At 36.2% G+C, this 144179-nt stretch overlaps 2 protein-coding genes and 1 long non-coding RNA gene across 10 annotated transcripts; 2 read left to right on the top strand and 1 right to left on the bottom strand.

Moving 5' to 3' along the window:
- The first annotated feature begins 29135 nt into the window (after window positions 1-29135).
- LOC143676044 (microsomal glutathione S-transferase 1-like) lies at window positions 29136-29435 on the top strand. The gene is made up of 2 exons (XM_077151872.1): window positions 29136-29209; window positions 29321-29435. The coding sequence occupies exons 1-2, from the start codon at window positions 29136-29138 to the stop codon at window positions 29433-29435; spliced, it is 189 nt and encodes a 62-aa protein (XP_077007987.1).
- An 18654-nt stretch (window positions 29436-48089) lies between these two features.
- Window positions 48090-63739, bottom strand: LOC143676043 (uncharacterized). The gene is made up of 3 exons (XR_013171779.1): window positions 63522-63739; window positions 63375-63426; window positions 48090-48231 (listed from the first exon to the last, which is right to left on the bottom strand). It is a non-coding gene; the product is annotated as an uncharacterized LOC143676043 (long non-coding RNA).
- A 79-nt stretch (window positions 63740-63818) lies between these two features.
- FBXO25 (F-box protein 25) lies at window positions 63819-143968 on the top strand. 8 transcript variants are annotated; one of them, XM_077153023.1, is made up of 11 exons: window positions 63820-63949; window positions 68912-69049; window positions 85902-86005; window positions 87021-87070; window positions 89482-89574; window positions 110240-110333; window positions 111020-111204; window positions 126539-126721; window positions 130522-130665; window positions 141694-141720; window positions 143008-143968. In XM_077153023.1, the coding sequence occupies exons 2-11, from the start codon at window positions 68916-68918 to the stop codon at window positions 143095-143097; spliced, it is 1104 nt and encodes a 367-aa protein (XP_077009138.1). In that variant the 5' UTR covers window positions 63820-63949; window positions 68912-68915; the 3' UTR covers window positions 143098-143968. The 8 variants fall into 8 exon arrangements, with proteins under 8 accessions (XP_077009139.1, XP_077009138.1, XP_077009140.1 ...); XM_077153024.1 differs by lacking the exons at window positions 141694-141720; window positions 143008-143968 and adding an exon at window positions 130812-133724 and having other exon boundaries at window positions 63819-63949; XM_077153025.1 differs by lacking the exon at window positions 141694-141720 and having other exon boundaries at window positions 63824-63949.
- The last annotated feature ends 211 nt before the right edge of the window (window positions 143969-144179 follow it).

The raw sequence follows: 144179 nt of genomic DNA, 5'->3' as shown, positions 1-144179 counted from the left end.
TTCATTAACCATGGTGAACATACCCTACTCCAATAATTCAATCACTGCTTTTCTCTGTGGTAAGAACTGACACTTAAGTTACCAAGAGATTAAAATACATGAATTCTCTAAATAATTCACATTCTTTATGCTTGACTTCGATATTGCTACCTCAAGGATTCCCTCTCCACCTTAAATTCCAAATCAATCCTCTTTGTACTTTCTCTGCTATCTGCCACATCCATATTTTACCCAAGGACAGGGACTCTCCCAAGAACGAAGTTACCTGTCCAGCCTAAGAACACCACCAAGCTACCAGCTTCCTAAGTCCCCTCAATGCTTCAACATAAAATATTATTCCAAAAAGTGCTAGGAGAAAGAGGAGATAGACAGACAGAAAGAGACAGAGATGGGTACAGAGCAAGAAGCCAGAAAATGCTTTCTTCTACCCTCCACTCCCCCTCTGGAGATAGAACATTGTTCTCATTTTCCCAAGTTTTTCTTTTTTGTGGAAATTCAATCCTCACAATCTCTACTATGAGTTCTTGGTCCATACTCTGGCCCTCCTCCCTGAAGCTCAGATATTGGGGAGAAAAAGAAAGAACAGCCATCACTTGCTGACAGGAACTTATGAAGATAGAGGAACCACAAGCAAGCCCTAGTGGACAACTTTATATGCCACTTAGAGAACAAACCTAATAGCAAGCCAAGTTAATTCTTCCAGTTCCAAACCTGTGGAATCTATATGTCTTTCGGAAGCTATTAATAAGTGGAAGGGTATGGTCTCACCAATAAGAACTAAGACTAATTAGTAAACTTTGAGAGTTGAAGTTAAGAACACGGGTTATCAGGAGATAGAAATAGGGTTGAGATTGGTCATTTGGTGCTGGAGGAATGCAGATTGTACAATTGGACTGACCATAAAAATTTAGAATTGGATAGCATAATAGTAATGGATGGTAGAACAACAATATAAGTACATGGAATGAAGCTGAATGTGAGTAGTGATTGAGGGCGAAGGGCTGGTGGTGTATATGAAACCAGAAGAAAAGACAGAGGATAAAGACTGAGATGGAACTTAGGAATGCCTAGAGTAGGCAATGATAGTGATTAAATGTACAAATATAAAAACATTTTTGCATGAGGGAGAACAAGTAAATGTCAACGTTGCAAAAGGTTGAAAATGGATGCTACTCTGGAAAAAAGTACAATCAATGCAATCTAGAGTCTTAGTCAATAGTAACATTTTAATATGCTTCCACTGAATATAACAATGCCATTTATGCTGAAACTAAATGTCAACAAGTGGGGGCTATGGGGGAAGAGTATAGATTCTTTGCAGAAGAAAAGAAAATGTTTTCATCCAGATTATGGGGGTGAACACATGTATACTTACCTAGGTTGGATTGTATGATGTGCCAATAAAACTGTTTAAAAATGAACAGAGAGAAACAAGTGCTAGAGAAAATGTGAAGAAACAGATGAACCTATTCACCATTGGTAGGGAAACTGAGAGGTACAGTCCCTCCAGAGGGCAGCATGGTGGTTCCATAGGAGGCAGGGTGGGAGTGGGGTGGGGGTAGGGTTGCCATATGATCCTGCAACCCCATTGCTAGGTGTATACTTGGAGGAACTGAGAGAGGGGACAGGAATGTATTTGCACACTGGTGATTTGCAATGGATGGAGGTCACCTAAGGACTGAGGGAAAGAAGGGGGAACTATGGTGTATACATACGATGACTACTGATGAGCAGCTGCAAGAAGGAATGACATTGTAAAGCATACAACTAGGTGAATGAACCTCAAGGACAGTATGCTGAATGAAATGTCAAAAACAAAAAGACAAATATTATCATGCCTCACACATATAGACTAGCTATAATGTACAAACTTGGAGAATTGAAGTCGAAAGCAAGGGTTATCAGGTTGGGGCCTATTGTAAAGGTTCCTAGATTGTAAGCTCTTACAGCAGTCACATATATTCAGGAATTGTAACTGTTATCTCTAAATTCTGAAATACTGAGTATAACCTAGACACTCCCAGAAACTTCAGGCATGTATGTAACACCTGAGACTGAGTTAGAGCTCTGAAACTATGAAAGTCAGCATTACCCCATACAGCAACTGTTTAAAAAGTTGAAAAAGTGATCAGACTTCATCTAGAGATATGAGTGAAGTTGATTTAGATAGGACTAAGGTAAATCAGAATGCAGAGTAAAGGATGATATGGTCCATATTTTAAAACTTCAACTTCTGTGTGAGACCAAAGGAAGAGATGTTTATTTGGTGCAAAATTGGTATTTTGGGTAGCAAATTATCTAATTTAACTTGTATGATCAGTTTATTTGAACACCATAACTGCATGGAATTTGAATAGGGCATGAGATCCTCTTTGTTTATACAGGTTAGTGTGATGCCACAATATGTACCAGAATAATTTGGGCAGAGAATAAAAATGTATTTGCAAAGCTTCCTTGGGGGAGAAAGAAGGAAAGACTCAACTTCCCTATCTGGAAATTCCTGATATTCTGACAAGCGGTAGAGACAACCAATTCAATATGTTGAGCCCTCAATCTTGGGGCTGACCCTATGAAACTTATTCCTGCAAAGGAGAACCTAAGCTTCCTTATAATTATGCCTAACAGTCACCCCCAGAAAACCTCTTTTGTTGCTCAAATGTGGCCTCTCTCTAAGCCAACTAGGCAGGTGAACTCACTGCCCTCCCTGCTACGTGCAGCATAACTTCCAGGGGAGTAAATCTCCCTGGCAATGTGGGACAGAATTCCCGGGATAAGTTGGAACCCAATATAATGGAATTGAGAAATCCTTCTTGACCAAAAGGAACGAGAGAAGTAAGACAAAATAAAGTTTCAGTGGCTGGTTGATTTCAGACAGAGTTGAGAGGTTATTCTGGAGGTTATTCTTATGTATTATGTAGATATCCCTTTTTAGTTTATGGTGTATTGGAGTGGCTAGAGAGAAGTACCTGAAACTGTTGAGCTGTGCTCCAGTAGCCTTGATTCTTGAAAACAATTGTATAACTATATAGTGTTTACAATGTGACCATGTGATTGTGAAAACCTTGTGTCTGGTGCTCCTTTTATCTAGGGTATAGACAGATGAGTAAAAAAAAAATGATTAAATAAATAAATAAATAATAGGGGGGATTAAAGGTAAAAAAAATGTGTAGGTTGAAATACTATGGGTCGATGAAAGGAAATAGTAAGGGGTATGGTATGTATAAGTCTCTTTTTAATTATTATTCTTTTTCTGGAGTGATGCAAATGTTCCTAAAATGAACAATAAATACCTTGCAAAGTATTGAGAGGAATCCTTAAATAAACAATATAAGGTATTTAGTATATCTGAATGTTCTCAGCAAATGCTGGTAATTATTATTATTCAATTCTCAGTTGAAACAGTTCATCCAAATCTAAGAGAGAGTGCACTCAGTAGCTGGACAAAGCAGATCATTTTGGGTTTCTTTACACAATGTTAGCCGTGAAAAGTCAATTTCCACTTTCCCTGTTATCATCTGTATAACTTTTGTGGTACTTACTGGCATTATCTTTCCTTTCTAGTGTTCTGACTTCATTTTTTTATGTTTCATATAACATTCAAAAGCGTGGCTGGCTTTCCTTTAAAAGACACCCTTAAATACATACACTATCTCCCCTCACAGTATATCCATGAGAGGTTTTGCTTTTCAGGATATTCCATTAATTGGCATGTTCTACTACCACAGGGAAAGATGCACCATTTAAAAGGATTAAATAGGGTTTGTTTTAAGTCTCTTTTATATATTGTTTAAATACTCCTTTGTATTTACTTTAGATTTCACAGCATCCTTCTTGCTTGTTTAAACAGATGATAGTCAAATAGGTAGTTTCAGATGCCAGCTGCTTCCTGATTTTAACTCCAAGCTTCACAGAGTTTATTTATGTAAAATGTTTTCTAAACCTATGAGGAAACAATTCTGCATTCACAAAAGAAAAGTGACATTCACTCTTCGTTTAAGCTATGTACAGCCAATTTATTCTACAGGAGTTGAGCTACAAGGAGAAATTTCCAACAATACCACCATTCTTATGATATATGGGGATTGATATTGTCAAATGAAAAAAATACTAGAGGTTTGAAAGAGAAAAGACTTAAAGTTATTTTAATTTTGTATGAAAGAGAAAAAAAGCCACAAATAAGAAAATAAAAATCCAGTTTTGCCACCAGTAGAGATATTCTATCTAGATGTAGTAGGCTGAGAAAGAGCCTCAGGAATATGTGGCAACATTGTGATTTGGGACATTTTATAGAAGGATGAAATAGATCAAAGAGTTCTTAGCAAAGAGTCCAGCAATGAGGGTTCAACAGAATAATTCTCCTGACAATTGTTTTCTGTCATTATTTCAATGAAATGTATATATATATATATATGTTTATATGGAGAAAAATAGAAATGTTAGAGTGTCGATCTTTTTCAACAAATAATACTGTATTAGAGGTCCAAAAGAAAATAAACCAGATTTGAGTTCTGCTCTTTCTTTAATCAGCTGTGAAATGCTAGAGAAATGAGTTAAACAACCTGCTCCAGTCTTGTAAGTAAAATGAAAGGTTGGGTCTGTCGATCTCTAAAGTTCCTTCCAGCTTTTGTATTTTGACTCATTCTTATCCAATGGAAAGTGTGGAAATGCATAATTAAGCTATTCAAGAAATAAATTCTGCCTGATTCACCATGTCAGCTACCTTTGTTTGATTCCTTCTAAATGAATCACTTCTATTTTCCTAACTGAGGCCCATAGTAAGCAACCTGCTCCCTCTTGGTATCAGATCACAAGCAGACTATAAGAGATTCTCTCTCTCCACCTGGTATCACCTCAAGCTATCATCCCTGGTTCTGGCTTCCTAAGAAACCATTCTTTCCATCTTGTCTACCTCTGCACAGACCCTCCACTTCACACCTGGGTCTTATATCTCTGCTCAGGGATTTAGACTTGATGCTTCAGAATGTCCCTTCAGTTCTTGTACCCAAAGTTCAGGAACTGGCTTGATTTTTCCTTTTTCCTGGGCTTGGTCACCAGCGCAAACCTCCTGACACAAGAGCAGAGCTTGGACACGTAGAGCACAGTTTATGTGGAGACCAAAAAGAGTGAATCAAAATATATTTTTCTCTTATAATGGTAAAAATATTTTTTAAAAAAAGAAGGAAGAATATGTTTAGCTATAATACCCAGGAAAATATATACTTGTTTTTACCATGCCACTGCTCAAATAAAGGTAAACTAAAAAATAAAATAAAATGGAAAAGTCAGAGTAAAATAGATGCACCCTTCAAAGAACTTTGTCATAAAAGATAAAGATAACCTATTTAGTGAGAGAGGGTTTAATACCCAGAACATATAAGAAATCCTACAACTCAATAAAAAGACAAACAAACCATCTAAAAAATGGGCAAAAGACTTGGATAGACATTTCTCCAAAGAAGACATGCAAATGGCCAAAAAGCACATGAAAAACTGCTCAATATCATTAACTATTAGGGAAATGCAAATCAAAACCAAAATGAGATACCATTTAATAGGATAGCTACCTCTATAAAAAGAAATTACGTGGATTGGAGAGGATGTGGAGCATTAGGAAAACACATGCATTGTTGGTGGTATTGTAAAATGGTAAAGCCAGAGTAGAAGATAGTTTGGTGGTTTCTCAGAAAGTTAAGTATAGAATTACCATATGGTCTGGCAATCCCATTTCTAAGTATATAGTCAAAAGAACTGGAATCAGGACTTGAACAGATATTTGCACACTGATGTTCATAGTGGCATAATTCACAATTGCCAAAAGATGAAGTTCCATCAACTGATGAATGGATAAATAAAATACACATACAATGAAATATTATTCAGCCATAAAAAAAGGAATGAGCTCCTGATACATGTGACAACATGGATGAATCTAGAAGACATCATGTTGAGTGAAATAAGCCAGACATGAAAGGACAAGTTCTGTATGATCTTACTGATATGGAATAATTAGAATAAGCAAACTCATAGAGTCAGAATCTGGAATATAGGTTACCAAGGGCTGCAGTGGGTGTGGGAATGGCGAGTTAGTGCTGAAAGTATACAGAGTTTCTATCAGGCTGATGGAAAACTTTTAGTAATGGATGATGGTGCTGGTAGCACAACATTGTGAACATAATTAACAGCACCCAATTATACATTTGAATGTGGTTAAAAAGAGAAATTTTAGGTTGCATATATGTTCCTAGAACAATAATTTTACAACTAGGACTGTACAACACAAACAGTGAACCTAACTGTAAATGATGGATTATAGTTAATAGTATAATTACAAAAATGTTCTTTTATGACTAATTAATGTACCTAAGGTGTTAATAAAAGGCTAAGAAAATTGTTTGTGAAGCTAAACCAACCTATTTAAGGACATACACAAGCAATATTCTATGCATTATATAGATATCACTTTCTAGTTTATGGCATATTTTAGGCACAGTTTTTCTGTAAACCTACAACTCTAGTAAAAAATAAAAAGTAGATGCATCCTAAGAACAAAATAATAACACAGGCCTTGAGAAAAAATAAACCATATTTGAAAAGCAGAGAAATTCATAAAACTTTCTACTATATTAGTTTTATCCTAAACCATCTCTAGTAGATAAATATACATGGTGAGATTACTTTGGGCTATTTAGTTTGGAAAAAATAGAATACCCAGAAATAAAAAGCATATCTAATCAGAAATATAAATTCTTAGACCTAAATAAAATACTGAAAATAAAATTTAGCAGAAAATCAATCAGTTACAAATATCCTTTGTGACATATTTTGGTCACACAAGAAGATGCTAAGAAGAAATAAAATTTTAAAAAAGAAAATCCAGTGATTCTGGTATTTTGTCTACTTTGTATCTATTTTCAGAGATTTTGTTAAAAAATAATTTTCTCTTAGACCCAATGATTTCATTTGTTCTCAGAAGCCAACTCACTCACTTTCAGGTGTGCTACTGCAAAACAGGCTGATTGGCACAAAGCTCTTACTGAGGCTGTCCAAAGCTAAAAACTTTCCTTAGAGTTTGGGGAATGAAAATACAGTAACAATAACAGTAAATATTTATTGAGCACTGTGCTATGAGCCAAGAACTGTTTTAGGAGTTCTTGCATGTATTATCATATTTAATTTTTCACAAGAACCCTATGAAATAGGTGTTACTGATAATTCCATTTTACAGGCAAGGAAAGGAGACACAGCAAAGTTAAGTAACTTGCCAATATCTCACATAGTAATAATAAGCAAAAGATGATTGTGGCATTTTATTTATATTACTAAAGAATTTCTCTTGTCAACTGAAATCACATTCACAAACTATAGTCAAAGCCATCCCCCAACTTATCTATCTAGTGCTCTTCAGAGAGGTATCTCTGTTCCAGCCCAGTATAATTATTTAGGAAAGAGAAAAGAATTACCCTAACTATGAGGAAAAGCAAGAAGAGGCATAAACCTAATTTGAGTGCCACCTAATTTGAAAGACTATTATAGGTGCAGTCTCAGACAATTCCTTAGAATTGAGACTTAGTGGAAAGGATAGTAACAGATCTCTGTCAAGATTACTGTTTGACTTCCCCATTTGGGGAATTTCTGATATTATCGCAAGCAGTGGGGACAACTAATTCAATATGCTGAGCCCTTGATCTTAGGATTCACCCCTATGAAACTATTCTTGCAAAGGAGAAGCTAAGCCTATTGACAATTATGCCTAGAAGTCATCCCCAGAAAGCCTCTTTTGTTGCTCAGATGTGGCCTCTCTCTCTAAACCGATTTGGCAGATGAATTCACTGCCCTACCCCTACATGGGACATGATTGCAAGGGATATAAATTTCTGTGGCAATATAGGATAGGACTCCCGGGATAAGCCAGGACTCAGCATCATGGGATTGAGAAATTCTTCTTGACCAAAAGAGGGGAGAGAAAAATGAGACAAAATAAAATTTCAGTGGCTGAGAGATTTAAAATGGAGTTGAGAGGTTATCCTGGAGGTTATTCTATGCATTATATAGATACTCTTTTTTAGTTTATGGTGTACTGGAGTGACTAAAGGGAAGTACCTGAAACTGCTGAGCTGTGTTTCAGTTCTTGAATCTTGAAGATGATTGTATAACTATATGGTTTTTACAATGTGACCATATGATTGTGAGAAAAAAAAAAAGAAGATTACTGTTGGAAAACTTCTTCCTGAATAAGGGTAATGAGTTAACCAATAAAATGATTTCCCAGAATAAAAGGCTTTTTCCCCTAATTACTTGTGTATGTCCATTAGTGGGTTGGTTTTAACTTCACAAGCAATTGTTTTAAGCCATCCTCTTTCTTCCTGCCAAAGTCCTCCCAGATTTGACACAGCCTATGTTTCTCAATCATTCTAACAAATTCTAACAGGCACCCACTATTCTCAGAGTCCCAGCAGCAGGCTTTGGAGAGTCCCACCTCATTGTCTTTGCTTGGCTGTTCTTTTATCCAGTAATTATTTTGTCTGAACCTTCACGCTCATGGGCAAGCCCAGAGGGCTGCATAAAAGTCACTCAAAGAATGCTTCAGCACTTCAGGAAATCTCCTTAAGCTCCACCCCCTAGATATTATTCCAAATCCTGGTGTACTGGCCCTTGAATCTGGTTTTCATCCCCTGCCACTTAATTCTACAGGGATGCAGAATTCTGGGCTTTTACCAGATGGCTTGGGTTAAATCCTGCCTTCATTACTTCCTACAGGTATAACACTGGGCAAGTTACCGTATCATCCTGGGCCTCAGTTTTCTCATTATAAAATGGGGAAAAGACTAATAATAAGCATCATACTACTCCATAAGATTGTTATGATGATTAAGTGAGTTAATATAGTTGGAGAACTTAGAACAGTGCATGGCACATAGTAAGCATTAAGTCAACATCAGCAATCATCAATTTGACTAAAAATTTCCCCTCCTTTCAGCTCTCTCAGTTAGCATGCCTCTTTTGGGCTATATTCTAGGCTTTCTGGATTGACTTCACCCTCTGACCATTTAATAGGAAATTCTTGGCTTTGCATGCTATCTGGCCAGGGGCCAGCTTCAATTCTCGATCAAGCCCACGTTCTGGGAATGTCCTTGCAATTTCAGTGCCCTGGCCCCACACTCACACCAAGGGAAATTCAAATCCCTCTTCTTTCCACCTTATTATCCAAGTTTTATCCAGCCCCTAAGTTCAACTTAAGTCCATCCTTCTCCATGCAGCCATTACTGGTCACTTTGGTTACTCTTCATGTCTTAAATTACATCACACGTGTAGGACATATTGTGAAATTTTGAACTTGATCATCTTCTGTCTTTCATTGGTTTATCTTATTTGTGTATTTCACTTTCTCTCCCCAGGGAGTGCTAACTTTGTAAGCATCAACTTTATTTCTTCTGCAATTCCTTCCAGTACCCAAAGTCTTATGAAATCAGCGTTGTTGCCTAATGCTGCTTGGAACATATAACAAATAAGGCAAGCCCTGTTAGTAGGCTGCCCTTCCTTACTGCTCATGGAGCCCCATTTTGTTCTGCGTAGCAATTATGTGGGGAGTGAGTGCATCCTACCAGTTCCTTTCTCCTTTTCAGGATAGTCCTTTATATACAGGGGTTCCTATAAAAACTGCTTCTGGCCAATGAGAGATAAGGAGATTCTACTTTTGAGTGTGCTTGGAAGCAATTTCTCCTAGATGAAAAGACTGCTGTTTGAGGACCCATACCTTTTCCTGCCTTGAAAATGGTTGTGTGATAACATGATGCTTGAAACTATGGCAGCCAAAAGCTCACATGCTGAGGATGACAACAGAAAAATAGAAAGACCCTGGATACTTGTTAACGTGATGACCCAAGCACCAGACTTGGAACACATACCTCCAGACATCTTGTTATGTCTTCATAGCTTAAGCCATGTCAGGTTAGCTGAGCAGGATACAATCTAACTCTAAAACAGCAGTCTTTAGTAAGGATTAAATGACAATAATATTCTTGAGGAACAGGCTGGTTAGTCCTCTTCATTTTGTATCCCTAGGGGACCAGCTCATGCCCAAGTGGCCATATATTAAGGGATTGTTTGATCAATTTGAATTTGCCTTTTTGTATTTCTTAGAATTGGCTTTAGTTTGAATGTGTGCACTAAATTTTCTTACTTTAAAATCTCCGTATACAATAAAAACAAGTTGTATTTTTATTAATTATAAATTATTAAAAAGATGTCAGATTTATTCTTTCCTTACTTGTGCTGCAGAGCAGCATCAATGCATAGCATGTTTTTCCAATCAAAAAACTGTAAGAGCCTTTCGTCATTTTAAATAAATAATTGCTTTTTTGCATAAATGAAGCATTTTTATTATTTTAAAAAGTCAACCATTGTAATAAAAGTACTGAAATGTTTTTTTTTTTTGAGTCATGCAAAATCTCACTCTAGGATTTAGGCTTTATTAACAATTACAGAACAAATAGCATTCAAGACATTTGCAGAAAAAGGAAAAGAATCTCTCCAAATCTATAATATATGCATAATCATATTAAATATAACTTACTTGTATATAGCAAAAGAAAAAAACACTTGAAAAATTCCTGAATTTTCATATATGTTTCTTTTTAAGAAAATATAATGTTTCCTCAACTATCCCTTTAAAGTTAAAAAAAAAACCTTTAAAAAGTTTGGGTCAAATGTTTAAATTTCATGTTTCAAATAGAGAAAAATCTATTGACTTCCTGCTATTAAAAATAATAAAATAGGGCGGGCCGCGGTGGCTCAGCGGGCAAAGTGCTTGCCTGCCATGCCGGAGGACCTCGGTTCGATTCCCGGCCCCAGCCCATGTAAAAAACAAGCAAACAAACAAAATACAATAAAAACAAGAAAATGTTTAAAGATGTTTCCCTTTCTTCCTTCCTTCTATCCTTCCTTCCTTCTCTCTGTCTTTCCTTCCCTTCCTCCCTCTCTCTTTAAAAAAAAAAAATAATAATAAAATACAGACAGTTATTCTCCTTCCACCTTCTCCTGTCACATGAGAATTTTTTGATTATTTTACATTAGGCTGCTTTCTGGTGCAGCTGAGACAGTTTACAACTTAAAATAGCAAAATCAGTTCATTCTGTTACTCAACCATGTCAGTTTCTCTGCAGTTGCCTTGGTTAACCCCTCATGGTCGCAGGATGGCTACTTGAGCTCCAACCATCACGTCCTCATACAATAATGGCAGAGGCAAGAAATGGAGAGTTTCATCATATGGCTGGCGGTGAAAAAAATCCTTCCCAGAAATCCCCAGAGATTCCACTTCTATTTCATTGGCTAGATGATGAAAGGTAGGAATGGAGCAATTAAGACTGGTTTAGACCAATCCTGATTTCACGTCCTGGAACTGGCCCATTCACATTGAATAGACACCTGAATAGAATCAGCATTCATGGGAAAGGAAGAGAGTAGAAATGGCTGTCTGCTAAAGAAGTAACAATACACTGACTCAGTTTCACTCCAATTTTTAATTTTCAAGTTTCATTTGCATTCTATTTTTCTATAAGAGATATTCATATTAGTTTAGTCTTAATTTTCTCTAAGTGAATTTTAATCTCACCACCAATTGTTCCACCTCGGCTTTTTCATCCCTGATTTCTTTATCTTGATGGATTTTTCTTTTACTTGGATGGATTTTCCCTGGGTTCTTTGATTGCTTAAGAAAGTTTATCCATTACTTTTATAATTAGAGTAAATCTTGTCTGGTTAAATGTCAATCATGCTTTGTTTCCTTAAAAACATTAGAGATATTGTTCCAGAGTCTTCTGGCTTTGAGTTTTGCTGCAAAGTCTGAGGCCAGCATAATTTTCTTCCCACCTTGTGCATGCTATGCCTTTTATTCCTAGACCCCAAAAGGTTTCTTTCCTTAACCTTGAAGTTGAGCTACTTAAAGTACTTTATGTTATCAATCTTTCTGTATCACTTTTTTTCTTGGAACATAAAATCTACAAATACAAATTTTCATTTTTAAGGACACTTCTATGCCAGCATATCTTTGATTTTTTACCCTTCTATTTCTTTAGAGTGCCAAACATACATGTATTATTTTTCATGTGTTCATAGCTATCGCTATCTCTAGTTACTTTAGTATGCCATTTTGCATGTTGTCCTGTGTGATTTCTTCAGTTCTATCTCACATGTCAAGGACTAAATTTCCCATCAAATTTATTCTACTTTTGAGAGCTTCTGTTTTAGCTTAGATCACTCTAATTTTCTCTTCCATTTATCTCTTTGTTTTCACAATCTCTTCTTTGAACCCTTACATCTTTTTGTTCAGCCTTTTTTCTTGAGAGCTTATGTAGACCCAAACTTTTTTAGTGATTTTGTTATTTCAATGATTTATTTACTTTTCCTTTTCAACTTTGAAAAATTTAAAAGATACAGAAAAAAGTACAAGGAATTTTATTTTTAAAAAGTGACTATGTTCCTACAATCCACCAAACCCAGAATTAGCAATTATTAATATTTTGTCATATTTGTTTCTACTCCTTTTTTTGAGAGTACATGACAGCTATAGCTAAAAAATCTTTTAAAAATAGCAAATACAGATGACTGAAAAGCTCACGAAGAGATGATCATTTTCATTAGCTATAAGGGAAATGCAGATCAAGACTACAATGAGTTACCACCTCACACCTGTAAAAATGGCTGCTATTAAACAAACAGGAAACTATAAATATTGGAGAAGATGTGGAGAAGCTGGGATGCTTATGAACTGCCCATGGGAATGTGTAGTGCTACAACCACTATGGAAGACAGTCTTGTAGTTCCTTAAAAACCAAATATCAAGTTGTCCTATGACCTGACAATACCACTACTCAGTACATACCCAGAAGAGCTGAAAGCAGTGACTCAGACATTTGCACACTGATGTTCATAGCAGCACTAATCACAATCGCTTAAAGATGGAAACAATCCAAGTGCCCATCAACAGATGAATGAATAAACAAATTGTAATATATACATACAATGGAATATTATGCAGCAGTAAGGTGAAATGACATCCTAAAGCACATGACAAGATGGATGAACCTGGAGGACCTAATGTTGAATGAAATAAGCCAGACACAAAAGGGTAGATACAGTATGATTTTGCTTTTATGACCATGGTAAAGGTAAACTCAGGGGATCATACTATAGAATATAAAAGACCAAGAGATACACAGAAGCTAGAGATGGATGAATTGTTAGCTAATGAGGTTGAACTTAAAGGTACAAGAATGGATAGAACTGAAGATAGTTCATTAGTGGCTCTGTAAGTAATATTATCATATTGAAGGTGAACATGACTGAAAGGGATTGTATAGAGACATGCATCCCACTAATTAATACTACAAATATAAATAAGTTCTTGCATGAACTACTTCAAAGGTGTGAATCTTGTACAAAGATTTGGGACATAAGAGGAGAACTGCTAGTGCATGCCATGGGCTATATTTAACAGGAAGATATCAACAGTAGCACAGCAATACCAAGGGTAAATAATGGGAGGGGAACAAGAGTTAAGGGAAGGTTTGGATTTATGTTTGGTGATGGTGTGTTTATCAGTTATTTTTCTCCTGGGAGCAATGAAATTTGTCTAAAACTGAGTGTTGATAAACTGTTGACTTTGGACAATTTACATGATGCCCAATGGATGGAGGGGGGCTGAAGGATACACTGACAGAATGGTGAACTATGGTGTATACCTATGATTAAGTATCATTCTCCTACAGAAAGAAAAAAAGTCATGAGGCATGCAGAATTGTGAATGAACCAATGGGACATTATGTGGTGCAAAATAAGTCAGAAACAAAAGAGCAAGTATTGTATGGTCTCATAAAAAAAAAAATGTATAAGAAAATTTGGGCCTAGATTGTAAGCTCTTATAGCAGTCACATGTAATCCAGAGCAGTAATTGCTATTTTTAGATATTAAGAGGCTGCGCTATATATCTATAACCTAGCATTTCCCTGGAACTTTGGGTACCTGTATGACACTTAAGACTCAGAGTTCTGCAGTTCTTGAAGGTCAGCATTGCTACATACAACAACTGTTAAAGAATCTGAAAAAGAGATCAGCTTCAATTAGAGATAAGAATGAAGCTGATGGGGTCAGGATTAAGGTACACCAGAATACAGGAGTAAGGAAGATATTGTCTGTATTTTAGAATATCACCTACTCTGTGAGACCAAAAGAAGAAAGTTTATTTTGTCTGGAACCTAAATTTTCAGTAGTGTGTACTACATGGGTAGATCATTTAAACAACCCAAACCCAGGAAGCCCAGAATGGGAATGAGGGCCTGTAATTCTGTGTAGCTTAATGTAATGCCTGGATACATCCAAAAGTGTGTTGAGCAGATAATTAACAAGTATTCACAAAGTCCCTTGAGGTACTGGAGAAAAAAATACAGAACTATTAAACTTTACCACCAGGGAAACCCTGATACTGTCTCAAATATTAGGGACTCCCAAGTTAAAACACAAAGCCCCGGATCTTGATCAAGGCTTATTCTTGTAAAGCTTATTTATTTAGTGGGGAAGCTTTAGCCTACTTATAGATATCCTAAGAGTTACTTCCAGAGGACCTCCTTCGTTGCTCAGATGTGGCCTCTCTCTTTCTAAGCCCAATTCTGCAAGTGAAATCATTACCCTCCCTCCTTCACGGACATGACACTCAGGGAGGAAAGCTTAGCCTTGGCATCATGGAATTAACAATGCCTTCTTGACCAAAAGGAGGAAAATAATTATAAAAAGTAAGGTATCAGAGACTTCCAGGAAGATGGCTGACTAGAGCGGCTTGAGATTGGCCCTGTTGTTCAGAAAAGTTAGAGAAGGGACAGGAGGGCAACTGAGGCAGCAATTCAGGAGTGCAGCTGACCTGGGAGAGCCTTCCACGACATGTGCTGCAGCCCTTGTTGCAGAGGCTGAGGAACTGAGAGGCAGAAAGCTGGAGTCTGGTGTGGAGGTGTGGAGTTCGCAGGAGTGCACAGATGGGTACACTGGACTAGGAAGTAAGCCAGGCCATGTTCCTAGGGCACACTACCCTCACCAGCGCAGCCCTGTGACTGGAGACTCACCCCACACCCCATGCACAAGAACTCCTCACCTTCTCCAGGCACTCACACCCCACCAGTCCCCAGCACACGTACCTGCCTCACACCCCGACCCCAAATGAAGCCCAACCCACCTCTCCTATACCCCTCCCAAGCACTTCCTCCCCCTCCTGTTGCCTGCAGGCTTTTACCAGCGCATAAAGGTTGTAGGCACTCACCTCAATACCTAGGCTACCTCTGCCCATAGTGTTGTACAGCCTCACCCTACCTCCCTGAGCTCAGCACACCCATTTATAGCACTCCCAGGCCCATGCATGCACATGCCCCCCAATCATGTCATTCAGCTCTGGGAACTGCATATTACAGCAGTCCTAGAACTGCACATGTACAAGGCCCTCAGCCTCACTTCCCAACTCTGAGAAAGCCCTGACCTGTGCAGCTGGGTCACATCTGTCCCCAATCCATGAAGGCATAACACTGACCTGCTGCCACAGGTCTACACATGCACACAAAGAGCCCCATGCCTTAGACCAGTGCATAAGAGGGTTATTTCCCCCAGACCAGTGCACCCACACAGCTACATTCTCCCTGGCTGCTGGGCACCCATGTTCACAAGCACCAGCATAACATTCTCAACCTGTGCACATACTTGCCCTGGGACAAATCATCATACTGAGAGTTCCATCCCATGCCCTGCTCCCTGCTGTACAACCATCCTGCAAACACAAGGCCTTAGACTACTGAAAGAAGTCAACTCCCAAAGTAAATCAATCAAGATGTCTATTGTGATGAAGACAGCAGAAGATCACTAAACATATCACAATGCTGACAGATATATCACTGCCTAATGACCAAATTAAAACACCCGAGGAGACACAGATGTTGGAACAACTAATCAAAGATGTTCATACAACTCTACTTAATAAAATAAGTGGGACAGCAAATGACATAAAGAGATCAAGAAGACAGTAGAAGAGCACAAAGAGGAATTTGAAAGAATAAATAGAAAAATAGCAGAAATCACACAGACTAAAGACTGTTGACCAAATAAAAAACATACTAGAGGCACACAACACCAGATTTGAAGAGACAGAGGAAAGAATAAGTGATGTAGAGGACAGGACAATTGACTCTGAAGACTCAAAACAGCAAATGGCAAAAAAGATGGAAAAAATTGAATGGGAATTCAGAGAAATGATAGACAAAACAAAGCACAGAAATATAAGAATCATTGGTGTCCTAGAAGGTAAAGAGAGGAGTAAAGGGTTAGGAAGAGTAATTGAGGGTATAATGGGGGGAACACTTCTCAACCCTCATAAAGAGCACAAATATACAAGTCAAAGAAACCCAAAGAATGCTGAACAGAATAAATCCAAATAGGCCTTCCCCAAGGCACATACTAATCAGTCTGTCAAATGTTGAAGAGAAGAAGAAAATCCTGGAAGCAGCAAGAGAAAAACAATCTACTACATACAAGGGAAATCAAATAAGACTGAGTTCAGACTACTCAACTAGCACCCTGGAAGCTAGAAGGCAGTGATATGATATATTCAAGATCCTGAAAGAGAAAGACTTCCAGCCAAGAATGCTGCACCCAGCCAAATTGTCCTTTAAAATTGAGGGAGAATTTGCACACTAATGTTTATAGCAGCATTATTTACAATTGCAAAGAGATGGAAACAGCCAAAATGTCCATCAACAGACGAGTGGCTAAACAAACTGTGGTATATACATACGATGGAATATTATGCAGCTTTAAGACAGAATAAACTTATGAAGCATGTAATAACATGGATGGACCTAGAGAACATTATACTGAGTGAGTCTAGCCAAAAACTAAAGGACAAATACTGTATGGTCCCACTGATGTGAACCGACATTCGAGAATAAACTTGGAATATGTCATTGGTAACAGAGACCAGCAGGAGTTAGAAACAGGGTAAGCTAATGGGTAATTGGAGCTGAAGGGATACAGACTGTGCAACAGGACTAGATACAAAAACTCAAAAATGGACAGCACAATAATACCTAATTGTAATGTAATTATGTTAAAACACTGAATGAAGCTGCATCTGAGCTATAGTTTTTTTGTTTGTTTGTTTGTGTCTTTTGTTTTTTTTCTTTTTCCTTTTCTTTTTTTATTATTACTATTATTTTTATGTTTTTCTGTATATTAACATTCTATATCTTTTTCTGTTGTTTTGCTAGTTCTTTTCCTAAATCGATGCAAATGTACTAAGAAATGATGATCATGCATCTATGTGATGATGTTAAGAATTACTGATTGCATATGTAGAATGGAATGATTTCTAAATGTTGTGTTAATTTCTTTTTTTTTCTTTAATTAATAAAAAAAAAGTTGAGGGAGAGGTGAAAGTTTTCACAGACAAAGGAGTTCTGAAAGAATATGTCAACAAGAGACCAGCCCTACAAGAAATACTAAAAAGCGTTCTGCCAGCTGAAAAAAAAGACAGAAGAGTGAGGTCTGCAGGAGGGCACACAATTGGAAAGTACCACTAAGGGTAATTTAAAGAATATAAAAAGAAAGAGGGAAAGGAATATATAGATTTAACAAATAAAATTTAAAAAATAAGATGATGGAATCAAGAAACACCTTTTCAGTAACAACTTTGAATGTTAATGGACTAAACTTGCCGATTAAAAGATACAGTTTTGCAGAATGGATTAAGGAACATAATCCAGCTATATGCTGCTTACAGGAGACTCATCTTAGACACAGGATACAAGCAGATTGAAAGTGAGAGGATGGAAAAAGATCTTCCATGCAAGTTGTAACCAAAAGAAAGCAGGACTTGCTGTACTAATATCAGAAAAAAATGGCTTTAAATGTAAAGACATCATAAGATAGAAAAAAGGACACTATATACTAATTAAAGGGTCAGTTCACCAAGAGGAGATAACAATCATAAATGTATATGCTCCCAATCAAGAAGCTCCAAAGTACATGAGACAGACATTGGCAAATGTGAAGGAAGTAATAGATGTTTCAACAATAATAGTAGGAGACTTCAATACACTACTCTCCTCTATAGATAGAACAACCAGACAGAAGATCAACAAGGAAATAGAGAAGTTAAATAACTTGATAAATGAATTAGACCTAGTGGACATATATAGGTCATTGCACCCCAAAGCACAATTTTATACATTCTTCTCTAGAGCTCATGGAACATTCTCCAGGATAGATCATATGCTGGGAGACAAAACACATCTTTATAAATTTAAAATATTGAAATTATTCAAAGCACTTTCTCTGATCACAATGGTTTGAGGCTGGATCTCAATAATCACCAAAGAATGAGAGCATTAGCAAATATATGGAGATTAAATAACACATTCTTAAACAACTAGTGGGTCAAAGAAGAAATTCATCTCCAGCTATCTAGAGATGAATGAAAATGAGAATGCAACTTATCACAACTTATGTGATGTGGCAAAGTCTGTGCTAAGAGGGAAATTTATTGCCTTAAATGCCTATATTAAAAAACAAGAAAGAGCAAAAATTGAGGACTTAACAGCAAACTTGGAGGAACTTGAGAAAGAACAGCAAACTAACCCCAAAGTATATAGGAGAAGAGAACTAACAAAGATTAACGTGGAGATAAATGAATGGGAGAACAAAAGAACAATAGACAGAATCAGTAAAAGCAAAAGCTGGTTCTTTGAGAGAATCAATAAAATTGATGGGACGCTAGCAAGACTGAGAAAGAAAAAAGAGAGAGGATGCAAATAAACAAAATCAACAATGAGAAGGGTGCATTACCACAGACCCTGAAGAAATAAATGAAATCATAAGAGGATATTATAAACAACTATATGCCAACAACTAGACAACTTAAATGAAATGGACAAATTCTTAGAGACACACAGACAAGTTACACTGACTCGGGAAGAAATAGAAGATCTCAACAAACCAACCACAAGTAAAGAAATTCAATCAGTTATCAAAAATCTGCCTACGAAGAAAAGCCCAGGGCCAGATGGCTTCACAGGGGAATTTTATCAAACATTCCAGAAAGAGCTAACACCAATCCTGCTCAAATTTTTCCAAAAAAACAATGAGGAAAAAGGAAGTCTACCTAACTCATTTTATGAAGCTAATATCACTTTAATATCAAAATCAGGTAAAGATGCTATAAGAAAGGAAAACTACAGGCCAATCTCCCTAATGAACATAGCTGCAGAAATTCTCAATAAAATATTAGCAGATCGAATCCAACAACACATTAAAAGAATTATGCACCATAACCAAGTGGGGTTTATACCAGGAATGCAAGGATGGTTCAACACAAGAAAATCAATCAATGTAATACAGCACATTAACAAATCAAAAGGGAAATAGCACATGATCACCTCAATTGATGCTGAAAAAGTGTTCAACAAAATTCAGCATCCTTTTCTGATAAAAATGATGCAAAAGATAGGAATCAAAGGTAACTACCTCAATATGATAAAGGGAATATATGAACAACTGATAGCCAGCCCCGTACTCAATGGAGAGAGAATGAAAGTCTTCCCCCTAAGATCAGGTACAAGACAAGGATGCCCACTGTCACCACTATTACTCAACATTGTGCTAGAAGTTCTAGCTAGAGCAATCAGGTAGCACAAAGAAATAAAAAGCATCCAAATTGGAAAGGAAGAAGTAAAACTCTCATTATTTGCAGAGGATATGATACTATACTTGGAAGATCCTGAGAAATCTACAGCAAAGTTACTTGAGCTAATAAAGAAATTCAGCAAGGTAGCAGGATATAAAATTAATGTGCAAAAATCAGTAACCTTTCTATACACAGGCAATGAGCTAGCTGAGGAATCAGTTAAGGAAAAAAATCCATTCAAAATAGCAACTAAAAGAATCAAATATTTAGGAATGAATTTAACTGCGGATATAAAGGACTTGTACACAGAAAACTACATAACATTGCTAAAAGAAATCAAAGGAGATCTAAACAGGTGGAAAGACATTCCCTGCTCATGGATCAGAAGGCTAACTATAGTTAAGATGTCAATTCTTCCCAAATTAATCTACTGATTCAACACAGTACAAATCAAAACTCCAACAACCTACTTTGAAGATTTGGGAAAGCTAACTACCAAATTCATCTGGAAAGGAAAAAGACCCTGAATAGCTAAAGGCATCCTTAAAAAGAAGAACAAAGTAGGATGATTAACACTCCCTGACTTTAAAGCCTATTATAAAGCCATAGTGGTCAAAACAGTGTGGTACTGGCACGAAGACAGAAGTATTGACCAATGAAATCAAACTGAGAGTGCAGGAATAGACCACCAAATCTATGATCAACTGATTTTTGACAAGGCCCCCAAATCTTCTGAACTGGGACAAAATAGTCTTTTCAATAATTGGGCATGGAAGAACTGGGTATGAATAGCCAAGGGAATGAAAGAGGACCCTATCTTACACCTTACACAAAAATTAACTCAAATCAAATCAAACACCTAAATATAAGAACTAGTACCATAAAACTTCTAGAAGAAAATGTAGGGGAACATCTTCAAGATCTAGTAATAGGAGGTAGCTTCCTAAACTTTACACCCAAAACACAGGTAACAAAAGAAAAAATAGATAAATAGTAACTCCTCAAAATCAAATGCTTCTACATCTCAAAAGACTTTGTTAAGAAAGGTGAAGAGGCAGCCAGCTTAATGGGAGAAAATATTTGGAAATCAGTTACCAGACTAAGGTTTGATTTCCTGTATATACAAAGAAATCATACAACTCAACAACAAAAGAACAAGCAATCCAATTATAAAATGAGCTAAATATATGCATAGGCACTTTTCTGAAGAGCAAATACAGTTGGCTCAAAAGCCCATGAAGAGATGATCAATTTCACTGACTATAAGGGAAATGCAGATCAAGACTACAATGAGATAACACCTCATACCTATAAGAATGGCTGCTATTAAACAATCAGGAAATTATAAATGTTGGAGAGGATATGGAGAAACTGGGACACTTATGCACTACTTGTGGGAATGTACATTGGTGCAGTCACTATGGAAGACTGTTTGGCTTTTCCGTACGAAACTAAATATCGAGCTGTCTTATGACCTAGCAAAAGCACCACTTGGTATATACCAGAAATGCTGAAAGCAATGACACAGACATTTGCATACTGATGTTCATAGCAGCATTATTCATAATCACCAAAAAGATGGAAACAAACCAAATGCCCACCAACAGATGAGTTGATCAACAAAATGTGGTATATACATATGATGGAATATTATGCAGCAGTAAGACAAAATTATGTCCTGAAGCACATGGCAAGCTGGATAAACCTTGAGGACATAATGCTGAGCAAAATTAGTCAGACACAAAAGGATAGATACTGTATGATTTCACTTTTATGGCCAGCATAAAGGTATAATCAGAGACTTATAATACAGAATACAGGGAACTCAGAGATACATAGAAGCTAGAGATGGGTAAACCATTAGCTAATGAGGTTGAACTCCAATGTAAGGGAATAGATAGGAGTGAAGGTGATTCTCTAGTGGGTATGTAAGTAATGTTGCCATATTGAAGATGAACAAGATTGAAAGGGGTTGTATAGATCTCAGTGTCTCACTGACTCACACTAGAAATATATATGAGCTCTTGTAGAATTACTTCAAAGATATGATTCTTGTATAAAAAGTGTTGAAGTACAGGGAACAGGGGGAAAACTGCTATTGTAAGCTATGAGCTGTGTTCAAAAGGAAACCATCAGCACTACCACAGCAACAGCAGAGGTAAATAATGTGAGGGACAAGAGTAAAGAAGAGGTTTAAATCTCCTATTTGGTGAGCATGTGTTTATTGGTTTTCTGTATCTTGGGAATAGTGACATTATCTAAAATTGAGAATGTTGGTGTACTGTGGACTTTGGGCCCTCTTCATGATGCCCGATGAATGCAGGTTGCTGAAGGATGCACTGACAGAGAAGTAGATTGCTGAACGATGGTGCATACTTATGAATGAAGGCTGTGCTGCTACAAAAAGGAACAATGTAGTGAGGCATGCAATGATGTAATGAATATATGGCACATTTGGTGAGACAAAATAAGCCAGAAACAAACAAACAAAAACAATGGCATGGTCATCTTTAGAAAATGCTTATAAGAAAACAGAGGCCTAGATTGTAAGCATATCTTGTGAAGCATATGTAGGTAACAGAACCTTAGCCTACCTATAGGTATACCTAAGAGTTAGTTCTGGAGGACCTCTGTTGTTGCTCCGATGCGGCCTCAGTCTAAGCCAAACTCTGCAAGTGAAATCATTGCCCCCTCCGCTCCATGGGACATGACATCCAGGTGTGAAAGTCTTCCTGGTGACATGGGAGATGACTCCCAAGGATGAATCCAGACCTGACACTGTGGGATCAACAATCCCATCCTGACCAAAAGGGAGAGAAGAAGTGTAATTAATAAAGTATCAGTAGCAGAGAGAGTTCAAATAGAGTCGAGAGGCTATGCTGGAGGTTGCTCTTCCACAAGCTTCGGATAGAACTTGCTACCTATCAAAACCTGCCAACCCCCAAACAGGACTATTTCAGCTAACCCTAAAGAATAGTTAGGGTGATATATAAGATTTCACAAGGGTTCCAATCAGTAGAGTAACTTTCCAGGAAACTTCAACCTCCAGATGGGTCCCTGGTCCAGATAAGTTCTGGAACCTAGAGGGCCCAGTTTCTTCAGAACATCAGATAGTTCCATCTCCCTACCCCATATTAGTGACAGACCCTTCCAATATCAAAAATTTAGAATTGCCATAGCCCGAACAACCCCAATGAGAGGTATGGAAAGATCAGAGGTGATGGCTAAATTATACATAGAAGATAGGACTTAACTAATGAATATGTATGCTGCATCGTTAAATTGATATCTCTTTTGTCTACAGTATTTCAGAGCAGCTAGAAGTAAAAACCTAAAATCGTGAAATTGTAACCCATGCCAAAGTCTGAAATATGTTCTACAACTAATTGTGACGCTGTGCTTTGAAATACATAGCTTTTTTCTATATATGTTATTGTTCACAAAAGGAAAAAAAAAGTCGATTGTGATGATAAAAAAGTACTTAAGTCCTCTAGTCTCCTATATTCTGGAGCAGCTGGAAGTAAAAATATGAGAGGATTGTATGGTAGCCCATGACAAACTCTGGTATCTATCCTGTAATCACTTTTTGAAGACTGCCTTGAAAACTATTGCTTTTTTATTTCTTTGCTTTGCACATATGTCATACTATACAATAAAAAAAGTTTTAAAAAAATATGGTATCATCAGCTGAGAGAGTTCAAGTAGAGTTGAGAGACTCTTCTGGAGAATACTCTTACACAAGTTCGGCTCAATATTGCTACTTATCACAGTTTGCCAATCCCCAACCAAAACCATTCCTGCCAACCCTAAAGAACACCTAGGGCTTTATATGAGATTCTACAAAGGTTCCATGCACTATGATTGCTTTCCAGAAACCTACAACCTCCAATTGGTTTCCGAGGCCAGATAAATCCTGAAACCCAGAGGGACTCGCCTCTCCAGAACATCAACTAGCTCCACCCACCATCCATATTATCAACAGCCCTTTCCAATATGCAAAAGTTAGAATAACCCAAATACCCATAAAGATTGGAAGAAAGATCAAAGGAGAAGGTGAAGGTATAACAGAGAAGAAAAGATTTAACAAATGAGTAGGATTGCTGAATATTATACTGATATTTCCTTTAGTCTCTAGGTCTTAGAGCAGCTAAAAATAAACATCTAAAATTGTGGAATTGTAACCCATACCAAACTCTGAAGTATGTTCTACAACTAATTGTGGTGTGCTTTGAAATTTACTGCACTTTTGTATCTAAGTCAGTTTTCACAATAAAAGCAAAAATCAGCACAGGTTCATCTCTCCCTCTGGTGGCAACCATTTTGGTGTGTTTGAGTTGTAATTCTCTACTCCTGTTTTGTTTTTATAATTTGACATATCCATCTATTTACACTTATCTATTATATATAATTGTTTATAAATGTAGTTTTTTTAAATGACACCATACTATATTTATCATTCTGTCCTTTCCTTTTTACATATGATGTTAACAATCACGAAATCAAAGCTAGAGCCTATATTTTGTACTACCAGTTTTTAGTTATTTACCTTTAGGCTTCGGTTCATGTAAAGTATCTGTTTGAGGACAGCATAAAGTAGTTATCGTGTTTAATGGACTTTCTTCCATCCACCATATATAGATCAAGTCTTCCTAAGTTACATGTTGAATGTCTATTATTTCCCCCACTACTTGTAATGCTACTTTTATCATATTATCAAATTCCCAAATACGCATGGGTCTGTTTCTGAGCTCTTTATTCTTTTCCAGCAGTCTATTTTTATACTCCTGTACTAATGTCACATTGTTTTAATTTCTGCACCTTTGGAATATATTGCTTTCTTGTAAATTCTCCCAATTTGGCTTTCCCCAATTCTACCCCTTGCCCCCCCCAAAAAAGATGTTTTAGCTATTTTCCCTTATAGAAAATTTAAAACATAAAAAAGTAAAGAAAATAGGGTAGTGAACTTCCATGTGCCCATCCTCCAGTTTCGATAATTATCAATGCAGCCCAATCTTTTTCATCTATCCATGCTTAAACCCTACCCAACTCCAGATTCTTTTGAAGCAAATTCCCAGTACTATGTCATGTTATCTGTGAACATTTCTTTAACTATTTTTTAACGTATATTCTTCCATATATGCTTTTGAATCAGTTTGCTAAGTTCCATATATATTTTGATGGGGTTTTTATCATATTTTCATTGACCTTAAAAATTTGGGATTCATTTTTTTACAACATTGAATCTTATCCATGGACAATGGTCTTTCTCTCCCTATATTCAATTCTTTTTTGCTTTTTGATAAATGTTTATGGTTTTCTCTATAAAGTTTTGTTCATTTTTGTCAGATTTTGCTTTGATGATGAACATTACAGATTTTTCTGTAACTATGAATGATGCACTTGTAAATTATATTCCCCATTAGGTTATTGCTGGGGTAACAAAAGTCTATTAATTTTGTAGATTTTTTCTCTCTACACTCTTGCCAAAATCTTGTATTAATCCTGATAGTTTATTCACAGATTTTCTTAGATAACATGTGTAGCCAAACATGTGATCTATAATAAAATGGTAGTTTTGCTCTACTTTTTCGTTCTTTATAACTCATTGATTATTTTACTTTACTGCACTTGGAACTCCAGTGCATGGTTGAATAAGAAGAGTAATATCTAACAGCATTGTCGTTCTTAATTGTCATGATTAACATGTGTTCTTCCTCTCCCTGATGTATTTTTTCTGTCTAATTTTTTCCTGGAATCTCTACATAACTCCATGGTGATTCCCATCTGATTATTATTCGTCTTTGAAGGAAAGTCATCCTGCAGAGCCAGCTGTGTCCTTAAGATTAGGAGAAGGGCCAGGAAGCAAGTAATGGAAAACCTCAGCACTGATTTGTTTGTTGCTTCGTACACCCTTCCAACACATTTGTTATCCCCTCCACACTAGTGAAATGTCCTTCTTTGGACTGTGGTATTCTGAGTTTCCCTAAGTCAGAATCCCTCGAATAGAAACTGGTGGGGGCCACCTCTTTTTCATTCTGCCTACCTCAACTCAGGCAGTCTCTCTTAACTAAAGCGCTAAATCACATACAACAAAAATTGCATGCAGTTTCACCTTCAGTTCTACCTGCTGCCATTGGAGATGGCCCATCCAGTTCTGGGTACTCATCTGCACCCCACCACTGGAATGGAAACTCTCTTCTGAGGCAAATGATCAGTACTCCACCAAATAGGTCAGTTAGGGCTGGGATTTCAAGCAGAGTTACAGATGGGTTCGCCCCAACCTTCCCTCTTCTCTGTTATGTCAAGTCTCCCCCAAAACTCCACAAAGGATGGGTCCCTCAGGGATCAGAGAAGAGAAGGCACTTACTCCGCCTGAACTTGTTTCATGGCACCTGCCTGCCCCCCTCTTCCCCTTTCTTTACGCTGCCCTGGCTTTTTGTCTTGAGTCTGTGTGGGAGGTGAAGATTTGTGAAGGATAGAAAATACAAAAGTGGAGGCCCAGGTACCTGGTTAAGAATGATGGTTAGAGGAGGGGAATGTTGGAAACCCTGCTCAGTACACACAGTATTAGCTTCTCCCCTATACCTGATACCAACCATATCTTGGTAAGAGAAAGTCATTGATTTCCACAAGAGCAAAGTTTAGGTTTTACCTTCTGATTGTCTGCACAATTTGTCAAGAAATCCCGAGTAGTCTACTTTTCTATGTTAACACCTCAGGACATTTAAGCAGTTAATAGTATACCAGCAGGGAACTAAACCACCAACCTAAGCAGTGAGTTTCTCAGTTAGAAAATAGGCAATCTGAGAAAAGATATTTTAAATAGGAATAGAAGAAATAGTGGGTGGACTGAGTTTGCTATCTTTCACCTGGCAAATTAATGATTGCATGTTATCACAGCAACAGGCTAATATTTTCAAATACAAAGACATATGATTAAATCTCCTGATGATTCCTGAAAATTATTTCTCCAAGTTCTGCTTTCATAAGGTAACTCTCTAATTATAGTCGGAGATTATTGTAGAAGTTAGCAATCAGTATCTACTAAATCAGCTTCTGCAGTTGATTTATTTTTTAAAGCATTACTTAGCCATAATATAGTATCTACAAGATACTTTATTATTGTATCTGTATTGTATCTGACCTTCAGCTTCTTGGTCTTTTCTAATTAGAATTATTTTTCCTCATGCCTTTCCAATAAAATGGAGGAATTTTCTAAGGTTCTTTGGCCCTTCCTTCAAAATCCCTCCATGATCTGCCACAAGCCATAGGAAGGACTACAGCTACTGCTGTGAGCAATTCAGAATTTCCTGGAAATAGATAATTTAATAATTTTTCTTCCACAAATTTACAAATACTTCTTTTAAAGTAAGAAGTAGTTCACTCTTGGCAATTTGTTGTTATTATTCAAATGGACCTTAAATTAGGGTAAAGAAGACCTCAATTTATATCTAAGGGTTATTAGTGACCAAAGCCAAAGTGGCAAGAAACAAAGAAGTTGTGCCGAATATATTTGTACTTAATAGGATCTGAATAACAGGAGTGGAAGGACTTGGGCTCCATCAGTTGATGAATTTATTAATTTATTTCTCCTCTCTCTCCTCATGTTATATTTGCATTTTCTTTTAAAAGGGATTAATTAAATGACATTTTATAAACCATATTGACATACTTTTTCAAAAAACAAAATTCCCTTCTCTCACTTTTCCTAGTGTGTTCCAGTTACTGGTTATAATGGACTGAACTGTGAACCCTAAAAAGATATATTGACGTTCTAATCTGTAGAACCTCAGAATGTGAGCTTATTTAAAAATAGGATCATTACAGATAGAATTAGACAAGTTAAAACGAGGTCATACTGGAGGAGAGCAGGCCCTTAATCCAATTTGACTGGTGTCCTTATAAAAAGAGGTAATTTGTACACACAAAAAGAGACAGAAAGACAGAGACAGAAAGACAGATAGAAGAAAAGGGCACTATAGATTCCAACAAGACATTTTCAGAAGACAAGAGAAAGGCATGGAACAGATACTCCTCTGTGAGTTTTGAAGGGAACATGGACCTGACCACACAATAATTTCAGACTTCTACCCTTCAAAGCTGTGAGACAATAGATTTCTGTTGCTGTAAGCCATTATACTTTGTTATTAGCAAGCTTAGACACAGGTCAAGAGCCTTTGGCCAACATTTGTGCCATGGCGTTGGCGTGGATAGTATCTGATGTCAATGGTGACAAGAAGGATAATATATAATTTTTGCCCAATGCTCTGTATGCACTAGGATCTGTTCTGAATCTGAAGAAAATGCCTACATCTTACTTAGTCATTACAACATTGCTATGAGATGAGGACTACTGTTATCCCCGTTTACAAGAGGGAGTTTACAACTGAGGCATAGAAGGGTTAAGGAACTTGCCTGTGGGAGAGCTGAGACTTGAACCTTGTTGATCTGACTCTAGGGCCTGTGTTCTTTACCCTACATTACAAGTAATCAACATTGATGAAAATATAGAAGCTATTTGATCCTGCCACTTGATAACCAATCAGATGTACATCCTTAAATTGATGACAGCATTGCCCCGTGAGTACAAATGCTCCCTCCTGATGTCTCCTATGGTACATCATGTATTTGTAAGCCCTCCATTTCTGTCCGGCCTTCATTCACTCACTTCTCCTTTTATTCCCTCATTCCACAAATATTTACTAAGTACATTCTAAGTGCTTGTACCTTATGGAAACTTCAATACAGATGAAAATAGGGTTGCTCTTCCCTCATAGAGACCAAAATCAAATTAAAAGAGATAAACTTTAATTGAATAACTCAGTTAATAAATAAAAGGTTATAACTAAGATGACTGCTAAAAAGGAAAACTACAGGGAGCTAGAAGAGCTATAGTAGGGGACCCTGGAAAGATGGATTCTCCCCCAGAGCCTCCACAAAGGAGCACAGCGCTTGATTTTAACCCAGAGACCCATTTCAGCCTCTGAACTTTCCCATACTAAATTAGTGTTGTTTTAAGCCATTATGTTTGTGATCATTTGCTACAGCAACAATAGAAAAGAAACGCACCATTAGTTTCCACTGATACAGCACTAGTGCACTGAGAACACCAAAGATTTTGTTTTTCTGAATTTATCATGTGTGACATATGAGAAATAAAGGGTTTGACCACTAAAATACAGCTGTTTTGCCTAGTCCTCCATACTCTAAGTGCATTTCTGAATAATGCCCAACTTGATGGTTGTACATCTTAAGTTTTTTAAAAGTTACTATTATACAAGTACTAAGAAGTATATTATTGGTGGAACCTGTGTCCCGCCCGCGTGGTGAAGCTTGCTCGATGCCCACATGATCCATCTGCCCAGGACAGGTCTGCTGCCTGACTTCCCTTCAGAGTCCACATTCCAGACCAAAATTGAAAAAAAAAATGGCTAACCTCACCCAGCTAATGGAGAATGAAGTACTCATGACCTTTGCCTTTTATACAATAATTGTTTTTTCAAAACTGATGTTTGTGAGGGTACAACGGGGGTTCAGTGGTAGAATGCTCACCTTGCATGCGGGAGACCTGGGTTTGATTCTGGGACCATACACCACCGCCACCACCACCCAAAAAATGATGTTTGTGAGTTCTGTAACTGCCATCTCTAGAATGACAAGAAAGGTTTTTGCCAACCCAGAAGACTGCTCTTCCTTTGGCAAAGGAGAAAATGCCAAGAAGATCTAAGGACAGATGCCAGAGTAGAACGTGTGCCAAGAGCCGACCTGAATGACCTTGAAAATATTGTGCCATTTCTTGGAATTGGCCTTCTGTATTCCTAGAGTGAACCAGATCTCTCTACAGCTCTCTTGTACTGTAGACTCTTTGTCGATGCATGATGGATCTACCATACAATTGCTTACTTGACACCCCTTTCCCAGCCAAATAGAGGTTTGACTTTTTGTTGTTGGATATGGAGTTACTGTTTTCTATGGCTTACAGGTTGCTGCAGAATAAATTATATGTATAAAGAAAATGATACCACTCATAATCTAATTGGTTGTTTGTTTGTTTGTTTGTTTGTTTTTGCATGAGCAGGCATCAGGAATCGAACCCGGGTCTCTGGCATGGCAGGCAAGAATTCTGCCACTGAGCCACCATCAATCCACCCTCTAATTGATTTCTGTTCAGAATTCTATGCTTCCAATTTATAATGAATATTTTCTTAGATTTTAGACAGGAGAGGAGTGGAGAAATTAAGAAACAGGGAAAGCCTATTTTGAATTTTAGCCTATCAACACTATCCTTCATTCTTGTTCTATATTTGCACAATAATTATTCTTGTCTTTTGTCTTACTCATAAAGTACTTTGTTATAAATTTTGATTATACTATAATTTGTAACTTTTGTTCATACTTCAAATCTACAAAGAGTGATTACATGTAGGATAAATCTACATTTCTCATTTGTTGAAATGAACATATGAAATAAAGAATTTAAACAATAAAAAAAGAAGTATGTTATTGTTTTTCCTTGTAATTTGGACTAAGATGTGTAGGATTTAGCACCTTGTTTTATGTTTCTCCTTTTTATGCAAGAGGAAATATTCTCAAAGCTGTCAAAGCCACAGAGACATTCGACACTTTGTTTTATTAATTCATGAAGTAAGCAGAAATCCTGGCATCTGTGTTAATATAGAAACAATAGAAAACAATGTCTAGCATTGTGGTAGTTAGATTCAGTTGTCAACTTGGCCAGGCGAAGGTGCCTAGTTATGTTGCTGTGGACATGAGTCAATGATACGTGAACTTCATCTGTTGCTCATTATATCTGCGGTCAGCTAGGAGGCATGCCTGCTGCAATGAATGATGTTTAATTTAATTGGCTTCTGCTTAAATGAGAGAGTTCAACGTAGCACAGCCCAAGCAGCTCAGCACACCTCATCTCAGCACTCACAGCTCAGCCCAGGCCTTTGGAGATGCAGAAAGAAAACACCCCAGAGAAAGTTGTTGGAACCCAGAGGCCCGAAGAGAAGGCCAGCAGAGATCACCCTGAGCCTTCCCATGTAAGAAAGAACCTCAGATGAAAGTTAACTGCCTTTCCTCTGAAGAACTAATGAAATAAATCCCCCTTTATTAAAAGCCAATCTGTCTCTGGCGTGTTGCATTTTGGCAGCTAGCAAACTTGAACAAGCATCATGGATCTAGTGTCATTATTTGGAGATCTTTACTATTCTGGTTATTGTGAGATAATCTATCACCTAGGAATGACAAATTATAACCATATCTTTACTATGGCTTTTTAAATAAAATTATGTTTATAAAAATATTTTTATAAAATATTGAATTTCTTTTACCTAGTCTCTAAAGAGTAATAAGATCAATGTCAGTGGGGGAATAAATTATGATTTCTTAAGTAAGACTGTTGGTCACACTTTAAATTCTAGCTCTCCAGTTATTCAGGTGACATAAATGATATTTCATTCACTCTAAGATGCTGTTGACTGTAAGACACATCACTATCTTATGTAAACCAAGAAAGAAAAAAGTACTTCCAGTTAAACTGGTGTAAACCATGTAATTAAAGATGTACTCTGATTCTAGAAATGCTAAAATGTAAAAACAGTGCATGCCCTAGAATCTTTGAAACATAATAGTCTTTAGTAAAAACATGTAGTGAAACCAACAAGAGTGGGCTAGTAGAATGGAATGAGAAAATATTTTGGACAGGCTGGTGAAGCTTTTAGAGTACAGACTTTCATGATGGATGTAACAGTCCCATGTCTGTCAATTAAACAAAATTTTTATCAGCCATAGTTTTTAAGGCACTACAAAAGAAGAAAGCTTAAAGAAATCCTCCCATGCCCCAGTACATGCCTAAATCTGCTTTCCTGGATTCAAGGTCTTCCTTCCTTAGCATTCACTTCTTGTAGACATCTAGCAACCCAAATCTGCTCAAAAAACAAAAATACAAAAACCACAAGTTGCATTTCATCATCCAGCTCAAAACCTTCTGTGGTATAACGTCTTACTGTTTTTGTAATGGTTCCCAAACTTTTCAGTATTAAAATCTATTTTACCAAAAAAATATGTATATATTTATTTACATCTAAAACTAAAGAAATAAAATCCATTTTACTTCTGATTATTTCATGAACACGTACTTGATATCATTGTATTTACAAAATATGTATTTTGAGAAAGGACATAATGACAAAAAGGTGATATTTATTCGGTAACATTGATAATAAATGTGTATTTTATTCATCTAAAACATTAGCAAAATAGAAGCCACCCATGAAAGATTTTCAGTTTTTAGTTTTCAGACCTCACTTAGTATAAGGATCCTTATATTAGCTCTACATGTTCTCAAGGATCCCAGGATCACAGGCCGTGGCCTCACACCTCCAAAATGAAGCTTCCAGCCCTCAGCTTAGTTTGCAAGATCTTAGCTTCTGTAGCAACCTCTGAATGGGAACCTTACTTAGAATGACCCTGTATCCTCCTTGAACATCCAACCCTGAGCTTCCCCTAATAATTTATTGTACCGTTGCATAAAATCACTTTGCTGTTTTTAAACTGGTATTTAAAACCTTCACAGTCATTTATTCTACTCATGTGTGTACACTTTTGTTCCCAATAATTTCTGAAATTGCACCTAAGTAAATCTAATTCTATTTTACTTGAAGATCTGTTAAGAATCGCTTCTGAGGTAAATCTTCTGGACAAATCTAGATTTTATTTATTGGCTTATTTTAAAGGGAGACAAACTTTGCATTGCTTCTTTTTTCTTGCTTTTTTTGTTTTGTTTTGTTTTCTCTCCCTATTGTAGAATGGAAATACAATTAGCAGGAAGGAGTTTGCAGGAAATACAATTAGCAGGAAGGAGATGAGGGAAAACAAATGTTTTCCCTCATCTCTATGATGGCTATATGGGCTGTTTAACTTATCTCATGGCCAATAGGAAATTCATCAAAACCCAAAAAGCTGCTCTGGAGTCAGGATAAACAAAGCTAAGAAGCTGCTGATAATGCCCTTCTGAGCAATCCTTTTTTCTTTTTTTAAAAAACTACTTTTGCTTTATTTGTTTCCCCTGGATTTGTTTTTCTTCCCTAGGAGACTTCATAGTGATGACAGGATAAGGGAAGTGTTATATAACCAAAATATGAATGCAAAGGCATCCTTTTTACTAGGTGCTTTTCACACTAGTGTTAGAGTGGCAAGTAGGTGGCACAGGACTGACTAGTGATGGTTCCCTTTTAAGAACTTGCTAATTGAGAGAGGGAGCCATCAGTGTAAGGTAAGAACTCAATCCAGAGTTCAGGAAATCATGAAATCAAGAGGTACTGGTGAATACCAGAAGTTTGTTGTTTGGGCTTTTACTTTCAACCGAATGTGACCTGGTGACAGCTCTTCTCTTCTGTGTCCTTTCCCTGCACACAACAAAAGGCATGTCTTCCACCGCACCATGGTCCTCCTATTACTCTCAACTTCCTTACCTCTGCCCTAACCTTTCTCCTTTACTCCATCTCCCAAATTTTCCACTGTGTCCCCATCATCAACAAACTACCCCATAATCAACAAACTCCTCTCTATCACCCTACTTTAGTTTCCTATTGCTGCTGGCACAAATTACCACAAGCTTTGCAACATAAAACAATGCAAATCTTACATAGAGATCAGCAATCCTAATATCAAGGTGTCAGCAGGGCTGGTTTCTTTTGGAGACTCTAAGGGAGAATACATTTCCTTATTTTTTCCAGCTTCTAGAAGTTGCTGGCAGTCCTTGGCTCATGGCCCTTTCCTCTATCTTCAAAGCCAGCAATGTAGCATCTTCCTCTTTCTCTCACTCTTTCTTCTGTCTCATCTGTGCCTCCATTGCTGCACTCCCTTCTCTGATTCTCAGCCTCTCAAGGATTCTCAAGTAAGAATCCTTGTGATAACACCCAGATAATCCAGGATAATCTCCCCACCTCTTCAAGATCCTTAACTTAATCAAATCTGCAAAATCTCTTTTGCCATACAAGGTAACATAGTCACAGAGTCCCAGGATTAGGACCTTGACATCTTTGGGGGTGGAGGGGGGATACCATTCTGCCTACCACACATAGTCTCTTTAAAGGAGCATCACTTAACTCTGCAACCCTTGAAGGGATGGATGTTATTACTGAGATCTCTATATATAAAAAAAGGTCTGGAGGTGGGTTGCCTTCCTCGTAAATTCCCATTGCTGCTTCCAAATCATCACTATCCATACACTTGTATGGAAGTCACAGTCTTTTCCTTTGGGGTTAGTTCTTGACAGTGTTCTGCTCTACCACGCCCTTCCATCCACACCCCATAGCTCGCATATTCAGATGTCCTCTATTCTCCCCACTAGCCAGAGACTTTGGCACCTGGCTTGAAGATGGGGGATTTCAGAATCCACATGAATGACCAGAGCTTGACACCTGCATCTTTAATGACATCTAACTTTAATGACAGCTAATGGCATCTAATAGCATCCTATGCCACTTCAGTTCCCACCCCGGGATCTCCACCCTGAACTTTGCCATCACGTGAAACTGTTCCACCTACAAGAAATTTTAAATATCACTAATCCAAGAACCTTTTTTTTTCTATTTGCAACCATCTTACCTTCTAGCATCTCACAGATCTCACCAGAGAAACACTTTGGTCTCAAAAGACCACCAATCCATCAGCCTTCTTTCTCCCTATCTGGCTTGGATTCTTAGTCTATCATGTCAGTCACACTCTTGCCAATAGCATGCATTCCCTTAACCTTTTCAGGTAAGGTAATATGCATGCTTACCTGAGAATATTGCCTTTAACTGTGTATCTCTCCTGCTTTTATTTAAAGCTCAGAGAAACTTTCTCTAGTTATATTTTTGCATAATGTTATCTGTATAACTGAGAAATGCTATAAAACCTATGCATACAAATCACTCTCACATTCTTGGAAGTGTTCCACAGAGAACATTGCACATAACCCTACTCAAAATTGTTCTATGTAAGAATACATGTAAAAGCATTTATTTAGTACCTAGGCCCCCAAAATGCCTTTGTTTTCTTAAGAAACAGTATGCATTTGAAAAACAAAAAAAAAGGAGAAGGAAAAAGAAATGGCACACCTTTTGCTAATGGACAATGGAAATCGTGAATTTATGGTTCAGTTTATCCTTTTTGTTTTGGCTATTAAATCTTAGTCAAATTTATTACTTAACTTCATTAACAGGGCAGAAACCTACAGGGAACATGTGTGTGTTTGCATATGTGTGTATTTCCAGGCTTTCCCTTGATTTGCTCTTCTCTCCCATTAATTCTCTTCAATTCTGACTTTTCTGTGTTCATATTTTTTCATTGTGCCATCTATATTCTTAATGTTGTCACGAATCCTTTGTGGGATATGATAAAATACTAATAGATACTCTAAAGTTGTTCATTCCTTTCTGCTTTCCCAGTGTCCCTCTCCCTCTCTTTTCCTCTGTCTCTTTCTCCTCTCTCCATGGGAGTATTCTCGCCGCGGCAGCCACTGTACTTTTCATTCACTGCCTCTTTTCTGCCCCTATGTTGTTCTGCACACTATGACAACAAAGAGGATGAAAGTAGAATTATATTTGTCTCCTCTGGGCATAAATACAGCATTTTAATTGGAATTTCAACAGTAAGTGGATCTCCATTGGGGCAAAAACATTGATTTCAAGACACTTCCTGAACATCCATTTTGTGAAATGTAGTTCAAAGTTCTTGCTATTAAACCAAGTCACTTCTAGTATCTCTATGGCCAAACCCAAACCTAGTGGTAGATTTTTAAATTATTGTTATTTGCATCTAAATCATACAGTGCTTTGCCAACCTACATCAAGCAGAATAATTTTATAGCAGAATGTGCTTAACGTATCAATAGAAACATTATTGTAAGTATCAAAATTCCGTGGAGAATATCAATGTTTTATGCATGAAATAGCACTACAAACTCTGGTTAGAAGTCTGGGAGAAATTTATTATGGCCATTTAAAGTTTTAGCTCTATGTGTTTTCAGTGATTCCATTGAAATGACATTCAGGAACAAACAAAATTAATTAATGGTGATAGAAATCAGGACAGCAATTGGCAAGAAGGCTGGGGATTAACCAGAGAGGAACACAAGGGAAATTTCTGGGGTGATGAGAATGTGCTATATCTTGACTGTTTGCTACTTGGAAGTATACATTTATCAAAACTCATTGACTTTTTCACTTAGGATCTGCTATTTTTCTGACAAGTGTTGAAGAGGATGTGGAGAAATAGGAATATTCATTCATTGTTAGTGGAAATGTAAAATGGTGCAGCTGCTGTGGAAAACAGTTTGGCAGTTCCTCAGAAAGTTGAGCATAGAATTTTCATATGGCCCAGCAATCCCACTTCTATGTATAAACCCAAAATAATTGAAAGCAAGGACTTGGACAGATATTTTCACACCATGTTCCTAGTGACATTATGCCCACTTGCCAAAAGATGGAAGCGACCCACGAGTCCCTCAACAGATGAATTGATAAACAAAATGTGATATATACATACAATGGAATATTGCTCAGCTGTATAAAGGAATGATATCATATTGAGTGACACCGAAACTGGAATACAGGGCACCAGGGCTGGGGATAGGGAATGGTAAGTTAATTCTTTATTGGTATACAGTTTCTGCTTGGGGTGATGGAAATGTTTTGGTATTGTATAGAGGTGATGTTAATATAACATTGTGAATGTAATTAACACCACTAAATTATATATATATGTGGTTAAAGGGGGAAATTTTAGATGGTATATATGATGCTGGAATAAAAATAAAAAACAACCATAGTACTGTACAACACAAACAGTGAACCCTCATGTAAACTATAGACTATTGTTAGTACTACAATTACAATAATATTCTATTCTCTCATCATTTGTGACAAAGCAGCACACTATGCAAAATGTTAAAAATGGGGGCGACCCAGTCTTGGGGTTTGTTCATATGAAACTTAACTCCACAAAGGATAGGTCAAGCCCACTTAAAATTAGGCCTAAGAGTCACCCCCAAGAGAACCTCTTTTGTTGCTCAGATGTGGCCACTCTCTCCAGCCAACACAACAAGTAAACGCACTGCCCTCCCCCTGTCAACATAGGACATGACTCTCAAGGGTGTGGACCTTCTTGGCAACGTGGGACAGAAATTCTAGGATGAGCTGAGAGTCAGCATAAGGGATTGAGAAAATCTTCTCAACCAAAAGGGGGAGGACCTTTTGAAAAGAGACAAAATAAAGTGTCAATGGCTGAGAGATTCCAAACAGTCGAGAGGTTATCCTGGAAGTTATTCTTATGCACTAAATAGATATCACCTTGTTAGTCAAGATGTAATGGAGAGGCTGGAGGGAACTGCCTGAAAATGTAGAGCTGTGTTCCAGTAACCATGTCTCTTGAAGATGATTGTATAATGATACAGCTTTCACAATGTGATGTGTGATTGTGAAAATCTTGTGTCTGATGCTCCTCTTATCTACCTTATCAACAGACGAGTAAAACATATGGAATAAAAATAAATAATAGGAGGAACAAACATTAAAATAAATTTAGACTGAAATGCTAGTGATCAATGAAGAGGGGTAAGGGTACGGTATGTATGAATTTTTTTCTGTTGTCTGTTTATTTCTTTTTCTGAATTGATGCAAATGTTCTAAGAAATTATCATGATGATGAATATGCAACTATGTAATGATATTGTAAATTACTGATTATATATGTAGAACAGAATGATCATAAGTTAAGATGTTTGTGTTTGTTGCTATATTTTTTTAAAAATTTAAAAATTAAAAAAAATAGGGACACATATGTTGGAATTCTGTATTTCCTGCATCATCTTTCTATAAACTGGCAACTTATCAAATTTAAAGAAAAAGATGTTATTTTTCAGTAGACGTAGATTTTACCTTAATTTAAAATAAATAAAGATAGCTACTAACTCTAGGAAAGTAGATTAGAAAGCAAACGGTAGTATTTAAAAAGTGTTGTAGTAATGTAATTTCTGAAGACTCTGGTAGATCTTCAACATTCTTCCTATTTAAAAAAAAAATCACATTGATGCTAATATTAGCACCCTTCCAGCATGTGATGGTTGACCCAGCTGTGACCTCTGTCACCCTAGTGAGTGCTTCCCCCTACTCCACCAACTCATTTACATCCATTCCAAAATTTCACACTCAAAGAGGGTAATCTTCCTGGAATGAGAATTAAGAAAATTGTTCTTCCAAGAGAATAAGAGAACTTCCCTTCTAAAATCCTCAGTCAAGATTTCAAGACTCAAAAGCAAACGGTCCAGTGTGGGCAATGGTGGCACAGTGGCAGAGGTCTCGCCTGCTGTGCCATAGACCCGGTTTGATTCCCAGTGCCTGCTTATGCAAAAAAAGAAGAAGCAAATGGTCCATGTGTGCATGTCGTTTATTTTCATTCATATTCCTTCCTTAAAAGTTAGAAAATTAGAACATCTAACTCTCTATATCCTTATGACATTTTTACTTCTTTTATTGTTCCTACATCAAAGGGCTTTGGCTCCAAACAATTTAAGTTCAAATTTCAACGCTGCAACTCTTTTTGGATGGCTGGAAAAATGGCTGCCCAAAAGTTATCCATGTTCTAAGTAAGTCCTTGAAATCTGTAAATATTATATTATATGCCCTGCCCATACATACAAAAAAAAGTCCTTTGCAGAAGTGATTAAGCTAAGGATCTTGAGATGAAAAGTTGATTCTTGATTATCTGGATAGGCAAACACAAGTTTCCTTACAAGAGAGAGGCAGGCGAAGATCACACACAAACAGAAAAGAAGGAGGCAGTGTGAAGAGAACGGCAGAGATTGAAGTGATGCAACCACAAACCATGGAATGCCAAGAGCCCTCAGAAGTTAGGAGGGGCCAGGAACAGATTCTCCCCAAAGCCTCCAGGGGAAGTGCACCTTCGCCATCACCTTGATTTTGGCCCAGTGATACTGATTTTGGACTTCTGGCCTCCAAAACTATAAGAGAATAAATTCCTGTTGCTTTAAACACCGTGGTTGTGATGATTTGTTACAACAGCCTCAGGACACTAATGCAACAACTTTCTAGCTATGTGAACTTGGTCAAATTATTAAGCTTCTCTAAGCCTTATTTGCACATCTGTGAAATAAGAGAATAATAATAATAGTATGATTCATTTAGAATTAAATCAGATGGTATATAAAGAGTACCTTGCACAATTAACTTGTATATAATAATTGCATAATAAATGTTGGCTATTATCTTAATTTTCTAGAGCTGCTTTCAGAAACATCACCCAATGGGTTGGCTTAAATGATGGGAATTTAGCAGAAACCCAAAGTCAAAATATCAGCTAAGCTTACTCTGTCTCTGGAGATACTTTCTGGTACTAGCTTCGAGCAATCCTTGGGGTTCCTTAGCTTCTATTTCTGTCTCCCGTCAGATGGTAATGCCCTTTCCTGGTCTCTGTAATTTCCTCCAGTAATCCAGATTAAGGGCCACTTTTCTTCAGTCAAGCCACACCTTAACTAAAAATAAAATCTTCAGGAGGTTCTATTTACAGTGGGTTCATACCTACAGGAATGCAGATAAAGATTAAGAGCCTGTCTACATGTGATTGTGAAAACTTTGTAACTGACACTCCCTTTATCCAGTGTATGGGCAGATCAGTAACAAAATAAAAACAAATAACTAAATAAATAATAGGGGTATTTAAAAAACATAAGAGGTATGGGGTGTTTTGGGTGTTCCTTTTTATTTTTATTTTTATTTTTGGGGAGTAATGAAAATGTTCTGAAATTGATTCTGGTGATAAATGCACAACTATATGATGATGAAACTGTGAGCCATTAATTGTACACTTTAGATGACTACATGGTATATAGCTATAGCTCAGTAAAAAAGCAAGAGGAAGGAACAAATGTGCAACACCATTACAAGAAATTAATAATAGAGTGCTATGTGGGGAAAAATGTACCTATTGCAAACCAAGACTGCAGTTAACAGTAATATATTAATATTCTTTCAACAGCAGTAACAAATGTACCACATCAATATTAGGGGTCGATAATATGATGAATAAAAGATATGGAACGTTTTGGGTTTTCTCTTTTTTCCTGGAGTAATAATGAAAATGTTCAAAAATTGACCATGGTGACAAGTGCACAGCTATATGATAATATTGTGAGCCACTTGATTGTACACTGTGAATGGATTGTATGGTCTGTGAATATATCTCAATAAAATTGCATTAAAAAAGAAAAAAGAGAACATGTCTTATTTGGGTATATAATTCAATTGAGCACAGCTATGTCAATGAGAAGGAGGAGAAGAATCTATCTTTGATTCCTCTCTTAACCTCACTCCCCTACCATCAAACCCATCAGTGATTCTGGGTGACTGTATGTCTAAAGCATTTTCCAAACCTTTAAATTTCCTTTGGCTTCACTACTACCACCTTGGACAAGGGTTACCATCATCTTTTACCTGAAATACTGTGATAACGTAGCTGGTCTCTCTACAATCCACACAGCAGCCACAGTGATATTTAAGTGTAAATGGATCATATTGTTATAGGTTATCTATTGCTGCAAAACACATTACCCCAAAACTCAGTGACTTAAAACAATAATCAAGTATTATCTTTTGGTTTCTGCAGTTCAGGAATTCAGGAATGGCTTAGTCTGGCATGGGCTATGGCTTGGGATATTTTGTGAGGTCTCAATTAACAGATTGGCCAAGACTGCAGTCATCAGACCACTTGACTGAGGCTGGAGGATTCACTCCCAAGGTGGCTGTCTCACGTGGTCAGCAAGATGGTACTGACTATTGGTGAGAAACTTCATTTCCTTGTCATATGGACGTGTCCATAGGGCAGCTTGAGTGTCCTCGTAGCATGGCAGTTGGTCTCTCCCAGAGCAAGTAAAACCAAGAGAATAAGGCAGATTAACATATTTTTCAGGATCTAGCCTTGGAGGGTTCATACCATCACTTCAATTTTAATAAATATTGATGGGAACATCAATTCTCCATTAAGCTTGGTTTAGCCATAATTGATTTGAAAATATCTGATGCATAAACATAGAAAATAAATAACAGTGGTGACATTTACATCATGTTTTGTCTCTTGATAAATGGAATATCCAGGAACCAGCCCCTTGTCATTCGCATCCTCCCAGTCTTCCAGCAGCCCTGAAATTCTACTGCCCATGCAGGTCAGGGTTTGCCCCATTGATCTTTCCAGGACAGGGTATAATATCAGTGGGAGTGGAAGGAGTAGCCAGTCACATATACCCAGTGAACCCCTTAAACTTTACTCATTCATTTAATCTGCCACTTAGTCATTCAACAATTATTGAGCACTTACTTTAAATAGACAGGCATGGGGATACAGGGATAAACAAAATACAGTTCTAGCCCTTGATGAACTCATGTTATACTGGAGAAACATAGAGAATCGCAATTCAGTATGTAAATAATATGATACAGAGACACCTAAATTCAGGGAAAATACAACAAAATACCTGGACTGGAACTTTATGTTGACTAATTGTAAAGAACAAAAAAATTCAAGGAAATATTAGCAAGTATAAGGCTGGTATCCATCAACTACAAACCTTGGCCCACAATTGGCTGTTATTAGAGTTATAAGATCTCTTCAAGACTAGTTTCTACCATGATTGAAAACAGGAAAACCATTTTCCTTTAGTGATACTTCTCCCAAAGAAAAATCTAAATCAAACGCCAATCTACTGTTTAAATTGCTTAAGTAGCTCTTTCATCATGGTACTTGGAGGATGTATTAATAGAACAAGCTATGTCTTTTGCATTCCTATTCTATCAAGTGGGAGTGGATAATGAAGGAAATTTGCCTTTGTGAACTGATTTTCATGACAAAATTTGCTGGTGAGAGACACAGTTTGACAACTAAGATATAACTGAACTTCATGGAGAACTACATTTCTCCATGAGGTCTCAAATGTTTCTAAACTCTAAATTAAATTGTTTAGTTATACATTTAACAAATCACCCTCAAGAGAGCCCCCCAAAAAAGACAAAGTTCACATGCAAAGAACCTAGAAGCAAACTCTTATCTTGACACATGATCAATAAGAGAATGTGGCCATGTTTCCATAAGATCCATAAAATTATCTTCTTGGATTACTGGTAAGTCTTCCCTTTTACAACCAGGGTATCATAATTCAGACCTTCCCGTACCCCATGTAGGTATCTCCTTGAATTATTTCTGATTACCTAGTGCCAACACAGAATTCATCTCTCCCTAATACCAGCCCCTGAGTACTATCCTATCCTTTGAAGTTTCTGTAAACCCTGCCCATACCTTTGCAAACAGTTCCAAATTTAAATGTTCCATCAGTTTCCTATTGAGACCCTGACTTATAAACTTGGAAAGGTAGATATGGATCAAGTATGTACAACAGAACTCTTTCCATTCCATTTCTTATAATAAATATGTTGTGTACTTCTTCAAATACACTTTTGGTGTTCTGTATCTTAATCTGGGTGGTATTAAGATGTAAAGTTTCATTGAGCTCTCCTTCACTTCCCCTTGGGAAAAGACTACATGATAGAAGAAAGGACATAGCCACATGTTATAACAATTAGGACCCCCAGAAAGTTGGAAGACCAGGGAAAATTCTGTTTTGTCTCACACATTTGGCATAGCTCTGCCATAGAGTGCTCCTTTTAAATTATTATTTCTGCACTTTTGCATCCAAAAAATACAGTCAAATACTTTTGCCAATTTTTCTGTTGCCATCATGAAAAGTACGCTTGGAAACTGACCATAAGTCAAGCATACAGGAACAATTAATATTTAGTTTTTGTCTCAGAAATTATGGTCATTATTTATTTTTTGCCATTTGCTATAAAAGCACTGTTTGCTTTAGGAAACAAACATTGTTCATAGAATGTCAAGCAAATGTTTTCCATGCACACAGGTTGTTTATGTGGTAGAGTCATTAGCATTTTGATTTATGCTTTTTGTGTACAAATTTTGGCACCCACCTTGGGCCAAGTTCCAGAACTCAGGGAACATGAGCGTATGGCTTTGCTCCTCTTATACTTCATTTGCTCCATGAATGTTTATGACATAATTACTACTTGACAAACTCTCTGCTGTGTCCTCCGTGGAAAGTCAAGAACATGAATTCAATTTGATCCTCTCTTTGAAAAGTCTGTCAGAGTGTAAATATGGATCTATACCACGGTGGGCCTGGGGCAGGCCTTGAGAGATGTCACCTACAGGAGTCACCATTTTACCAAGATGATTTTTAAGTTATGAGCTGTGAAGGCCCCTTTATTACTAATATGGAAATTGTGGAAAGCGTAAGTCCATATATCTTTACCCAGTTTTCTCTGATTCAAATGTAACTGTGTTTTCTTTTGTTTTACATATTGATTGAAAGTCCTGTCATTGGAACAAAGGGTTTGAGGGCCTGAAAATATAAGAAAACCCATAATCTTAAGCAAGAGTTCCCAAACCTGGCTCACCACCACAAGCAAATAGAAAGAATTTTAATTGAAGGCGTATACAAGTTTTACTGCAATTAAATTGAACAAAATCTCTTGGGGATAGGACCTAAGATTCTGCATTTTTAACAAGCTCTTCAGATAATTATCAAGCATGTAGGCTGGCACATGTGAAACCATTTATCTGGACCAAAACATTTTTAAGCTTTAGAATCTCTGTAATATCTTTTTTCTTTTTTTTTACTTTTTTTTATTGTATGATATAACATACATACAAAGCAAATAAAGAAGAAAGTGATAGTTTTCAAAGCAAAAGCACTCTTCAACAGGTAATTACAGGATAGATCCCAGAGTTTGTCATGGACTACCATACCATCCTCTCAGATTTTTCCTTCTAGCTGCTCCAGAACATAGGAAGCTAGAAGGAATAAATATTTTTTTATCATCACAATTGACTTTTTTTCTTTTTGTGAAAAATAATATATATACAAAAAAGCAATAAATTTCAAAGCACAGCACAACAATTAGTTGTAGAACAGATTTCAGAATTTGGTATGGGTTACAATTCCACAATTTTAGTTTTTTTCCTTCTAGCTGCTCTAAGATATTGGACACTAAAAGAAATATCACTTAAATGATTCAGTAATCATATTCATTTGTTAAACCTTAACTTCTCTGTATAACTCCGCCATCACCTTTGATCTTTCTGTCCTGCTCTTTAGGGATAGTTGGGCTATGGCCATTCTAACTTTTTCATGTTGGAAAGGGCTGTCAATAATATGGGGCAGAGAGATGGAACTAGCTGATGCTCTGGAAAGGCTAGACCCTCTAGGTTTCAGGACTTATGTGGTCCAGGAATTCATCTGGAGGTTGTAGGTTTCTGGAAAGTTACCGTGGGGCATGGAACCTTTGTAGAATCTTATATATTGCCTTAGGTGTTCTTTAAGATTGGCTGGAATGGTTTTGGTTGGGGTTTGGTAAGTTATTTAGTATAGTGATGTCCAACTGAACTTTGTGTAAAAACGACCTCCAGAGTAGCTTCTCAACTTTATTTGAATTCTTTCAGCAGTATCTCTCAGCAGATACTTTTCCAGCTACACTTCTTTCTCCCTTTTTGGTCAGGATGGAATTGTTGATCCCACAATACTAGGGCTGGACTCATCCCTGGGAGTCATCTCCCATGCTGCCAGGGAGATTTTCATCCCTGGATGTCATGTCCAGTGTAATGGGGAGGGCAATGATTTCACTTGCAGAGTTGGGCTTAGAGAGAGTAAGGCCACATCTGAGCAACAAAAGAGGTCCTCCAGAACTAACTCTTAGGTATACCTATAGGTAGGCTAAGCTTCCCTGCCATATACATAAGCTTCACATGAATAAGCCTCAAGATCAAGGGCTTGACCTAATGGTTTGGGTGTCCCTAATGTTTGACACGGTATCAGGGGTTTCCCCAGTGCTAAAGTTTAATGGTACATGTTTTTTCTCCCATCCATCAGGGGACTTTGCCAATACTTTTTTATTATCTGCTTACTATATTCTAGAATGTATCCAGGCATTACATTAAGCCATACAGGATTAAAGGCCCTCATTCTTATTCTAGGCTACCTACGTTTCAATTGTTCAAATGCACTATCCAGATAGGTTGAGTTAGATTATGTGCTACAGAAAATTTAGGTTCTGGACAAAATAAACCTTTCTTCCTTTGGTCTCAAAGAGCAGGTACAGTTCAAAAACATAGACAATGTCTTCTTACCCCTGTGTCCTGAATTACCTTAATTCCGGCCTGATTGGCTTCATTTTTCTTTCTAAATATGAGTTATAAATATATAAAACGTCCTCTCAAAATCCAAAAATAGTAACTATCACTCCAGACTAAATGTGTCTGCTATAAAAGCTTACAATCTAGGACTCTATTTTCTTATAAGTATTTTCTGAAGGAGACAATATAATAATTGTTCTTTCATTTCTGGCTTATTTTGCCTCACCAAATGCCCCACAGGTACATTCACATCGTTGCTCACAACTTCATTCCTTTTTGTGGCGGCACAAAATATTTGATCACATGTATACCATCGTTTGCCATTCTACTTCTCAGTCAGTGCATACTTTTGCCACCTGCATTGATTAGGCATCATGTATAATGCCCAAAGTCCACAGTCCATCAACACTCTCAATTTTAGATAATTTCATTGTTCCCAAGAGAAAAAAAACCAATGAACACACCCTCGCCAAATAGGAAATCTAAACCTCCTCTTAACTCCTGTCTCTCCCCCCATTATTTACCTCTGCTGCTGCTGTGGTACAGCTGATGTTTTCCTTTTGAACATAGCCCATAGCATGCAATAGCAGTTTTCCCCTGTACCCTGTGCTTAAACACTCTTTGTACATGAATCATACCTGTAAAGCAGTTCTTGCAAGAACGTATTTATATTTCTAGTGTTAATCAATGGGAGACATAGGTCTATACAACCCCTTTCAATCATGTTCACCTTCAATATGGTAATATTACTTATAGACCCACTAGAGAACTGCCTTCACTTCTATCTATTCCCTTACATTTGAGTTCAACCTCGTTAATTAACCATTCACCCTCTCTAGCTTCTAGCTATCTCTAAGTCCCTTATATTCTGTATTCTAAGCCTCTGATTCTACCTCTGGGAGTACCTTTTATAACACACTATTCTAGTTTGGTAGCTGCTGGAATGCAATATACCAGAAACGGAACAGCTTTTAAAAGGGGGAATTTAATAAGTTGCTAGTTTACAGTTCTAAGCTGTGAAATTGTCCAAATTAAAACAAGTCTATAGAAGTGTCCAATCTAAGGTATCCAGGGAAAGATACCTTGGTTCCAGAAAGCCGATGACATTCAGTGTTTCTCTCTCAACTGGGAAAGCACATGGCGAACATGGTGATGTCTACTAGCTTTCTCTCCAGGCCTCTTGCTTCATAAAGCTCCCCGGCAGCTTTCTCCTTCTTCATCTCCAAAGGTCACTGGCCAGTGCGCTCTGTGATTGTCTCCTCATTCTGTCGTGGTTCTGGGGCTCTCTCCTCATTCTCAAAAGGCACTCTCTCCAAAATGTCTCCTCTTTTATAGAATTCCATTAAACTGATCAATACTCACGTAGAATGGGTGGAGACATGTCTCCATCTAAACAAGTTTAATACCCACAATTGATTGAGTCATATCTCTATGGAGATAACTCAATCAAGTTTCCAGCCTGAGATACATGCCCAGTTATCCTGTATGTGCCTCAATGCCTGGATTTGTGCAACAGATGGCTTCCCACTTTCTCAGATGATCATTTCCTTCATAATTATCTGAAGCTTAATAATGGGGCTGTATTTACAGAGAACAGTATGTATCTCTGATAGATTTGGGGATGATTTTTTAAATGTTTTTTCCCTATGCTTCTTGACATTTTCCATTTTCTTCTGTTTTCATTCATTATTCATTACAAATTATTTATTAAGCATCTAGTATGTGTCACTTGCTATGCTGTTTCATTAATAAATAATAGAGATTGAAATTTTAATAATACACTAATTAGCATAAGAAACCAACTGAGAAATCTGTCTACTTTTTAAGGAAAAATTTTAGAAAGGCATTCTTCACTTTTTATTATAGTCTGGTTCTTGGCCTCCTCCATCATAAAAATCATATGATATATATATATATACACTTCCTGGGAGCTCATCAAAATCTATTTAATCAACTGCAAGCTGACATAAATGTATTTTTATCATTGAGCTGAGTCATCTATTTTTTTTCAAGCTATGGGGTATGTCTTCCTTCTCATCCTTTTCATTATGTTCTTTTCCTTCTCCTCTTCTTTTGATGTTTTGCCACCTCTTATCGTTCATGATCATGTTTCTCTTGTATCTCATCCTCTCCCCTCTGGACATTTCAGCTAATTAGGGAACGCTTCAGACAAAGTATAGGCTATGGGAGCAGACGAATATCTTAATATTCTATAGTTATATAAGAGAAAAAGTCAGGAGCATGTCAAACATTACCAAGTAAATTAACAACAGACTTGAAAATATCTCCATTTACTAACCTTACTCATGTACTCTTTCATTTATAATACGAGCTCAATAGAATCTTCTGGCTTAGAGCAATAACTATATATTTAGATAACATTGATTAAATGAGAAATAGGCTCCATTTATTTGTTCACTCATTCATTTATGTCAGTTAAGTGTTTGCTAAATTTCTACTATATACCAGGAGCTTGGGAGACATTAGTGAACAAAATAGACAAAATTTCTACCTTAGTGAAGCTTATGTCCTGGAAGTAGAGATAGAATAATAAATAAGCAGAATAATATTGTGCTAAAAGCAGAAAAACAGACCAGTGTGGGAAGACTAATGAGTTAAGGGGAGGGTGCACTTTTAATAGCAATAGTAAGAGTAGATCTAATGAAAAGGTAATGTTTGAGTAAAGACTTGATTAGTTGAGGAAGTTATTCATATACAAATGTCCTATACAAATTAAGAGGCCTTCAAATTGAGAAATACCTATTCTCATATCAATTTTTTCATTCAGAAGGTATAGCTTTTGCAAGATACTGCATAAACACTATCTGCTGGGCAAGTTTCTTTCCATCCCAGTATAATAAAAGGTAAAGCAAGAGGGCACTTCACAAGTAATAGCAATAATCACAGTGTATCTGTATTTTCTTCTTGTAAATGCCCTTTTAAAGTTTGATAGGTCTAACAGGTATTGTAGACAGCACAATTGTCCTTCAGTCAAAGAAGAAACATCTGTACAATGTGTGTTATTTATTTTCTTCTCAATTTTTTTTTCTTTAAACACATGCCATTTTCCATGGCCCTCTGAGGCTGTATGGTTCATAATGCTAGCAGTATTTTCTATCAGGACAATTTTTCTTTGGGTAGTACAAGATAATGTCTTGAAATATTAATCTTCTTGATTTTCTTTTATCTACTTTCTTGTACATGACTTTGCACTAGCTGGATAAACATCCACATTGCCTTGAAAAGAAGGGTTTTTCAAGCTGGAATGAAAAGAGGGGAAAAGGGTAAATGTTCGATTTCATTTGCTTCTCACACAGGGAACAGGTCAACATGAGAAAGTGGAATCAACAACAGAAAGTAAGTTAATGTCTTCAGACTTTGCTACAAAATTTGAGTAGCTTGGCCAAGTCACTCTGGCAGAGTAGCCACCTCTCCTTTCTACGAGCTGTGTGGAGTTTCCGTCAATAGCTGCCTACATGTTACCCATGGATAATAGCAGAAAGATATTTGCCTGTGCCTAAGACTTCAGCATGTTCCAACCAGTTATACATGGCACATTCCATTTACCACGGGCTAGGACGCACGTAAAGCCCCCTCCCAACAAAAGAGCAGGGGACATTTGACAACCTGGTGAGTAAAGATGATTTAGAAGTAAGGCCTCAGCACTAGTACTCAGATGGGATGGGACAATGTTGAAACCCATGCCTGATGTACTATAAAACATCTATCTATAATTTAATTTGAGAAAAAAGTAACTTCAGTTTCTAAATTTGTCTGCATTTGAAAATCACACCGAGGGCAGGCCACAGTGGCTCAGCAGGCAGAGTTCTTGCCTGCCATGCCGGAGACCCGGGTTCGATTCCTGGTGCCTGCCTGTGCAAAAAAAATATCACACAGATAGATACACTGATAATTCTATTAAATTTATGTTGGAACATTCATATTTTATTTTTTACTCATCTTCTTTTAAGGTGGATTTTAGAAAGCCTTAGATTATTTTACTATTGCTCTGCATGGTTCTTTCCTAGATGTTTAGAGAATAGATTTACACACAAGTGGATTCCAACATTAGTTTGCTGAACAGAATCAATTGTGTGTGCTTGTTTTCCTTAAACAGAAGGTTCCCTGAACATGAATTAATATGGTTTAATTTGCCAAAGAGGGTGACAGATTAAAGCAAGAATCTGAATTATTAGTAACTGGGCAGCTGAACTCATTTCTACACATCCAGAGGGAACCCTCCATTCATTAATTAACATTGTATGTGAGTAGCTTTAGATAGCTCTGAGAAAATAGCAAGCATTCAATAAACATTATTATTATTATTATTATTATTATTATACTTGTATCAGAGAAATGCATCTAATCATGTGCTTGGACAGAGTCTCTCTTGTCATTTGAGAACCAGAAAAAAAAAGAGCTATATGAAAAAAATACACTCACATTTTCTTTTATGCTTACCTATGGTTACTTTTATTATATGCTTTTTATTTCTTCCTGTGGATTCAACTTACTGTCTATTATCCTTTCTTTTCAGCCTGAAAGACTCCTTCAATATATGTAATAGGGCATGTTTACTAGTGTTAAATTCTCTCTGGAATTTTTATTTATCTGGAAATATCTAAATTCTCTTTCAGTTTTGAAGGATAATTCTACCAGATATAGCAATTCGAATATATCACACTATCTTTTAGTCTCTATTGTTTCTGATGAGAAAATGGTTGTTAATCTTACTGGGGATCCTTGTACATGATGAGTTGCTTCTCTTTTGAAGCTTTCAAGATTCTCTCTTTGTCTTTTCTTTTGGTAATTTGATTATAACGCATTTTGGTTCAGATCTCTTTGAGTTTATCCCACTTGGGGATAAAACTTGGATGTGTTGACCTTCCTGGATGTATAAGTTAATGTTTTCCATAATATTTGAGAAGGCATCAACCATTGTTTCTTCAAATAATCTTTCTGCTCCTTTCTCTTTCTCTCCCTTTCTGGAATTCTCATTATGCATAAGTTGATATATGTGGTGGTTTAGTGTCTCAGGAAAACATGTTCTCAATCCATTTCTGTGGGCATGAATCTATTGTAAGTAGGACCTTTAAATGAGGTTACTTCCATTAAGGTGTGACTCAGCTCAATCAGGATGAATCTAGATACCATTACTGGAGTCTTTTAGAAGCAGAATGAAACTGACAGATGGAGAAAAAGCCACAGGGAAAAATCAGTCAGAAGCTGAAATCAGTGGAACCCTGAAGAGAAGGGAGAGGCCAAGAACGGCCACCATGTGCATTGCCAATGTGACAGAGGAGCCAAAGACTAAGTACCATTGGCAGCTAGCTCCAGAATGCCAGTCTTCGGGATGAAAGCCTGGCCTTGACGACTCCTTGATTTGGACTTTCTCTTTGCCTCAAAACCTTGAGCTAATAAATTCCAATTATTTAAGCCAACCTATTGCATGGTATTTGCTTGAGCAGCCAAGGAAAACTAAAACAAAAATGCTTAGTGGTGTTCCTGGGTCTGTTGAGACTCTGCTTATATATCTTCATTTCCTCCTCCTTTTTGAAACTAGATGTGAGCACAGGGTTCAGATGTAAATGGAAGTAAAGTGTGAACATTTCAGAAAATCTTAAGAATGAGGAAATATGCATGGCTTCTTTTCTTTCTTCCTGCTGCCCAGAAAGTTGGTACAATGGCTAGAGTTCCAGCAATCATTTTGGGCACGAGTTGAACTTGAGGATGAGGATCATATATGGCAGATATCTGGGGCCCTAATGAATTTGGGGAGCTTCCATGCTTTTAGACTGCTGTCCTCCGAACTTTCTATCTTTTGAACTTCTTTTATATGAGAGAAATAAATTTCTATCTGGTTTAAGCTATTCTTATTTTTGGTTTTCTGTGATAGAAAAATCTATTTCTAATTAATATGTCATTTTAGCAATGAATCACTATATGTTAGAGTTTTCATACAAATAAGTGAGACATAACTCATCACAAATATTTAGGATTTACATTTGTGAAGGAACTCTGATAATAGAAAAATACTCAGTTGCTTTCAGTTTATCTCAAAGAGACAAATAAAATGGCTGTTTCTACATATTGGTTTACAGAAATCACTACCCAGTTATATAAAAATATTTGAAAGCGATGGTGTTTCACAATTGTCTCTTAGAAATCACAACTTGACTTGCTTTTTCAAAAAGATTTTCCTGTAGATTCACCAAATTTTTAGTAAGTTCAGATCATTACGTCTTATTATTACTCTGAGCAAATAATGGTTTCCATCAATGGCATATAATACCCTTCACAGAACTGCAGTTAATTATCACATACCTTTAGTAGTTACTTGACTGAGCTTTGCCTAATTAGTTTCTCTAATCTCATGCTGTAAATCAGTTTCTGAGGTCCCCTCCTCACTTTAGTTATGCCTCAAAGTTCTTCCCTGAAATCTATAAAATATGCAGCCAGGATTGGGCTCCCTGGCTAAAGATGTTCCTAATTTTGCCATTTGCTCTCCTTTACTTCATTCCACTGAGACACAGCGGAAAAGTTCTTTGAGGAAGAATATTCTCAACTGATAAGTTGCAAGCTATTGCATGATATCCTCTTGTACATAGTCCTAAAATATTAGGCTTTCAGTAATTATTATACCCACCACTGGCTCATGTCATTTATATTGTAGCCAAGTGTGATGTTGGAGTAAAAGCAAAGGGAATTTGTGAAAAGAATGGGGCAAAATTGTTGCTCTTTTTAGTTTACCTGTGCTTTATCTACCCACGGAAATAGATCAAGACATCTAGAAAGTGGGCTCTGTGGTTTTGCAGTTGGAGAAAAAGGTGAGGTTGTTACTAAACTAGGAAGTGCCCCCTCATTTACTATTAACCAGGGTGTATTGAACTCAGCTGTCCTGTGAGCTTGGGGCCTGGTATACACAGAAATGAATTCTGGACCTTATAGAAAGTTATTCCATTGGCCATGGTTGTCTTTCATTTGTTCCAAAGACAGGAACCCCCAGATGGCATGAATCCAGGTCTTCTCATCTTGCCGCTTCAGATGAAGCTGAGATCTTTATCTGAACAAAAGCTCCATGTTCTGATTTATACTTTCCATCTATTAAAAAAATCTGTGCATTAGGCATTTTTATCCAAAAAATGAGAAGTTTGTGTTGACGTTTTCATCGATTACATTCTCTTTTCTAACTTAGTGAGGATCCCTGCTAGTTTGGTTTGCTTTAAATTCTTTTGTTCTGAAAAATTATTGGAGAATGTTGGATATTTACCCTTTATTCAAAGACATTAGATTTCTTCTCCTTTATTCCAAATAATAAAATATTGAAAAGAGTTCAAAACCCAACTTTCAGGATTCCACAAAAATGGTTAATGCAGCCCATTAATCATTTCATTATTCTATTGTTCATAACCAAACCACAATTGGTTTTCCAAAATTATATTATAACTTAAAAAAAATTATATTGATTACCAAATCATTACCATAATGGTTTACTAATACCCAGATCCATTAAAAATACTGTCTTCCCACTGTGTTTGAAATTTTTAATTTGGTTATAAGAACAATAAACTTCTGCTGACAAAATTGCTTGGAAAAATACCCAAGCTGTCTAACACACAATTTTGCTGCCTTCTATTTATTGGATTCTTTATTATATCCCTAGTGAATGAGTATTTGTGGCATGTTGCATTCATCTGTTATACTAGTAACCTTAACAAAAACTTAGAAAATTCCTAACATTGGACAATTTGATGCTTAGAAACTCTTTTAGCACTATGTGTTAGAATGAAGTCTTACTTAAAAACGGAGATAGGCACTTTGGTGTGCTGACTGAATTGGCTTGATTAAGTGCACCTCTTCCAAGCTCATCATTCAGTGACATCATATTAGTAGCTTGAAATTGGCCATGTTGGAAGCATTTACACGATGAAAAATTCTCCCATCGTCCGCTGAAGAGTTTAACAGCACTGCATTGCATGTATCCCAGTTAGCTATTGTGTGCCATGATTTCTCAGAACTCAATAAAGTCTCACAGCCTTTGTCCTCTTATAAGGATTACACCTCTTAATTCATTTGTGGTCAGTCCTTAGGGTTCATTTCCATGTAGGGCGGGGGGGGGGGGTGATCACTGCTCCAACTATCCGTTCACTGACATTACCCTAAGACTTTCTCTTCTGACTTCCCTGAGATACCCCACTTTTAATCTCTAACCAATGGCATAGCCTCACTCCCCATTATTCAGATATTTGCATTTCTCCTAGCTTCTGCCTCTACCACCCAGAAACCTCTGTGCTCTACTCATGCTTCCCTGGGGCTCTCCCCATTGAAGAAGTTTCCCCTTAGAAGACTCTTATTCATCTTCCAGTTTCTGGGTATTTGTGCTCCCACCCAGAAGGATATGGTTGCTCATCACTTGGTGAGGTAGTAGGATAGAGTGACAGAAGGGCAAGAAACCACATTTACCTAAGGTAACAGGAAGTCAGGATAGTCCCAATGGCCAACCCATTGGGTTCCCCAGAGGGTCTATTGCATGTTAAAAGGCTGCAGATATCAGAATCACCAAATCCAATGCCTGCTGGTCTATCATTTGGTGGACATAGAGAGAATGATCTAGGAATTCAACACTCACTTGGCAACAGAGACAGAACAATGGTTGTTGCATTAGGAAAACAAAATTGCATTTGAAGTCAGGAGGCTTGGCTTTGATCCAGTGCTGCTATACTGTACTAGCTGCATGTCAATCATTAAGGCATGGACTTTATGTATAATGAAGGTATTGGTCTGTTGAGCAAAAATCCCTTTCACTTATAACCATCATTGCTAATTTTTTCATTACATATTATCTCACATAAAGCAAAAAAGAAGCAAAATTAGAATGCCACCATGGGAATAATCATAAATATTATAAATTAATATTGACACCATATCTGAAGTGACTCTGGGAGGCTGGGTTTATTCCCAGTGTTTCAATAAACACTGTGTGATTTAGATATGTTTTTCAGCTAGGATAGGCAGCCAGTCTGTTGCACCTCTATCTCTCTCTGCCTTTTCTACCAGTTAGAGATTTACACTTTCTGGGCTCCAAAAAGAATACTTAGCTTCTGCATTTAAGGAGATTTCAGCCTTTATTGGGAGCTAATAGAAAATTTTAAAAAGAAAGTAGAGAGCAAGTTTGGGCTGAGATTCGGATGACTAAAAGAAGTTACTAGATACTACAATTTTCTAATGAACGGTAAGGACAGTAAATGCACTGGAGGTTGAGAGAAAGAGAACACTCAAAATAGGCCTGGACTGTGCAAAGCTAGGCAGGGACAGCAGAAGAGCAGGGCTTACGTGGGCAGAGTCTGGGTCAGATGGGACAGGGGCGAACCCTGAACCCAATATCACCTACCTCTGTGGTTTTAGGCAAAGTTATTTAGCTTCTCTGAGCCTCCACGGCCTCATCTGAGAAATATAAGGTTATGTTGTGTGTAAATGAAGCAGAGCATTTAGCATGGTGCCTGACATGCAGTGAGCACTGAGTAAATATAAGCTCCTGTTATGAACTGAATCACGCCCTCAACAAAGTCATGTTTAAGCCCTATCCCCATTTGCAGATAGGATCTTTGAAGATGTTATTTGTAAGATGAGGCCAAATTGGATTAAAGTGGGCAGAGGAAATTTGGACACAGTCATTAGGAGACAAATGGGAGAGAAACAGCTAAGTGATAGAGGCAGAGCTTGCCACCACTAGAATGCTGCAGATTTTGGAGAATACATGATTCTGCTTATACGTCGATTTTGGATTTCTAGCTTCCAAAAGTAGTGAAGCCAAAGGAAATTTAAGGGTTTGGAAGATGCTTTAGACATACAGTCACCCAGAATCACTGATGGATTGATGGTAGGGGAGTGAGGTTAAGAGAGGAATCAAAGATAAATTCTTCTCCTCCTTCTCATAGCTTGACATAGCTGTGCTCAATTGAATTATATACCCCAATAAGACATGTTCTCTTTTTTATTTTTTAATGCAATTTTATTGAGATATATTCAAAGACCATACAATCCATCACAGTGCATAATCAGTGGCTCACAATATTATCATATAGCTGTGCACTCGTCACCATGGTCAATTTTAGAATATTTTCATTCCTCCAGGAAAAAAGAGAAAACCCAAAACATCCCATATCTTTTAGACAATAAATTCCTGTTATTCAATGCAACCAGTCAGTCGTATTTGTTATAGTTTGTCTGGCAAACTAAGATGGTTTGGGGACCCATAAGCGGGATGCTGCTGTAACAAATAACAGAAATATGGAAGTGGCTTTGGAATTGGGTAATGAGTAGACACTGGAAGAATTTTGAGATGCTTAATAATAAAAGCCTAGATTATTTTGAAGGAACTGTTGGTAGAAATATGGACATTAGAGGTGATTCTTGTGAGGCCTTAGAAGGAATTCTGCCTCAAGACTGCACGTTCTTCCTGGACTTCCCTTCAAACTTGGACTACAGATTTCAAGATCACTTCTCCTAGAATTTCTAGTCTGACTCTCCATATGGAATGTGAATTTGCCAGCCCCCACAATCGCGTGAGCCAATTCCTTATTTAAAAATCATGTATATGCACATTCTGTTGCATATTTATGCATATCCTATTTGTTCTGCTCTGTGGAAGGCCATGACAAATATACTTAAATACAATGCAAAATTTTATATTCTTATTATCAACGTTGTTGTTATAATTATATAAAAAAGTGGGAATTTATCTGACTCTTAAAGAATAAGGTAATTTGAACAGGCTAAGAATTCATAAACCAGTACAAGTTGGAACCCGAACCCCATGAAGATGCTCCCTTGTAGTTGTGGAAGGAATTTTCAAGAATACCTTAGCTCTCTTAGAGCTCCCATTCTTACGGAATACCTGCTATCTATTATTAGATTAAAGTGAGTGTAGCTCTAAGAAATAGTCAAAAATATCTGTTCTATTAGATGCCACAGTAAATTATGAAACTATGCTTTTAATCTCTTAGCTCCCAAAATGAATTTTAATATCTTCTTATGATTACCCTAAACATAAAGTGATTCTCTGGATCAATGACTTTCTATAAAAATTATTACAATTTTTGCAATTGATTTGGCATTTAGTTGAGCTCTTCTGAATTGTTATTTAAATCTTCTATTGCTCTTTAACAATTCGTAAATCTGTTTCCTGGCTCTTGAATCAAAGAGTGCAAACTCCTGGGGGTCAAGGAAGGTTTTCTTTTAGACAGTTTCCGCACCTTTGAATACGATGCTGGTGCAGGATAAACATTAATTATAGATTTGCTGGTTAACTTTGAATTTTTATTTAATACATAAAACGTGACTAGGAAAATGCCAAATAGAAAAGCATTCCTCCAAAGGAGAAAAATGTATATTGATTTATATAGGAATAATTTACATAGAGTGAAATGTTTAGATCTTAATGGGAATTTTTAGTACATTTTGACACATACATTCATGTAACCCAAACAATACAGAACATTTATTTGCATGTTTGCTTGTTCGCTTGTTTATCCAATTAACTTCACAGAAAAAATATAATTCAAGTAACTCTAGAAGACAGAATTATAATTGTACACATGTAGTGGGGCATATTTCCTAAGGACCAAAAGAAGTACAAAGAAATCTTAAACTTTATTTAGATAGCATTTGTTACTTGTGATATTAGAAGTGACTAAATAAAACAAAGCTAGCGGAAATCTGAATTCTAACACAGAGAGAAAGAAGATGCAAATATAACATGGGAGGTGAGAAAGAAAGGTGTGGTATTGGATTTAAATTAAAGTTGTTAATATGAACCTGCATTAAAAATATATACATATTTTTACATGGGCAGGCTCCGGGAATTGAACCTGGGTCCCTGGCATGGCAGGCAAGAATTCTGCTACCAAGCCACCATTGTCTGCCCTAAAAATATTTTGTTATCCTCTCTGAGTATTGAAAGAACCAAGAAGCAATGACATTCCAGTAGAAATAGGGACACCAAACACTCAAAACATGTGTTCTAGATAAATTTCCCACTTAAAAAAAAGCCAGGGATTCTTGAAGAAGTGGCTAATTCCAAATCCGAAGCAAAGCAAGCCTGAAACATCTTGTACCAGAAAGTAAGTTCAGTATTCAAAGACTGATGAAGACATGCCCTAAGGAAGGCCCTTATTGGCTAGGTCTGGGACAAAGCATGAAAAATAATATTGTTGTTGTTGGTAATACATCACAACCGTGAATAAAAAAAAAAAACTCCAGAGTCCAGAGTAATATTCAAAAAGAAATTAACAAAATAAAAATGAGTAAGGAAAGAGAAGTTGCTTCTGTACAGAAAATATGCCAGATAATAAATTTAGAAGCGATTATAGAATAGGAAAGTCACTGTTTTGCAATCACGAATGTGACAATTTAGTCAAGGATCATCAAAAGATGCTAAACCGTTGGGTAAAATGTTGTTAGAGATCAGGACAATCATATAGTCACAGCAATGTTTGCTGTGACTCTAATCATGAGAAAACAATTAGACAAAGCCACATTTTGTGGGCATTCTAGAAGAATTCTGGATTGCAATCTTTAAAAATATCAGAATCGTGAAACTTAAAAATAAAAGGCAGTGAGACAGTTCTAGTTTTTAGGAAGCTAAAAAGACATGTTAGATTTCTATTGCTGTGCAACAAATTACCATAAACTTAATGGTACTAAGTAACACACATTTATTATCTCACTTTTCTTTGGGTCAGGAGTCTGCATGGATTACCTGGGTCTTCTCAGGATTCTGTAAAGTTAAAACCAAAATGCTTCCCAGGCTGAGTTCTCATCTTGGAAGCTCTGAGGATGAATCCACTTGCAAGTTTCTTGTTGACAGAGTTCACTTCCTTTCATCCCTAGGACTGAGGTACCCATTTCTTACTGGTTGCTGATAGGGGGTATTACTTTTATCTCTCAGTGGGTGCTCTCCAGCTCTTTCTACATATTCCCTTCCATCATCAAGCCAGCAATAGCATGTCAAGTTGCTCCTGAGCTCCAAATATCTGATTTTCTTTTCTGAGAAACCGAGGCTGGATTGACTTCTGGATTCCTCTGATGTTCATACTACAGGAAGTGGAAGGCCTTTGACTATGGGTTACTTGAGTGTATCTGGGTCCTGATGATCCATCTGAATGGCAGTCAGATGCTCCAATCTACTAACACCAATGTGTTAAATTTTCCAACCTCAAATTGCTCTGGAAATAATCTGGGTTTTGGGGACATAGTTTAGGTTTGCTGTCAAACTCCTATGCATCTAATTAATCCATCAATAAGATACATATAGTGGCAGTGATTGAACCAGGAGACATTAGACTCAAAAACATTTTTTTTTCAATTAAAGGTATCCTTTATATTTAGCTTTAAGGCTCAAGTACTTTCTATTTATAAACAATTTTGGCTATTTTTCAGATCTTTCTAGAAGGCTAAAAATTACCTGGAGAATAGAGCTTAAGCATTGAGGTTTTTTTCTTAATTAGTAAAAAATAAGAGTGAGGAAGTTAGGGAAAGAGAGGGGTAGAGCAAGTTGCCTTATTAGGTAGCAGAGTAAAGAAAACAGTGGGTAAGAGCCCAGACTCTCTAGCCAAAATTCTGGGGTCTGAATCCAGAAATTGCCATGGACAAGGTGTGTGAATTGGGTAAGTCCTCAACCACTCTATGCTTCAGTTTCATCACTAGTAAAATAGAGGTATCAATGGTATTTTAGTTTGCCAGTGCTGTTGGAATATAATATACTAGAAATGGAAATTTATTTAGTTGCAAGTTAACAACTCTAAGGCCATAAAAATGTTCAAACTAAGGCATTCAGGGAAAGATGCTTTGACTCAAGAAAGGCTGATATGTCTGAACACCTCTTTCAGCTGGGAAGGCATGGCTGCTGTCTGCTGGTCCTTTGGCTTCTGGTTTTCAGAGAGCTTCTCCAGGGGTGTTTTTTTTCTGCATCTCCAAACATCCCTCTCTGTGTTGGCTCTGAAGCTTTTTCCAAAATGTTCCCTCTTAAAGGACTCCAGTAAGTGTCCCCATCTTGAATGGGTGGAGACATATCTCCATGGAAACCACCTAATTAAAAAATCCCACCCATATTGAGTGGGTCACATCTCAATGGAAACAACTTAATCAAAAAAGATCCCACCTAACAATATTGAATCAGGAGTAAAGAACATGATTTTTCTGGGCTACACAACAATTTCAAACTGGCACAAATGGTATTCATCTCACAGATTACTTTACTGGAATCCTGTTAAAGAGGAAACATTTTGGAGAAAGCTTCAGAACCACAAGAGAACACATAGCCAGAGTCCTTTGGAGATGAAGAAGGAAAACGCGCCTGGGGCAGCTTCTTTAAACAGGAAACTTGAAGAGAAAGCTAGCAGATATTGCCATGTTAACCATATCCCTTCCCAGTTGAGAGAGAAACCCTGAACTTCATCAGTCTTCTTGAACCAAGGTATCTTTCCTTAGATGCCTTAATTTGGACATTTTTATAGACTTGCTGTAACTGGGACATTTTCATGGCCTTAGAACTGTAAACTTGCAACTTAATAAATTCCTCCTTTTGAAAGCCATTCTGTTTCTGGTATATCACATTTCAGTAGCTAGCAAACTAGAAACAATCAGAGACAAAAACGGACACTATAGATTAATAAAAGGGTCAATTCACCAAGAAGAAATAACAATCTTAAATATTTATGCACTTAATCACAGTGCCCCAAATCACATGAGACAACACTGGAAAAACTGAAGTGAGAAACAGACACCTCTACAATAACAGTTGGAGACTTTTAGTATACCACTTTTATCGATAGACAGGAGATCTATAAGAAAGAAAATCAATAAGAAAACAGGAATTTGAATAATATGATAAATGAACTAGACCTAATAGAACATTACATACCAAAACAGCAAGATATACCTTCTCCTTAAGCATACATGGATTGTTCTCCAGATAGATCAAATGTCAGGTCACAAAATGAGTCTCAATAAATTTAGAAAGATTGAAATTATACAAAACACTTTCTCTGAGTATAAGGGAATGAAGTTTGAAATCAATAACAGGCTGAGAACTGGAAATTCACAAATGTATGTGGTTCGGTTTGCTAAAGCCGCCAGAATACAATATTTGAGATGTAGGTTGGCTTTTACAATGGGGATTTATTAACTTACAACTTACAATTGTAAAGCCTTAAAAATGTTCCAATTAAGGCATCAACAGGGTGATACCTGGACTCTGAAGAAAGGCATCTAAATTACCAGTTACATGGGATACCAGCACATGTCCAGTATCTGCTGTGCCTTCACTCCTAGGTTTCACCGTCTTCAGGTTCTGGCTCTTTCAACTTCTGTGAGTCCTTGCTTGCTTTTCTGGGTTTTTCTGTATCTGTTTCTGCTTTTAATCTCATAAAGGATTCTAGTAAAGGATTAAGACCCACCTTGAATTGGGTGGTTACATCTCAATTGAAACAACCTAATCAAAAGGTTCCACCCACAACAGGTTACACCCATAGGAATGGATGAAAAGAACATGGCCTTTTCTGACATATAGAACGGCTTTGAACCAAAACAATATGGAATTTAAACAACACATTCTTAACCAATCAGTGGGTCAAAGAAGAAATTACAAGAGAAGTCAGTAAATATCTTGAGATGAATGAAAATGAAAACACAACATATGAAAACTCACGGGATGCAGCAAAGGCAGTACTGAGAGAGAAGTTGACAGCCCTTAATGCTTACATTAAAATAGAAGAAAAAGCTAAAGTCAAAGACCTAACTGGTCACCTGCAGGAGCTAGAAAAAGAACAGCAATCTAAATTCAAAGCAAGCAGAAAAGAAACAAATAACAAAGATGAGAGCAGAAATAAATGCATAAGAGACATAGCAGATGCGGTGAAGAGGTCTAATATAAGTGTAATTGGAGTACCAGAACGAAAAGAGAGAGAAAGAAACAAACAAACAAAAAAACCAATAATTGAAGAGATAACAGCTGATAATTTTCTAAAACTGATAAAAGATCTTAAGCCACAGATTCAGGAAGCACTGAAGCAGGTTCATATCTACAAATATAAATTCATTTAGAAAAGCAGCCAGAAACGGGGTGCGGAGGTGGGGGGAAGAGATACATTACTTTCAGAGGCAGAAAAATAAGATCCGTAATCTATGTGAAATGTTTTAGAAAGGTAAAAAAGCTCTATAAATATTCATTTATACAACATAAACTTTTTTGTATCTACTAACCTATTTTATGTCTACAACATACCTGATACCATGTTAGGCACTGGTTATTTTAATTTTTATTTCTCTAAAGTTAGACATTCTAGTCCATTTATGAATGAGAAATTTTGCTAAAAACCCTGCACTGGTGTTAATCTCCCCTTACCTCTTGCAGGTCTGTTTCTTTGTCCTATATCCCTAAAAAAATCTTCAGTAAAATATTCTCTGTTGCTCAGAAACTGTCTGGGGTTGGCTGCTAGCCATGGCTCTTGATATCAGAGTTCCTCAAACATGAATTAAAATTCACCGAATGTAGTAGCAGAAAAGAAAACAGGGATGAAAGTGAGAAATGCAGGATTTTAATCCTGACCCTTTTGAGCTTCAATTTCATTACCTGTAATATGGGATAAGTATTCTCACCTAACAGGGATAAGTATTCTCACTTATTCTGCTGCCTCTAGACCACATGATAATTTCTGCAAATTTTTTTAAAAATTGCTGTTCTAGTTTGCTAGCTGCTGGAATGCAATATACCAGAAACAGAATGGCTTTTAAAAATGGGAATTTAGTAAATTGCTAGTTTACAGTTCTAAGGCTGAGAAAACATCCCAATTAAAACAAGTCTACAGAAATGCCCAATCTAATGCATCCAGGGAAAGATACCTTGGCTCAAGAAGGCCGATGAAGTTCAGGGTTTCTCTCTCAAGTGGAAAGGCACACGGTGAGCACTGTCAGTTTCCCTCTCATCTGGAAAGGCACATGGTGAACACAGTCAGTGTTCCTCTCTTATCTGAAAGGGCACATGGGGAACACGCGTCATCTGCTAGCTTCTTCTCCTGGCTTCCTGTTTCATGAAGCTCCCTGGGAGGCATTTTCCTTCTTCATCTCCAAAGGTTGCTGGCTCGTGGAATTCTGCTTCCTGTGGCTATGTCACTCTGCTCTGCTCTCTCTGAATCTCTTTCATTCTCCAAAATGTTTACTCTTTTATAAGACTTCAGAAATTTATCGAGACTCACCCAAATGGGTGGAGACATGTAATCACCTAATCCAGTTTAACAACCACTCTTGATTAAATCACATCTCCAGGGAGATGATCTGATTCCAGTTTCAGTTTCAAACACACAGTATTGAATAGAGATTATTCTGCCTTTACAAAATGGGATTTTGATTAAAACATGGCTTTTCTAAGGGACATACATCCTTTCAAACCAGCACAATTGCCTAAGGTTTGAACAACAGAGCACTGGCTGTATTTCAAATCCCACTACCTCATTTACTCATCCTGGTTGAATGCAATCAACATGCTTTTCCAGCTTCTTCTCTTTCCAGATGCCACCACTTGAACTTAATTCTATCCATGTTTTTGGAGAAGAAAGAATATGCAATTCTTATTTCAATCTTTTAATTCTGGTTATTCAAAATAATACATCACACCTCAAAATAAATAAATAAAAATAAAAATAATACATCACTTGTAAAACATTCAAATAACAGAGACAAGTTTGAACAATGAAGACTCAAAACCACATTAAAGAACAAGTAAAGAAGTTATATTATTACACATTTCCTAAGAATTTACAAACACATTGATTGTGGCTATCTTTTTTTTTTACAGAAGCAGGATTGTACTGTGCATAATGTTCTACAACTTTATTTTCCTCCCAATATATCCAGTACGTCCTTTCATGTTAGTACATACATATATACCTCATTCTTTTTCATGTGGTATTCGACTGTATGGAATATACTATATTTTAACATACACTAGAATTTAATCATTTCCTTGTTGACAGACTTGTTTTATTTCCAAGTTTTGACTATCATGAAAATGTTACTATGGACATCCTTGTATTCTATTTTTGTGCGTTCGTGCACAAAATTAAATTAATTTCAAACCATAAATTCCTAGATGTGAAATTTTGGCTTCCAACGGTTGGAACGTTGAGGGACAACCACCAGCAAAATGCTCTTCAAAGATTTCTTCTATCAATATACACTACTGACACAGTATTTCTTTAAATTCTAGAGATAGGAAGAGGAAGGGTGTTGAGATGGCCTTAAAGGATCTTGAGCCAATATAGTTTCATAAAGATAGTAAATGGTGTTATTACGCATTAAGATTCCCAGAACAATAATTAATGTAAAAGCAAGAAATACAGCATACCACCAGCAGTTTCAGATTTGAGGATCAGAATTCATGACTTCCCTCAGATAAACTGATAAAATAAAAAAGGATAAATGAAAAGGCTTCTATTTTGGTTCATCTCTAAATACTGATAAATTAACGAAATCTGTTAACGATGAACCTGACCTCTTGGAATTGCGTGATAGGGACTGTTCTGGGTATGAATTCGCGGCTTGGCCACATATCCTACTGTGGGACAAGGCCCAACTCTCCAAGTAGCACTCCATTTCCATCCTTAAGCCCATCTCCACCTCCCACCTCCATTGATCCCAAAGGCTGCCTACACCCTCTTTTCCTCCACTAAGCGCCGACAAGGCATGCGCAGAGCAGAGGCGAAGCGGCGCCCACCGGGCATGCGTACCACGGGACGGCCGGCCTCCTTGACAGAAGGAGCGAGCCGGTTGTATTCCTCTGCCCGGGTAGCAACACAACCACGCGGAGGTCGAGCCGGCCAATCAGCGTGGCGCGGGGGCGGGGATTTCCCTCTTGGCGCTCCCAGGGTGGGAGCTGGTGACTTCCGGCAATAATCCCGCGTCGCGGTGGCCTCCTGTCAGGTAGGGACTGTGGCTGTTTCCCTGCTGGAGAGCGCTGGGCCTCCGGAACCTCTGGTCAGACTCCCGTTGTACGGCCTCTCCGTCCGCCAGTAACCGCATCTCCTGCGCGTGCTCAGCCGCTCCCGGCTCCCCCTCTCCTGCCGGGGAGATCTCTGTCCATCCACTCCCGGTCCCCACTGCCGATCCTGGGCTCCCTGCCTTGCACCTCCATCCTCTGTCGACTTTTCCGGGACCCCACCTCCACCCCTCCGGGGCCATTTTCCTCCCGATTCTCCCCACCCGCGCTTCCATCTTTGTATTTGCCACTACAGTGTGGCTCCCTTTGGGCAGTCTCCGGGGCGTTTCCTCCCTTTCCTCCACCCGGTCGCCTACCAGGACCTTCTCGCCAGCCGTGCCCTACCATCTCTGTCGTCTCCTTTTCGTCCTCCGCCCACCCTTCGCCCTTTCCTCGCGCTCTCTTCGGCGGGTGGACACCTGACTCGTTACTACCCCTGGCTCTTTTCCCGTCTACTTTACCCTCATCTCCTTTTTTTTTTTAAATTAACCTTTCCCTATTTCTCTACTCCATTTCCGCAGTTACAACGCTGTCTTCTCCTTTAAATTGCCTTCTTTGCTTGTTTTACTTGCAGCTGAGCTGACAGCATCTTTCCCCTAACATCAAGCCCAGTTTTGGCCTTTCGTCCAGTTAGATTCCATCTCTACCCTTGGGCCTATTGAAACTCATTTTGAAAACCCAGCTCTAGACAACCATTTCCTTCCCTTTTAAAACTCCTTTTTTTTTTTGGCTCTTCCAAATCCTTACCATCCAGCCCTTGTCAGAATAGTCACGTTCTCTTACTCTTTCACGTTCCATTTTTCCCCCTCTCCTTTACATGTTCTCCATTTCCATAAAGCATCTGTGATTATCTCTCAGGTCTTCTTACAATAAATCCTATTTCCAACTTTCAGCCCTTAATTTGCCATTTCTTGATACCTCTGTAAGGGACTATTTTTTCTGGACCAAATTCTTCCGTATGTATACACTGTATTCATGGTTGTTCCTAAACTGTTTGACCTAAATTACTTGGAAGTATTGTAAAGAAAAGAAAGCAATAAAGAAAAAGTAAATGTTTCTCAAATTGAGGACCAGTCATTCTTTATTATCCCAGAATCATGAACATTATTTTCTCAAAATTTATAATGAAAAATAAGAAATAAAGGGGAAATTACAAACATTTGCCAACCTTTCCATTTGAATATGAAACTGTCTTGTTATAACTTTCCATCATAACTTATTTTTTTAAATTTATATTATGTATCACTCATGCTCTACACTTACAGCTATTGTTTTTAAGACCAATTTAGTAACTTCTGTAAGTACTGGCTACTCCATTTCCTTTCCATCCACCTTAAAAACAAGTAGCAAAACACACGTAGCCTTTTAAAATTTATTAGAGTTATGGTTCTTGTCATGTTTTCCTTGTCTTAGTGCTTTTATATTGAGTGATCATTACTTTAGATCATATCTGGTGATATGTTATAGGTAAAAATAATTTTTAAACCTGTAATTTTATGGCATTTCTTTTCATAGAGTGTTAAGTAATTGTAAAAACTTCTCTAATGAAGAAAATGGGGTAGAGGGGAACAGCACCCTACTTATGTCAATATATTACTCAAAATTTTTTTAATTTCTTAGAGAATAAAATTCAAATACCTTCTAGCTTCTAGTCACCTTTCCAACTTGCCTAAGAATCCTCCACTAAGATTTCTCCATTTCAACCAACCTATTCTGCTGTGTTTTCTCAGGGTATTGCCAGCTTCATACTTTTTCACTCAGTATTCCTTTGTGATTAGTATTTTTTCCTTGTCTTTTCATTCACTTTAGATCTAATCATGCTTTAAGGCCAACCTTACTGTCCTAATTTCTCTTCAGAGCCTTCCCAGATTATTTCCTTTTTACTCTAAATTTCTTTGAGTTATTCTCTTTACCACTCATTCAGTCTTAACATTACAATACAGCAATTATATTTTATGTTGTTATATATGTGTATGTATGGTTTGGGGTTTTTTGTTTGTTTGTTTAGCTGCTGTTGCTTTTATAGTTCCTCATCTATTTTGTATACCCTTGAGGGTAGGGACACATAGCATAATAATAACATTTAGTAGATGCTCCAGTGTTTGTCATTGAAGTAATCCTGTATTTGATTTGTCAGCAGTATTTTTCAGGGTTGCCACTTGATTTTTTTAACACAGAATTCCGAAGCCGCAGTTTCATATGAGATGGAGAAATATTTTTGCATTGTCAGAGATAACCCTTACAGCTATTTCTCTCTTGCATGTGCTTTGTGAGACTAAAGTTGCCATTTAAACATCATCTGCTACATAATTGTTATTACCTTCTTTTCTAGGAATCTTCTTTGGTTTATAACTGAACCTTCATGAGAATTAGAAAATCCAATTCATACTATTGGAGATAACCTTAGATAATTCTGTGGATTGACTGAATGTGGGTGGTGAATTTTATGTTTTAGGATGATCAGTTGTTTTGAAGAGCTTATTATAACTGTGCTGAGATTTAAGGAATTTTTTTACATATATTCTAAAGGAATTTTTTTTTACGTATATTTTTAAGCAATATATGACTGAGAAGGGTGTATTCTGATTATAAATCAGTTTGGCAAGGCTTTGAGATCATTTTGATGTAAAGGAAGATTACTTTTGTGGAAGTTTATATAATTTCCTTCCTAAACATTTTTTGTTCTTGTAAGGCAATTTAAAAGCCTACTTAATAGCCTGCTTTTTGTTAGACTAAATATTGTTGGTAAATAATATTTGAACATTTTCATCATTCCTGTACTCTCTAAAAAGTAAATATTCCATATTAATGACATGTTCCAGGCCAACTTTGGACACAAGATTAAAATATCGTGTTACTCCACTGAAGCTGTTTTTGCTTGCATCACCAGTTCTGTTTCTTTAGCAAAAATTGAATGTATACTTTTCTATTCATATCATATTTGACTTTTTAATAACAATTCCTCTCTGTTGATCATTTGTTTCTTAAAATACATTCTTCTCTTGGTTTCCTACTTCCCTTCACCACCACTTTGGCTGATCCTGTTCAGTTTCCTTTCTTGACTTATCTTCATCTTCTTGTCCTTAAATATTGTTGTTTCTTCGAGTCTTTTCCTTGGCTTCTTTTCCCACTCTACATTCTCTCTGTCTGTGCTATCAAGCCCATGGCTTCCATTATTATTTAACTGTTAATGATTTTTATATCTTTCTCTCTGGTCCAACTCTCTTTTCTGGGTGAAGGATCCTTATACTCATTCATTCAATACATATTTATTAAGCACCTGTTGTGTGCCTGATATTGTTTGAGGTAATTGGCATACAAAATTGAACAGGACATTGTATTCTCTTGGAGGGAAATAGTAAACTTAACTGAGAATTTCCCATAGCACTTACTACTATAAAATAATAAGATAACAGCAGAGAGACTGATACTTGTGGGCATAGAGGCAGAGGAAGGGAGTTTTTTGAACAGGATAGTCAGTGAAGGCCTTTCTAGGGAGGTGACATTTTGAATCAACAATAAGAACAAGGAAGACAGTTCTTAGCCCTCGTTATGCATAGGAATCATCTGTGGAGCTTAAAAAAAAAAAAGACTTACACTTGGTTCCCATCCCTAAATATTCAGATTTATTTGGTCTGGTATGGGGCTAAGTATCTTTTTTGTTTGTTTGTTTTTGGCACAGTCAGGCACCGGGGATTGAACCTGGGTCTCTGGCACGGCAGGTGAGAACTCTGCCACTGAGCCACCATTGCCGGCCCAAGTATTTGTATTTTTTATAAAACTTCCCAGACTGCTATGTTAATGCACAGCATGGGTTGAGAACCTCTGAACAAGAGGAAGAGAGTTCCAGGCAGTGGGGACAATAGTATTTGAGGTCCTGCTACTCCATAAAGTTGTAAGCTTTGTGAAGGTAAATTTATTTTAAGTCATAATTTTTAGATCTGGAGCCCAGTGTAGTGCCTGTCACCACAGTTTATTAGTTATTTCTTGTTTGTTTCAGAGGCATATCAAACATAATAGGCATGTTCAAAACTGAAATCAACATCTCTTTTACCTCCCTTCCCTAGGAAAAACACTTCTTGTTCCTTCTGTAGTCTTTCTCTCAGAGCCAGGTGCCAGAAATCAAAATCTGAGTATTTTCATTGATTTCTCCCTCACACAATCAGTCTTCAAGTGCTATTTGAGTCTACCTCCTCCATATTTCTAAAATCTCTGTTTTTCTTTCAATCCTATTGCCCACCGTACTCTCACCTTTTTAAAGCCAATATTCAATAGGCTCCAATCCTAACTCTTTGCTCCTGGTGCTCCCCCCCCCACCACCTGCTCATTCTCCACAGTGTAACCGAGAGTTCTTTGCATAGCTCAAATCTAATCAGATTACCTACCTGCTTAAAGACCTTTATTGGCCCCTCATTGCCCTCAGAATAAAGTCACCTGTTTGACTTGATTTGGCCTTTAATTACTTCTGCATTCTAGCCACTCCCTACTCCCTTTCTTATATTCTAAACTTTAACCAAATTGAACTACTTATAGTTGCTGATCATAAATACATTTCACATTCTGCTGCCTCTAATATCTGGCAGAGAGTTTATGGTATGAAATAATAACTCCTATTCCTCACCACCCCCTGACTCCTACTTGTTCTTCAGGTATAAACTTAAATGTCACTTCTGGTAAACTTTCATGACATGTACAGTACTGGACTAGTAAATCCACCTATACTTACCCTATTATTTAGTACAACCAAGATGCTATATTATTTTCCCTATTTTGAAACCAGTGTGCAGACATTTAAATATTAAGTAGGAATGTTATTCTTTAAAATTAATAAATAAATCTGCCAAATGAAAAGAAACTTCTGTGAACTATACATACATTTTTAACATAAATTACCTGTTTTGTTATAGAACAATGCCATTTTTGGGTCAGGACTGGCGATCTCCTGGATGGAGTTGGATTAAAACAGAAGATGGCTGGAAAAGATGTGAGTCTTGTAGTCAGGAACTTGAAAGAGAGAACAATCAGTGTAACATCAACCACAACATGTAAGTTATAGCTAAGCATATCCATTCATTTATTAGCTTAACATATATGGTCTCATCTATTTTACAAGTTATTGCAACACTTCATAACTTGTAGTTCTGAGAATTGCTCACACACTAGGCTGGTGTGAAGAAACAAGTGATTTCGCCAGAAATTAAGCCTAGTAGATTAGTATCCACACATAGATGCCGCTTTCTTGTGTTTATTTAAAACATTTACTATGATAAGCTAAGAGGTAAATATTATTATTATTAACCCCACATTATAGCTGAGGAATGTGCAGAAATTGAAAGATACAGGTTTGGTGGCTTATGTGGGAGACTTATAATAATAGTGGAAACTAATAATAATAGTAGCTTGCAGAAGACGGAAATATATTTTTCTATCTTGAAAGCCCAAATTAGTACAGTGATTTTGCTCCAGTTAGCTGGGGTCCTTGTAACCGTCTACTTCATTGCTCTGTCATCAAAGGATACGGTTACATATCCATGGTCTAAGCTAGCGTAAGGTCACATCTGCGATCCAGTCAGTAGAATAGAAGAAAAAGACCCACTCTGCTCTTTATTAGCAGAACCCCAAAGTTGCATGTATCATATCTGTTCATACCTTATTGGCTGGAGCACTAGCTGCAAGAAGTCTGGGGGTTATAGTCTTTCTTCTGGGTAGCCATATGTCCAGATAAAAATCAGAAATTCATTAACATAGAAGCAGAATAGAGTCCTATTGTGTGATAAATTGCGGTCTTTGCCACAAATGGTGTTTGAGAGTTTGGAGGATTGGGAAGGTCTCAAGACCTCTTCCTCCAGAGTGTCATGGATTTAGTCATCATTTTATTATATATTTTTATTTGACATTTGCATATTTGTCAACTTCGCATTTTGAAGTGATGTGACATTTGTTTTTCTGACAGAAATTCAGCAGCTTTAGACCAGAGACTGTTTTTTGCAGCATTTGAAGGAGAAACTAATTTGTATTTCTGATTATAGTGAAGATAACAAGTAATATTTGTTGAATTTGTATTGTGAAAGTTCTTTAACATCAATACCTGTAAAATTTCTTGAGGATGATAATTATTTATGCTGTTGCTATTGGATGAGATAATGTTATACAGCTGTGAATTTTCAAGGATATTTTTATTGTCTTATAGTTTTTATAGCAAATTATTTACATTTAAAATTGAGCATATCAGAAAATGTTAAGTTTCTAGATTTACTTCCATTATTCACTATTAAATGTTCTAAAGTCACCATGTCAAGATGGTAAATAAGTTACAAATTGTCAGTAAAAATAAGCTGTGATGCTGGAAATGCAGTATTATTGCTATTCTACATTAAAGAATTTGCACAAGTTTCCATTTATTATTCTTCATGTATTCTTTTTCCCAAAATACGTTTTAAAATGTGTAAGAATTAATTTATTCCTGTATACATACAGAATTTGAGAATATAATCAAGACCTGTTTTTTTGGTGATATACTTCATGTCCGGATGTCTCCCTTATTACCCTTTCCCCTTCAACACATGCACTTTCCCATCTCCCCAAACTTATTTAAATAATCCTTTGAAATAGAAAGCATTAATAATAGACACACAAGGTAAGTAAGATCCAAATGATTTTATTAAAACAGTAAGTTTCATTTTAGCAAACATGGACCATTTCCTATCATTGGATAAAGTGAATGGAAAATTGGTCAACACTAACTCACTCATTTACCACAACCAGTTGCCTCTTGAGTCTAGGTACCCTCTCTTTCTCACTCTTCCTTTTTCAGTCTTCTTCCTCTTCCTACCCGTTTCTGCTACCATGCATATCCAAGTCTGTGTGGAGAGGCCATTGGTGACTCAGAATTGCAGCCAATATCTGATTCTTCCTTCTTTCCTTGGAAGAATAGCAACTTTACTTTGAACTTAAAATTTTGATAAAGAAGATAAAACTATACATAACCACAACATTTTTAATTGTTATATAAAATGATACTATCTTCCTCCAAATGTCTTTGTGAAACATAACACCCCTGAATTTTTTAGAATGGGCTTTCTTGAAAATTTTTCTCGGAAAATTACTGTAGTGAAAAAATTTTACTTGATCAAAATTAATTTTCCTTTTCATAAATGTGCATGAAAAGAAAAGACCTTTAAATATTCCCCTGATATTTTTCACCTTATTTTAGGATTAAAAGTTCAGAGGAAATAAGAAATTATGCAGTTCAACATGGTTGATTCAAAAGTAACCAACCAATTCATACTTTAATCTTGATTAAACTGCTCTTCCAAGCAACTTCAGGATATTATTGAGGTTAATATTAATGGGCCAAATAGTAAACCTTATTTTGAATGCTTAATTCTTCATTTAGATATTTCATATATTGGAACCTTAGAGTTTTTACTACAAAGTGTAGTTTGTCATAGAGAGGATTCATCTTGAACCTCATCAAAGGAAGCTTATTTACTAACCTATAGAAACAGAATAAGAGGTAGTAGATTGGATAGTTTGCTGATTGTAGAGAGGAAAACCAATTCAGGATTCTAGTAGCTCAGGTAAGAAATGATGAGTACTTGCTTAAGGCAAAATCAGTGTAGTTAGGAGGGGCAGAAGAGACTAGTTAACAAACTGATTGGATATATAAAAAGGAAGCCACAAGAATGACTCTGAGGTTTGGCTTGGGGAAAAATGGTACTGAGTAAATAATATGGCTCGATTTTCTTTCTGTTACAGTGTTTTTGACACTCAGTTTTGTATTCTTTGACTTAGAAATTGTATGATTTTTGTATTGGAAGAGTATTGAAGAGTAAAGTCCAGATACTATATATCTTAAAGAAATACCAACTTTTTCCGTCCAATTTAAATTCATAAGCATCTCTAGGTACTGTTAAACTCTAGGTACAGTAAATACAAAGAATTTACTGGTTATTCTCTGAGAAATTGAAATTTGATAGAGACAATTATTGTCAAATATATCATGTTTTGCTCTGCTTTAATAGTGACATTTCTAGGTTTATTTCCCTTTGCATTTAATTTGTTAAATTTGTTATCCCATTATTTTTATTTACAACCCTTAAAACATTGTATTTCCTATCTAAATTTGTATATTTTAAGGTTTATTTTTGTTATTTGGTTCTCAGCGGACATAGCAATGGAGGTCATCATAAATTAGGGACTCCAGGAAAATTGTCTTCAACTACAGTAGTTCTCAGGGTACCCCAATGTAGTTGAATTTTGTAAAATACAGCTATTTTTTAATTGTGGATCCCCAAGGCATAAGATAAAAGAAGGTGCAGTTTTTGGTTTTCTTATGAGAATGTGAAAATGGTCTCTGAAGACCATGAGTGATAGAGAATTCATGGGCTCCTTATAGCCCTTAAAGTAAGAAATGGGCTTCCTAGAGCCATAGTACCTAAGTGAAGAAATTATCTTATGTCCATTTATTTAGTTAAATATGTACCCTTGTTGTCATCTTGGTGTTTTTTCCCTTGGATCCTTGAAAATCTCAGAGCTTTCAATAAAGACTCAGATGGCTTTCTTACGTTTTTTTCTATAGGGACTATGAAGAAAAATGAAAGTAAGCAATTTAGACAGTTTCAGTGTTGGACTCACCATTAGTGTTGTGGGCAGTATTCATAGTTACTGCCTTTATAATTAATAATTTCCTTTCAATTACTAACTGCTGTCTCTGACTTTGTTCCAATACTGTCTCTCCCTCAGATTTGTAATTTTTTGTCATTTATAAAGTAGTACATGCCCTTTTAAACCAATAATATACATAATATTATTTATTATGTATATGAAAAGTGAAAGTTCTTTTCTACCTCAGATCCTATTTTGCATAGGATACTATTTACTTAGTCACTCTGTCTTATCCAGGTGTCGAAGTCCACAAAGAATTAGTCTTTTTTTTTTTCCAATCTAAAATCTACTATCACCCAGAATGATTTCAGTGTCCATTTGTATGGCTCACAATACCCTGGCCTCAGTTTTTTTACCTCTTCAGCTTCTAGCGATTTACTTCTCTATCTCAGCCACCTGTTCCCATGGTCTGTTCCACCTCCGAAACCATGAATTCAGCATTCCAGTCTTTAAACATAATTTCCTCTCCTTCAGGGTTTTCTGACTGGCAGCAAGTTTATTGTCCCATTTTTTCCCATTCTGTTAACCTTCCCTTTTTCATGTCTCTTATATCCTGTTTATAGCCCATGATCTGCTCTTTTTTTTCTCCATGGGCCACTCTTTTAATAACATACTTGTCAATAACCCAAGTTTCCACTCCTATTTTTTTAATACACCCATATGGAAAATTTCCAGTCCTAAATGAACCAGCCAACCCATGAGCAGCTAGGAAATGTAAGGAAAAAAAATCACATCAGAGAACATAATGGGATGAATTATAATACATTTAGTCATTCACCCATTTGCTTGCTCATTAACTCATTCATTCATTTGCTCCCTCCTTTGCTTGCTTGCCCTTGTTGGCACACTTATTCATTTGCTCTTTTCACTTGTTCAGTCTTTCACTCATTCATTCACTAAACCAATATTTAATGACTTATCTTCTCTGTGCCAGATATGCCCTTATGTTGTCCAGCAGTTCAGCTCTTTCTTTTGTCAGCTTGCTCTTCTGCTCATCATAAGTGGTATTTCAAACCTTATTTACTTTCCTGTAACTGTTGACTCTCTCTTGCATAACCTCATTCCTGTCTCTTAGAAGATGGCATTACCTCTGCTTCACCAAGAAATCTGAAGTCATCATACTCATACTCAGAAGCTTACTGTTGGGGCTTCAATATTCATTTTTATTAACCTTATCCTGAATGCACATTCAGGACATTATGGACCAGAATCATATTTTTTTTAATTGGTTACCTCACAGTAAACAGTAAGTATGTTGGCCCCCATTGCTTATTCCTAGGGGATGAGAGCTAATGGAAATTTTTCCTTCATTAATAGCCGTAGTTGAGGAGCATCAAAAAAATTATCTTTTTTCTGTTTATAGAGGTAAAGGAGGCAGTTTTAATCCCTTCCAAAAGGGTCCTCTTGGAAATGCAATGGGCCTGAATCTTAATTCCAGCCCTTTGGTATGTAGATAAAATCTCTACAGGCACCAGTTTTATTATTACAAATAATGTTACATCTGTTCAGTTCATGGTATTTATTAAACAATTACTGTGTGTTCTTGATGTAAGGCAGTAAACAGACAAAAACTCATGTCCACATGTAGTTTGCGTTCTAGCAGGAACAGATTGTAAATGTAGTTTGCTCAGTGTAAGAAGTATAATAGAGGGAAACAATACAGGTAGTGGCAATAAGAAATATTGAGGAGTTGGTGGTAGTATTTGAAAATCTAGATAGAGTGGCCTCATTGAGAAGGTGTCTATTAAATGAAGACCTTAGATATCAGTAGGTATCAAGAGTAGCCCTACTATTAAAAAACAAACAAATGGAGAACTAAAAGTGTTAAGATGTAGAGAAATAGGAATACTCATTCATTGCTGGTGGGAATGTAAAATGGTACAACTGCTGTTGAAGACAGTTTGGCAGTTCCTCAGGAAGCTAAATATATTACCATATATATTTATATGGAATTACCATATATATTTATATGGAATTACCATATGACCCAGCAATCCCACTACTAGGTATATACCCAGAAGAATTGAAAGCAGGGACTGAACAGATATTTGCATACTGATGTTCATAGTGGCATTATTCACAGTTGCCAAAAGATGGAAGCAACCCATGTCCCCAAAACTGGTAAATGGATAAACAAAATGCAGTATATACAGACAATGGGATATTATTCAGCAGTAGGAAGGAACAAAGTCCTTGTCATGGTCAGTTCATTTGTCAGCTTGGCCAAGTGGTGGTACCTGTTTGTCTGGTTGGGCAAGTTCTGGCCTATCTGTTGTGATGAGGACATTTCATAGAATTAAATCGTGATCACGTCAGCTGCATCCATAGCTGATTCGATTTGTAGTCAGCCAAGGGGAGTGTCTTCTGCAATGAGTGGTGCTTAATCTAATCACTGGAAGCCTTTTAAGGAAGATTCAGAAGAGACAGGCTCTTCCTGCTTCAGCCCGCGAGCTTGTCCTATGGAGTTCGTCCAGACCTTCCACTGAATTGTCAGCTTCACAGCCCTGCGGATTTTGGACTCTGCGTTCCCATGGTTACGTGAGACACTTTTATAAATTTTATATTTGTGAGTGTTTCCTGTTAATTCTGTTTCTCTGGAGAACCCTAACTAATACAGTCCTGATGCATGTGACAACAAGAATGAACCTTAGGAACGGTATACTGAGTTAAATAAGCTAGGCACAGAAGTACAAATACTGTATGATTTTACTGATATGAACTAATTATAGGAAGCAAACTTCTAGAATATAGGTTACTAGGGTATAGATTGGGGAGCTGATGCTTATTTTGTACAGAATTTCTGTTTAGATTGATTGTAAAGGTTTGGAAATGGATGTGGTGATGGTAATGCATTATTGTGAGTGTAATAAACAACACTGACTTATGTACGTGAATGTAGTTGAAAGGGGAAGTTTTGGGTTGTGTGTGTTACTAGAAAGAAAGTCAGAAGATAAAATATGGAACTCTATAAAACAGTGAACTCTGTTGTAGACAATGGATTGAGTTAACAGTGTAAATATAAGAATGTTCTTTCATGAATTGTAACAAATGTATGACAGTAATACAAGGTGTAAATATGAGGGTGGTATATGGGAAAAATATACCTAATGTAAACTATGGACTATAGTTAATAGTACTATTTTAATATTCTTTCATGAGTTGTAACACAGGTACACACTAATACATAGTGCAGCTATGGGGGGGTATATGGGAACATTGTATTTTTAGCATGACTTTTCTATAAGCCTTCTATAGAAAAAGTTCTATAAACCTATCTAATTAAAATAATAATTTAAAAAAATGTAAAACACCATTAGCTAAGTGAAAGAAACCAGATACAAAGTACTACATATTATATGGTTCCATTTGTATAAAATATAAGTAGAAATGAATCTATAGAGACAGAATTAAATTATTGGTTATGTAAGGCTGAAGAGGATAGAGGGATTGAGAGGTGACTGGGTGCATGAGATTTTTCTTTTAGATTATGAGATAGAACTAAATGAAGTTTAGAACATAATGAATATGTTCTAAAATTGATTGTTGCAATGAATGCAAAACTCGGTGAATGTACTAAAAGCCATTAATTGTATACTTTGGATGGATTGTAGGGTATGGGAATATTTCTCAATAACACTACTTTTAGAAAGGGGGGAGAGATAGAGGGAGTGAAGGAGCAAGGGAGCGGGTGGCACCTATGCTGCCCCTGTGGATATTTGAGAGAAAAGCCTCTCAAGCAGAAGCCTGGCATATTTAAGAAATAGGAAGGAATCAGTGTGGCTGGAGGGAGGAGGAAGGAGAAGAGTAGGAAGAGACAAAATCCCAGTCTTAATCAGGGACCAAATCAAGTAAGGGCTTGTCAGGCATAGAGTTAGGATTTGGGCTTTTACTTAGAACGAGATGGGGAGTCATAGGTTTTGAACAGAAGAGTCGTATGTTCAGTTTATGTTTTAACAGAATCATTCTGGCTAGTGTGTCAAAAATAGACTGCAGAGATGCAAGGGCAGAAACAGATAGACTACTTCTAAAGAGGCAATTGTAATAATCCAAGTGAGAAGTGATTGTACTTGGAGAAGGATGGAGATGGTGGGATGAAAAGTATTCAAATTCAGAGGATATTTTTTGAAGGTACGGCTGATAGGATTTCCTGACAGGCTGAATGTATAAAGTATAGTGAAAGAGAGAAGTCAAGGATGACACTAAGGTTTTTGACCTGGCCATCTGAAAAGAAGGAATTCCAATAACTACAGTAATATATATATATTGGACACATGTGCACAAGATTCTCAAGGCCATCTACCTAGGAGTGGAATTGCTGAGTCATAGATTGTGCATATTTTTAACTTTCCTAGATTATGCAAAATTACTTTCCAGTAAGGTTGTATCAATTTATGCTCCCATTGCCTATGTATATTTATCCAACCATATCATCCTATTTGTCATCCTGTATTTCTCCTTATTATTCCTTGCAAGTATTTCCATGCCTGAGCATGTAGATTTACCTTATTCTTTTGTAATGACAATATTTCATTGTATGAACATACTATAGGTTATTTACCCATGCTTTTGATAGCATTTTGGTTATTTCCTTTTCCTTTATTTCAAACAGTGCAGCATTGATCATGTGTGTATATCTTTGTATACTTGTGTGAATATTTGTGAAGTCTAAATTATTGGAGTAAAATTGCATACTTAAAATGTTAATATTACCAGAATGCCCTCTAAAATTTTGCACCAGTTGATACTCTCAACAGTGTACAGAAATTTCTATTACCTCATACTTTACCAAGATGCTGTATATGTTTGTGCAAGTTATGCATGGCATTAGGATGGCCAGTGATAGGAGAAAATGATGATGGAAATGCAGTCATGTGCCCTGGTGTAGGCTACATATGCACAAAGGAAGACCATCATTTTCTCTATATAAAGATATCACCTTACGATACCATGTGCATGTGTGGAGGGAGCTTCTTTTTTCTAATATCACAAGATATTTATGGGCTATTAGCATCCTGTGTTTATTATTTTTTTTAACTCTTTTTATTTTTAAGTTTGGTGGAGGAAAAACATTGTAAGTTGTATTTTTTTTAAATGTTGTTGTAAGAGTGAATCTTGAAAGAATATTTTAAAAGAAATTGCATTTTCCTGTCAGTTCAAACTTATAGAAAAATCATTAACTGAAAAGATAAGAATAATTTATTTACAAAATATTGAAATAGTTTGCATTGTGCATCCTAAAGGGGATTAATATATACTAATTAATATGTACTAATTAAGGTTTCTTGAGTTGTGTTATCTGTAATTTAAATTATACATTTTGACCTTAAGCATGTGTTTACTTTGTTTCATCCATTCCTTCCATATGTCTCTTATTAAGTTGAGAGACATATTTAATAATTAAAGGATAGCTTTTCACAAAGATGGCACAAAAGTAAAGAAGGAAGCCACTGCCCTTCCCAAAACTGAACCCAAAGCAAAAGTTTTGAAAGCCAAGAAGGCATTACTGAAAGCTGTCGACAGCCACAAAAGGAAGAAAATCTGCATTTCACTCACATTCCTCTGGTGCAGGATGCTGCATCTCAGAGACAACCCAAATATCCTCAGAAGAGCACCCCCAGGAGAAACAAGCTTGACCACTATGCCATCATCAAGTTTCCCCTGACCACCCAATCGGCCATAAGGAAGATTGAAGACAGCAGCACATTTGTGTTCATTGTGGATGTCAGGGCCAACAGATCAAACAGCCTATGAAGAAGCTTTATGGCATCGATGTGGCCAAGGTCAACACACTGATTAGGCCTGATGGAGAGAGGAAGGCCTGTGTTCGACTGGCTCCTGCCTATGATGCTTTGGATGTTGTCAACAAAATTGGGATCATCTAAACTGATTCCAGCTGGCAAATACTAGCTATGCTTTTTGACTATTAAAAAAAAATAATTAAAGGATAGGATAAGATGGTGGAGTGAGATGCTTCAGGGCTCTTTCCTCACACAGAAGCTTTGAACAACCAGCAAGAACAGGCAGAAACATCTTCCTTAGGCCTCCAGAAAATGCTTAAAGGACTTCCGTAACAGGGTACCTACTCAATAAAGAAAAAATATTCTTAAAACCTGTTGGATTTCATGGCGCCAGTTTCATCATTCTCAATCATAAATTAACTGGGCAAGAATGTAGAGGATCAGTAACCATGTGAACATCATTTTCATGAATTTGGATAAGATTCTGCCTGTCTGGATAAGATAGGTAGTTGGAAGACAGAATCATCGGTATTGTGAACACAGGAATAAAATAGAAATATAAAAGGATGGCAGCTCTCAGTGATATTTTTGTGTTCTTTAATATTCTTGAATGGACTTTGCAGTCACTACTGGTGAACTTTCTGACAGCCCTTTTCTTTGAAAGCTACATTTTGAAATAATGTTTGCCTTCTGCTAAGTTGTATGGTATTTATGGTGCAATTGCTTTTCCCTGCTGAGTAATACGTGAGTCTGACTACTGTTATACTACCTCAGCCTTAAGTATTCTGTTTTGCTGTCTGTGGTATTTCCTTCATATAACAAGCATGTACATTTGTGTTAGAGTCCTTAAAGTGTGTCATTGTGAAATATTTAGGAAAGAAGTATTAATCTAAAAAACAGATTTCACAATTTTTTTTTACTAATATCAAACCAACTGGATTTTTTTCCCTTGTCTTTTTGCAGTTGAGACTAATAATGCATTGTTGTAAAAGTAACTTTATATCAGGACGATTTATAAAGAAACATTTACTTAGGAAGAGAAAAAATAGAAGCTCTATTTTTTTCAAAATGTGTGGATTAAAAAAACCGAGTTTAATATGTGACCATTGATAAAATAGAATAGATAATAAATCAGGGATTTTTAAAGCAGAAATTTTACTACCATTTGGGGAAGGTGCTAACATACAATCCAGCTTCTACTTTAAACAGAATATATGTGATTATGAAAGTCATGTCAGAGAATCAGTTTAGGAATTATCAGCGTTTTGAGGTTTTTATTTTGTTTTGTCTTTGGTAGATGACCATATTTTGTATAACATATTTATTTTGGCATGTAAAATCTTTTAGACAAGTCATCATATTTATGCTGAGTTTCTTTCTTCTTAAAGTCTCCCCTATTTGAATGCTAGAATTGATAGCACATATGTACCTTTCAAGATCAAGATCAAACTGAAGTAATTTAAAAAGACAGGTAATAAACATAATTGGATTTATACCAGATTATAAGATTCTGATTTGAAAAAGTTGGGTGGGGCATAAATTGCAGTTTTCTCTCCCATAAAAACTCTAAATTGATAAAAAGGTATACATTATCTTAAATACTCTATATACTGTACTCGAGGGGGAAAGGGGGATAGGACAGCTCTCAGTGACTCATGAGACCCAAAGAATAAGGAATCTGTAGTATTCTGAAGCATACAGTATTTGATTGAAGGAAAAACACCACTCGCTGGAAAGAGTATGAATCAGGTAGTATTACCATAGAAAGTGGACAGCACTCATGGGCTCTACTTCCAGAAGTGGTAGAAAACACTATTAGGAAAGTATCCAGGGACAGCTATTAGAGTAATTAATTGATTTCTGTAATAGGAACAACCAACAAAACAAATCCTGTGCATCTCTCCATCCCCCAGCCCCAGTAGGTCCTAAAGCAGTAACTGGAGTATCTCTGGCCCCAGACATTGAGCCATAATGAGGGACATGTAAGCAGAGTGTCAGGATAGAGTCCTGGTTGACTGATGGTGTCTACGAGTACCCACGTCCAGAAGTTCAGACACCAGGATTACACATCTAACTACATATCCTATCCATCTTCAACTCTCACTGAAAACAGGGACAAGCAGAAATTCAGGCACCAGTCCCTGCTGCTTCCTGAGTCAGGCTGATCAAGAAGGTAGTTGGTAGTCTAATAGGGACTCTAACCTGCTATTTGGGCACCTTTATAAGACATGACACATATGAAAAGAACATGAAACATGACTGGGATATTATCAGGTCAGCCACAGAAGAACTTATACATGAAGAAACAGTAAATATACTAATCATAACAGAACTTTTAAGTGCAATCCTGAAACATTTGCAGTGAAATGCTATGGTGTCTGGAGTTTATTTCAAAATAATAGAAGTTATTATTATCTTTTGGTGAGGGGACGAGGAAACAGGTTGGGGAGAGAAATGAAATAAGATTGGCTATTTAATTGTTGAATGATAAACTCTTAGCCAAAGTTGAAAAAAGTGTGACAAAGTTAATTGCCTATCTTTTATAGACAACTCGAGACAGAGATGTACACATATTTTTCAGAATTCTAAAATTAGCATCCAAAACAAATAAAAAAAGAAATGGTAAAAATTTGGCGGAGAGATGAGATTGGCAAGAGTGACTTTTAATTTTATTTTATTGTTTTATTTTTAAATTATTATATGCAATGTATTACTTTTCCCCCTCACTTTTTATTGAGATATACCACACAAACCACCCTAAGTATACAATCACAGCTCACAGTATCATCACATAATTGTGCATACATCCCTGTGATCGATTTTAGAACATGTTTATTAATCCAGAACAGAAATAAGAATTAAATAATAAAACCTAAATCCTCCTGTACCCCACATTCCACCCGCCCAATTGTAGTTCATAGTACTGATGTAGTATATTTGTTATTGTTGATGAAAGAATATTAAAATATTAATGTTACCTATAGTCCATAGTTTGCAATAGCTATGTTTTTTCCCATATACCCCTTGATTATTTTCTTTTTCTTTTGTATTTTTCATGCAAGAACTTATTGACATGTGTAACTTTAAACTACCACTTTCAGTCAAATTCACCTACAATATGTTCCTATTTCTTAAAATCCCAAAAATGAGCTACCATCACCTCTATCCATATTTGAACATTTATGTTCAACCTTGTTAACAATTCTGTACGTATTAGGCAACCCTCCCCCGTATCTCACTTTTATCTCTAGGTACCCTATATTCACATTTTTTTTTTACAATACTTGTTTTTATTATATTACTCATCTGGCCATAGACCAGATAAAGGGGGTATCATCACAAGTCACAAGATAAAAACTATATAGTTATAATAGTTACACAATCATTATCAAAGATCAAGACTACTGAGTTGTAGTTCAGCAATTTCAGATTTTTCCTTCTGGCCATACTAATATGCTAGAAACTCAAAAGAAATATCTTTTTAATGATTCAGTAGTGATAATCATTTGTTGAATCCTAACTTCTCTGTTACAACTCCTTTCATTTGATTGATCTCTCAATCTTCAGGGGTATTTGGGCAATAACAATTCTGTTTTCTTCATACTGAAAAGGGGAGTTGACATTATGGGGTAGAGTAATGCAACTGGTTAATATACTTGAAGAAACTGGTACTGCTGGGTTTCAGAGCTTATCTGGCATAGGAAAAATCTGGAGATCATAAGTTTATGAAAAAATAAACTCTATAGGTAAAATTTTTATAGAGTCTTAGAGCGCAGGGTTTTCTGAAATATTATTCGTTGGGGCTTAGCATACTGAGGCAATTTTAATATCTGGCTGAAATTTGCCTAAGAGTAACCTCCAGATTGACCTCTCAACTCTGTTTGAAATCTCTTAGCCACTGAAACCTTATTTTGTTTCATTTCTTTTCCCCCTTTTGGTCAAGAAGGCATTGTCAATCCCACAGTGCCAGGGCCAGGCTCATCCCTGGGAATCAAGTTCCACGTTGCTAGGGAGACTTACACCTCTGGGAGTCATGTCCCACGTTGGGGGGAGGATAGTGACTTTATTTGTGGAGTTTGGCTTAGAGAGAGAGAGAGAGAGAACACATCTGAGCAACAAAAGAGGTTCTCGGAGGGGGGTGGTAGCTTGGGCTTAGGAAGGTTTAGCTTTGACATAATAACAAGATCTCATTCCCTACCGTAGGCTCTGTGTATTTAGGATGTTTAAATAACCTGACCAGAGAGGTTAGGTTAGATAGTATGCCACAGAAAATTTAAATTTTGGGCAAAATTAACATCTCTTCCTTTGTTCTGTTGCAGAAGTTGGAGATTTAAAATACAGACAGTATCACCCTTTACCCTGTATTCTGCTTTACATTAGTCCTAACCAGATCAGCTTCATTCATATCTCTCATTGAAATCTGATCAATTTTTCAGTTTCTTTTACAGTTGCTATGTGGAGTAATGCTGACTTTCAGGGCTGTAGGACTCTAAACTCTGAGTCTTAGGTGTCACAGAGGTACCCAGTGTTCCCTGGGGAAATACTAGGTTATATAGCAATGTGTTACTTTTATACTTATTAAAAATGAAAATCATTCACAAGCTCTTGTAATTTTTCTTATTATAATAAATTTGTTATGACATATCTTACAGTGTATCAGCACTACAGTTATGAACTGCTACCCTTAATTAAGCATTTTAAAAATTAGAGGTTTACTGTAGCCTATCTTATTTTCCTAGAATTGCATGAAAATTATTTGAAGCCCATAATAGCACATTACATTAAAGATTATACTGAGACCTAAGAATGGTTTGGGAAATGAAGCTTAAGACTGGGTTATCTCACTCTTCAGGAAAATATCAGCAGATAAAAAATATAAAATATCTCATAGGTCATCATTAGAATGAGGATTATAATTTAGGGAAATGAGCACTTCATGTTTGGAAAACATTAAAACAGCATTCTAACTTTTGGACTTAAATTTTAAGAAAAGATTAATTTCTGTTTGTCCCCAGGCTATTTTCCATTTTGAGTTTTTTTGGTGATTATTCTCTACACTCTTCTGTTCCTTTTCCTGATTGGAAATGGAGGTGGGGGGAATGTCGTGCGTTGTTGAATGGGTTTTTTAAAGAAACCCTGGAGTTTCATTGCCTTTTATTCACTTTCCGTAGGTTGAAGGTGACTGTGGTGCTGGTGGTACACTTAGCTATGGATATAGAGTTAAAAACTGTCTCCTTTTATAATAAGTGAAACAAATTTAAAAATTATAGCTGTTCTATAGTTCTTGTATTACATCTGCCCTCTGTTTTCAGCTTGTCATCTGAGGTTCCATTGTTTGTTGTTGTTGTTTTTAAATCACCTGCCTATCAGGGCAGGTGATGTTTATCTTGCTCAAGAAACCAAAGATCACAATATGAGAAAGTATCTTCTCTGAAATGTGGTTGATCCATAGTTTGCATATATGTGAGGTGGAAAGGTTTATACAATAATAAGTATTACTTTATTAGTGTCTCATGCTGGATTTTATTTTTGAAAATATTTCTTTTTCTTTCCTACTTTTACATTTTTTGGTGTGATAGCATAACAACCACCACTAAAAAATATGACTTTTTTTTTCCTTTTTAAAATACTTTGGAAAAAGAAGCTAAGTTGATAGTTTCCTTAAAATAGCTATTTTCCCTTTACTATTGTTTGTAGAACCCAGGTTAGTTGCTGAAGTTTAACATGGACATCAGAAGTCCAGTGCAACTCCCTTACTGCTCGCTCAGTGGGCCTAGTAAGAGGCTTAGTTATGCCCAAATAGGTTGGACTCAACCTTAGGTATCTCCTAGTTTGGGAAGTCCCAAGAAAGCCAAGATCAACACTATTTATGATCATTTATTTGCTAGAAAGATCCTGTTATTCAGCCAACCCTGCACATGTTCCAAGTAAAGTGAGACTTTTTTCCTCCCTTCAGACATAGAAGAATCTGCAACTGCCCAGCCATCCGAGGGCAAGCTCTGGGATCAGATTAAATGTGTTGGTGGGTGTTCACACAGGTTAATTTTCCTTTCAGCGCCACAATTTAATATACTATAACTGAGGTATAATAGCATTTGTTCCTCTTCCTCTTCTTAAAATAATCTCCAGTTCTCTCTTCTTTATCGTTTCTTTCTATATAGCAGTTTCTTAAGAACAATGAATTTCTGCTTTTCCTTTGATATGTTTGTGATTTTATTTGGAAAACTTTTCAGATTTGAAGCTACTGTATTCAGTGTTTGAATCAATAACAACAAATACTGTAAGATTAAATATAAGATTCAACCAGGATCTGCAAATTTCCATGAATTGAGGTTATTTAATATCTGCCATTGAATGTTAAGTTTGTCTGTATGGTTTTCTAAATGCACTTTTGTTTGTCTTGATTTACAACTTTTGCTAGTTCTGTTTAAGTCTATTCTGACAGTGATAAATTGATTCATTTGGCAAATGATGATCATGCATCTATGTGATGATGTTAAGAATTACTGATTGCATATGTAGAATGGAATGATTTCTAAAAAAAAAAAATTGATTCATTTGGCAAACTCAGCTGTTTTTATTAAAAGTGAATACTGGGGCTTGTATGCAGTTTTCTTGTGAAAGAATTATGATGGAGAAATAAAACAATTTTACTTCCTTGTTTTTTGAGCATCACTTCCACTTCCCTTAAGCTATCTACCCTATTTCCACAAAGCTTTTCCTTGCTTTCAAACTGAAAACATTCTTAGTTATCCGTGTTGAAAAATTAAAATTTTACATATCTTTACTTGCTGCTCAACAGTTTTTTTTTTAACTGTAAGGAATTTTTTAAAAAGAAAATATAATCAGGTTGTTTAGTTATTGATTTATTGTTCTCTTTCCTTATTTCATCAAAAAAAGAATAAAAATTAGAAAAGCTTTTAATGAAATATATTTAAGTGTAAAAAAATGCATTTTATGCTTCATCTGGCTTTAGCTAAGTCCTTAACAGCATATTTAGTTGATGCTTAATAAGAAATTTACCTTCTGTTAAGTCTTTGAAAATATAGTAGATAAACAAAAAATGTTTTCTGTTTGTTTATTCAGTGTTGGATCAGGGATATGCAAAGACATTAGTCAGTGTGTCACATTGTCATATTGTCACATTTGTTTAAATCTTCATGTCTTAATAAAAGCATTTGATGTCTGAAACTTAGTTGGGCATATCAAAATTCTTGGAAGAGACTGAAACATGTTTAGCACATCTCAAAAAGAACCAGGATAAATCTCTGATCTCTTGAAATGAAAAAATATTTTGTTAGGCATTAGCCTTATAATTTCAAGCCCATTATATATTGCTTTGAAAATTAACTACTCGCTTTCAGAATTTAACATGATTTTTATTTTGGTGTTGTGAATTGCAAACCAAATATTTGTTATATTCTCTTACAAAAGAAAAGCTAAATGAAGCTTTCCCTGAAAAAAATTTTTAATAAAAATATCTTTATTTCAGTATTTTAAATAGTGAAGATGAAGAAATATTCAATAATGAAGAGTGTGAATATACATCCAAAAAAAGGAAAAAGGACCATTTTAGAAATGACACAAATACTCAATGTAAGATAATTTTCACTTATAATACTATACGATCTTTTAGTTGTTGAATATATTATTATAATAAATTGTTTTGAAAGTGAAAAAAGATGTAGATATATAAATACAGCACTGTATCCAATATCGCTCACTGCTTTAGTGATCAGACTTTTTGCACTCAACCATTTTAGTTAGTAAAATATGCAAAATCGGAATAAAAGATGGCAGAAACCTTAAGAATAAACATGTCTGAATGACCAAATACCAGACATGAGTTCAGTTCATCATAATCTGTTCTGTTTCACTCCTAAGCACTGAGGCTAAATTGTTTAATCCAGGAGTCACTGAAGATTCTGAGGATTCTAAGCAGGAGGGAGATAGACATGATCAGACCTGAATTTTAGGAACATCTGGAGACAGTATATATGTTAGATAGGATTAGGGAAAACCTGGAAGCAGGACGACTGAAAGCTGTTGCAGTAGCTAACCCGTGTGAAAGGGATTGTGGCCTTATGTTAGAGTACTGTATTATGATACAATCATAAACCATTAAGGAATTTCTAAATGTTTTCAGTATACAGATTGAAGATGATAGGATTAAATGGAGAATATGGTAGTAATGTTTCTTGAAATTTGGATATTTGAGTTATATGAAAAATTTACTTATCTGAAAAGCCATATAAGGGAAATGAGGGAAGAAAAGAAACTTTTTATTAGGGTACCTAAGAATTTATTAATAAATTAATTGCATTTTAATAATATATATCTTCATATTACTGCAGAGGTAATAACACTAATTTTATGCTAAGTTATTAAGGCTTGATACTAACATAATTTTTCATATGAAGATATTTCAGGACCTCTTAAACTGATATTAGAAAACAAAGCAATTGTATTTACATTTAACCAAGTAAAAATACCTCATCTATATAATAATTCAGATAATTTGGATATCATATGCAATTATTGATGTTCCTTTAAAATCTTCATGTTGTAATGATTCACCAAATTTTAAGAACAAAGTTAATTTTTATTCTAGGTTTTTATCGTGAAAAATGGATCTATGTCCATAAAGAAAGCACAAAAGAGGTAAGTATTGTAAGTAGGGGAGAGTAAGTATTTTGTATTGTCTCTGTTGAAAATATAATGTCATATTAAATGAATTATTTCTTTTGCAATATCAGATCTCTGATACAGATTATATAGATCTCTGATCTCTGATCTATATAATCTCCATTATAGCAGTTGAATGCTTATGCTCTGATATTTGAAGATCTTTTGAAACAGTGATTCTTAATTGTGTCTGTTTGCATGCATGTGTGCATGTACTTGTGTGCATATATGGTATATAGTTACCTCCCTTCCTACCCTCACCAAAGAGCACATGCATCATCAACTGAAGGGCTGTTTCAGATTAAGTATGGACCCTTAGAAATTTGGATATTTTATCTCCACTCCCCCCAAAAAGTTGATAATAATGAATCAGTGTTGCTAATAGGGATGTCATAGTTCTCATGTGTTCTGGGATGGCAGAAACATTTAGTATGTGGAGTAGATAGTATGAAATGAGAAGTTAAATTTGAATCTGCAGTGACTACTTGACCACTTTCCCTCCTGTTCTTTTGCCAAGTTGATCAAAGCTTTTTATTGAGCCATTAAATGAATCAGTTCATTTCAAGCACTATATGATCACTGTTTCTCTGTTTAGTATTTGGGGGAAGCTTAGTTTCTTTTACACTCTGAGAACTCTGCATTTGCTGTATTTTGCGGCAATTGGGGGAAATGATTTAGGAAGCAATTGTTTATCATATTTTAAATGAAGGTAAATTAAATGTTCCAGAAATATTAATAACAGAAGTCAGAAACTAGTCTAAGTTTCCTAATATAAGGATTAGATTTGAGGAAGAAAATTTGTTTGATATATGTGGTTATAGTTAAAACTGTTAAATGGGTATAAAATTAATCTTTAAGATATGTTCTCATACTCCATTAGAAGATTGTTTGATTTAATCTAATCTAGTTTATAAAAAACAAAATTAAAGATTATAAAATTTATTAAATATACCCTTTGTTCTGTGTTAACATATTAAGTACAAAAAAGAGAATAAACCTTATGCCAGCGTAAAAAACAAAAGAGAAATTTATTGTGAGGCAGGAATGTTACATGGAACTAGGAATAAGGATATAACTAAACCCCAAGAAGGCACTGAGATGTAGGAACTGGAAAGGTGACAAGTCTCTATTTCTCTTCTTTCCATCTCATTATGCATCTTTATTCTCACTTCATGCAGGCAAGTTATCTCTGTTGCTTGTCCACATGACAGACTATGGCTTCTTTCTAGTTTCTGAGTTTATGTGTTATGGTTCCTATCACTATAAAGGGTGGGCAAGGTCATGTGGTTCAAGCATGCTATTTGTGGTCCACTTTGGAATCAAGTTTAATTCCCAAAGAAAGAAGAGGTCATTGTCAGATGGGTGGAGAATTTGTAAAGTTATCTTTTACACCATCATTTAGAATTCTGTACATTGAGTAGAGAAGGGGATTAAAGTAGGAATATCAGCTATTGTTGATTTCAGATTATAATCTACATCTAATTAATCTTTGCCTACCCCACGGGTCCCCGAAAAGTGTTTTGCACATAGTAGATACTCAGTAAAAGTAAATATTGAATTTTATAAATTAGTGAATTTCATTGATTTGTTTACAGATTAAGACTGGTTTTGGGGTTCTGACACAAAACCATATTAGTCTTTATAGTACATCTTTTATCTGAGATTTAAGGTATTACACACCTTACTACTTTCTCTACACATCTACTTGAAATCTGAGGGATTAGTCTGTTATCACCTATTTCTATTATTATTCTCCAGTTTATCATCACAATTCTGAACTAAAAATATTTTTATATTTCAAAGACAGAGTATGGAGTTTCTAATGTCTCTTGAAATATAATGTGCAAATCTTTGCAAACCAATATAGAATATAGGATTCATTATTGAAAACTGCCTAAAATATAATAACAGTATTCGAAGTGCTGAAAAGAATTACTGGAGTTTCATTTGTTTTCTTTGATTTGGAGACCTGTGGGTCTAATTACCATGTCTTTGATTTTGGAGTGTTAGGCATTATTTGTTCTCCAGCCTCATAACCACCAATAGTTACGTTATGAGTTTAGGTTTAATTTTTGCACACCTCAACTTTTCCTGAACAAAAGAAACCTGCAAGATATTTAATAATTTTTTTTTGTCATTACATAGGCAATGGTTAAAAATGCTCTCAACTCAAAACATCTTGATTATACATAAATTGCTTAAATTTAGCATAACTATTATTTTATTCTATTCTCATCTAAATCTGGAATAAATCTTCAGAATAAAAACCAAATGCCCTTTGCTAATTTATTTTAATATTTTCACAGACTAATTGACTTAACTGTCTCCTGGTTTTGACTAATAGACTAATTTGACTAATTTTAGCTGCTTTGTGTTTGTTTTTCCAGAGGCATGGCTATTGTACTTTGGGAGAAGCTTTTAATCGTTTAGACTTCTCAAGTGCAATTCAAGATATCCGAAGGTTCAATTATGTGGTCAAAGTAAGTATTTTTCTTCAAAAGCTATTTTAATGACTCTGGAATAACTGTGTTTTGAAGATTGTTAAGTAACATAAAGTTAAACTGCATAAAGTTATACTTGTTATTTGTGTAGAAAAAAAGTTCAGGAAAAATCCTTTATCACTGTAAAGGATTTCTCCGATCAAGTATGAACTAAAGGTTTTTTTCACTTGCTTTCTTTGAGAAGTTGCCTTACATTATAGGATGGTCTTTTGATAAATTTAACCACACTGTGTGTGTGATGATTGGAAATTTCCCATATATTTTATAGCTCTCAGTGATACAAAGAGAAGAGCCAAATCTTTCTTCATAGGAATTTTTTACCTGATGGTCTAAAATGCATTTTCTACTTCATGTATTTTTTTTCTTTTTTTACAAATAATGAAATTTATTTCCTGTGGGAAGAACTAGCTAATAGAAAAAAGGACTTTTATATAAAATACAACTCCACAAAAGCTTTATTGCATTAATGATATGTTTTTGAAGATACTTTTATCTTGGGCTACATTCAAAAAGAAAAACATCTTAGATGCATTCCTTTTGTGGCTTCCTATATATAAAGATTAATTGTTATGTAATTTATTCACCTTTGTTCTATTATAGACAAAGTATAAATGGTAGTTGATGAAACTTAATTTTGAATTTTTTAATGTTGCTGTGAGACATTGGAAAGAGTTTTGCTTTAATGGCTTTTAGGCATTTAAAAATGTTACTGGAAGGTTAAAAAAAAACAGAAAAAAAGAAAAAGGATGGGATTGCTAAATAGGTTTAAACCTAAGGTATTTTTATGTGTTTTATTTGATTCCAGTCTAAATTTATATAACTCGATATCTTCTTGTTCCTTTTGTGCCACATGATTCACTGAAGCCTGTCCACTATTTGAAGTTTATTTAGGCTAAATTTGTTACTATTTTCTGAGTTCTTCTGTAGATGTTTACTTAGTGGCTAGTAGGATTCTCCTTTAGTTACTTCTTTTACAGATGATACAATGAGATTTAACTCAATCTTGTCAAAATTTTCAGGAATTGAGTAGCCAGTAAAATTATAGGTGACAAGTCTATTTTACAATAAATATTTCTCCACGTAGGTCTTTTATATTTCAGATCATACCTAGTTATTTTATAGTGGAAATTCTTGATTTTCTACATAAAGGAATTTAATTCTTGAGGTAGGAGAAAATTTCAAGTAGGACAGAGACATGGGTTGAAGAAAACTGGATACTAGTTGATACAGCGTCATCCTTGTTTGTCGGTTTGCTGACCTCTGGAAAAGGAACAAAGCATTCTGTATATTGTATGAAGGAGAATATATAGGTCAGGGTCAGGGTTTTATAATTTCAGTCATTTGAACTACTGTCAGTTTTTGTTATGTCTGCATACTATGCTATTATTATTTACTGAATAGCTTTTCTTCAAATTGACTTTTTAAAAAACGTTTTTGTTGTGAAATACAACATATATACAAAGAGAAGAAAGAAAAAACAATTATTTTCAAAGTACACTTCAATAAGTAGTTACTTGAACAGATTTCATAGTTTGTTATGGGTTACCATTCCACTATTTCCAATGTTTCCTTCTAGCTGCTCGAAAGCATTGGAAGCTAGAAGAAATATCAATGTAGTGATTCAGCAGTCGTATTCATTTGTTAAATCCTATTTTCCCTCTTATAACTCTTCCTTCTCCTTTGAGTCTTCTCCCGGTCTGTAGGGATCTTTAGGCAATGCCCATTCTGACTGTTTGACATTGAAAAGGGATGTTAACACTAAAGGATAGGGGGATGTAATTAGTTGATAATCTTGAAGACGCCAGTCCTTCTGGGTTTTGGGATTTATTTGGCCTTTGAACCCTCTGGAAATTATAGGTTCCAGGAATGCAGACTTAGTACATGAAAACTTTTATGGAGTCTCAGTTCAAGCCCTGGGTGTCCTTAAGAGTTAACAGGAGTGATGTTGATTGGTTTTTAGCAAACCATAGACTGTCTAAATGAAGCTTGCATAAGAGTAGCCTCCAGAATATCCTCTTGACTCTATTTGATCTCTCTGATGCCTTATTTTATTATACTTCTTTTTCCCCTTTTTGTCAGGGCCAAACTCATCCCTAGGAGCCAGGCCCTACATTGTCGGGGAAAATTTCACCCCTGAATGTCATGTCCTGTCCCACATAGTGGGGAGGTTAATGATTTTCCTTACAGAGTTGGGTTTAAAGAGAGAGAGAGGCCGCATCTGAGCAACAAAAGAGGTTTCCTGGAAGCAACTCTTAAGCCTTGTTATAGGTAGCCTTAGCTTCTCTACTTCAGAAATAAGTTTCATAAGGCCAAGCCTCAAAATCAAGGGCTTCCAAAAGGGGAAAGCAATAGTTTTCAGAGCATTCTTCAGCAGGTAGTTACAGGACAGATCCAGAGTTTGTCATGGGTTACTGTGCCATCATTTCAGGTTTTTCCTTCTGGCTGCTTCAGAATATAGGAGGCAGGAGGGAATAAATCAAGGGCTTCAGGCAGTGCAGCGGTGGCTTAGTGGCAGAATTCTCACCTGCCATGCCAGAGACCCAGGTTCGATTCCTAGAGCCTGCCCATGCAAAAACAACAACAACAAAAAAAAAAAACCAAGGGATTGACCTATTTTCTCATGATTCCCCAGTGGTTGAGAGGGTACCTAGAGTTTCCCAGATGGGAGAGTTTAACATTCCATTTTTTTTCCTTTGGACCTTTAAGGGACTGTACGAATACTTTTAATTATATATCAGCCCACCAAGATATCTGAGTTGTATCTTGGTATTACATTAAGCTATACAGAATTACTATGCCTTGTTCCCATTCTGGACTCCAGGAGTTTGGGTTGTTTAAATGAGCTATCTATCCAGACAGGTTGTTTAGATTGTATGTTACAGAAAATTGTATGTTACATTCTGGACTCCAGGAGTTTGGGTTGTTTAAATGAGCTATCTATCCAGACAGGTTGATTTAGATTGTATGTTACAGAAAATTTAAGTTCTGGACATAATAAACCTCTCTGCCTTTGGTCTCATACATGGGTGAGGGTCTAGAGTACATATACTATCATCTGTTACCCTGTATTCTGCTTTACCTTAGTCCCAGCTAGACTGACTTCATTTTTATCTGTAATTGAGGCCTGATCTCTTTTTCAGTTACTTCAGTGGTTAATGTATATAGCTGTGTTATCTTTCAGGGCTGCAGCGCTCCATTTCTGGGTCTCAGATGTCACAGAGTAGTCAAAGCTCCAGGGAAATACCAGCTGATACACATATAGCTCAGGTTCTCAAAATCTAGAAATTTACTTACAAATTCAGACCAAATGTGGCTGCTATAATGGCTTACAATCTAGGCTCCAATTTTCTTGTAACTGTTTTCTGAAAGAGACATTAGCAATTTGTTCTTTTGTTTCTGACTTATTTTTGCATAACCCATTGTCCCCAAGGTTTATTCAGTTCGTTGCGTGCTTCTCAATGTCCTTCCTTTTTTGTAGCTGCACCATATTCCATCATATAAATGTAGCACAGTTCCCCATTCTGCTTCTCAGTTGTACCCTTTGGCTCCCTCCATCTATTGGGCATCATGGATAATGTCCGAAATAAACAAACCATGTCTTACAATATCCTCATTTGGTTGTACACTCAGCAGCACTCTCAATTTTAGACAATTTGCATTGGTCCATAATGACAAATAACCGACAAACACAGCAAACTGACCTTTTTAAAAACAAAAATACATTATCCTCACTCATAATATCTATGCAAGTGTAAATTTTCTGTGCTAGTGTTTTCTTAATGTACTCAAATACACATAAACACATAATACCCACAAAATAAATACATATCTATAAAAATTAAAATGTATTGTCTATTCATGTAGGGAGCAGAATTATGTTGCAACACCTTGACAAGCACTGTTTTTCTCCATATCACCTCCCAGAGATGAAGTATGAGGGAATTGGTGAGTTCAGAAAGCATGTTGAGGTCTGAATACTATAGGTTTACTGACATTCTTCAATCTTTTCAAGGGATCAGTATATCACTGACATTCTTTAATCTTTTCAGGGGATCAGTATATTACATTTTTTTTTTTTTTTTTTTTTTTTTTTTTTTTTTTTTTTTAAAGGAAAGACAGAGAGAAGGAAGGAAGGATAGAAGGAAGGAAGGAAGGAAGAAAGGGAAACATCTTTAAACACTTTCTTGTTTTATTGTATTTTGTTTCTCCGTTTTTGTTACATGGGCTGGGGCCGGGAATCGAACCGAGGTCCTCCGGCATAGCAGGCAAGCACTTTGCCCGCTGAGCCACCGCGGCCCACCCAGTATATTACATTTTTATAAGGTCCTTCACATCTATCACTTCCATTTGATTATTTGTTGCTACTGCCATGGTGGAGCCCTTAACCTAAGCATTATAATCCTCTAACAAGAATCTATGTCTCTTCACCCTTTCTCTATCCATTTTCTCCTAGTCCTTTCAAACCATCCTTCACAAGTCCAGCAAAGTTATCTTCTAAAAACTGATTTACTTATGCCTACCTTCTGCTAAAAATTAACAATTAAAAAAATAACTATAAACAACCTTCCATGATTCTTTTTAGTGAAGTCCATATATCTTATAACCCCGCCATAGTATAATATCCCAAACTTAATTTCCTCCCTTTTCCTTCTATTACCTGATCCCACCCATACTGTGCAGTACTTGCTCATATTTGCTCTTTCAGTTATGTTCTGTTGTGTGCTAAATCTCTGATTTTACTTGGGGCAGTCTCCTCTATGTCACTCACTCTTACTTCCTTCCTTAACAATCTTACCTCTTCTTCAAACTATCAGTGTACTTTTGGCATAGCATTTAAAATATGCTGGCTTTTTTCTTGATATATTTTTCATAAATTTTTGAAACTGTCAGTGTAATTTGGGCATAGTATTTAAAATATACTGGTTTTTTTTCTTGATATATTTTTCATAAATTTTTGTGTTTTTCTAGCATGAGCATTATTCAGAAATACATCTTGAATTGACTCTTTGTTCTAGTTGCCAGCAATAGATATTTTTATGCTGTTTTAAGTGTTTATGAACTGAGACACTGCTATTGTAGTTCTTCTAAATAATATGATTTCCTATAATTATGCTAATTTATCCATAAATTTAATTGTTGATATTATTAGAATTCCTATACAAGAAATGTAGGCACATTCTTACTTTTGAAATACCTGGAAGAGTTTCCTCGTATTTCTGATGGCACTCAATACCTGCCCTTAAAGAATTTATGTGAAACAAATTAACTAGTAATTCTTTGGGATTTTCCACATAGCACACCATATAATCTGTGAACAAAAGTAGTTTTATTTCTTCTTTACCAATACCTTTTCTTTACTTTTCTTGTCTTATGCATTAGCTAGGATTTTCAGTACAGTGTTGAATAAGAGTCGTGAAAGGGAACTTTGCCTCTTCCCAGTCCCAGGGGGAGAACATCTAGTATCACGCAGTTAAATACAACGTTAGCTCTGAGTTTCATGTATTTATTCTTTATCACATTGAGGACACTGTCTTCTAATCCTAATTTGCTGAAAGATTTTACCAAGAATGGGTGTTATATTTTTGTCAAATGCTTTCTCAGCATTTACTGATATGTTCATATGAGTTTTCTTCTTTAACCTGTTAATGTGATGAATTATATTAATTGATTTTTTAATTTTGAACCAGGTTGCGTCCCTGAAATAAATCCCTCTTGGTCATGCTATATAATTATATTTATACATTGTTGGGATTCAGTTTGCTATTATTTTGCTGAGGATTTTTGTATCTGTATTCATGAGAGATATAGGTTCTTAGTTTTCTTTTCTCATAGAATGAGGGAGGAAATGTTCCCTTTGCTTCTGTTTTCCAGAAGCTATTGTAAGGTATTGGTATCATTTCTTCTTTGAATATTTGCTGTAATTAATCAGTGAAGGCTTGGTTGCTTTCTGTCTTGGAAGATTATTAATTATGGATTAACATTTTTAATAGTCCATTTCTCCTGGGTGAGTTCTAGTAATTTATGCCTTTCAAGATACTATCCATTTATCTAAGTTAGGAAATGTGTAGGCATAGAGTTGTTTTAAATATTCCTTTATTATTCTTTTAATGAATGCATCCCCTCTTTCATTTCTGATGTTAGTAATTTGTGTCTTCTCTCTTATTTTTTCTAAGTTACCTTGGATGGCAGTTTATCAATTTGATTGATCTTTTTTCAAAGTAACAGCTTTTAGTTTCATTGATTTTCTCTATCAATTTTCTGTTTTCAGTATCATAGAACTTTTTAAATTTTTTAATATTTATTAATTTATTATACTTTCTAAATTTTATTACTTTAAATCTTTTTATACTATTTTTAATTTTTTACTATTTCTTTTCTTCTGTTTACTTTAGCCTTATATTGCTCTTCTTTCTCAAGTTTCCTAAGGTGGAAGCTTAGATTATTGATTTGGCATCTTTCTTTTCTAATATTACAATTAAATGCTGTAAATTTCCTTCTGCAAACTGCAGGAAAAACAATTCTTAGAGAGACATCTTGCATCCTGCTGATGCTGTTTTGTTAGATGCATAATTAAGAAGTGTCATGTCTTCTTGCAGAGTGACCCATTTATTTTTATGTAATGACCCTCTATATCCCTGATAATTTTCCTTGTTTTGAAGTCTGCTTTGTCTGAAATTAATTTTATTAAGTTGCATTTTTATTTTCATTTAATTCAGCTATCTTTGTAGCTCCTCTAGGCACTACTTCTCTGACCCCTGTGTTATTTATAAGTATGTTGTTTAATCTCCAAATATTTGGGCACTTTCCAGTTATCTTTCTTTTGTTGATTTCTAGTTTAACTCTGTTGTGGTCTGAGAGAATATTTGGTATGACTTCTATTCATTTAAATTTGATAAGGTATGTTTTATGGCCAAATATGGTCTATCCTCCCCTTATGTGAGACAGGAAGGTCAAAGGAGGTCCAGCAGTCCAAACTGCCCCTGCTCCTAGGTTAGAGAAGGCTCCAGCAAAGTAGTTGTCCCTGAGGTAACCACTAAGAACAGAATGCTCTGGTTCTTAGTGGTTGCTTCCCCCGAGGGTATATTTCAAAATGGTGACTTTTCCCCTCCCCATTCGAAGCCTCAGGGGTTTCTCCATTCCTTAATGTGAGAACCTGTCTTCCAGGGGGTAAAACTCATGTAATTGTGGGAGTACCCCTAAGACTGCGACCTCAACAATTTTTAACTCTCAAGCTAGTCTACACTCAGCCTCAAGAATTTGCCAGTTTCTGTTTCAGTGTTCCTATCTTTTGTCAGCTCCAAATGTGGTTTCTGCTCCCAGTTACACTGTCATTCTCTGAATTTACATATCTGTCCAGTTGAGGGGGCAGTGTTTGGTTCTATGACTTCATTTCTACAGTTGCTTTAAGAAGTGTTGTTCGAAAACATATCAAAACTTATGGGACGCAGCAAAGGCAGTGCTAAGAGGGAAATTTATTGCCCTAAATGCCTATATCAGAAAAGAAGAAAAGGCAAAAATTCAGGAATTAACTGTCCACTTGGAAGAACTGGAGAAAGAACAGCAAACTAATTCCAAAGCAAGCAAAAGGAAAGAAATTACAAAGATTAGAGCAGAAATGAATGAAATTGAAAACATGAAAACAATAGAGAAAATCAATAAGACCAGAAGTTGGTTCTATGAAAAAATCAATAAGATTGATGGGCCCTTAGCAAGATTGACAAAAAGAAGAAGAGAGAGGATGCAAATAAATAAAATAAGAAACGGAAGAGGAGACATAACTAATGACCTCACAGAAATAAAGGAGGTAATAACAGGATACTATGAACAACTTTACGCTAATAAATACAACAATTTAGATGAAATGGATGGGTTCCTGGAAAGACATGAACAACCAACTTTGACTCAAGAAGAAATAGATGACCTCAACAAACCAATCACAAGTAAATAAATTGAAGCAGTCATTCAAAAGCTTCCTAAAAAGAAAAGTCCAGGACCAGACGGCTTCACATGTGAATTCTATCAAACATTCCAGAAAGAATTAGTACCAACTCTCCTCAAACTCTTCAAAAAAATCGAAGTGGAGGGAAAACTACCTAATTCATTCTATGAAGCCAACATCACCCTCATACCAAAACCAGGCAAAGATTTTACAAAAAAAGAAAACTACAGGCCGATCTCTCTAATGAATATAGATGCAAAAATCCTCAATAAAATTCTAGCAAATCATATCCAACAACACATTAAAAGAATTATACATCATGACCAAGTAGGATTCATCCCAGGTATGCAAGGATGGTTCAACATAAGAAAATCAATTAATGTAATACACCATATCAACAAATCAAAGCAGAAAAATCACATGATCATCTCAATTGATGCAGAGAAGGCATTTGACAAGATTCAACATCCCTTCCTGTTGAAAACACTTCAAAAGATAGGAATACAAGGGAACTTCCTTAAAATGATAGAGGGAACATATGAAAAACCCACAGCTAATATCATCCTCAATGGGGAAAAATTGAAAACTTTCCCCCTAAGATCAGGAACAAGACAAGAATGTCCATTATCACCACTATTATTCAACATTGTGTTGGAGGTTCTAGCCAGAGCAATTAGACAAGAAAAAGAAATATAAGGCATCAAAATTGGAAAGGAAGAAGTAAAACTATCACTGTTTGCAGACGATATGATACTATACGTCGAAAACCCGGAAGAATCCACAACAAAACTACTAGAGCTAATAAATGAGTACAGCAAAGTAGCAGGTTACAAGATCAACATTAAAAAACTGTAGCATTTCTATACACTAGTAATGAACAAGCTGAGGGGGAAATGAAGAAACGAATCCCATTTACAATTGCAACTAAAAGAATAAAATACCTAGGAATAAATTTAACTAAAGAGACAAAAAACCTATATAAAGAAAACTACAAAAAACTGTTAAAAGAAATCACAGAAGACCTAAATAGATGGAAGGGCATACCGTGTTCATGGATTGGAAGACTAAATATAGTTAAGATGTCAATCCTACCTAAATTGATTTACAGATTCAATGCAATACCAATCAAAATACCAACAACTTATTTTTCAGAAATAGAAAAACCAATAAGCAAATTTATCTGGAAGGGCAGGGTGCCCCAAATTGCTAAAAACATCTTGAGGAAAAAAAACGAAGCTGGAGGTCTCGCGCTGCCTGACTTTAAGGCATATTATGAAGCCACAGTGGTCAAAACAGCATGGTATTGGCATAAAGATAGATATATCGACCAATGGAATCAAATAGAGTGCTCAGATATAGACCCTCTCATCTGTGGACATTTGATCTTTGATAAGGCAGTCAAGCCAACTCACCTGGGACAGAACAGTCTCTTCAATAAATGGTGCCTAGAGAACTGGATATCCATATGCAAAAGAATGAAAGAAGATCCGTATCTCACACCCTATACAAAAGTTAACTCAAAATGGATCAAAGATCTAAACATTAGGTCTAAGACCATAAAACAGTTAGAGGAAAATGTAGGGAGGTATCTTATGAAACTTACAATTGGAGGCAGTTTTATGGACCTTAAACCTAAAGCAAGAGCACTGAAGAAGGAAATAAATAAATGGGAGATCCTCAAAATTAAACACTTCTGTGCATCAAAGAACTTCATCAAGAAAGTAGAAAGAGGGCGGGCCGCGGTGGCTCAGCGGGCAAAGTGCTTGCCTGCTATGCCGGAGGACCTCGGTTCGATTCCCGGCCCCAGCCCATGTAACAAAAACGGAGAAACAGAATACAATAAAACAAGAAAATGTTTAAAAGATGTTTCCCTTTCTTCCTTCCTTCCTTCCTTCTATCCTTCCTTCCTTCTCTCTGTCTTTCCTTTAAAAAAAAAAAAAAAAAAAAAGAAAGTAGAAAGACAGCCTACACAATGGGAGACAATATTTGGAAATGACATATCAGATAAAGGTCTAGTATCCAGAATTTATAAAGAGATTGTCCAACTCAACAACAAAAAGACAGCTAACCCAATTACAAAATGGGAAAAAGACTTGAACAGACACCTCTCAGAAGAGGAAATACAAATGGCCAAAAGGCACATGAAGAGATGCTCAATGTCCCTGGCCATTAGAGAAATGCAAATCAAAACCACAATGAGATATCATCTCACACCCACCAGAATGGCCATTATCAACAAAACAGAAAATGACAAGTGCTGGAGAGGATGCGGAGAAAGAGGCACACTTATCCACTGTTGGTGGGAATGTCAAATGGTGCAACCACTGTGGAAGGCAGTTTGGCGGTTCCTCAAAAAGCTGAATATAGAATTGCCATACGACCCAGCAATACCATTGCTAGGTATCTACTCAAAGGACTTAAGGGCAAAGACACAAACGGACATTTGCACACCAATGTTTATAGCAGCGTTATTTACAATTGCAAGAGATGGAAACAGCCAAAATGTCCATCAACAGACGAGTGGCTAAACAAACTGTGGTATATACATACAATGGAATATTATGCAGCTTTAAGACAGAATAAACTTATGAAGCATGTAATAACATGGATGGACCTAGAGAACATTATGCTGAGTGAGTCTAGCCAAAAACTTAAGGACAAATACTGTATGGTCCCACTGATGTGAACTGACATTTGAGAATAAACTTGGAATATGTCATTGGTAACAGAGACCAGCAGGAATTAGAAACAGGGTAAGATAATGGGTAATTGGAGCTGAAGGGATAGAGACTGTGCAACAGGACTAGATACAAAAACTCAAAAATGGACAGCACAATAATACCTAATTGTAAAGTAATCATGTTAAAACACTGAATGAAGCTGCATCTGAGCTATAGGGTTTTTTTTGTCTGTCTGTTTGTTTGTTTGTCTTTTTTTTTTTTTACTATTATTATTTTTATTTTTTCTCTATATTAACATTCTATATCTTTTTCTGTTGTTTTGCTAGTTCTTTTCCTAAATCAATGCAAATGTACTAAGAAATGATGATCATGCATCTATGTGATGATGTTAAGAATCACTGATTGCATATGTAGAATGGAATGATTTCTAAATGTTGTGTTAATTTCTTTTTTTTCTTTAATTAATAAAAAAAAGAAAAATTAATAAGCTGACTTTCATGTAAGTTAATTTCCTATTTTTCCTTTGACTTTTCAATGCTTCATAAAAATAATGTACAGAGCCCTCCAAAGAACAATCAAATAAATTACTTTGGATTCAAAAAAATAAAAAAAAAAAAAAAGAAGTGTTGTTGATTTTCAGTTTGTTGAGCTTTTTTCTTTCTGTGAGGATGGAAGTGACATTCCAAGCTCTTTATATGTCAGCACAGAAACTTTACTTTTTTTATCAAATAGATTTTTTTAAATCAAATAGGTTTTGAAATTAGAAAATAATACATAGTCGTGAAAGAAATTAAACAGTACCACAGAGAATAAGGAAGCATACAAGTTTTCCCTCTATTCCATTTCAGACTCCTTATTGTGGCTCTTCCCATGTAGCATTGTCAGTGATTTCTTGGGTATACCTGGGGAAATTTGCTCTCTATATAGAAAGGTATGTGCATTTTAAAATTTATGTTTATATGATTAATTTATAGAATTTTTTTGATCAAACAAAACTTTGAAGCTTGCAACCAGGAACCCTGACTTGCTATATACTTCTAGTCAAATTACTCAGCAATCCATATCAGAAATCTTACGTCCACCTCTAAACCTTTTTCTAAGTCAAAAAATTAGTGAAAAAAAATTTCACTATTTCCCCCCTAGGATCTAGGTCCATTGCCCAGGCCTTGCTTGCCAGAGGTTAGGGAGAGGAAAGATCTCCCTAGTTTTGTCCCATAAGCATTTTGTCCCAAACTTATACAGGCTGTGGAGAATTCCCCACAACTAATAAGGAAGGTTGGATATTCGGTAACCAAACACAGACTGGGGTCAAATTTAGAGGAGGAATATAGGAATCAAACAAAAAGAAAAAAGGTAAAAAGGCAATAAGAGAAAAATAGGGGTATGGGATTATGAGTTTTTTTTTTTTCTTTCTGTTTCTTTTTCTGGAGTGATGCAAATGTTCTAGAGAATGACCATGGTGATGAGTACACAGTTATGTGATGATATTGTGGGTCACTGATTGTTACACCATATGGACTGTATGTATGTGAAGATGTGTCAATAAAGATATTTTTTAAAAAAAGAGAAAAAGTAAAAAGGTAGGGAAAAGGCACTTGAGCTTATCTGGTGACATAAAGGCATAAAGATGCCAAATATAGATATTTAACATGTATTTACATCTCTCTCACAACCATAAGTTTCTAGCTCTTCCAAATGACCCATCTTTTTATAACAGAGTCAATTTTTGTCCTGTCTGTCAGGCATAAATGTGCTGGAGAAACAATGGGGACAAATGAGACTCCTACACTAATGGAGTTCCCAATCTAGGTGTGGCAACAAAACCTTTAACAAGGAATTATGCAGATATAGTATAACTTATGGTCAGGACTATCGAGGAAAAGTACACAGTAACACGAATGCTGTAATAGAAGAACCTGAGCCAGTCTAAAGAGTCTTTCTTTGAGAAAGACATCTGAATTGAGATCTGAAGGAGATCTCAATTTAATTGAGTGATTAGAGATGGGGTGAGCAATCCCTGCTAAGGGAATGAACAAAGGTCTATGTTAGGAGGAAATATGGCCTTTGCCAGTGTTGCTTAATGTCATTTCCAGATCCTTTAATGTACACATCCATTCATTCTGAAAAACAGACAATTGCCATTTGTAATATTTCTTAAAAGCTTAGATAGTACCTTCACATCCTTCATCTAATTTAATTCTCATATCAATTTGATAAAGTATCGTTATCTGTGTATTACAGATATGGACACTGAGCAATAGAGAAGTTAACCATCTTGTTCCTAGTTACCTAATAAGAAAATTAAGAGTTTTAAAGTTTTGCTTAGTTCTGTTGCTGCTAGATTATTTACTTTCAGTATTCCACATTACTATATATAGCGGCATTAAAAGAATTATCATGTTATTTCTAGGGAATATTTATAAATAGTAGGTTTACTTTAATTATGGTATGCCATATGGACTGAAGTTTGCTATCCTTGGGAGTGGCAAGATATTTTATTTCTATTTTCATATTCACTAAAGGACATACTATAGTTATTTAGTAAAAATTTTTTGAATGAATTAATGTTTAACTTACAGAGATCTTTTAATATTCTTATGCCCAAAGTGCACTTTGAACAGTATATCCTGGTGTTTAATACTTTTAGTGACAATATTTTTGGTATAGTATCTAAGTCGTTCTTGCTACCATTTATTTTTTATTACTCTTTGATCTCAATGTAGGTTAGTAGTTGATCACGCTTGTCTTTACACAAACTTTTCATATACTTGAAAATTGTTCTTCCTTAGACTCACTAGCCCTCATCCCCCTTTAACCCGAAAAGTTTTATTTTTTAAAATATTGTTCACTTTTGGAAATATATTTTAAAGTTTCCCAAGGATTTCATGGGTCTGTTAAATAGTGACGACATGGATACAACTAAAAAGACATCTCTGGGCTATAATATCTGGTTTAATGAAGTTTTTTGTTTTCATAATTTCAATTAAGGACAACAAAGTGGCAATTAATGTACACAGCAGGAATTATGAGAAAATAAAAGTGGTGAAACACCGATGCCATGATTACCCTAAAAGTCTTTAACATAAAATTGATCCCACATTTGATTACCAGCATGGATTAGTGATTAAGAGATTGACTGTGTTGACTGTCTTTTTACCTATTTAGTTACCAGGGCACCTCAGACAAATTACTTAACTACTCATCCACAATGTCTGTATTAGGGTTCTCTAGAGCAATAGAACCAACAAGAGAGATCTGTAAGCATAAGATTTATAGAAGTGTTTCACACAGCCGTGGGAAAGTGAGAGTCTAAAACTGTAGGGCAGGCTGTAAAGCTGGCAACCCCAATGAAGGGTCTAGATGAACACCATAGGAGAGGCTGGCTGACTGAAGAAGCAATGAAAAGTCTCTCTTCCTTAAAAGTCTTCAAGTGACTGAATCAAACCCAACTGATTAGAGTATCTCATTTGTGGGAGATGTGCCCTTAGTTGAGCTTAGATATAATTATCCACAACTGCAGTCAACTGACTGATGATTTAATAAACCCGCCTTCTGTTTTATCAACCAGCCATGAAATATCCTTGCAGTAATGGTTAGGCCAGTGCTTGCATGACCAGACAACTAGACACTATCACCTGGTAACCTAACCATCACAATATCTGACAAATACTAGTTATCTACCTCAGATGACTGTGTCATAGATTAAATTAGTTAAATCATATAAAGCTCTTAGAACATACTATGTGCTTTATAAATGGTTAGCTACTATTTGATTATCTTTTGGGGATGATATAGGCATAGGGATAGCATTTGCTTGTAGACCCATTTATGTTCCAAGATTTAAAGATGAGGAAACTGAAGCAAAGAGAGAGGTACAAAGTCACAATAGAAACAAGGACAGAGTTAAAACTGTATATATATATAGTTGTCCCTTTGCCCTTATCATAGCACCATTTTATTCTAAAGTTTCACCTGTTGTTAATCTTGCTACTCTTGTTATCATCGTGTATTCATATTCCTTTTGGTGGATGTCCATTATTTATTCTTCCATAGCTAATTTGTCTAAGCCAAACATGGTAGTCTTCTGCTAAGGATTTCAAAGTCAGTTTTTAAAAGGATTTTCTTAAAAGGATTTTCTTTACATGATATTAAAAAGTATAGTTTATGTTAGTGGTGGGAGGAGGAGGTAGTTAGGAAGACTTACTTCCAATGGGACACTTATTCCCCATTCATGATATTTTTTCAATGTGAAAAACATACATTAGAATAGCAGTTCTTCTTAGAAATTACTGAGGACCCCAAGGAGATTTTGGTCATGCAGAATATATCTATTAATACATACCATATTAAAAATTAAAGCATTTTTACCAAACCATTCATCAATTTTTAATAGAAGTAGTAAATCCATCACATGTTAATGTAAATAACACATTATTATGAAAAACAACTATTTGCAAAACAAAAACACTTTAATGAGAAGAGTGGCATTGTTTCACATCGTTCAAATTTTAATGTCTGGTATAACAGAAGATAGCCACATTCTCATTTCTGAGTATAAATTGTCACAATATCACATCATGTAGCTTCTGGAATACTTCACTGTACACTTATTGAGAGTATGAGAATGAAAATAGCAACTTACTAACATTATGTAAATAATTTGACATTGCAGGAACCTCCTGGCAACCCCCAGAGGTTCCTGAACAACACTTTGAGAACTATCGTATTAGAGAAACAACCTGGCCTCTCAATGCCCCTCACTTATATTATTGGTGAGAAATAGGGCTTGTGTAAACTCCCTCTTTTTTCTTTTTGTCTGTGGGGAATAAAAGAAAAATATATTTATATGTTCTTGTCTGCTTGTTTCTTGTACAAGTATTGCAGGAGCAAGAATCCTATTTGGGGAGATTTTAATTATTAAACAATGTTTGTGGCTGGGTGGATAAGCCTCATCCTAGAATGCAGTGTTAGGAAGTTCATTGTTATGGTATGTCTCGGCCACATCCTCCAATCTAGCTTTTATTAGCAGTAAAGCTGGATATCTTAATCTCAGTTGGCCTGAATTCCTTGTCTCTAAATTATTTCTAAATTCAGGGAGAAGGGAGTGCTGTTCAGTATTAATATAGTACTATTCTGATGATGGTCAACAACACAAGAAAGAAATTTAATAATATTTAGCTAGTATGTTTTGAAAAGATAAAGAGATGTGAAATTTTAGCAGTTGGTTTCTCAGGTACATTTGAGCTGATCTAGTCTGATCCCTGGTCTAGGCCCTGAAGAATTACGTACCTGTGATCACTTCACTATAAGAAACATTATGTGTGAATATTAGAAGTTGCAAATTGATATTTTTCTTACGGTTATTGTGTGATTGTCATTTTTATAAAGTTTATTTTTGAAGTTCTGTCAGCATGACTGTGTGAGTTAGTATTTTCTCTTTTCTCCCTCTAGAAATCAACAAAGGCATCAAGGACAATTGGAAGGAAGGGGTGAAAAATTCCATTTTCAGAAATATAGGAGGCAGATGTAATTTGCAGCCTCTAAAATATGTGTATGGTAGAAAAATTGCAAGAAGAAGTAAATAGAAATCTAGAGGTTGGTAAAAAGACTCAGGAGGGACAAATCTAGAAGATACCAGCAAACATACACATTGTGAAAGTGAGAGCACTGTTATAAAAGGCAAAAGTTAAATAAGCTATATTCCCTGCTTATAATAAATAAGGAAATTACAGGGAAGAGGACTGACAGCAAAAGATTTCTTGGATCCACTTTTATTCAGAGAGGTAAACATATGACTCTTTTTTACCCAAATAATCACACAGAAAGGCCAAATTTTGTGAAAAACAGACTTGTCCTGTAATAGCAGAGGAGAGAGAGAAAAGACCATTTGGATTGAGAAGCCCCAAAACTACCCTGGCCTTCCCCTTTTGGAGCCTCCTGCAAGACAGGCAATCTAGGAAATTCTACCTCATTCAAAAATGAGTATTAAAAAAGTGACTGTTACAGTATCAATATACTGTAAGAAAGACATGTAGAAGAGAGCAGCAAACTTATTAAAAGATGAAGAACACCAGAAAAATGTGTCAGTAAAGCAAATGGAAATCTTGGCCATACATTTTATTGTGAATGAAAAACAAAAACAAAAAAGCTAATGAAACAGTTCTATGAAGGAAGATCCCAGTGTAGAAATACTAGGAATAAGAAATGTTAATATAACAAGGGAGACCTTAGAGAGAGATAAAATGTGAATTGGCAGAGCTAAGGAAAGAGACAGAAAAAACAATCATAGAAATGAAGATAGAACTGGAAAGGGTTCAAGAGAAAACAGACACTCTAGAAAATATAATGGGATGGAGGTAATAGGAATGAGGAAATTCAGAAAAATGAAACAGTAAAAGTAAGTTTAAAAGCAATTCCATCCTGACCAAAAGGGCGAAAAGAAGTGTAACTAGTAAAGTATCAGTGGCAGAGAGAGTTCAAATAGAGTCGACAGACTACTCTGGAGGTTGCTCTTTGGCAAGCTTCAGTTAGACCTTGCTACCTATCATAACCGGCCAACCAGGACCATTCCAGCCAATGCTAAAGAATACCTAAGGCGATATGTAAGAGTCCACAAGGGTTCCAAGCACTAGAGTGACTTTCTAGAAACCATGGCGTCCAGTTGGGTCCCTGATCCAGATAAGTCCTGAAACCTAGCCCAGCCTCTCTAGAACATCAGATAGTTCCATCTCCCTACCCATATTAGTGACAGACCCTTCCAATATGAAAAACTTAGAATTGCCGTAGCCTAAACACCCCTAAAGAGAGGGATGGAAAGATCAAAGGTGATGGTGGAGTTATACAGGGGAGATAGGATTTAACAAATAAATATGAAATACTGAATCACTAATTTGATCTTTTAGTCTCCAGTATTTTAGAACAACTAGAAGTAAAACCTAAAATTGTGGAATCATAACCCATGTCAAACTCTGACATATGTTCTACAACTAATTGTGGTGCTGTGCTTTGAAATTTATAGCTTTTTTGTATGTTATTTTTTTTTCACAAAAGAAGGAAAAAAAGTCGATTGTGATAATAAAAATATTTAAGCCATCTAGCCTCATATAGGAGGCTATTCTGGAGTAGCTAGAAGGAAAAAATCTGAGAGGATCATATGGTAGCCCATGATAAATTCTGGGATCTGTCCTGTAACTACTTGTTGAAGAGTGCTTTGAAAATTACTGCTTTTTTATTTCTTTGCTTTGTATGTATGTTATACTGTACAATAAAAAGAAAAACATTCCTGCCAATCCTAAAGAACATCTAGGGCATTGTATAAAATTCTCCAAAGGTTCCACACACTAGGGTTACTTTCCAAAAGCCTTACAAACTCCAGCTGGCTCCCTAGACCAGGTAAGTCCTGAAATGCAGAGAGGCCAGGTTCTCCAGGAAGGACATCAAGTAGTCCCATCCTCCTACCATTATCAAAAGCCCCTTCCAACATGAGAAAGTTAGAATGGGTATAACCCATTGGTTTCTCAGGTACATTTGAGTTATACAATTGAGTTATACCCAAATACCCCTAAAGAATGGGAGAAAGTTCAGAAGTGGTGTTGGAGTTATACAGAGAATGTAGGGTTTAACAAATGAATATGATTGCTGTATCATTATATTGATGTTTCTTTTAGTCTCCAGTGTCTTGGAGGAGCTTACAGTAAAAAACTCAAATTGTGGAATTGTAACACATACCAAACTCTGAAATAGGTTCTACCACTAATTGTTGTGGTGTGATTTGAAATGTATTGCTTTTTTTTATTTATGTTATTTTTCACATATTGTTTTAAAAGTTGATTATGATTAAAAAAAAAGTAAGTTTAAAAGGATTAGAAAGAAAGTTGTGATTGTAGAGGCTAGTAAAAGGAGATCCAGCATATTTATATTTGGAATCTTTAGAGAGGAAAACAAAACAATGGAACTGACCAAATATTTAAAGGTAACATTCAAGAAAACTTTCTTGAAATAAAAGTAAACTTGAGGGCGGTGCAAACATTGCTCAGTGGCAGAATTCTCGTCTGCCGTGCCAGAGACCCAGGTTCGATTCCTGGAGCCTGCCCATGCCAAAAAAGAAAAAGTAAACTTGAATCTACATTTTGAACGGGCAAACTGTGTTCCAAAGACTGACCTAAGCAATCATCAGTGTGTCATATCCTAGAAAATATTAAACGTAAGGATTCTTTCAACAGGCAAACAAACATAGTCTTTTATAAAGAGGAAAAATTCAGGCTGGCCTCCAGTTTTTCTACTGCAGACATTCTACTGCCTTTAGATTACAACAAGATCCTCAGAGGAAGAAAGGAAGACACATGAGTTTTATGTCCAGCCAAACCGTTTTGTATAGTGCTATAAACAAACTGTACTGAACATGTAAGAACTCAGAGAATATTTTTCTCATGAGCACCTTTTGAGGAAAGTTGCCAGTCGAGATGTCTGGAGAAACTATAACAATAGAACTGTCAATGATTACCTAATATATTTAAGTGTAGAACTAAGACTAGAAAAAACAAGTGGATTAGGATGACAGAGCAGAATATAAATGCTGTATGCCTTGACAGCATAGAAATGTGCAACTAATACAACTTTGGAGGGGAAGAAGGTAGGGGAGAAAAGGTAGATGGTGATTCCCTCACCTGTAATTGCAAGGGAAATACTAAGATAATGTTATTCACAAAAATCAAGATGGAGAGGAGAGGAGTGTAAGAAAGGAGGAATAAGATGAACTTCAAAATTTTCATTACTCAGAGTTAGAAATTAAGATGATTAAAATGTATCGTCTAAGGATATAGGAGGCCAAGAGTTTTACATAGACTTATGGGTACAAAAGTAACCTCTAGAGCAAAATAGTTAGAATAGTACAAACTTTCCTAAATTTCAAAAGAACTAGAGAGAATGAGAAACAAAGAGAATGCATACTCAAAAGATTTTTTAAAAGCTGTACATTCAAAAACATGTCATCAAGTGACAGAATTAAAGGCATACATTTGAATCAAGGAATGTAAACAGACCGTTAAAGTAAATGATTTTCAGATTTGATCAAAAAAGCAAAACCCAACTCTAAGCTGTATATAGCTATGAAGGACACCTAAAATGTAATGATTCCAAAAAGCTGAAAATAGAAGAATGGGAACTGTATACTAGACAAATATAAACAAAAATAAAGTGGGGCAAAAAGCATTAAAGAAAAGAAGAAAAGTACTTTATACTCTAAATATAATGCCAAAAGATGCACTTCAGGATGAAAGGATATACCTGTATGACTGTCCATACCAAATAACATACTATTCCAAGAGATGCAAGCAGAAATAAAGCACTCCAAGTACTGAAAGACTGTCATTCTCTCACACAAATGAAAAAGGTCTAGGTCTCATTGATTCTGTTATAGTGTTGTATTACTGTTATTTTCTGGGTGTTCTGCAATTTCTAAATATATTTTTTTACTGAATTTATTTAAGAAGGAATTTTGTTTTGATTTTCTTTTTTAATTTCAGCTGGAAGGGCCTTTTGATTTTTTGATTGTCTAGTCAGCAAAGAGTATTGAGTCTGTTTTCATAGTCTTTTAAAAATATTTGTTAGTGACTAAGATGGATTGGTCTGCAGCTTCCATTCTAGCCTCTTTCTAGTATGTTCTACTGTTCGAAGCTGGAAAGCTAAAAAGTATATTTTACACACACATAAAAGTATATTGCATAGACTCCCTTTCAGCTAAAGTTCTGGATGTAAATTAACTTCCACTAACTAGATGTACTTTTGCAAGATTGGCAGGTAGAAGCACCTGTTCCCTCAACTCTTGTATTCCATCTTTTTTAGCTTTACATAGGTAGGTTGGTGACTATTTCCTATGACCAAACTAGGGCTGGTATAGTGACTTAATTTTGAATGCTTCATGTAGCAAATTTTCATACTATATTTATTATGTATTACTATGTTTTATATTTCCTTGTTAAGTAGATTTTACAACCTGCTTAGCTTTTTTCCTTTTTCTTTTAAGCTATTGCAGCTAATTGCAAAATCCCAATTAACTTCATTGAGTGGTGTGGCACAAAAGAATTACTTCAACATTTTGGATAAAATCGTTCAAAAGGGTAAGATGATCGCTGATATGTTCAACAATCTAAAGCACAATTAGAAAATTGGTACAAGAAGGTGGGATTTTTCTTTTTTTCTCTCCCACCCCCAGTAGGTAAACTGTCAAAAACAATGTCACATAATGGGATAGTGTTAGACGGGAATACAGGTTGGTCTCTCCAATTCTTGTTTTAAGCTATTATTTTTACTTGTTTTTAAGGTGTTTTGCATACAAAGGGGTATATTATAATAAGAAAGATAATTTGATTCCTGAGTTTTAAAAATACACTGTACTTTTTCATAGCTAAACAGCTACCCTTGATGTATGATGTTCTCATAAGTAGTAAAGTTGTGACTTACTCAAACATAAAACAAGCCAAGAATTTCTTTTAAATTTAAAGACTAGTACCTTGATTAATTAATGGCTTTTAATAAATGCAACTTTAAATTTCACACCAGAAGTTTATGCATAGAAAAAAGAATGTATGGATATATTATAAGTCCTTTTTAATATAACTTCTTTTAGGATAAATATAAAAGTAAGTATAGATTGGGAATTTTAAAGGCAAAATTGTAGACCCAACTTAAAATATACTGTCACGCAGAATTTTAAAGTTTTTAAAAAGCGGTGACTAATTCCGACAGTCAATCCATAGTTTTGGGTTTTTTTTATTCCAGTGTTCTTTGTTTTTGTTTATTCTAGTGCTCAATGACCACCAAAATCCTCGCCTAATCAAAGATCTTCTCCAAGACTTGAGCTCTACACTTTGTATTCTTATTAGAGGAGTAGGGAAGTCCGTACTGGTGGGAAATATCAATATTTGGATTTGCCGATTAGAAACTATCCTCACCTGGCAACAACAGCTACAGAATCTTCAGATGACTAAGGTATATGTTTCTTGACCTAAAATTATTGTATTCTGCTTTTATATTATAAAAGTCCTTAACTCTTCTAAGCATATGTGAAAGAACAGCTTTTTGAAAGAATTTTTGTTCTTGCAAATATTAATTAAATTGTTTGTAGATGAATTAGGGCCAAAAGAACCTTTAATGGCTTATAGTTGTTATGGGAACAGTGGGGATAGTAATCACTAAACAGAACCGATCCTATGGGTTATTAGGTAGTAGTTAATTTTCCTTTAGAGAAAATTTAGTGTTTAAGGCTGCTGAAATAACATTCAATAAATTAAGGCTAAATTGCATTTCTCCCTGTATCTAATTCGCCATTTGTCTACTTGTTGCTTCTTTGGTGTTAGTGTTTTTTTCCTACTCTTCCTTGCTATCTTTTCTCTGTGTGTGTTTTATAATTCTTTGGCAGTAGTGAACATGGAAAAAATTTGTGTCAGTTATTTCTGCTATTTTGTATTTATTCTGGTAACTAGTTTGAATAAGAAAAATGTTAGGACCTTTAACCAAAGTGAATATTTTAGATTGTGTCTTATCTATCTCTGGTATTATCTAGGAGAAAGAATAAGCTGTATAAATATCTTAATGACTTAAAAGTATAAATTTTCCTTCAAATTATATTTTCTGATCAGGTTAGAATTACCTTTTTTTTATCACTGACACCATAGGATCCAGTTAATGGTAGTTGCTTTCCAAACTGATCTTGGTTCTACTACTGAAAAATGGGCATGTCTAGGAAGTATTGATCCTACAGATTGAAACTAAAGTGGTAGTCAGGCTGCATCCACTGTGATGTAAATTTTACCTTGTTTTAATGAGGACAGATTTTAGATTACCATCTACCATTAGGAGTGGGAAAATCCAAGGTCACTGATCATCTTAAATCCACACAGGTGACTGTCCCAGCCAGCTTACCCAGGAGAGCAAGCAATGCCAGACACTTTACTTACCCTAACAAAATAATTTAGACTTACTAGGCTCTAGAACCATGCTTGTCTTATCAGAAGAAGTGTGGTATTTGTTCTCAGAGCTGGCTTGTTTTCCTCTTAGGGCTAGGAAGCTACCAATGTCACTGACCTTCCCTTCTCTGTCTTTCCTCAGAGCAGGTTGCCTGGCACCAATCTCAGTCAAAGTGACCATGGCCAAATTTGTGATCAGTTATGTGAGAATTTGGTATAATTGTCATAGTTTCTGTTTAAGTCTTAAGGTATAAGCTGTTGAGATGTCTTAGTCTAGTTAAGACTGAGAGTGATTTTCAACTCAGGAGTACCTCCCACAACTATATTCATCTGGAGCCATTATAAGAAGAGCAGGACCCAGACACCTGTAGACAGTGAAAGAGGTAAGAAGAGAACATTGTCCATAGAAACCTGTCACTGGGGGCAGGAGAGACTGTTGAGGACTGGTAACTGACTCTTGAGCTCCACAGACCTTATTGAGTGAAGTTCTGGGCCTTTCTCCTTGACATATATATGACCAGCTCCCTAAAGCCTGTAAAATTGGTCCAGATTGTGCTCCTTTCACTTTTCCTCACAGATCATAAGATTTTTACTGGTCTTTCAGATTATTAGCACCTCCCAATAAATTATATGGCCCGTATACCAGGTCACCAGCCCCAGAATATATCCGAATCTTGAGAACCCAAGAATTTGTGAACCCTACATTCAGCATTGTTTAACTCTCAAACCTTTATGCGCTGAGCAGTGGGCAAGCGAGGGGCAGGGTATTAGTGACTGTTGCTCTAGTCTCTTATTTTGTGGCCTTGCCTGCTCCTATAGCTCCTTACTCCATGTCAACCAGCCATGTGAAGGAGAGGGACCTGCGAGATGAAAAGAACCTCTACTCAGGTCCCCTTGACAAGTCTTACCTTCTTTGTTTGGGCATGATTGGTTTCCATCTCAGGCATGCTTCCCATCAAGTGCCTCCTTTTCAGAAGTGCCCCAAGGTCCTTCAGATCCCCCAACCACCACCACCATCCTGATGCATAGCCAACCCAGCATCCCTGTTGAAGACAGAAATCTTGTTGCTAAGTTATGGCCAAATGCAGCATATGACAGTGTCTGGGGGAAGGGAAGCCTATAGCAGAGCAACTGGACCTAATCCTGCTTCCTCCTTCCCTCTCGGGCTAGTAGAGATTTATACCCCAAGTTCATATGCTTTCTGTGTGAATGTCCAGGTGATTGGTTTTACATAAATCATATTTATACCTTTTATATTCTACCAGAAATAAAAGAGAGTTTATATATTTAAAGAAAAACTGATCTTGGAATACCTTAACTTGTGGTTGTTTATTTGGCCCCTAAATATGGGTTTACACAGACAGTAATGCTTCCTTAATTACTAGGAGGAAATTATCACTAATTTTCTAGCTTCAGTGTTACTAACAACTAACAAATTTGATGGAAACATTGGATTGTTCAATTATCTTACAAATGACACTACAAATAATTCAGGGCTCCCTATAATCTGATTCTGACCTTTCTTATCTTATTCCCCTTGTATAAGCGGGTTGTATTATGAAAGTTCATTTGTAAGTTATGTAAAGCGTATAACATAGTTCGTTATAGACACATGGGCATAAATGACTAGGCCACATACCCCAAATCCCATTTATCCTTCAAGTAGCTATGTAGTACTGACAGTATCTCAGCTAATGGGCCTCTAGGGAGGAAGTGAGGTATGTAAGTACAACACATAGGGTCAACAGTAGGGTTTTTAGTAGTCAGGATCTCTGAGAAAGGGAATGTTTGGGAAAGACCATGAAACAGTCTTTCTGATCTAACTGGGAAGTTCCAGGCAGGGCTTTGATAACTCTGCAGTATTTAAAGAGAAATGTAGATTAATGACAGCCTTAAACCAGTAGGGGTAGCAAAGAAATTCCAAGGATAGAAACAGAATATGTCACTAAGGGAAGAGAAAAAAGATAGCAAAGTCAGTTCATCTCTGCTAGTGTACTGTGGCAGAACAAGAAAGAGGTAGAAATGTGTGATAGATCAGAAAGTTCTTTTTGGATTGCCACTTTCATTTACACTAAAATTTGGAAGAAAAACAAACAGAGGGATTATAGTAAATATTTATTACCCCAAGTGGCCTAAATTCTATTAGCCATATTCAGAGTGGCTAACTGCCATTATAATTAGAAGAAAATGGCTATGAAGAATGCCTGCTGCTTTTAGTCTAGGGTATATAAACAAATTCTGACAGAGCATGCTTATGTAGCATTACCTTTCTGCCTGAGCAAGAATTGACGGGTGTCACTGTGCTATCATTTTGACAAAATAGAAAAAATAAGGTATGAAAAAGAAATAATGTTGATACTTTGAGGTATAAGAAAATATTAATAACAACAGAAAAGTCCGGGCTTTTGTCATGTTCATTCAATCTTATCATCTGAGGCCTTCAAATAATTTCTTCTGTTACTTGCATGACTTATGGGTTACTTTAAGTCTTTCTTATTACACTCTCTGAATGTTCATTTTGTGTTCTCTTTTGTTGATATAATAGGGGAGGAAATAGGTGGAAGCATATTTGGTTGTCACATGTTTTGAGTTTCTTTGAAGATGAGGTTGACATTTCTGAACGCTGTGCCCTTCTATTCTCGTTTTGTATTATTCACTTGTATGAGTAGGTGAAAGGATTTTTTATGTTAAAATTATTTGAAACCAGTGGAAAGAGCTCTTTACAGTGTCAAATCACTTGGCTACATTTTGTAGATACTAGATGTAAGAGTTAAGTTCTTGCATCAATGTGGCTAGGTTATCATATCCAGTTGTTTGGTCAAGCATAGGCATTGGCTTGATTGTTACTATGAGGATGTTTTGTGGATTTAAATGATCAGTCAGTTGATTGCATCTGTGGCTGATCAACAAAGGAGATTGCTCTCAGCAATGAGAGAAGTATCACCCAATCAGTTGAAGGCCTTAAAGGGAGAACTGATTATTTCAGTAGTCAGAAAGAATTTTTATCTCTACTTCAATCAGCCAGCTTCTCCAGGGGAATTCATCGAAATCTTCATCAGAGTTCCCAGCTTGCAGCCCACCCTATGTAATTCAGACTTGCCAATCTCCATGGTCTCATGAGCTAATGCCTATAATTAATCTCTTAATATTTATCTATATGTAAATATATATCTCCTGTTGGTTCAGCCAAATTAGTTTGAGGCTGCTTAACATAATAAGCCTTGGTCTTATGAATTGCTGGCAAATGATGAATTGGTACTATATGTTTATTCATAGTCAATTTTAAAGTGACACCAGCAATCAGAGGGTAGAATAGTAATAGCCAAGAACTTCCATAGATCACTGATAGAAGTCCAAGAGCATTTTCTGCAATTAAATTAAACTCAGTCTCATAGATAGTGGTTGCCAGTTTTCTCCAGTGAGCCGGTGCTCTTCTTTCACTTCTAAATTCTTCCAGTAAAGGATATCGTGCTAACCCTTAAGTCTCAATTCTCATGATCCCACAGGTAAGTAGAAACTTAAAATATTTCAGTGTGAAGAGTTTTTTAAGAACATCAGAAATGCTTCTCATAGTCATAATCCAAAATTTTATTAGCTCTGACAGTTTAATGAAATTTACTCTTACCCATACCTGTCGAGACCTCATTTACTTGTATGCATACGTTTAGGGAATAAAACCTGTCACTACTCATTAAAAAGCTCTACACCTCTCTGATATCATTAACATATGAAACAATAACTAATGTTTTGCTACGGTGGACAGAAACACTGTCTTTAATTACCATGCTACCAGTTTCTCTTCTTTAAAAAATTTCTTCTAAAAAAAAAATTTAGTAGTTTTCCCTTTAATTTCTCAGTGGTTTATAGAATTAAAATTAAGATTTACTTTGTACCATCAGACTACTGGGTTTAAAATATTTTTAAACTTTTCATAGATGTTATTGATTACTTATATTCTTTGACGTGAGAGAATGTTTTAGTTACTTTCTTTTGCTAACTGTCCATTACCACATCTTTAAGTCTGGCAATACCTGAATTTGTAGGTTGTTGGTGTTCTAATCATAGAATCATTAATTTGAAAAATGCCATAGAACTACCTCAAATCCAGTCAGAAGTAAATAAGGCATAGATAGGGAGTCAGGCAAAAAAGAAAAATAAACTAATTTCGTATTTACAGTTCCAAGGAATTTGGTAGAATCTTCATGCTTAATTGAGAAGCTTCATTTTTATGAGTTACTCCTATAAAAAGACAAACGAAAAGCTAGAAGATAGTTTTTAATCTTTCAAAACAAGTGCTGTGCTTACTGAAAAATGGAAACCTAGGATTATTGGGTGACTGATTGATAGGACTGATTAACACCCAGTCTCTGCAAATGTTAGAAATGATACCATATTTTTAAAAACAGTTAAATACCACAGCACATATTAAAAACTCACCCCCTGGGGAAAAGAGGACCCTGTGCCTGGAGAACAGACAGCCTGCGAGTGAAGACATGCTCCACCCGGCTCCTGAAGCTCCCTGGCATGTCCGGGAGGAGATGCGGGACTTGGTCCGTGCCCCGTTACCACTGACCTGGAAACGCTCGAGCCTGGGTGGCGACGAGCAGGGCTTCCCTGAGGAGCTGAGGCAGTGGGAGGAGGCTGAGCCCCTGGTGGGGCGGGTGTTGCCTGTCGGTGAGGGGAGTCTGCCCCAGAACTTTGGGCCCTTGTCCATGCCCCGGCGGGATCTCCGGAGAGCCAGTCCAGGGATGATTGATGTCAGGAAGAACCCCCTGTAGGCTTTCAGGAGACGGAGCCTGCTGAAGGTGCTGTCGCCTGCCGTTTTGCTTCCAGCCCTCACCTCACACAAAATCAAGGGCCTGGTCTTTACTGATTAGAATCAACAAATTGGGCCACAGCCCAAAAGAACTGGACCCAAATCAGTTTTTAAAATAACATACAAATCCCTGCCACTCACTCCCTTCAAGCTGCAGTACCTGACTGCTGCCCTCTGGCTTGCCTGAGTTCTGGAAGGGCGAAGCGCAGTATGTGCCTGTGGCTCTGGGGCCATCCGGGATCTGTCACAGAGTGGCCAACGGCAAAAGGCTTGTGATTTAAATGGTCCTGTGTATATAAGGGGAACTGGGAAAGCTAAGTGTTAGAATATTTTTTACACAATTTACAATAAACAAAAATAACATCTGAAAAAAAAAAAAACAAAAAACTCACCCCCCTGGATTATTTAGGCTTGTTATTTGTCTTAAGACATTATTTTGTGAACATAAATAGCCTGTGTATGTATGAAAAAGAAATCATAGACTTCTTTTCCCTTTCTTCTTTTCTTTACAAGTTACATTTGAAGGTATAAAGGCTCTGATAAATTTGATGTGCACTCATACTTATATCTCCATTTATCTTCTTTGTGACCTAATTAGGGTAGACAGTGCAAATATTTACTCACTTGTTAATTTATTCAATAAATATTTTTAGTTAGGAAGATGGCGGCTTAGTAAGACGCGCGGATCTTAGTTTCTTCTCCAGGACACCTACTAGGGGAGTAGAAACGATACAGAAAGCGCCCAAAGCCACAACAGAGATAAAAAAGACAGCGTACCCCATCCTGGAACGGCTGGCTGGCTGAGAGAAGCAGCTCGGGTGAGATCGCCGAGGCGCGCGGGCCTTACCGGGCGGGGTGGCAAGCGGCCGGAGTTACTCCCTTCCCCCTTCCCAGGCCGGCTGGGAGAATTGGAGAGGCGGTCCCCTGAAACCAAGACGGCTGGCGCCCACACCACGCGCAGTCCCCGGACCAACTGAGAGAATTGGATCGGAAACCCCCAGGCCGCGGAGAACGGTGACGGGTGGGGGAGGCCCATTCCAAACCCGTGACTCCCGGGGAACGTGCACTCTCTCGGGCGGGCCGCTGCCGCTGGCGCCCTCCCGCCACGCTTGTTGCCCAGGGCCGACTAGGAAATTCGGACGGGCTCTTTCCCTGGCTGCGGCGACCAGCAACCCTCCCTGCGTTCAGACCCCGGGCCGGCTCAAGCCGTTTCGGCTAGCGAACCCCCAGGACGGCGAGAGTTTTCCAAAGTTTAAGGTCCCACAGCACCTTTTACTGGTGGGACCCGCAGACAAACGTGTGCCACGAGCGCCACCTACTGGGCAGGATAAGAAAAACAGAACCCAGAGATTTCACAGAAAAATATTACAACCTTGCTGTGTCCAACACCAAGAGAAATCTGAATAAATGCCCAGACGCCAGCAGCAGAAGATAACTGTCCACGCTCAAAAGATTGAGAATATGGCCCAGTCAAAGGAACAAACCAATAGCTCAAATGAGACACAAGAGCTGAGACAACTAATCCTGAATATACGAACAGAAATGGAAAACCTCTTCAAAAATGAAATCGATAAATTGAGGGAGGACATGAAGAGGACATGGGCTGAACATAAAGAAGAAATAGAAAAACTGAAAAAACAAATCGCAGAACTTATGGAAGTGAAGGATAAAGTAGCAAACATAGAAAAAATAATGGATAGCTACAATGATAGATTTAAAGAGACAGAAGATAGAATTAGTGATTTGGAGGATGGAACATCTGAATCCCAAAAAGAAACAGAAACTATCGGGAAAAGAATGGAAAAATTTGAACAGGGTATCAGGGAACTCAAGGACAATATGAACCGCACAAATATACGTGTTGTGGGTGTCCCAGAAGGAGAAGAGAAGGGAAAAGGAGGAGAAAAACTAATGGAAGAAATTTTCACTGAAAATTTCCCAACTCTTATGAAAGACCTAAAATTACAGATCCAAGAAGTGCAGCGCACCCCAAAGAGATTAGACCCAAATAGGCGTTCTCCAAGACACTTACTAGTTAGAATGTCAGAGGTCAAAGAGAAAGAGAAGATCTTGAAAGCAGCAAGAGAAAAACAATCCATTACATACAAGGGAAACCCAATAAGACTTTGTGTAGATTTCTCAGCAGAAACCATGGAAGCTAGAAGACAGTGGGATGATATATTTAAAATACTAAAAGAGAAAAAATGCCAACCAAGACTCCTATATCCAGCAAAATTATCCTTCAAAAATGAGGGAGAAATTAAAACATTCTCAGACAAAAAGTCACTGAAAGAATTTGTGACCAAGAGACCAGCTCTGCAAGAAATACTAAAGGGAGCACTAGAGTCAGATACAAAAAGACAGAAGAGAGAGATATGGAAAAGAGTGTAGAAAGAAGGAAAATCAGATATGATATATATAATACAAAAGGCAAAATGTTAGAGGAAAATATTATCCAAACAGTAATAACACTAAATGTCAATGGACTGAATTCCCCAATCAAAAGACATAGATTGGCAGAATGGATTAAAAAACAGGATCCTTCTATATGCTGTCTACAGGAAACACATCTTAGACCCAAAGATAAACATAGGTTGAAAGTGAAAGGTTGGGAAAAGATATTTCATGCAAATAACAACCAGAAAAGAGCAGGAGTGGCTATACTAATATCCAACAAATTAGACTTCAAATGTAAAACAGTTAAAAGAGACAAAGAAGGACACTATATACTAATAAAAGGAACAATTAAACAAGAAGACATAACAATCATAAATATTTACGCACCGAATCAGAATGCCCCAAAATACGTGAGGAATATACTGCAAACACTGAAAAGGGAAATAGACTCATATACCATAATAGTTGGAGACTTCAACTCACCACTCTCATCAAGGGACAGAACATCTAGACAGAGGATCAACAAAGAAATAGAGAATCTGAATATTACTATAAATGAACTAGACTTAATAGACATTTATAGGACATTACATCCCACAACAGCAGGATACACCTTTTTCTCAAGTGCTCATGGATCATTCTCAAAGATAGACCATATGCTGGGTCACAAAGCAAGTCTTAACAAATTTAAAAAGATTGAAATCATACACAACACTTTCTCGGACCATAAAGGAATGATGTTGGAAATCAATAATAGGCAGAGTGCCAGAAAATTCACAAATACGTGGAGGCTCAACAACACACTCCTAAACAACGACTGGGTCAAAGAAGAAATTGCAAGAGAAATTAGCAAATACCTCGAGGCGAATGAAAATGAAAACACAACATATCAAAACTTATGGGACGCAGCAAAGGCAGTGCTAAGAGGGAAATTTATTGCTCTAAATGCCTATATCAGAAAAGAAGAAAAGGCAAAAATGCAGGAATTAACTATCCATTTGGAAGAACTGGAGAAAGAACAGCAAGCTAACCCCAAAGCAAGCAAAAGGAAAGAAATAACAAAGATTAGAGCACAAATAAATGAAATTGAAAACATGAAAACAATAGAGAAAATCAATAAGGCCAGAAGTTGGTTCTATGAGAAAATCAATAAGATTGATGGGCCCTTAGCAAGACTGACAAAAAGAAGAAGAGAGAGGATGCAAATAAATAAGATCAGAAATGGAAGAGGAGACATAACTACTGACCTCACAGAAATAAAGGAGGTAATAACAGGATACTATGAACAACTTTACGCTAATAAATACAACAATTTAGAGGAAATGGACGGGTTCCTGGAAAGACATGAACAACCAACTTTGACTCAAGAAGACATAGATGACCTCAACAAACCAATCACAAGTAAAGAAATTGAATTAGTCATTCAAAAGCTTCCTAAAAAGAAAAGTCCAGGACCAGACGGCTTCACATGTGAATTCTATCAAACATTCCAGAAAGAATTAGTACCAATTCTCTTCAAACTCTTCCAAAAAATCGAAGTGGAGGGAAAACTACCTAATTCATTCTATGAAGCCAACATCACCCTCATACCAAAACCAGGCAAAGATATTACAAAAAAAGAAAACTACAGACCAATCTCTCTAATGAATACAGATGCAAAAATCCTCAATAAAATTCTAGCAAATCGTATCCAACAACACATTAAAAGAATTATACATCATGACCAAGTAGGATTCATCCCAGGTATGCAAGGATGGTTCAACATAAGAAAATCAATTAATGTAATACACCATATCAACAAATCAAAGCAGAAAAATCACATGATCATCTCAATTGATGCAGAGAAGGCATTCGACAAGATTCAACATCCTTTCCTGTTGAAAACACTTCAAAAGATAGGAATACAAGGGAACTTCCTTAAAATGATAGAGGGAATATATGAAAAACCCACAGCTAATATCATCCTCAATGGGGAAAAATTGAAAACTTTCCCCCTAAGATCAGGAACAAGACAAGGATGTCCACTATCACCACTATTATTCAACATCGTGTTGGAGGTTCTAGCCAGAGCAATTAGACAAGAAAAAGAAATACAAGGCATCAAAATTGGAAAGGAAGAAGTAAAACTATCACTGTTTGCAGACGATATGATACTATACGTCGAAAACCCGGAAAAATCCACAACAAAACTACTAGAGCTAATAAATGAGTACAGCAAAGTAGCAGGTTACAAGATCAACATTCAAAAATCTGTAGCATTTCTATACACTAGTAAGGAACAAGCTGAGGGGGAAATCAAGAAACGAATCCCATTCACAATTGCAACTAAAAGAATAAAATACCTAGGAATAAATTTAACTAAAGAGACAAAAAACCTATATAAAGAAAACTACAAAAAACTGCTAAAAGAAATCACAGAAGACCTAAATAGATGGAAGGGCATACCGTGTTCATGGATTGGAAGACTAAATATAGTTAAGATGTCAATCCTACCTAAATTGATTTACAGATTCAATGCAATACCAATCAAAATCCCAACAACTTATTTTTCAGAAATCGAAAAACCAATAAGCAAATTTATCTGGAAGGGCAGGGTGCCCCGAATTGCTAAAAACATCTTGAGGAAAAAAAACGAAGCTGGAGGTCTCGCGCTGCCTGACTTTAAGGCATATTATGAAGCCACAGTGGTCAAAACAGCATGGTATTGGCATAAAGATAGATATATCGACCAATGGAATCGAATAGAGTGCTCAGATATAGACCCTCTCATCTATGGACATTTGATCTTTGATAAGGCAGTCAAGCCAACTCACCTGGGACAGAACAGTCTCTTCAATAAATGGTGCCTAGAGAACTGGATATCCATATGCAAAAGAATGAAAGAAGACCCATCTCTCACACCCTATACAAAAGTTAACTCAAAATGGATCAAAGATCTAAACATTAGGTCTAAGACCATAAAACAGTTAGAGGAAAATGTAGGGAGATATCTTATGGATCTTACAACTGGAGGCGGTTTTATGGACCTTAAACCTAAAGCAAGAGCACTGAAGAAGGAAATAAATAAATGGGAACTCCTCAAAATTAAACACTGTTGTGCATCAAAGAACTTCATCAAGAAAGTAGAAAGACAGCCTTCACAATGGGAGACAATATTTGGAAATGATATATCAGATAAAGGTCTAGTATCCAGAATTTATAAAGAGATTGTTCATCTCAACAACAAAAAGACAGCCAACCCAATTACAAAATGGGAAAAAGACTTGAACAGACACCTATCAGAAGAGGAAATACGGATGGCCAAGAGGCACATGAAGAGATGCTCAATGTCCCTGGCCATTAGAGAAATGCAAATCAAAACCACAATGAGATATCATCTCACACCCACCAGAATGGCCATTATCAACAAAACAGAAAATGACAAGTGCTGGCGAGGATGCGGAGAAAGAGGCACACTTATCCACTGTTGGTGGGAATGTCAAAGGGTGCAACCACTGTGGAAGGCAGTTTGGCGGTTCCTCAAAAAGCTGAATATAGAATTGCCATACGACCCAGCAATACCATTGCTAGGTATCTACTCAAAGGACTTAAGGGCAAAGACACAAACGGACATTTGCACACCAATGTTTATAGCAGCATTATTTACAATTGCAAAGAGATGGAAACAGCCAAAATCTCCATCAACAGAAGAGTGGCTAAACAAACTGTGGTATATACATACGATGGAATATTATGCAGCTTTAAGACAAGATAAACTTATGAACCATGTAATAACATGGATGGACCTAGAGAATATTATGCTGAGTGAATCCAGCCAAAAACTAAAGGACAAATACTGTATGGTCCCACTGATGTGAACGGACATTCGAGAATAAACTTGAAATATGTCATTGGTAACAGAGTTCAGCAGGAGTTAGAAACAGGGTAAGACAATGGGTAATTGAAGCTGAAGGGATACAGACTGTGCAACAGGACTAGATACAAAAACTCAAAAATGGACAGCACAATAATACCTAATTGTAAAGTAATCATGTTAAAACACTGAATGAAGCTGCATCTGAGCTATAGGTTTTTGTTTTGTTTTGTGTTGTTTTGTTTTGATTTTACTATTATTACTTTTATTGTTTTCTCTATATTAACATTCTATATCTTTTTCGGTTATGTTGCTAGTTCTTCTAAACCAATGCAAATGTACTAACAAATGATGATCATGCAGCTATGTGATGATGTTAAGAATTAATGATTGCATGTGTAGAATGGTATGACCTCTAAATGTTGGGTTAATTTCTTTTTTTCTGTTAATTAAAAAAAAAAAAAAAGAGAAGGGATAATTGGAGATGAAGGGATACAGACTGTACAACGGGACTGGATATAAAAACTCAGAAATGGACAGCACAATACTACCCAATTGTAATGCAATTGTGTTAAAACACTGAATGAAGCTGCATGTGAGGTATAGGTTTTTTGTTTTTGTTTTTTTTGTTTTTTTTTTCTTTCTATTATTGTTTTAATTCTTATTCTGTTGTCTTTTTATTTCTTTTTCTAAATCGATGCAAATGTACTAAGAAATGATGAATATGCAACTATGTGATGTTATTAAGAATTACTGATTGTACATGTACATTGAAATGATTTCTAATTGTTTTGTTAATTCTTTTTTTAATTAATAAAAAAAATAAATAAATAAAAAAAATAAATTAAAAAATATATATTTTTAGTTATATAAGGAGGTAGGATACAGAAATTAATACATGTGGCCTGTGCCATACAGGAGCTCATAGTACCCCAAGGGAAATATATATGGAGTGAACAGTCATAATTCAGGATTGTGATTTGGGTATTATAATAGAGATATGTACACAGTGCTGTTGAAGAATTACATTGTTTTACAAAGGGCAAAAATTTTAAGAGAGCTTAAAAATTGAGTAAAATTTATCCAGGTGATGATATGCTGCTAAGTGTTTCACAACTGGCTCTGTGAGCTAAAGTCCTGATTTTTAGCATCTGCCAGTTTTCCACCATGGATGATTATAGAAATTTCTCTCAGTATGAAGAAAAATGAAGCACGTGATCGTAATAAATAGTGTTATAACTATCAGATGGTGGTAAATTTACATGCATATTATCTTTTAATGGATTCTCTGCCATAAGCTAGATAATAAAGATGAAATTAATAGCTAAATCTTGAATGAAACATGCTTAGACTAGTGAGTAGTGACTGTTCACTCATTTCTTCATTCAGAAAGTATTTGCTGAATGCCTACAGGCAGTGTGCTAGAGTCTGAGGACATGATGCCTTTTGAATTGTGCAGTACAGTAGTCCACATGAAGACCTCATTGCTGCCCAGGAGTGATTAGCAGTCTCAGTGAAGAGACAGATAAACAAGTATAACAAAGAGATAGTTAAGGGACTTAATGTTATAGAGATTAAGGGCTGTGAAAGTACTGATATATTATACAGAAACTATACAATTTAAGTTCAGATTGTTAGAATATTTTATAAACTGGCAACAAATATTGATGTCCTACTGGATAGCAAATAGTATGCTTGATACACAATGATAAAAATAGAAATGTAATTCAGAATTGGCCATCAGTATTAGTCTGTCTTCTTGTTGCCTGGCTTGGAAGCATAATAAATGTCTTCCAGCAGTTTAATTTTCATAGTACTAAGAAACTAATAGTAAAGCAGTAAGAAAAAATCGAGTACATGACAAAGCACATTGTACTTTTTTTTTTTCCCCTATTCAGTCACCTCTCACTGCACCCCACTCATTCTAGGTTTGTCCCCATAGCGATCAGACAGCCTCTAGGACCAAAACTCAAGGAATTCATTCTAGCCAGAAATGTATCATAGATGTTCATTGTGTATAGTGGCACCAAGGTTATAGAAGAGGACAAAGAAATCAAAAGGACAGCCCTAGCTACTTTAAGCCTATAAGAATATAGACTACTTGGAGACCAAAAATTCATTAAACACATATTGGAAGCATGTAGACGTATACCAAGATGTTACCTCAGAGTGAAAGGGAGGTTGGAGTGCTGTGGGGTTAGAACTGAACTGGGATTGAGCTGTCTCACAAAAACCTACCCTTTTCCCTCCTGCTGAATCATTTGAACATTCCAGTTTATTAGTAAGAAGTTCTAATGAGAATTAAGGCATGCTTTGAAGACCATATAATGAAGACTGAAAAATTAAGATGGGTTTTTACCCAAACTAGATCCAGGGCTAGCTCAGCCTTGAGAGCAGAGTTAATTTTTGAAGTAATTTAGCCTCCAAATAAGAGTCTGGTGCCCATCTCTCAGGACCAAAATACAATAACACCTGCCTTCTCTTCCCTTTTACAGCAGTCAGCTTTTAATATTCCTCAAGAATGTATATAATGTCTTCATTTCTTAGCCTTTCTGAGAAATAAACTATATTTATTCTTCAGCTTATGTGAGAGAGAACAATGTTTTATAAATCTTAAATCATCAAGATTTAAAGCTAGAAAGGATTCTAAAGATGATTAGTTTATTTCCCCTAGTCACTGACTTGAAAAAACTGTGGCTAGTTAATGCTGGCCCTGCCCAAGGCACCCAGATAGCGCGGTGCAGAACCAGAGCCTGTGTCTCCTCATTCACACGCTGGAGGGCTTTCCCTCATGAACATTAGGTTCTTTCAGCAATTCTATACCCTCAGAACCTACCATTCAGATTTTTTTTAATGAAATAGTCTAATGTTTTTCTCCTAGTGTTCAAAATATATCTGGCACATGTAGTAATAGAGAAGCCATCAGAAAGAGGATTAGTACAGAGGAGACCCGAGTTCTGTTTCTAGATTGTTTATTTTCTGGCCATGTGACTTAGGGCAAATCACATTTTCTGCCTTGTATGTCAGTTTTCTAATTTGTCAAGTAGAAACCTCGGCTCTGTCTGCCTCATGTTACCATCAGGATGAAATGCAGTCAAGCATTTCAAGGTATTAATAAAGCTCTTTATAAACTGTGAAGTGCTAGGTGAAGTAATAGTTTAAATTATTGTGCTTCTTTTGTATTACCATATTTTGAAATATTTATTCTGTCTCGGGTATTAAATTTCAGTGTGAATAAATGCAACTATTTCTTGTTTTCTCAATAAAATGACTTCAATATTTTCCTTTCAGCAAGTGAACAATGGCCTTACACTTAGTGATCTTCCTTTACATATGCTGAACAATATATTATACAGATTTTCAGATGGATGGGACATTATAACTTTAGGTCAAGTGACTCCAACGTTGTATATGCTCAGTGAAGACAGACAGTTGTGGAAGAAACTTTGTCAGTACCACTTTGCTGAAAAGCAGGTAAGTATGATGGCAGAGGTGTCATCCTCCAGATTATATGAGTTTAGCAGATAACTCCTAAGGATCCCATAGTACATAAATATACTCACCTGAAAAGACTGATGATGGGTATTTTCCCATGCACTTTACTTGCAGTACATTTTTTTCAGGTATGTTTTTACAGAATCAGGAAAAATAAAAATTGGAAATAATCAGAATGTATTAGAATTGCTTATGACTTCTCTCCTATAGATTGTAAAGTTTATTTTTCATACTCACAAAGAACCATAGTTGTAAAAAATAGCCCCAAACAACCCGACAAAGCAAGAATTGAGTTCTTTTGTTACCTCTTATGCTAGCAGTGGTATATCAGAGTCACTGATTGATTTTATTTTCTCCTTAATTTGATGACTCAAATTCCAGTTTGACCTTTTTCCAAGCTATGTATCCTTTAAAAAGTTATTTAGCCTCTTTAAGCCTTCATTTTCTGTTATCAGTTGGTAACACACCACTCTTCATTTTCCAAGAAAACTTTTTTACCTTCTTGTATTTCCTGTTGCCTTCAAGAGCCAATTGTGGGTATCAGCAGAGAGCATATGCTTATATATAACCTGCTAGGGGTCTTTTCCCAGGCAGTTTGCTTATTCGTCATTCAAGGTTAAATCCTCTGATTCTAAATGACTGCAGAACTCACTCATTGATTCATTGCACAAATATTTAGTGTCTGCTATATGTAAGGAAGTAGGAAAGGCAAAGGGGATATAGTCATGAACAAGTATGATCCCTTATGGAGACCACTATGTGGGGCAGGGCAGGGGGAGAGACATATTAGACATCTCATGAGGTACATGTTTAATTAAAATTGTGATAAATGTGACAAAGTAGTAGTATGGAATTATGTAAGCATTTCACAGGTGAACATTGTCTACTCTTAAAGGTCAGGGCAGGAGTAAGGGAAATTCCTTGAGAAAGTTAAGGTACTCTGGGCCATAAGCAGGATAAGAAGGTTCTAGGCAGAGGAAACAGTACATCTAACAGCCTGAAATGTAGAGGAGTTTTGTACATTTGAAGAAATGAAAGGTAACCACTGTGGCAGGTACATAGAGGGTGAGGGGGAAAGTGATGCAAGATGAAGCTAGGGTTATACCCAGGGGCCAGCTCATACATTAAGGATCTTAGTCTTTATTCAAAGATCTTAGAAAAGTCATTGAAGGATTTTGACTAAATTGAGTTTTAAAAAAGATCCTTCTTGCTCTTGTTTTGAGGAATAAATTAAAGTGGAATGCCAGGAAACCCATGAAGACTATCCCAAGGAAGACTAACATGACAGACTGCCACAGATAGAAAGGGTTATGGCCAGAGAAATGCAGATGGGGACAGATTACAAAGATATTTAGGGGATAAAATTCATAGAATTTGATACTTGATTGGCTATCACCTGACCTAAAGTTATGATGGCCCACCCATCTGAGAGTGAAGATGTGGGGGAAGTGCTACAGGCAAGTTTCTGGCTTGCACACAATGGTAGATAGCAGTGCATTTCACAGAGATGGGGGACACTGGCAGAGAAGGTCAGGTTTGGGGTAAGATGATGAGTTACAGTTTCAGACATGGTGAGTTTGAGGTGCCTTACCAGTATCTTATAATGAAAAATGCTGAATAGGCAGTCAGATATACCGAGAAACTATCAGGCCTTAAATGTTTACACCAAGTACCAATGAGAATGCCTGACAGTTATTTTTATAAATGTAAATATTGGAATCATTTTAAAGAATATCTATTGACCATTTGTGAGATCCTTGCATTGCCTTACATGTACCACTTTAATGAAGTTCAATGTCTTTTCTACACCAGTATTTAAAGTCATACCAGAATAGTTACGTTATAATTAGCAGTTAGCACTTACAGGTGTATCTTGTTTGCACACATTTTCTTGACTGAGTTGTAAAAACACAGCAGCAGAATTAGCTGTTCTTCAGTGCTCAGTAATACAGTAAGACCCTGAAAAAAGGCATGCATCTTAGAAATAACTTCATGAGAATTGCATAGGTTAAAAGCATCCTCTAAATGAAAATTGGTGCCGAGTAAAGATTAATCTAAAGTAATGTTGGGAGGAAAAGTTGACTAAACTTGACTTGAACATCTTGTATGGATGTTGGGTTTGAGTTAAGAAAAATCATACTTGGTCATTAGGAGAAAAATAAATAAGGTGGGAAAATTCTCCATTTGATTGCAAGTGCATCTTTGTGTAGTATAGAATTAGTGAGCAATAAAAGTAAGACCCAAATCGTTGTTTTTCACTCATTAGGAATTAATTTTTTAGAAAAGTTTGGAAAATGCAGAAATTAACATAATTAGGACTTTGATTACTTTATTTTCAAACTGTCCTCTTCTTAAATTTTAGTAGAAACGAGAATTTCCTCGTTGATGGTGTAATAATTTCAAAAAGTACACAAAAGCCATAATTGAAGTATGAGTATGTTATCCAAGTGATTTTTTTCCAAATATAAAAAAGTAAAATATGCTCATTGCGACAACAAATTATAAAGACAAGTACGATGTTAACATATTTTTAAAAAGTGAAAGGTACCTGCCACTTACCAAGGGTAGCCACTGTTAATAGTTCAATGCATATTGTTTCAGGCTTTCATATATACACAAATATAAAATTTATCTATCTATATACTTTCATTTTTCCACAGTTGAAATCGTATCATTCTGTAACTTTTTTTATATATAATAGCTTTATTAAGATGTAATTTACATGCCATATAGTTCACCAAAGTATACAATTCAGTGGTTTTTAATATGTTCAGAGTTGTACAACCATCACCATGGTGAGCTTAGATTTTCAAAAAGAAACCCCCCTACTGTCGTCCCACCTATCCTCCCATCCTCCACCACTCTCCCCCCCAGCACTCACTAATCTACTTTCTGTTTCTCTATATTTGCCTATTCTAGACACTTCATATAATTGAAATCATATAACTTGTGATCTTCTGGAACTGACTTCTTTCACTTAGCATAATGTTTTTAAGGTTCATCTATGTTGTACTATATTTCAGTTCTTTATTCCTTTTAATGGCCAAATAGTATTCTTTTGTAAGGATATAGCACATTTTGTGGATCCATTCATGAGTTTATAGATTTATGGGTTTTTCACCTTTTGACTGTTATGAACATTGATGCTATAAGCATTTGTGTACAAGTTTTTGCATGAACATGTTTTTATTTCTCTTTATACTATATATAGGAGTGGAATTATTGGGTCAGATGGTAACTGTGTTTAAATTTTTGAGGATCAACCATGCCTGTTTTCCAAAGTGGGTGCACCATTTTACATTCCCACCAGCAGTGTGTGAGGGTTCTGATTGCTGCCTATTCTTGCCAACACTTGTTATTATGTGACTTTTTAATTATAGCCATCATAGTGGGCAAGAAGTGCTATCTCATGTATTTCCCTGATCGCTAATGAAGTTGAGCATCTTTTCATGTGGTTTCCATTTGTATCTCTGGAGAAATATCTATTCAAATCCTTTGCCCATTTTTTAAGTTGGGTTGTTTGTCCTTTTTAATATGTCATGAATGTCCTTCCAAATCACAATATTTAAATCTAATTTTTAACAGCTACATGGCATTCCATTATATAGACATAACATCATTTACATTAGTATTCCCTTATTGATTTAAACCAAGTAAGTTTAAAGTCAAATAATTAAATGCTTCATGTACTGCTGTCTTTTAAAAGTAAATTTGCACCTAATATTATGCTTTGAAAATCATTTTATGCTGGTTCTGAACAGAATTTTGCTTATGTCTAGTTTTGTAGACATTTGATCCTTTCAGAAAAGGGTCATATCGAATGGAAGCTGATGTATTTTGCGCTTCAGAAATATTACCCAACTAAAGAGCAGTATGGAGACACTTTACATTTTTGCCGGCATTGCAGTATTCTCTTTTGGAAGGTAATAATTAAATATATACTCTTGGAATTTGAGATTAAAAATTTGATGAAACATATTAATCATGTATATTTTAACTGTAATGGTAAAATTAAAAAGTAGGAAATACTGTTTGGGATAAGAAACCTAATGAGCTGTAAATTTCACAGGTCTTGAGGCATGGGAACAAGAAAAATGAACAACTTGTGGTTTGTATCAGCAATGTTGAAAACCTGATTGTTTTGTCACCTTTTTTCTCCCTTAGTTAATTCTGTTTCTTCTTTATATAAACATTAATATATAATATTAAGGTTTATCCCAGAGAGCAAGTGAGGGTGAGAAAACTTTCTGGCTCCCACTCTGATTTTTCAAGTCCTAGACAGGAATTGTGTTCCAAAGGCAGCGTTTGTTCATTTACTCTGGAATGTTCCTGCCAATCTGTAGTCTGAGGATAAAGAAATTTAAGACTTTCCCCTCCCTCTTTTATAAACCTAAAGAAAGAATTCTCCTTAATTTTTCCCCTAAACTTAGCCTTAAGCCTAAAGCTCTAATAATCAGAGTCTTCATTTAGTTGTTCTTAGAGATAATCACCCACCAATGTCTTCACATGGCACTTTACTAGTTCTCAGAGCGTCTTTTCTCAAAGTCACATTTTTATAATATAGAGGTCAATAAAGAAATTAATCCACTGATATTAAATTCTACAGCCCCAGACTTTAAAATAAATATGGAGTTTTCTCATTTATTTGATCAAAATTTAAGACTATATTACTTATCTGCAAGGCTAATCCTTTAGTGACTTAAATTTAGAAACATTATCTTCAGCAATTTCAGGATCTAAAGAATAAGTGAGGAATCCTTCATCCTGTTACTTTCCTAGCATTCACTTTACTTTTTATTATCCACACTGTATCTCAGATAAAAAAATGTATTTTCCATAGTCAGGGAAAGACTTCTGTATACCACTTCTTTAGTAAAATTTTATTTTCTTAACATGTTAATATTGTTTCACTATGGAGTGCATTTCTGTGGTTTCCCATGAGATTTCACTGGGGTGGTGATGGGGCGGGGGGAGGGCAGAGTTTAAACAATAAAAACCTTGCCTGTGGAGTGATTGATATCCTGAGCTGATCCCTGTCCTGATCCTGCTGAGTTCCTTGCCATTCTTTAAGGGAGAGTATTACCTTCAAGTCAGGTATACAGACCTAACTGAGACTCAGTGACTGTTACTCTAAATGTGAATGTCTCTGCCTCTCACCTTATTTGGTGTAAGGGGAAATAAAGTTTCTGTTTGATAAACACCATAACCTGCTTTATTTCTTTTGCTCTATTTAACTATAATTTGTTATAAGATGGATCATAGCAAGCTCTAGATTGTTGAAAAAGAGACAACTATTTTTGTTTGGTTTTTTTTTCATTTTAAATTACATGTATAATAATTACGTGGCATCCTTTTTTTAAGTTACAACCCATGGTTGAGCAGAGGTAAAAAAAATTGTTTTTTAAAATATTATTTTAATAAAGCTTTATTTACTATATCCAAGGTAAGTAGCATCTTGAATAATTACTGAAGCCCCCATGGATGAATAACTTATGAGGTTTTGTTATTTATAATTTATTTTGTATTTTGGTGAAACTCCTGTTTCTTGAAATTAAAAAGATGGGAGATATGTTGTATGCTTTTTGCCAGTAGTATAATTGTCTTGTAGAACATTGTCCATCCAGAGCAGGAAACATTTTATATTCAAATTTATTCTCATCTTGGTGCCAGGCTGGCACATACTAATAGATACTTAGTAAACGTCTGTCTAGGCACATACTATTGGGGATTAAGTAAATATCTCATGAATTAATAAATAATCTGTAGATTACAGATCTACAGAAGAGAGCCCTATTTTGTTCTCCTCTCCCTAGTTAGAGAGCACAGGAAAACAGTATGGTAGGTAAGATGTGTGTAGAAAAAAAACAAACAAACACATGCAGATGCTAGTGGATAGAAAAAAAAATATGACGAAGTTTTAGGAGTCTTGGGTTCTCACCCTGGCTTTCATACTTGACCCTAAAGAGCTCTGGACTAACCTTTCTTTGTGATTCCTTCTAGGATTAATATCCTGTGCTTCTCTAAAAAGCATGATACTGACTGAAAACACATCAAGTTATATACTCAGGTGCTATAGTAAGAGTAGATAAGAAACAATGACTTTTTAGTTTGAGCTAGTACTTCTAGTGTTTTCTTGTTTCTCCTTAGACTGTTTTATATTATAAAAATATTAGAAGCAATGATATCTTTATGTGGGCTATATGGTAAAGGAAAATACTATTCATGGAATAGAAGTCTTTTCAGTCTTGCATGTGATACTCAATATTTTTCTAAGAGCAATATTTAATTTTACTGTCTGTCAAGTAATTAAAAAAGAAACAATTCTCTTTTTAATTTCTATATTGTTAAGCAATGTAAGAATATACTGTTGAAGAATCTTGAAATAGGGAAATTCCAATTTTTAAAACATTGAGAGATAATTTTTGCCTTTCCAAGAGAATTTGCCTACAAATTCTTTTATTTAGTGAACATTCCTCATTCACTCAAGCATGTCAGATCTAGTCTTTTCTAAATAGAAGTCTGCTTGTATTTTCGGTTCTGAAATACTCACTATCTTTTTTATTATTATTAGAAGTTTGTTTGATATCACATTTCACCATCGTGTCAGGCATTAAGGATTGGCCTCAGTTCATTTGGGGTAAAATTTTCACCTCATTGCAGCTTTTTCTGCCATAAGTCATTCTAAAAGATATTGGTTACTATCAACTTTGTTATTTCTGTATCTATGTGTGAAAGTATAAAAGAAAATCATTTCTCTGGAATTTCTTAATTTAACTTCTAAAGCCAGATACTTTCTACTTTGCCTCCTAAATTTACTCCACCAGGTTTTGCCCAACTTAGCATATGAAGAGGCAGCTTAGTATTGTGGGAAATGCACAGATTTTGAAGACAGACATCCCTGGATCTGTTTCCTGGCTCTAACAAAATTACTATTGTGTGACCATGTCCAAATTGTCAATCCTGTAGCCTCATTTTTTTGTTTTTTTTTTTTTAGTTTTTTATTAATAAAACCAATCAACATACAATATGAACATTCTTTTTTTATCACATAGTTGTATATTCATCGGTATCATCATTTCTTAGAACATTTGCATCAATTCAGAAAAAGAAATAAAAACAGAAAAAAAGTTCATACATTCCATACCCCTTGCCCCTCCTGTTCATTGATCACTAGTATTTCAATCTACTAAATTTATTTTGACATTTGTTCCCCCTATTATATATTTATTTTTAATCCATATGTTTTACTCATCTTTCCATAAGGTAGATAAAAGAAGCATCAGATGCCAAGGTTTTCACAATCACACAGTCACATGGTGAAAGCTATATCATTATACAATCATCTTCAAGAAACTGGCTACTGGAACACAGCTCTACATTTTCACATAGTCTCAGTTTTGGTAATATAACTTGCCATGTAGATTAGGTAGGAGAATTAAATACTACTATACCCAAGCACATACATGGTTGGTATTCATAAAATGGTATCTACTATTTTTATTCATTTTCTTTAACTTCCCAGTATTTTTTGTTGAGAAACTAAAAGTAATATCAAACCTATTTTTAAAGGGAGGCTCTGGGGGTTTGGTAAATATAAAGTATTACTAAGGCACTTGGACTAAATCAGGAGCTGGCAACATGGTTGTTCATCCATTTGTTTTGTAGCAGGTATTTTATCATTTTTCACAGTATATAAATTTGGAGTTCTCTGACAAGCAGTTGCCATGAAGCCTTTTCATCTGCTCTCAAGCTGGTTTTCCATCTGTTCCAGCTTAACTATATTGGAGTGTTTTTGTTTTTGTTTTTAATTTTCTACCTGCCTTTATCAGACAGTTTTGAAAGTGAAAGGAAGAAAAATATTTCTATTTAAAAACATTGTCTTTATAATAATTTTGTGGAGTTCTGCCTGTCATTTTTTTGTCTCAGTGTACAGTTACCTGAAGTGAGTACTAGATAACACTGCTATGTCCTGTGGAAGGTATCAGGACCAAAGTTGTCAAGATAGTTGTAGCCGCAAAATTTATATTTTGACTAGGGCATTTCCTAATATAACTTATGTAGGTAGCTTAATTGAACACCATAAGTACATGGAACCTTGAGTAGGACATGAGATATTGTTGGTTTGTCCAGAGTGATGCCCCGATAAATCCCAGAGTGATCTGATCAGTGAATAAAAAAGTATTTGCAAAGTCCCCATTGGGTAATGGTGAGAGCGGGGGGAAATTCAACCTCCCCAAGTTGAATTCTTGATATTCTCACAAGCTATGTGGACAACCAAAGCTATAGGCTGAGCCCCCATTCTTTGGGTTTGTTCGTATGAAATTTTAAGTAGGTCAAGCCTACTTAAAATTAGGCCTAAGAGTCACCCCCAAGAGAACCTCTTTTGTTACTCAGATGTGGCGTCTTTCTCCAGCCAGCACAACAAGCAAACTCACCACCCTTCCCCTGTCTACGTGGGACATGACTCCCAGGGGTGTGGACCTTCCTGGCAACGTGGGACAGAAATCCTAGAACGAGCTGGGACTCAGCAACAAGGGATTGAGAAAACCTTCTCGACCAAAAGGGGGAAGAGTGAAATGAGACAAAGTGTCAGTGGCTGAGAGAGTCTAAACAGAGTCGAGAGGTTATCATGGAGGTTATTCTTAAGCATTAAATAGATACCACTTTGTTAGTTAAGATGTAGTGGAGAGGCTGGAGGAACTGCCTAAAAATGTAGAGCTGTGTTCCAGTAACCATGTTTCTTGATGATGATTGTATAATGATACAGCTTTCACAATGTGTCTGTGTGATTGTGAAAACCTTGTGTCTGATGCTCCTTTCATCTACCTTGTCAACAGATGAGTAGAACATATGGAATAAAAATAAATATTAGGGGGAAAAATGTTAAAATAAATTTAGATTGAAATGCTAGTGATCAGTGAAAGGGAAGGGTAAGGGGTATGGTATGTATAATTTTTTAATTTTTTTTCTGTTGTCATTTTATTTCTTTTTCTGTTGTCTTTTTATTTCTTTTTCTGAATTGATACAAATGTTCTAAGAAATGATCATGATGATGAATATGCAACTATGTGATGATATTGTGAATTATTGATTATATATGTAGAACAGAATGATCATGTTAAAAAAATAAAAAATAAATAAAAACAAACAAAATAGTTGTAGCCAGAAGACAAGACAGTAACTACCAGATCGAAAGTCTGGAAGTCTTGGCCTTGCTGGTGAGCTATTTCAATGTATCTAACATTAACCAGTCAGCCCCAGATCTCTTGAACAAGGAAAAGACAGAAAACTACTTTAAGTCAAAGTGATAGGATAGCAGAAAGAATATTAGAGAAAAAGCCAGCAGACCTTATTTGCTGGGATTAGTCAGCAGTTACTTAACTCATCTTAGCTTCTGTTTCTTCATCTATATATTAAGAAGTTTATATGGGAAGGTATTCCAGATCTGTTTGTAGCATTTGTAGATGGTTCCTAGTCCCAGGAAATAGCTAAAGGCAGGCCTACCAAACAAAAATAAGGATGCTGCTTACAGAATCAAAACCTAGCATCCTAAATAGTCTCACTGGAAAATGCCAATAACTCATTCATTTCATATACTTTGATTGAGCAACTGTTTTCTTTCAGACAGTGTGCTAAATGCTAAAGAGAGAACTATACAAGTAACAGGAAAAAGCTGCAGACTATGCAGTTTAACCACTGCTCTGCCTTTCCTTATTTTCTCCACTGTGAAAGAATTAGAATAGAGTCGGGCTTCCTTGCACAATGCACAATGTTTACTTTCTTACTGCACCATACTACTAAGAAAGAAAAGATGAAAAATTGAAGTTGTAAACACTGCCTTTTCGGATTATGAGGATCTGGTCTGAGTGTTGGGAACTTATTAAAACCAATAGCTATGTGCTCTGATAGTTTGCTATTCTAGAAGTTTGTTAAGATAATAATTTAGTGAATATTTACCATGTACCAAGTACTCCACGCGTTAATGCTGTTTCTCACCACTGTATTGTTCCTGTTTTAGAGATGAGGCAAATGAGTTCCAGAGAAATTAAATAAGTTACCTAGGATAACAGATTTGCTTAGCCACATAAGCCTGCTTTTTCCATTTACCATGCCCCCCACCCCCCAAATGAATCCTTTCTTTCATAAAGTTTCTTTAAATAAGTAGTGACAGCCACTCACATGCTCGGATACATACTGTATTGGCAGAAAAAGGGCTACTGTCTTTTTTACTGGCACCACTCTGCCTTCTGGTTCCTCTTGCTTATGCCCCAGCTCTTGCTTTTGAAGCTGCTTTGTCTTACTGTTTCCACTATACCTGGCTTCCAGTGACCATTTTCAGTCCTTTGGTCATCCATTTTGACAAAGGCATGGAAATACCAGTTCTTCCCTTGTCAGACCCTCAGGCAGTTAATATAAAATTAAAGTATTAAGAACAAAATTAAGGTGAATGGAAGCTATTATTGAATATGGGATTTTAATTTGATTTAGATTAATGATGTCCTGCAGCTAGCTTCATTTCCAAGTCTGGCAGGAAGGCACCATCATAAAGCCCTCCTCTAGGCATTACTTCAATACCAGAATGCTTTTAGTTGCCCTTGACACCTGCTGTTCTTGACCCACATAGAGCTAGTCCAGGTCTTTCTCCCCTGGCCTTGGTCCCAGCCCCCTCCCTGCTGCTGTGGTTCCACCTTGGGCTCTAGCTGTCCTGCACTGATTTTCATGTGCCTTCTTCCCCTTCTTGGGGGTCAGTGCCTTTAAGACCCCAGAAGTCCTGTTGTCCCCCAACCCTTTTGTTTTACTTTTCTAGTCTGAATTACATTCTGTAACATTTTACCAATTCTGGCTCAAACCATCAGTCCCCTCTAAAGTATCTATGCCTCCTATCAACATCTCCTAATACGGTGCTTCACACTTCAAGGGTCTAATTTGTGCCCACTTTCCCTTTTTTTACACACCATTTTGGTTTTCCATGAGTGATCTCCCTGTCAGTGAATTTATTGAATAAGGATGATGTGCACACTGGGCTCAAGGATCTGTCTAAACTTCTATAGCTCAGGTTACCTGCTCCATCCATTGCATTCAGCTGCCTGCTTAGTGGTTTAACAGTACTTCCTGAATGTTCTTACTACCTTACATGTATCCGTTTTAACCTATAAGCATTAAGCATTTAGTATGTGCACTGTAGTAGTGTTTGGCTATTAATATATAATACACAATTCTGTTAAACCCATAGCGCACAGTAAAAACGAGAAGAAACAACAACAAAAGAGGGTGGAGATAGATAAGAATGGCAGAGTACTGGTTATTGTTAAAACTAGGTAATCGGTGCATGCAGGTTTGCTATCCTAGTCTCTCTTTCATTGTACTTTTAAAATTTTCCATTATAAAAGGTTTTTAAAAAACATATTTAGTGTGTATTTACCTAAGATCAGAGTTTCTGTGTGATACATTATCTTTTGATTTCCCCATATAAAAAAAATAGCATGTTTTACTTCCTTCTGCTTCTTCCTCACCCAGACTAAATTTTTTTCATGATAATCTGAAATTTTAAATCCAAATACTGAAATTTTGTTCTTTTTAATCATAATGTATTTCTCAAAAAATAAAAAGTATCTTTGGCATTTGCATTCAGATTTGTAATCATGGTTAAAATTATTTGGACTTCACCACCATTCCTTTGATATCACTTTATTAAACAAGCATGAGTGCTAATAAAAGGGAAGCAGGGAAATGTTTTGTCATCAAGCTTGATAGAATCTGAGGAGTAACTACCTTTGAGAATGAGCTAAATTAGTAGTACGAAATGTTCAGTTTTTTCTGTAAGTCCAGAACTGCTCCCAGCCCTCCTAATGCCTTGTAACACTCCAGAGACCCAGACTGCTCGCTCCTCTTTTCAGCTGTTTTCCTTTTTCCCTTCCCCTTCCAAATATCCCCAAGGTCTTGCTGTGGAGACCATCCTGCCTCTGGCTACACATTTACTGTTTCGACTTTACCTATGCTGACAAACTAATTCCTACTTCCAAAATGCACATTTCAGGGGCAATGTCTCAGCAACCACCCTCAAAACAGCAGCCTTCAGGCCCCACAGGTGGTATTCTATAAGAAAAATTAAAACCAGAACACCTTGAAGAAACCAAATTTTGTTAAGAATATCTAATGTTCACAAATAGTAACTTTAATACCATACCACAGACAACTATTAAATAAGTTGTTAAATGGACAAAGACTTAAAAAAAATAATTACACTGGATTTTTCACTTAACATATTTAAATAGAATTTTCTCTATATCTATCAGCAGAGTTGGGCTTCTGGCCAACACCTAGAAATTCATCCAGTCACACTGAGGTGATAGAGTGGTGCTAATTAAACAGAGTATCTATGTTGATACAATGGTGAACTGTGTATTTATTCATTCACTTTCTCATTCACTCAGAAAATAAAAGTTGAGTGTCTACTTCATGCAAGATACTGCACTGTGGGCCAGGTAGATAGCAGTGCTTTTCCCTGCCATATTTCATATCCCAACAATTTTGTATCTATATTAAAATTATCTTGGGAAAATACATAGATGTCCTTCATTTAGTGGACATTTCATTTGAATATAAACAGAAAGCTGTTTCAGCAATACCTATATATGAATTACTTGGTAAACCTAAATTTTAATGAATGGCTCTTACTATTTCTAATTACCTGGAAAGAAAATATTTTACAAATTAATTGTAAAAAGTTGGATAAATGTACCAGTGTGAACTAAAAGAGAGGATGTGAGACTACATTACGGACTTTTTTTTTTTATTTACAAAGAAGATAGTTTGGAGTCAACCCAGCTGAGGAACCAAAATTCATCTTTCCTGCTAAATAAACCTACCATTGAAATTCTAAGTTTGCACTAAGGCCTCACCAAAGTTGCCTTAAGGAGCAACTACCCTTACAATTCCCAAGAAAATATGGATGGTATAAGGTCCAGCTGCAGAACTGACATGGACTAAAGCAGTCCCCTAACTAGAATACCTCCAACTAGAATTGAGTGACCGGACATGAGAGAATGAGGACAAAGATGTACCTGCAGACACAGTTTGTGGGCCATTCACGTCCCTGCAGCCCTTCCGTAAACAATGAAGTTGACTGAAGGGTAGTAGCTGTATGCTACCCTTCTTTAATGAAAAAGAAGCAAGAGGAAAATGCACTTGGACTATGATGGGCCTGATTTTACCACACCTAAACTGGACCTGATACTATTGACAACATAGTCTTTTTGTGCCCATTTGAGCAGCAGCAGCAGCAATAGTTTGCTTTTGTTTTGTCTTGTGTGACTATTGTTTTTAGTGCCCAAAATAGAATTGCCCTAGATGTTTTGAGAAGACACACATCTAAAGCAGAAAAGCACCAAGATAGGGCTTTAACAACCAACTTCAAGGCAGATGGCATCTTTAGGATTCTGATGGAATTGGAGCATTTAGAACTCTCTAGAGTGGGACTTAGACACTCCCTTTTTCTACAGCCTTCTGTCCATCATTTGCCTTCTGGTTTACTAGGGAAATAAACTGTAAATAGATTATACTGCAAATTATTTTAAAAATTACTCTTCCTGATTACTTTACCCTCTACTAAATAGTTACTACTTTCCCATACATATCTTTCTTTAATCTCTAAAACTAATGTCTGTCTGGGGAGGAAAAACCATTTAACTAATTTACATATTAATAGAAGCCATGAAACTTTAAAAATTGCAGCTGATTTTCATTGTCTTCTAAAGCCAAATCAAGGGCTAAGGAGCTTTCTTATTGAGATAAAAGATTACAAAGAGAAAGTTGTGTGTGTTGTGTCAGAGCCATATATGTTGCATCATATTCACAAATTTAAGTTCTTTATTCCAAGGTATGGCTTATACATTCTGTAATTTTTTATTGAATACTCACTGAGCTCCTCATAAGCACCTGAACAAAGTTCACGGTCTTGCTCTCAAAGAGTTAACATGAGGATGGGGTAGTTGTTCAGGCAACCAGTATTTGTTAAGTGAGCTGTGCAGGTGTCTCAAGGAAGAATAATATTCAAGCAGTGGGGACAGCAAGTACAAAGTTTTTGAAGAAGAAGCCTGATTGGTAAGTTTGAGGAAAAGCAAAAGGCCAGGTGTCAGGAGGGTAGTGAGGCAGAGAAGGGTAGAAAACTCTGGCTGCTTACTCCCTACAAAAAAACATGGACAGATGTGGGGAGACTAGTTAGGAAACCACTGTAAAGACAAACAAAGGAAATGGTCCAGGGAGTGCAACAGGGGAAGCAGTGAGAAATGGGTTGGGTTCTGGATACATTTTGAAGGAACAGCTTGATGGATATACTGACAGGTTGATGGTGGAATATAGCGTATGGGCTGTATCTTGAAAGCAGCAGATTAATGCTAATCTTGTATTCAGAAACAATGAAAAAGTAGACGCAAAAACATCAAAGAAAATGAAAGTTGTCTGCATGACTTCTTGGTATACATGGAATCTAGCTAATACACATTAGGTAGCACAGAGAAGACCCTCAGAACATTAAAGAAGAAATAAATGGTTTTAAAAAAATCTATGATTGTTCCAGTATAAACTACACTTGGAAATATGAGCATTGCTTTATGTATTTTTCAGTGAGCAATTTTGAAATTTGTTAGCACTGCAGCCTCATTAGTAACTAATCTGAGAGATTTATAAAGAAGTGGAAATATTTATCACTATTAAGGCAGTGTCTTCAAGTTGTATGGGCCTTTGGGATATTTTATGATGTCTTATATGCTTTTAATAATATTCTGTATTGCCCAAATTCAGTTACCTTATGTTTTCTTATTTTCATAAATAACGTGCATCAAACCTAAATGCCTAAATACAGTCTGGCTCTTTCTAATCTTATTCCTTTTCTTTTTTTCCCCCTCCCTTTTACTGCATTCCTTCCTGATTCTTTCTTCATGATCTCAAAGGACTACCATCTTGCTTTGTTATTCAAGGTACTTCCCTATTTTACCACATGCTGTTTGGAACAATGAGTTGTCTTTCACATGCATGACCTTTACCATTACATAGTAAATTAGTTAAACTTAAATTACAGCTCATGCTGATTTAAGCTCTGAATCTCAGAATTATCACTTAAAGAAAGCATTTGTATGTGAGCAAAGATTAATTTAAAAAAAAAAAAACTGTAACCAAAGTGAAATAAAATTGTGATGCTGTTGCTTGTTTAAGCAAGAACCAAATTATTTTAATGAAATGTTTTGTATTTAGTACTTGAGGGATAAAGGCTAAGCCTTAGGGGGGAAATGTAGATTTGTTAATAGTTTTTTCATTCAGATAAACCAGTGTCTTAGGACTGGTAATGTCAGTATGTGACCACCTTGAAAGAGAACCATTTACTTCTCTAACATAGCTTCCACTTCCCATTTGCCTGTATTCTTTAGGCTCCTTGTTTTCTTAGTCAATTTTCTCCAACAAAACTTGAATTTTTTTCTCACTTTTCCTATTAACTATAATTCTGGATCGTTAGTTGAGAAAGAGCTTCCAGCTCCCTTGTACCTCTGCTTGTCAGAGCGAATGTTCATTCCTTGCTGTGTTCATCTCACTCCTGCACCCTGGGTGATCCAGTAGCTTCTAAGTATGGTTGAGGTTTTCACTCCACCACTCTTGGATTGGTTTCCATACCCAGCAGAGAACTATGCAGTCTTCTCCTAGCCTGTTGAGCTTGTGCACTGCTTCTAGAATGGTGGCAGTGTACAATCAGGCAGTAGTTTAAGACATAATGATGGGGAGAGGGAAATAAGAATAACAAAGTAAAAGGGTTGAGGGAGTATGGGAACAGAAGGCTGGAATAAAAAGAACAGAATGTCAGAGTATATTCTAATGGAAAGAAATGGTGGCAAACTAGAAGGGCAGAAAAAAAAAACAATGGTTTTATTCTTTTCATGGATTCTGGTGCCACAGGATGCAATGATTAGCAGTCACCTCCCTTTAAACTGAGGATATTGTGCTGTTTTCAAGAATGTCCTCCTGGAGATCACCTGTTTCTTAATATATTTGAGCAGAAATTCCTAAAGGAAATTTCTCCATTGAAAAACTACTGTTGCTGCCTTTGACTTAGTAATTCTAATCAAAGCTACTTTTCACATACCTTTGAGATGGGGTCCAGCTTCCATTTAAACAACTGATGACTGAGATGGGGATATTGTCTCCAGAAACATTGCTGACAGTGGTGGTGAGTGATCTATTGACATAACCTCCTCTCCCATCCTCTCCCACTGCAGGATTCAGGCCACCCCTGCACTGCAACTGACCCGGATAGCTGCTTCATGCCTGTGTCTCCTCAACACTTCATTGATCTCTTCAAATATTAAACGCAGCCCTCACATTCTGTCCCCATTGCTCTCCGTAAAAGGTCGTACGTTGTGCTTTTTGGTGCAATAGCTGGTAGTAAATATTGTGATTACAAGTAATAACTGGGTTGGGTGACCCATCTTGTGAGGCCTGTGTTTGCGGGAAAAAATATGAGAAATTGTCCCTCCACAGCTGTAGCAGGTAATGTATTATGTATTTTGATCTTTGAATAGAGTCAGGGAACCTAAGCAAAATCATTTTTATTTTCCTCCTTTTAAAAGTTTTTTCTTTTAAGAATATTGAAATTGCAATTTTTCATATTTATATAGTTAAGATTTTGGATGTTCAGAATCAAACTATGCTCAGCTGACACTGTCAGGAATATGCTTCCTAATTGTCAAATTATAGTTTCCCAATTTTATAGTAATTGGGGGTGGGAGTTGGCAAAACAATTGATCCTTGTAAATACATTGTGCAGAATATTTATTTTTCTTAAAATGTATTTTAACAGCTAAATTGGCTGTGCACAACTGAGTTCTTTTTGAATACAAAATGATTCTAGGGAAATATTAGCCATATTGTGTTTTGATTTTGAAAACAATTGGGTTTTGAATTGTGCACAATGTCTTTAGCCTAAGAGAGATGTGAGTGATATCACTGTGCTCCTAGGTGCTCAAAGACTGACACTGACAGCCAAAGCATCAGGGCTTTTGTAGAGGCGATTCTGTATATTTACAAATCAAGTGTGGAGAGGGCAGGTGGGAACCAAACACTGAAGAAATAGTCAGCGTTTGCCAAGACTGAGTCATAAACAGCCCAAATGTATTCTAAACTCGACTTGTATTGAAACTACTTTTATAGACAATGTAATAAATCATGTTTATCTATTGATTTAACTTTGTCAGTTTTGTATCTTACTGAAAAAGTAATGTTAGTGATTTTGATATCATCTTACCTTTTAGAAAGATTGTTTTATTGTAAAATGATGCATTCTGTTTCAGGAAATTTTAAAATAAAAGTATATACAAGAAAATGAAAATCACACATAAACCCGCCACTCAAAAATAACTGTGTATATCCCTGCAGACATGATGTAGATACC

The sequence above is a fragment of the Tamandua tetradactyla genome, chromosome 3 (assembly GCF_023851605.1).
Source record: "Tamandua tetradactyla isolate mTamTet1 chromosome 3, mTamTet1.pri, whole genome shotgun sequence".
Classification (NCBI taxonomy): Eukaryota; Metazoa; Chordata; class Mammalia; order Pilosa; family Myrmecophagidae; genus Tamandua; species Tamandua tetradactyla.
This window is presented reverse-complemented; position numbering and strand designations above follow the sequence as displayed.

Excerpts from the sequence above, each read along its gene's own strand:
- LOC143676044 (XM_077151872.1), top strand. The coding sequence starts at position 29,136 with ATGGCTAACCTCACCCAGCTAATGGAGAATGAAGTACTCATGACCTTT. Across the intron at positions 29,210-29,320 it reads TATACAATAATTGTTTTTTC|AAAAATGATGTTTGTGAGTT; the intron begins AAAACTGATGTT and ends CACCACCACCCA.
- FBXO25 (XM_077153023.1), top strand. The coding sequence starts at position 68,916 with ATGCCATTTTTGGGTCAGGACTGGCGATCTCCTGGATGGAGTTGGATT. Across the intron at positions 69,050-85,901 it reads TGTAACATCAACCACAACAT|TATTTTAAATAGTGAAGATG; the intron begins GTAAGTTATAGC and ends TCTTTATTTCAG. Across the intron at positions 126,722-130,521 it reads ACCACTTTGCTGAAAAGCAG|TTTTGTAGACATTTGATCCT; the intron begins GTAAGTATGATG and ends GCTTATGTCTAG.